We start from the raw sequence: 144,179 nt of genomic DNA on the forward strand, positions 1-144,179 counted from the left end.
TTAGAGAAAGAAGAACAAAGCCCAAGGTTGGCAGAAGGAAGGAAATAATAAAGATCAGAGAGGAACTAAAAAGAGACCAAAAAAAAAAAAAAAAACAAAAACCCATCTCTCTGTAGCTCATGGACTGAGAAGCACTAAGAAAGTACAAGAACTTGATGGAGACCCACTCCTACTTCCACCCCCGGTTTCTAATGCACTAAAGAACTACACCCGGGAGTGAAATATGGAGAGGTAACAGGAGGCCTGGGGCACAGAGAGTTTCCAACACGCTGTGTGGCATGAATGGCCAACTGAGAAGCTATTAATTATGTAAGATAATGGGTAGGTTTAACTCCATATACTTGCTGTTAATGAGATAGCACTAAATTGAAGACGCTCTTAATGACCACAGTTTGAAAAAGAGTCACCCTGTCTCCATCACTTATTTCCAACTTTCTTCTCTGCTTTCCTTCTGTAAAAATCTTCACAGAGCCTCTAACACCTCTGATCTCCATTTTCTCCAGTTTTCTTCTTATTCCTGGGTTCCCCATGCTTCTGTTGGCTCTTATAAGATTTTTGCTGAAGGATTCTTCTTTTCAAGTGGCTTACCTGCTTCCAGGAGAGTCCTTAAAATCACACCTGCTACTACAAGTCCACTTGCCCCAACTTAGATTTTTTTCTCTAGTGACTCCCTGTAAGCGTTCATGGGTCCTGTTCCATTTCTAGTGACTATCTCCCAATTTCAGCAATTCTTTCTTATATTTTTTCAGCATATAAATAATTAAGGAGCTCACCCCAAATTTCCAAAATATCAAATCCATAGGATATACTTGAGTGTTTGTTTGATCTGACATTTCTTTTTTTTTTTTTTTTGCGGTATGCTGGCCTCTCACTGTTGTGGCCTCTCCCGCTGCGGAGCACAGGCTCCGGACACCAAGGCTCAGCGGCCATGGTTCACGGGCCCAGCTGCTCAGCGGAATGTGGGATCTTTCCGGACCGAGGCACGAACCCGTGTCCCCTGCATCAGCAGGCGGACTCTCAACCACTGCGCCACCAGGGAAGCCCTGATCTGACATTTCTTTGAGACTCTTCTCTCTTGCAGCTTTCCATCCAATGCTTTCTCCTGGCTTTCCTACTTCTCCGGGTGGTCCTTCATTTTCTGTGCTCCAGGACTTCTTACACTATCTCATCACAGCCACTGTGCTGTCCGATGGTGAATTTAAGCACCTGGGTGTTTCACCTGCTCCTCAGACTCACAGTATCCAAAAGCAGCCTCATTATCTCCCCTGTTTTGTTAAACTGCATCCATCCACCAAGCCAGAAAATGTGGGTGTCACCCTCCCTCTCCCCAGCTGCTAATGAGACATCTCCATGGCCATGAGCCTAGTCCAAGCCCTTATCATCCCAGAATTAACTTTCTAATTGGTCTCTCAGCCTCTATTCTTCCCAACATCACCCTTCCCCACACCCACTCTTCTCCTTTTACTGCCAACTCTGTAATTTTCTGAAAATGCAAATATGATTCTTTGACACTCTCGCTTTCTTTCAACACTTCAGTGCCTTCTAGTCTCTACAGCAGTGCTTCTCAAACTTCAACGTGACCCTGAATCACCTGGGGGCTTGTTAAAATGTGATTTTGGGGCTTCTCTGGTGGCGCAGTGGTTGGCAGTCCGCCTGCCGATGCAGGGGACACGGGTTCGTGCCCTGGTCCGGGAAGATCCCACGTGCCGCCGAGCGGCTGGGCCCGTGAACCATGGCCGCTGAGCCTGCGCGTCCGGAGCCTGTGCTCCACAACGGGAGAGGCCACAACAGTGAGAGGCCCGCGTACCGCAAAAAAAAAAAAAAAAAAAAAAAGTGATTTTGATGGGGTCGGTGTATGGCTGGCTCCCCTTGCTGCTGCAGCCTTTTGGACCACACTTTGAGTAGCAAGAGTTCCAAGTTCATGTCCAAATCCCATAGCCCCTGACAGTCTGGTTTCTGCTTAACATTTCATCTGCAATTCCTGACATTGCCCAGGAATTACCTGTCAAACCTCTGGGGCTCCAAACCTTCATTCCACCTCAATCCAGGGACCCTCACGGTTTTCTAGCCACATTTCCCACTTCTTTTGCCAGCCAGTGAAATAAGCACCAGCTGAGGATTAGTCCATATTCAAAAGATAAAATCAAATTTCCATAATAGCAAGGCAATATGCGTTTTACAGACTCTTTAGTGTGAAATGGTTCAATAATATCACATTTGTTTCCAATTTCTTAACCATTCACCTTTGGGTCTTTACCATGGTAATCTTTTTTTCTTAATGAAAATCTCACTAAAATTTTCATGAGGCCAGTGGTCAGAGGACAAAACTATATTGAGTCTTATGAAAAATATATTATACATCTTCCTCTAGATACTGTCTTTTAATATTTTCATGAGATTATCAACTGCTTATCTTCATTCTAGCTTTATAGCTTCTTTTTCTTTTATCGTTAGAAGTGGCTGATAAAAAGGTAGATTAAAATACATTCGGCTGTTTGACCAGAGTTGAACAAAATTTCCTAACACCCTGAATACTGGGAAGCAATGTTTGCTTTTTAAAATTTTTATTGGAATATAGTTGATTTACAATGTTGTGTTAGTTTTAATTGTACAACAAAATGATTCAGATATATATATATTTTTCAGATCCTTTTCCATTATAGATTATTACAAGATATTGAGTATAGTTCCCTGTGTTTTACAGTAGGTCTTTATTAGTTATCTATTTTATATATATACTAGTGTGTATATGTTAATCCCAATCTCCTAATTTGTGTGAGAGAAAATCAACCTCCTTGTTCCTTGAGCCAGTACAGAACCTACTGTAGAAGAAACACCTCTTACCACATACATAGTTGAGCTGTTAGGTTCAGCCTCCTCTCCCACCATGTCCAGCAACACAACCCAACATATTATTAGTCATGCAAACTGCTGAGCTATTTTTACACATTCCTGTACTTTTGCATATGCTATTTGCTCTGCTTAAAATTCCCTTTCTCACCTCTGTAGCTAACTCATCTGATCTTTCAGAACTAGGTCAAACGTCACCTGGATCAGGAAGCCTGAGCTGCTGATGGCCTCAGCTGAGACAGCTTCTTACTGAGTTACCTATGAGGACTGCCATTTGTAATGTGGAAAATCTGATTTATTTGCATGACCCCCGTTCCCACCCCATTAGAGGCAGAGACCTTATATCTCCTGTGCCCGGCCACAAGAGTGTTGAATTACATGGTGTTTGTGGTGGGCAGAAGAATGCCTTCTCCTCTCAAAGATGTACATGTCCTATTCCCCCGCACCTGCTTTCCATTGGTAAAAGGGACTTTGCAGATGGAACTCATGATCTTGGAATGGAGTTTATCCTAGATTGTTATCTGGGTGGGGCCAACGTAATCACAAGGATCCTTCTCAGAGGAAGGATGTAGGGTCAGAGTTGGGGAAGGAGAAGTGAAGTGAAAACAGGTTGAGTTATGCAGCCTGGAGCTAAGGCCTCTGGAGGTGGAAAAAGACAAGGAAATGGATTTTCTCCAAGAGCCAACAGAAAGGAATGCATCCCTGCCAACACCTTGATTTTGGCGGCTGAGACCCATTTAAGCACTTCTGACCTCCTGAACTCTTATATTTGTGTTGTTCTAAGCCGCTATGTTTGGGTGATTTGCTACAGCAGCAAAAGGAAACTAATACAGTGCTCAACCACTGCTCTTTTCAGAATACAGGAAGAGGAAAATGCCTCGGGGCTCACCTCCTGACCTGACCAAGATACATTTCACACCCATAGGTGTTCCGCCCCCACCCCACCCCCACCCCCGCATGGCGTTCTATTGGCCCAGCTGGGTCAGGGCTGGGAGGGGATATGGAAGGGGCTCCCTACGCTATCACTCCACCCAAACTCAAAGTCCTGCATCACGAAGTATTTTCTATCACCTACTGGTGCGAGGCCCAGCGGTTGGTGCCGTGGGGAATCTTATTAGGTCTGTAGTTTAAGATTCTCGAGAACTCCTTGAGAACGAGTACTGCAACAAGGTAAATTCAAGCAAAACACCTCTGGCGATCCTCCGCCCTCCACCGGGTCTCTCCACGCTCCCCTCCTCCCCCAAGAAGACGGGACCGCCTACCTCCTTGGAGAACCCAGGTTTCCCCACCCACTTCGGTAACCTTATGAGATACTGCAAAATTTTCCCCTCCCAAAGCCTTCATTTCCAACGTAACGTATGTAAATATATACTGAAAAAGACCTTTTTGGAAAGGTAGATTTCCTTTTCACAGTTATCTTCATAGGTCTTTGAATTGCTATGGCGACGTTATTAAGATGCAACACGAAGTCCACTCTGTAACTTGCAATCAGCCATCGGGCCTCTAGGTGTCGCCACCACCCAAGTCCTGTTATCAGAGGCGGGGGCCGGCCCTGCACCTACGTGCTAGACGTTCAGTATTTCAAATTATCCAGGAAAAAAAATATGCATATAATACACATTATATATAATATATATTATATATTATATATACAATGTATATATTTGTTCCTGTATTATATATATAATATATATTTTCTTGGCCTAGATTTCATATATATGTAAAGAACATTGGCTTTTTCCTCCATTCCATTCCAGCTCTAGTTTTCTGTGCAAAATTCAAGCTAAGAGAGTAAATGATGTACCTGGCTACTTTTAAATTTTATTCTTTTATTCTGTTTTCCACATCAGCACTGGAAAATCCTGGACTTTCTTTGGCTACCAGAATATTCATTAAAGATGCACCGCGTTCCACAGACACACACACACAATTCTTCTCATACAACATGGTGTCAGTGTTTTCTCTCCCTCTGGATTCGCATGCAGTTTTGGAGACTATGGTGAGTTGGTTTTCAAAGAAAGTGGAAAGCAGCAAACATGGAAGTGAGGACGCATTTAGAGTTCCGGAAACACGCTGAAATTTCACTAGTTAATCACTAACATTTGGTTCTTCCCCATTCTGAACTCTTACAGCTTATAAATGTACATATGTGGTATTTGGACTCTGAAATAAGAATGCTGGGTGGGAGAATTCAGAAGGGTTCACAAGGGTCGAAAGTCTGCTCTCCAATTCTGCTCCTCTGTGATCTTACGAAGTTTTTCTCTAAGCTGCCTATTCAGAAGATGTGTCCGTCTTGATTTCAAAACATATAACAGACTTTTACAAAAATCATCACTTCAGTTGTTCAACTTTTTCTCTTTATGCTAGAACCGCCTCCTTTGTTCCTGTGTCCTTATATATGCCATAGCATGGCTACGGCTTCTGCAGCTCTACCTGTCACTCTCTCCCCATGATTCTCCTTGGTCCTGACTCTGTAGTTATTGCACTTTACTTCTTATGTCTGCTGTAGGTCACATTTCATAGGGTAGGACAAGTCTTAAATTGAATAACTGGAAAGAACATTCTGTTTAAAGATATTCCTTGCCTCTCTTTTTTTTTTTTTAACGAAGATTTGGTAGAGCTAAAAATTGAGACAAATCTCCACTAAGATATATATGTATGCATGTGTTTGCATATATACACATACACATACACATAAATAAACGGGAACTTTCTAAGTCTTACATTTCAAATTTAGATCGTCATTTTCTGGCAGCTTTGAATATAACCAAAGCTATTGTTAGGCAAAGAACTTTGACTGTAATCAAGGTTATTGTAAGACAAGAGAACATGCTGTTTTTATCATCCACCCCCTTGCTCTACCCAAGAAAAATACTGAACAGCAGTGAGCTCGTATTAAGGGCTATATCTAGTTACTGCTAAACTGGCAGGTTTCTGTCAGGCTTCTAAAAACAATTCGCATTGATTTTTTGACTTCGGAGCTAAAATTAATAAGGAGCCCAGGAAGGCCATGGTTTTTCCTTGAACAGAGAAACAACCCAAAGGCTATGTTAGTGAATGAATTGGCTGTGCTAGTGAAGGGTTGTTGTTGTTTTTTTAAGTATGTATATAAAATAATAGCAATCAAATTGAAAAAGTAGGGCAAACTATTTTATATAGGATGGATAAATAACAAAGTCCCACTGTATAGCACAGGGAACTATGTTCCATATCCTGTGATAAACCATAATGGAAAAAAATATGAAAAAGAATGTGTGTATATATATATATATGTATGTATGTATATATATGTATATATCTGAATAACACAGCATTGTAAGTCAACTATACTTCAATAAAACAAATTTTTTTAAAAATTGAGGGCTTCCCTTGGTGGCGCAGTGGTTGAGAGTCCGCCTGCCGATGCAGCGGACACGGGTTCGTGCCCCGGTCCGGGAAGATCCCACATGCCGCGCAGCGGCTGGGCCCGTGAGCCATGGCCGCTGAGCCTGCACGTCCGGAGCCTGTGCTCCGCAACGGGAGAAGCCACAACAGTGAGAGGCCCGCGCACTGAAAAAAAAAAAAAAAAAAAAAAAAATTGAGAAAGTGGGTAGTTACACAATAAAAGTAAGTATCAAATTTTGGTCTGCTTCCATTGTAAGCCAGCAGTGACCCTTCCACTTGGCTACTGGGGAAATTAGAATGTTTCCTTAACTAATACTTTTGTAAAATAATAAAGTCCCCAACCTCCCTGGCATACATAGTCACAGCTGACAAGTCTGGGCTTGTGGGTCAGGGTAATTAATTACCGGAACTAACACCGACGTTACTATTGATTTACAGACACCTGTGAAATCTAAACCATAGAAACTAAGAATTAAAAGGGTGCAGAGGCTGTCCGGGGCAGCTCCTCTGCGCCACAGAAACCTTTTCTACACGTGGGCTTGGTGGCACGACAGTGACATCAACACCATAAGCTCCTAAAATGACAGAGCCACACTAGAAGTTACTTTTCTATTCCCAGCAAAGTCCAGAAGGGTGCTGGTACTCTGAACATCTATTTGTTACTCTTGATTTAGTAAACATGTGTTGATGGTACACAAACGCCTCCGATGCCGTTGAGAAATCAAAACAGAAAACAAGCATTCCAGCGGCACGCCGAGAAAGGCACTGGGAAGGAACAGAGAATCCTGTACTAGTCATCTTGTGAAGCCAATTGCTTTCTCAGTAAAATTAATTTTTCTTTCACTTCAAGCTCACTTAAAAGTTAAGAAGCCTAGCTGGCTGGATCATCTGTCTCTTCATTTACCCATCCGTTTAATCACTAGCCACCATAGACTGAGTCTGGGAAAGCACCTAATCATTGGATTTAATTGGTTCTGGCGCCTACCGTTTCCTAATAACCTTTTCTGCCTTGTCTTCCATTAGAGGTAGATCTTTTAGGGTGAGTAAATAGGTCAGATTTCACAGGGTTTTTTTTTTTTTTTTCAATTTTCTGTTTGCCACAGGAGAAAATTAAAAACAAAAAGAGCTAATAGCTCTGTTCTTTATGGAAGTATTTGGTTCTTGGTATTTATTATTTGGGAATTCAAGAGAAATTCTAGTGCTAGGCTAAGATTCACAGGTTGGTGAATATCCTCTAAGGAACAGATTACATGAAGAGTCATTTCTAGAAGCTTTAGATATATTCCTCAGCATCATGCTTTTTCCTTTAAATTTCAACAGCTTTATAAAACTGGGAACCACAAAGTAAGGCTGACTGGAAGTCAAGGTTACATCTCCCCTAACGTTTATAGTTGTGACAAGACACTCACCAGCTTCGTTAGCAACTTAGTTGCTAGCTTCCCACAACAGATACCTGTTAGCCAGGCATCCCTACTGCTGGTAATGCAAATTTTCACTTCAACTACCTACACTTCACAAAACATGGCTCATCCTTTGCTCTTAATGAACATGGCTAATTCCAGATGAAAAGTCACTAAGAGAATCCTTTTATGATATGTGGCAGCTATCACTTTATTGTGTCTTAGCTCCAAATTCAGGCCCCAGCGCACGTTCTGTAATGATGGACAGAACTCCTTTAAGCATCTTTCCTTCACAGTGAGCCCGATGTTGCGTTCTCAGTAAAGAGTGCTGGAGGGACACTGTAGGACCAAGGGGATGCTCCTGTGGGGCTGCTGCGAGATGGGTCAGTGGTGTCGGTCTGATGGTGCTGCTTTAACTCGGGCCCCCAGAACACCTGGTGCCTCGGGGACCTTGTAGCTCTGACCTGGCCTGGTGATGACCAACCTCCCTGCAAGCGCCCTTGACATAGACACACATGCTTCAGGCCTCCTGCCAGCACTGGCACCTCATCTCCATCTGCAAGCACCTGCTGGCCAGGGCTCACCTGGCCCCGCCTACACTCCGGGGTGCCGGTCGGGAGGGTAGGTTGGGGTTCGCTTCCTGTTGCCAAGCAACCGTAGAGCACCACTGCCCTGGGGGAACTGTGAACCTCTCAGCCAGCCAGTAGGCTGTAACTACAGCAAACTCTGAAGCCCAGCCACCCTTCCTCCCAAGTTTGTCCTTCCTTGGGTATTCTCCTTCAGCCCCAGGGTAAAATATAGTTTTCTTATACCTGGGAGTTACCCTTTCATCAAAGTTTAATAATTCTTGATATTTAACTTCCCCTGTTTAAATCACCATGGGGTGTGTATCTCCTGATTGGTCACAGCCTAATACAACACATTTCCCACTTAGCAACCAGTAGTTGTCAGCAGAAAAGACATAAGGCATCAAAGTTACCAGTGATACCATAAGAAAAAACTAGACTTTTCAGTACATGGCCATATAACTAATTATCAAATAGACTACTGAACACACACTGACAAACCATGTATTTCATTTGACTGTAGGGTCAGCTTTTATCTAACAAATTTACTGTATCGAAGTAAAAAGAGGACATATAAGTAATTCCTCTCTCCTAATACAAAACTGACCCAGACCAAATAGTATAAGATAAGAAACACCCAAAAAAAGCAGCTTCTGAGATACTAAACAGTACACACTTATGCTCACGGGTAAGGTACAAAGAATACTACATCACACAAACGTAAATATCAATACAGGTACCAACGTAGTTATCAAAAAACTCCACATGATGGTCTTAATACAAGATAAGAGATAGGGATCTGGTTTTTATAACATATTTGGGTTTAACTGGTGATTGGTGATTATGCCATTTCTGAAATAGGAAAGGGTTTACTCTGTCCTTTCTCAGAGGTTTACAGGTAAAAGATACAAACCAAGGTACAAAGAACAAAACAACCAAAAAAACCCACGACTTATTAGCATAGAGTTCTTGGGCTTTGGCTGGACAGCTTATTCGGTGACTTACGTCACCACACAAAGGATGCTGTTCCAACCAGCAGAAAATTAAAATGTAAATTATAACAATAGCATATTGAAAATACTACCCAGTGAAGGGCCATTTGCAATGAGAATGACTAATAAAGTTTTCAGTAACACTGGAGGAAACTTAAAATCCATTCTCTGTTAAAATGACCCAATTTTAGGAAGATAGCTGTCTCCCTGGGTACGCACTACTATCACCCACATTCCCCTTTCATCCACTTGTCATTTTGTCTGCACTACCTGATTCCAGTAATACCTGTCCATCCTCACTGCAGAGGTAACTGTTTACATTTTGGGGCTCGGGTAAAGCTGTCCCTAGAGAACTGGGTCACTCTGGAATGGTCTAAGAGGCAGCCTGGTCCCTAAAGGAGTCAACGATAGGGAACTGGTTTCCTGCTGTCGTCATTCAGAAACTGACCACAAGTCTGAATGCTGTGGTCATTTTACCTGCTAAATATGTAACCGCTAAAAGTTCTGTTTGCCCAGTCAACTTATGACTAGGATGGGAAACCTGTCAGTATTCGGTTTCTCATTTATGACTGGGATCCAGTAGAATAAATATTTCTTAGGCCTGTAAAACAGTACAGGAAGGGAAGAAGCAGCCGGAGTCCTTCCTTCTGGTTGCCAATCTGGAGAGTAAAAACATTGCTGTTGTCATCACTCTGTTCCCCCTGTACATGTTGGTTAGGCTGTGGCTAGGAGCGGATTGTGTTAAGAGTGGTTTATCCCCAAAGACAGGCAGGGAGAGAGAAAAGGACGCGTCTGGACTAGGGAAACGGTGTCGATGCTGAATTGGTGGTGTTTCTGCCCCGGCTCTCGACCTCAGAGTCATCTCTGAGCCTAGCTGTGGACTGTCCTAGAGCCCATGTATTTTAACCTGGTGATAATATTAGCACACAACATGAAATGGATTGACAGGGAGAAAATTAAGAGAAAAGTATCATCGCAACTGAACAGATGGGAAAATAGTATCAATAAGCTAAATCAAATTAGCATGAAAAATGTGTCTATCATTTATCTCAAGTTGTTCCACCCATTCCCAAAGGCTAAATCCTTCCTAGGTGTGGTAGCTCATTAAAATGACAAATGAAGAGCCCCAAAGCAGCATGCAAAAGCAGCTACGGGAAACACAGATGGTTGGCATCTCTTGGTTGGCAAAGGCTGTCCTACAATCACTCTTTTATTTCAGGGAAGGGTCCCAAACTAAATCATTCAAAGAAACATTCTACCACTTAATGAGTACTGTTGCCACCAATTGTTTTCATGATAAGAATAATACAGGCCTTCCCCCCAAACTATTTGGCTAAGAGAGTAGCAAAAAGAAAATGGTTAAAAACCCTGGGCAGGGAAAGGAAGCTATTTTCCCTTAATATTCACATTCTGTTTTAATCTTTGGCAATGAGACCAGAATGAAACTTTTAAAAGCATATTATCCATATATTCTTTCGAGCTCAAATGAGTTTTACAGATACAGAGAGCTAACATTTTAGGAAATCTAGGACAAAATCCTATTAATATTCATCACTGTTCTGCAGATTATAGATGGTATCTGTGTGATTCATTAAAGTCCCTCTTTTTTTAAAAAAAGAACAAACAGATAAAGGCCACCATGACTTAGTTGGACCGATTCAACAGGGGATATCAACTTTACGTGACAATACAGGAACGAGAGGCTGGACACAGAGAGATGTCTCATGTTACAAGGCACACACATTACTCTTCTTATTCCAGGAAAAAAACTCTCCCCCTTCACGACAAAAATGCTTCAAGCTAGGGGGACAAAAAGCAAAATGAGAAAAGCATTTATCCTTGGCATCAGTATTAGAAAATTATATTCCAGAAGAGGTTCACATTTCCTTTCATATAACAATTAAAAAAAGGAGATATTTTGCCAAAATGCAAAAAAGCATTTAAAGGTATTTCTTTCTCTACTGGAAATTCAGGTAAAGAGGCTGGAACAGAACTGTCCAAGAGAACTAGAACGCAAGCCATATACGTAATTGAAAATTTTCTAGTGGCCACATTAAAAAAAGACAAAATTAGTTTTTAATATTTAATTTAACCCAATATATCCAAAATATTATCACTTAAAACATAACCAATATAAAAATTAATAGATAGTTTACAGTTTTCATACTAAGTCTTCAAAATCTGGAACATATTTCACACTCACAGCACATCACAAAGTCAATGAGCCACGTTTCAAGTGTCCAATAATTCTATGTGGCTTGCTGGTACCACGCTGAGCAGCGCTGTTCTGTACTACAGAGCTTTCATTTCCATTACATTAATGACGATAGATATTTGCATTAGAGCTTTTTCAGTGGAAAGTTTGGTTACAGTGAGTTTTATCATTATAGAACCCAAAAGGATGTATATTGCAAGAGTATGGACCGCTGTTTTAATAAAAAGGTCTAAATCTTTGTGCCATTCATTATAAGCAGTACCAAGTTTTCAGTTAACATGCTTTCAAATGTCAGGGTCCTTGGTCTATTAAAAATGCTGTCCCCTGATTAGCAGGGGCCTCAGAAAAGAAGACTGCATTGTAGTGTCCTGTTCTTATACCTGCCAACCAGTTTACACACATGAAAACATGCTACTACCACAACATACTGGGTTATAGTCACATGATGGTCACATTTCATTCAGATTAAGAATTAGTTAATTATGAGTATAGGTTCAGTCCAGTCTCCAATAACTCAAATAAATCATTATGCGGGGGGTGGGTGGGGAAGTAGAAAAGAACAGCTTTACTGCTTTGCCAGGCAAAGGGGGCCACAGCGGGCTAATGCTCGCAAAACTGTGTGTTCTGCAAATTAATCATTTTTTAAATGTCCTTTGAAGTATAACATCATTTTGGCCTATCGTTGTAAGCCTGTTCTATGTTAACATAGTAAGGAAATGTGCATATATAAACATGCAGTCTGTATAAAGATTTCCTTCTGGTTTAATTCTGTAGCAGAAAACCAAATCATGACATTAATTTCCTACCAAATAACTGGAATTGATGAGCCTTGAAATCTCTTCAAAGAAGGAACCCTTTGAGAGCATAGAGAGGTTTCCAAGGTATATCTTCTCCTGGCTGATACGCTGACAAGGTGAAAATTAGCATGCAATAAAAACACACAATATCTGTGTTTAATTTTATTTTCTCCAAATAGAATAAAGTTTCACATGCTTTTTTTCATAATTCTGGAAATAGTTTCAGAAGACTTCCACTCCAAATATGGTTTCTCTCTAATAGGTGAGCATTAACCAGGAAAAGGTTAAGTATAAAGAACTTTTAAAAATTAATAATTGAAAAAAAATAAAATACTCACTTATTTAAAAAAAAAAAATTGAAAACACACCGCCATAGAAAAAATGGTAAAAGACACAAAGGGGGATTTCCAGGAAGAAACAGTAATTCCCATAGTAAAAACATGTTCATCTTATTAGTAATCAAATATATGCAAAATGAAACCACAACGAGATACACACCTCAGCTTGACAAAACTTTGAGTCTGATGATCTTAAATGTCGGTGAACATTGAGAGTACCAGAAATTCTAGTACACCAGTGGAGTGTCAGTTGGTACCATTACTTTGGAAAACAATTTGGCCTTATCTGTTCAGGTTGACGATGTGCTTTATTGCACGTGTGACACAGCAATTCTACTCAAGGTATACATCTACTTGTGTATGTGCACCAGAAATCACACAGAAGAATGTTTGTAGCAACATTTCCTTTCTCTATTTCAAAGAAAGATGTATTTCCATATTCAGCAATAGGAGAAGGGAAAAATTGTGATATACGACAAAATAATACTTAGCAGTGAAAATAAACAAGCTAGGGCACTTGTTTCAAAATGATTATGCCCAAATGCAATGACCATAAAAAGAAGGTGACAGAAGAACAGAGTTTAATTCCATTTATTAGTTTTTAAGGATATGTACACAAAGGTAAAATAATAAAGGACAGGAAGGCTATGATCAACATGGCGTTCCGGATGGGCTCCCGCTATCAAACAGGGACGAGACAGGGTCAGGGAGGGAGCACACAGAGCCCCAAAGGAAAGGCAGGCGGCTGGTGGCAGACACACGGGGGTGTGTTTATTTTTCTTTATATGTCAGTGTATATATTATATACGTGTGTGTGTACATATTTATTCTGTTGCTGTAGGAAATCATTTAAAAAATTGGACTGGTTGAAACATACAAAGAAAAAGACTATACAGCACGTTTCAGATGACGAACCATCGCTTGGAACACTGTGAACTTACCTGTTTCTCAAGTCACTGCCACTGTCACTGCTGCTAATCCTTCTCCGTTTCTCTCCTCTTTGAGGGTGGAGACTATTGTCCTGCTCAGACAGTCCCTGTCACATTCTAGGGGTTCAACACACGCTGGTTAATGGGATGACCAAACTAACCTGGCCTGCATTTCTAGAAAACTAGGAAAACTTTGAAAATCTGGGTTACAAGTGGGCGGGGATTACTTGGCTTCTTTGGCTTCACAATTTAGTGCATTTCTGGAAACTGACAGCCTGTTCTCTTTATCTCCTCCTTCACCCTCCCTCATCTTGGTGTTTAAGTTAGAAATAGTTCAGCGATGGGCTTAACCTCAGACGCTGCCTTCAGAAACGTCTTCTGCCTTCAGAGGTGTTTGCAGCAAAGGCAGCCCTGCTATTAAGGGCTGTGGCTACACTGTACTTTTCTCCTGCACGAAATTAGGGAAGGGAATCCACAGCCCATCGCTTCATTGTACTCAAGAAACCACCTTCATCTATTTGAACCAACCAGGGAATGAGTGAGTTAACGCCATCCTTCGTCCTGGTCACTGTCTGAGATGATTCTGCAGTCACCTCCAACACACACACTTACACACACACACACAAACACACAACCACAAGTGTGTCTCCTCAAGTACTCAAATGATCCGTCTGCATTTTTACAACGAATCTGCAGCTTTCAGGTATGGGGTTCATGACGGGAGCAGAAATACAGCATCCCAGCTAAACAAGAAGGTTTCAACCAAACACAGAAGCAAAATTAGAAAAGGTGTAAGAAATGGTCGGGAACAAGCACTCCATTTTCAGAATGTGTTTTCTGTAATTTATTCCTCTTTAATGCTGAATATAAAATCTGAGATTTCACCAATGCCTTTAGAGACAAATAAATGCATACAAATGGAAATCTAAACACAATAATTTTGCAGATCAAAGTGGGCTCTGACACTTTAGAAAAGATGTAAGCATTTCTAGAAAAAGCAAAACCCTATACAGCAAAATCAAATTAAAAAACAAAACAAAACAAACCAGAAAGAGGCTTTGGTACCTTTCAACAAGGAAGGACAAAAATAAGTTTAGTTCGTTATTAAATTCATGTAATATAAAAACATCTATGTGGGAGTGTTGAATAAATCTATAAAACAGAAACAAATCTAAAATATATTAGAGCCTGAGAGAAAAAAAAAATCCTCCTTTTCTCCTTTTTGATTTTAATAGAATACCAGAATGTGGAAAAACAAGTACTTCCCCAACTAAATTTTCTTCTGGTCTGCATATACCTAGCAGGATGGCACTCTCTGTATTTTATCTCATTTTAAAATGGGATAATTTGATTTTTAGCAGCACATTTTCTTTGCCCCAACAAGCCTACTACAGGAAATAAAAATTCTGTCTTAAAATGCTTTTGATATTACATCTATGTCTGCAATTCCCATCCACTTCTTTCCTAGATTTTTAAGACTATGATTATTCAGATCTAAAGGCAGCTAGTTAAAGAAGGGATAAAGGGCTTCCCTGGTGGCGCGCTGGTTGAGATTCCACCTGCCGATGCTGGGGACAGGGATTCGTGTCCCGGTCCGGGAGGATCCCACATGCCGCGGAGCAGCTAGGCCCGTGAGCCATGGACGCTGAGCCTGCGCGTCCGGAGCCTGCGCTCCGCAACGGGAGAGGCCACAACAATGAGAGGCCCGCGTACCGTAAAAAAACAAAACAAAACAAAACGAAAAAAGAAGGGATGAAGAAAACCATTACAGGTTTGGAATTCAGCTGGTAAAACACAAGTAAGGACACAGTGCAGTCCCAGAGGGCAATACCTTAGGACTCTGCAGAGCCTGGGTACTGAGGGAAACGCCACACAATGTGTTTCTAGCTTGCTCATAACAAGCACAATACCAGGTGAAGCTGGTCTCTCCTATTTCTTTGCTGCTCCCCAAAAAAAAAGTGGGGTGCGGTAGATGATCTGTAACTGTGGTAAATAATTTAGCACTCCTATTCATCTAGTCTGTTTAGGACAACCATACTGGGCTTACCACAACCAGAGTAATTCAGAAGTTTTGAGACAAACAATTCTGAGTAGCTTTCTTGGTCTAGCAGGTATTGAATTGATCCTACAACCCCAAGACTCAATCTTACCAAGCTGCTTCTCGGTAGTCACTGGCAAGAGTAGACAAAATGTAAGTTAGACCATTGCAACGTTAACTTTTAAAAACTGCTGTATCTTAAAAAGAAATTCTAAGTCTTCTTAGACTTTAACACGATATCCAGTTCAAAAACATTTCCTGGTTAGTCCCTGGGATTTATCAAGTGGAATTTGACCTGGATCGTATTTAATGCCAACTAAGCAGTCATAGCCATGATTTTACAGCAGCTTTCCTTGCAGAGAAAATGGTGGATCATATATCTGTTCCAGTCATGTAGGAATCAGTGGCATGCTTTCCTTCTGGTTGTAGTCCTGGGATGCAAATCTCAGGCTGGGATGTCAGCTTTAGCATTCAACAAGTTCTTTAGAATAGGAGGGAGAGAGAACACAGGTGACAGGGACTAAATTCTTCTGTTCTTTCCATTTCTTACAAACTTCCTGCTCAGAATCAAAAGGGCAGGGCCACCATCAGGACACTGAGAATAGCAGAATATCTTAGGCAGCACTCTGAATTTATTCTATTCAAGACTATTCCCAGGTTTGGCAACTAAAAACTCTAAAAAAATGTGAGCAGGGACAAGGATGCAGAAAAGAAGCCTTTGCCCTAATGAAGTCGACGGGTTCAGTGTTTGTCAGCACCCACTCCAAAGGAAGGAGAGATTTCACATGCCAAGTACAATTCAGAGTGAGTCTCTGACAGCCCCTTTCTCGTATGTACTCTGTTCTGAAAAATCACTGGTGTTCATATATGGAATGAGAACATGTATCTATGTTACTCTGAAAATCCGGAACTGTGCATTGGCCAGAATTATGAACTGGCAGTGTCAGAGGACCGATGAAAAGTAACACAGGAAAAAAAATTAAAGTGTGCAGCAATATTAGTATCTTTTAATATGCCTCATCAATCAAGGGTTCACAAAATATATCTAACCGAGATCTTCCTTTCTCGAAAAATACAATCCCTTTGCAAAATATATAAGCAGCTATTAGTTGGGGGAGCTGCGTTTAAAAATATATGTGCACTTACGCATAATAAGTTGCTAGAGCTGAAATGCCTTCGGGTACGAGTCAGATAATGTCCCTATAAATTAACTATCAGTGCACCTTTTTAAAGATATCTTTTAAGTCATCTTACACATTAGGTGAAACTTTTCCTTTGTAAGAGATAAGCATTTTTTTTTCCAAATAGCAATTCTTTTCATCCCTGTCAACTGGTTCTGATGACACATTGTTGCAACAGTGATTTCTGGAAACATCTGTAGGGGTTTGGAGGATTTAGGGGGGGTAAGAATTTCCATTACCAAAAGGAGGCTAGAACATCTAAGTTTTTCCTACAGTTATGACAAAGCACTGGAATAGTGATGCCTGTGAATCTGCAGCAAAGATCTTTAGCCCTTTGTCAACCAACATTGCTTTTTTTCCTTTCTGATCAAAATATTCTAAGAGCCTGGCAGACTAATTTCAAGGACACCACCTAGGTGGCCTGAAGAGAAGCAGGTCTGAGCAATCCTGGCATCAACTACAACCCAGGGCAGATCCAGTACTTTCTCTCTGATGGTGCCACCTGCTTATCACTCAGTTATTCAGGAGGCACACCTGTAACAGGTGACAGTACCTCCGGGTGAGTGAGGCAACTGCAGGCAATTCTGAAAACAAGGAAAAAACCCACCACGGGCCTGATTTGGTTTAAAGCACTCATGCAATCCCATTAGACCCATGTCTTCCCAAAACACCTTTTCCGTGGCAAGCAAAGTTACTGATAATGCATGTGGCTTCTGTCACAGTGATGCATTAGGTAAGCAGGTGTGTGCTGAGTACCAGGGGCGCTCCAAAATGCATCTCCGTCCTCTTCCGCTTGTCTTCGCTAAGGTTCTGCCTATTTGTTTAAAAAAAAAAAAAAAAAAAAGCCAGTTATTGCATTGTGCGGGCAAGAAATTTCACCCTGGCGGTGATATTTTAAATGTCAGGAACAGAGATGTTGGAAATCACAAGAAATCACCGCCATGTGATGGATAAGAGCAAATAAATCCTGGGTTCAGGGATCAGAGCCCAGAGTTAAGTCACACCCACCTGACCTGCCAAATATAAAAGTGGAAAGAAAGCCACGTGTTTTCAACAACTGAGGAAACTCCTCTGAGGTACTGTTCCACTCACACCTGCGTGAGTGGCGTGGCCGGGGGTTACCTTACTCAGGGGCCCTGCGGAGGGTGACCTGAGGGGACGAACGGCACTGGAATGGCCATACCTATTGGTAAATAGCTGATACCCCTCTCCCCCAAGTGCTACCATGATCCAGCCACTGGATGGCTGACCCCTGGCATCGGCTGGGAGTGGGCCTCTGAGACCTGCTCCCTGGCTGGTCAGTGCTCAAGGTTTACTGGTGGTTGCGTATTTTCAATATCACCCCTGAATGGCAGGGATCCGAAAGCAGAAACTTCCATTTCAGGCTCTGCTTTGAATCTGTTACGATAAGAAAACTGATGATTTTCTACCTGAAAAGTATTGGTGAAAAGGCCTTCTTTTCTTTTCGGTAGGTACCACGGTGGGCTCCAGCTGGCCACAGAAGGATGTGGGACCCCCTCCCCCCCCCACCAGGGCTGCAACAATTCAAATTCTGGAGAAAAGTGGGAAATCTGTATTTTAAGTATCAGCAACCCACCTGAAGTCTTTAAAAAAGAGTCCGTGCAGGACAAACACATCCAGAACCAATGTGGCCTGCAGGCCGCTATTCTGTGGCCTCCTACCCTCCTCTGCCCCATCCACTTTGCAGAACTGCCCAGGGTCTAGAGTTGGGTCTGTGAATGTTCTTTTCCTACGGACCTTCTCTCCCCTCACTGTGTGAGAGCAATTAGATGCTAATGGAGTCTTTATACGTCCCCTGGCAGGCCTGCTCGCCTGGTCTTTCGTGTGTGTACTGCAGAGAGGGTAGGAAAGGAGACAGGAAAGGGGGCTCCATCTTTTGGTACATCATACCCGTGAATGCTCCGTCTAGGCCTTAGAGGGTAGACTGTATAATGAATTACTACCAAGGTACAAAATGACTAACTAGAAAGGGGGAAAATGCTGACTCGCTCTTAAAGATATTTGCACTTCTTTCCTACGGAGGTGAAGTATGAGTTCCTATTAACCCTTAAGGCCCTGAATGGCTCACGAGAGGGGATGGCACACACACCGGCACCGTGGCCTTCCACTCTGGTTCCGTGGGCCCCTGCTCATGTCTGACTGACTCAGGTGCCTGAAAGCGGGGGGCTGAATGGGTGGAGGTGCCTAGCGCTCTCACTGACCGTGGAATGGTCTCCTGCAATCAAGCAAACCTCAATGCCATCAAGACCAACTCCAATCCCATGACCGTTAAGTCATGTGAGAAGGCATATCCTACAGGTCACAGGTTTCCTGAGAAATTTCTAAGAGAATAAGTATTTTCAAAGAGTAAAAAAGTCAGCCCGAAGCCTCTCAAAGGAACCTACATCTTCAGGGAAAATGAGAACAAAGATGGCAAGCACGCAGTATTTTTCAAAGGTTTTTGCACAGACGCTGGTGTCCGCCGGATTTATGCACCCGTTAGACTGCTCCCACCCCAGTTTTTTCTAGTTCTCTGAAGATAAATCTGGATGGTTTACATGTCTTTGCACGAAACATGTTACAAAAATACTTTCATTTTCCTAAGTATTGCAATGTTCCATCTTTATAAAGATAGTTTGAAGCGCCTTTAAGGGTTTTCTGTGTGGGTTTTGTCTCTTTAAAACATGTGCACAGAAACCACCCACAAGCATCTGTGGACTTACTGATGTATAACAAAGCATGATTTCACGTCGGCGAGGAACTACAGGTGCTGTTGTATAATTTTTATTATTGATAGTCTCTGTCTTCCTCCCACAAGTGTTCCAGAAACGGCACAAATCCTGGGGAGCCTCAAAAGACCTATTACTTACAGATATCAAAGTTCCCAGCAATGTACTTTCATTTCAATTCAGTGTTACAAACAGAAGCTTTAGAATTCAGTCTCAATTTGAAATACAGTCAAAACCTCAATTGCTATGTATATAAAGATTGCAAGGAAATACACCAAAAATGTTTATGTGGTTTTCTCTGGTGACTTTTTATTTTCTCCTTTGTACTTTTTTGCATTTTCCCAATTTTTCTACATGAGCCTAGGCTACTTTCATAATCAGAAAAATATAGTATTTCTGAAGTGGAAATAACAATCAAAATACTGCCTTATTTAATAAAGAAATATTATTTTTTATTTTGAAAGTGAATCCACGTGCTTCACAAAGTTACCATAATATATATCATCTATAGCTCTAAATATTAGAAAAGTTTGAGCCTTTTACATTTGCTAAAAGACATATGACACAATAAAGTGGCTTCGAAAACACTCTGATTAGTTTAGGAATTGCCCTTTTTTTCAAGGTTGACCATTTGTTACTGCAAACCACGTCCCTTCCAATGTAAAAGGCTTAAATTGCAGACGACCTTAAACACATGGCTTTGATTCTATTTCAAAAAATGTAAAGTAATGGGAACTTGCACTTTAAAATAAAAAGCACCTACTGTTTTTTGCTACCTTAAATTTTTCTTGGAAGAAGGAGATATAAATTATAAATAAACTGAAGTTTAAATAAAGATAAAACTCTAATATACAGCAACAATTGAAAATGGGAAAGAAAAAAAACTGGCTTCCTTGTGTGTCTTTATTTACCCTGAGCAGTCCTAACTGTGTATTTGAGAAAGCAAAAACTGAAAATTTAGGAGACTAGATATGCACTCCTTCAACCTCAATCCCTAAGAAGAACTCAAGAAAGATACATTTTACAACAAGAAAAGATTGACCTACCTTTGATGCCAACTGTGATTTGAGGCCTAAGAATGAAAAGACTGTGTTGCTTTCCTTGGATTCAAAGAAACTGTCATAATCCTAGAAAAAAGAGAAGGAGAAAATAAACAAAAGCAAACGATTGTATTTGGTGCTGTTGACAAAGTCTCTATGTAAATAAAAAAGGTACCACTACTCCTTCCAGGCCAGGGAAAAGGTACATAAATCTACCGGATTTGCTCTGTTTGAGCCTCAACATTTGAGCATGATGATGAAGGTAACAACTTTTTAATCCAAAGTCTGTGGCAGGATTAAAATGTAAAACATTGAGGACAGAAACCAAATCAGAACATGCCCCCTCGAGTGTCAAACTAACATTTCTTTGTGTGGAATCACTCTGACAAGGTTTTACTTAAGCATTTCAATCTGAAAGGCTGCCTCCCAATTCCACTCTTGATGCTTTGTTACCTAGGGCTTAAAACAAGAAAAAAAAATCACTGTGTAAACAGAAAAGCCATAAAGGTCTCCGTGTGTCAAAGTTGAGCGCTTCTATTCTGCTTTTGAAGTTTTCCACATTCCTTGAGACTGTCTTCAGAGAGAATAAAAAGATCAAACAAAAACTAGAGGAAACTATATTCTCTATAACATTTATCTTTACCTCACAGAATCATTTTTCTCCTCCTTGTTTCAGGAGAGAAGCCATTAAGGAATTCTGGCCAATGTGTTCATCAGTTGTTTTCTTTTCAAAAGCTTGCATGTGTTAATACTATTGGACATAGTTGCTAAGGCGATGTGAAGCAGTCTTAAAATTGGAGAGAAATCCCTTGGATAATTTTAGGCAGAGGGTAAACAGCACAGGCAGACAATGATGAGAATCACCTGTAGGCAACTGCTTTGTGCTTAGCGCCAGAGCATCAGCACATCCTTTAATCCCAGCTACCGCCCACCAGGTTAGAGACTCGCGCAGAGCAAAGAAATACGGTACCCAAGTTTGACAGCCGACATGTAACAAAGCTGAGATTTGGGCCCAAGTTTCACTGGTGTTGAAATCAATGCTTTTTGTATGCTATGATGCTTCTTGCCCAAGAGGAAACCAGGTATGGGGTACCCTGTATGTCAGAGTCACTGAGCCCTCACGAACCCACTGCTGAGCTGGGTCAATAGCATGACAAATACTGGTGAAACCTGTTTAGGAATCTGAACGAGAGTGGATGACTTAGAGTGGAGATCTGCTTCTTGCAAAGCAGGCCTCAGCTGAAGAAAAAGCTTTGAATTATTTGACTCTCTGTAGAGACTCTCTTGTCCAAGCGCTTTAGCAAGTTGAGCCTCGTGTGGTTTGAAGGCAGCTTGATTGCAGTTCCCGGTCATCTCAGCCTCAGGCCTTGCGGGCACTGCTCCTGATCCTGAAGCGGTCACTCCTGCTGTCATTTCGGGTCAGCCCTGAGGCCACTCACCTGCAAAGGGAGGCCTTCCTTGACCATGCCGAGAAGGAGCAACACATCTGAAGGGGGAGGCTCAGCAAATACCTCCTTGGAAAATGGCATTTTAGCCTGAAACGTGAAGAATGAATAGAATTGGCCAAGTAAAGGGTTGGGATAGGAGCCTCTGAGACGGGAAACAGCACCGGGGAAGAGCGGAGCTGGCAGATGTGACCGGGATCAGCAATGTGCCAGACTCTGTAAACCCAAAAAACGATTTTGAATTTTATCTTAAGTACAAAAGGAAATCACGGACGGGTTCTGAGCAAGGGAGCAGAATGACCTATTTCCTTTAAGAAAATCTCTGCGTTGACTGCGTGGGGAATGGCTCAGAGAGAGGGCAGCAAGAAGAGAAGCAGGGACAAGGGTGAGGAGTGCACTGGGGGAATTCAGGTAAGAGACGGAGGCAGCCTGAACCAGAGCCACTGTCATAAATACAGGATAGGACAGACTGGAGATATATTTTGGAGGATTGATCATACTCAATAGTGTAATTGGTGTAGAGGGTTAGGGAGAATTAAGAATTAAAGCAGCTCTCGGGCTTCTCTCGGGCTTCCCTGGTGGCGCAGTGGTTGACAGTCCGCCTGCCGATGCAGGCGACACGGGTTCGTGCCCCGGTCTGGGAAGATCCCACATGCCGTGGAGCAGCTGGGCCCGTGAGCCATGGCCGCTGAGCCTGCACGTCCGGAGCCTGTGCTCCGCAGCGGGAAAGGCCACAACAGTGAGAGGCCCACGTACCGCCCCCCCCCACCAAAAAGAATTAAAGCAGCTCTCGTACAACTCATCATCAAAAAACAAACAACCCAATTAAAAAGAGGTCAGAAGACCTGAATAAAACTTTTTCCAAAGAAGACATACAGACGGCCAACAGACACATGAAAAGATGGCCAACGTCGCTAATCGTCAGGGAAAGGCAAATGGAAACCACAATGAGAGATCACCTCACACCTGTCAGAATGGCCATCATCTAAAAGACCACAAATAACAAATGTGGTCGAGGGTGTGGAGAAAAGGAGCCCTCATGCACTGTTGTGGGAATGTGAATTAGTGCAGCCACTGTGCAGAACAGTGTGAAGAGTCCTCAGAAAACTAAAAACAGAACTACCGTATCACCCAGCAATCCCACTCCTGGGCACATATCCGAAGAAAACGAAAACATTAATTCAAAAAGATTTATGCACCCCAATGTTCACTGCAGCATTATTTACAACAGCCAAGATACGGCAGCAACTTAAGTGTCCATATCAACAGATGAATGGAGAAAGAAGATGTGGTATGTATACACAATGGAGTATTACTCAGCCATAAAAAAGAATGACATTTTTTCCATTGGACTTGCAGGGTATTATGCTTAATGAAATAAGAGAGAGAAAGACAAATACTGTATGATATCACTTATATGTGGAATCTAAAAAATAAAACAAACTAGAGATTATAGCAAAAAAGAAACAGACTCACAGACATAGAGAAAAAACTAGTTGTTACCAGTGGGGAGAGGGAAGGGGGAGGGTTAAGGTAGGGGTAGGGGATAAAGAGGTACAAACTACTATGTATTATAAAATAAATGAGCTACAAGGATATATTGTACAGCACAGGGAATATAGCCAATATTTTATAATAGCTATAAATGGAGCATAACCTTTAAAAACTGTGAATCACTACGTTGTACACCTGAAACATTGTAAAAACTATACCTCAATTAAAAATTTTTTGGAAAAAAAATTTAAAGCAGCTCTGAGCTTTGTGACTTGATGGGAAAGACCAGAGAAAAAGCAGGTTTGAGGGTAAGGTTGGAGTTGAGTTTTAAAATATTAAGTTTGAGAAATTGTATGAGACACTGAGTGAAGACGATCTCAATGGGGCAGTTGGAGGTTCCGACTGACTCTAGGTATTACAGGTTTCATAGAAACTTATGGAAAATTGTATAACTTTTAATAAGAAAAACTATGTCTCAATTTGATGTAGAATTTTAGGCAAAATCCCATGAACTGAAAATGTTGTTACCACTATTCTTTGTAACAAAGACAGTTCCAAATAATTGAGTAGCATTTCATTGACCTGGGCTCAAGAAATAACCCTGTTTGACCCACACCTTCTCTATCTGATCGTTTGTTGTTTATATTCAATGTGGTAACAAGAGGAAGAGAGCTAAATTACAGCCAGCTTATCTCACCCTTTTAGATATCCACCATATGAAAACTGGTGTACCTGTTTCTCTCTACACCATATTCTGCCACTACTCGGGCTAAATTCTTTCCCTAGGGAATCTCAATCGCAGCCACGGCTCTAATTAAACTCAGATCCCCAGCTCTGATTCTCCTCTCAATTCTGGTTCCATGTAAGCAACTAACTGTTCATAATAGACTATTAAACATAATGGGTCTAAATCGCAATTCATGCTTTTCCTTCCACCCCACAAGCTGGACCTCTCAGAAGCCTGGCACCACCAGCTAACGGGCTCTACCAGGCAGAAATCAAGCATCATAGGACTCCTCTCTTCCCTCAACCAGTAACTACCTTACATATCCCTTCAACCTCTCTGTTTTTCTACATCAGTCTCATTGCCCTAATCCAAGCTAGATATCTGCAACGGCACCTCAACATACCAACCCCTCTACAGTCTACCCTATCTCCCCCCACCCCCCCGAATCATGCTCAAGTGAGGACAGACTGATCCTTTAAAAAGGCAAATTTGATCATATCATCCTCTGCTTAAGTCCTTTCCTTCAAGACTTCTCATTGCTCCTTGTGGGAGAAGAGGGGTCTTGAACTTCTACCTGCACCAACCACTGTCTGGGTCACAGCTTCAATTCTGGGAAACTGAGTGGTATATACACTCAGTCAACTATAGATGAGATGTCCAGCAATCTACTAGCTGAGTTATGACCTTGACCAACTCCTTTAACCTCCTCAGACTGCTTCTTCCTTTCTGTATCAGATACGACCAAAGTCCCTTGAAGTGCCAGAATTCTAAAAAATAATGGAGCATTCAGTGGAGTTGCTCTTAAATGGGCTGTTAGCTGTGTCCAGATGTGAAGTCCAGCCTATGTATTCCAGTTCCTAGTGATACCTGTTCGAAGAGCTTACCTCTCTCTGAACAGAAAACAGGTTTAACCAAATAGGAAAGGGAAAGGGCAAAAGTGAGAGAAAAAAAACTAAGGACTAGTCAACAAAATGTCATCCCTGTTCTTGAATTCTGAAAGGGCTTTACCTGTTTCTACCTGATAAATAATCTCTGACGTCAGTGTGAAAACGCAAGAATGAAAAAACTAATAATATAAGAAATAAAAAGTGAGAAACAGTGCCTGACTCAATGTCTATAAATGCAGTGTGAATTTTACTTTAAAGACGGAAGTGCTGGGACTTCCCTGATGGTCCAGTGGTTAAGACTCCACACTCCCAATGCAGGGGGCATGGGCTCGAACCCTGGTGCGGGAACTAAGATCCTGCATGCCGTGCGGCGAGGCCAAAAAACAAAAAAACAGAAACAAAAACAAAACAACAAAAAAGGAAGTGCTAACATGAAAATACAGTGCATGCGAAAGATCAAAAGGCAAGTTACGAGACTTAATATGTATAATTCAGGTTGCAGTGTTTATATTAAAAACCTTAATCTTAAAATGATTACAATTCTCCAAATCACAAAGCTGGAAATAAGGTCAACTTTCACAAGCGAGCTTCATACATATAAAACAAAACAGAGAATACATACGTGTAGAGAAAATTTGTAAACCATCCATTTAACCACACTGAACCAAAACTGTTCTCATAAATGTTAGTCACCAACAAAGGTATTTAGAAATGTCAGATATTAAGAAATCTCAGAATGGCAACATTTCTTATTTATATAAAAAATTCTCTTGAACTGTATTTCTGTCATAAAAGTTATAACCATTGTTTTTAGTTTATGAACCTTTAACTCAGAGCCACATCACCATGGCTGGGGGACTTCTTACCGAATATTAAACTGGATGCTCCCAACAGTTTAGAAATTGTCACCCAAGGTAATTAACTCCCAAAGTGACAAACATAAAATTTGGTAATTAACTTTAAAAGCAATCATTTTTAAAAGTCAACGTGAGAATAGTACCTGACACACACCAGGCAAACTGGGGGATGAGTTGTGTCTGCTAATTGATGACCGACATGCCATGTTTTAGGTAATCTCATGCTAATAATGTAATCTGATTAAATCCTATTTCTACTCGATTACTTACTGATTTAAAGAATTATGTAAAAAATTTACTTTCTGACATACAAAAGCTTTTGAATGGCCTGATGAATCTCAAATTGTAAGAAGTTAAATCATCTTCTTTGTCATGTTGACGCAAAGAGTAGATGATTGATAATTTAAAATCTAGAAGTTCTGAATACCCTCTTTTAGAGGTAATAAACTAAATACTATGATGTGAAATAATATGAGTAAAATAGTATTAGAATCTTAAAATCACTTTCTATTAAGATAGAAGTTCTCTTATATTCTGGCCTTAGACATTCCCCAAGAAAAGAGAAAGATCTGCTTCCTTATCAAATTCATTTCAGTTATCAGGCTTATATTTTAAAAGAAACAAACCACACTAGAGCTCATACTGCAAACGTTAAAAGCACTGTATTTTAAAAACTCACTATAAAGTTTCTAAATGGGCTTGTTGAATTCCTTATAGTCAAAGACACTCTCTCTGAAGTGTTTGCAAATACATGTCTGCAAATTGAACACTGTAAGACAATCAACCTCCTGTGACTATAAAATATAACGATCAGTTAATATCACCTTTGGAGGAAAGTACAAATACATAAAGCATATTCAAGAAAAAAAATCATTCAGTTTCAGAAGCTGGAACATTTTTAACTACATTTAAAACACAGGCTGAAAAATTCACTTTGTTTCTAGTGCCAAATGAAAAGAAAAAATTCTGGGTTACAAAGATATCAGCATAACTGAGCACTGTTACTAATGGAATATTTATCTAAATGCTACAATTTTAAGAAGAATAAAGCAAGCTAAATAGCTGTTAAAAAGAAAAAGGAAAAAAAAAAGGCTTCCATTACCTACACTTCTGTTTGCATTTAAGTGAAAACCAATGTTAGAGACATTTATAAGCTCATGATAAAATCTACAACAGGTAGAGCTCACAGTAGTCTCATTCTTCCACAGAGCTTACTTAAGGACATTACCCGTTCCTACGGTTAGACTATTATGGACTGGACAAGCATTTGAGACAAAGGCCTAAAGTTCTTTGCCCTTTTCGCGTTCCCTCAGAGAACAGCGAGGAAAACCCACAGTAGCCACTCTGAAAAGCTGCATCGCTTCCCACGCTAAGTCGATAACAAGTGACAGACCCATATTATTTCTACATGCCAAGGGCCTTTCCAAACAGAAGGTTGCAGGGAACAAAAACAACACGTGGCCCGCAAGGAAACGGTGGCAGCAAGCACTTCTAAATGAGCCAAAGCAAATGTGGTTTACCCCAAAGGAGAAATTAAAGAAAAAAATTCCTCCTAAGACTACAAGAGCTACCGTTGCTGCTGCAAATGGGCAGAGACTCCTTCCTCCTGAAATTTCTTTCAAGCCTGAGGGTAGCCTCTGAGCAGAATTTTTTGATTCCGTGGTTAAGGACCATTAATGCTATATTCCATTTTGTGAAATCTTGATAGAGGAGGAAAAAATATTTGACAGCTCCAATCCCGGTAGGATCTATAAGGTGTAGCTGTCTAAAACAGCTTCATTCAGCAATTTTTAGGCCAAATACCAAAAATACGAGTAAGTCCAAAGCTGAAGATTTAAAATTCCTAACACATTTAACATTTCTGACCATTCCGATACGAGATGGCAGAGCAAGTGAATACATCGACCCAAGCACCCACTGAAATCGGATGGGAAACAATTTTGTGCTAAACACAGGAAAAGCAACCAGCAATAAAAGTTTAAGAAATACTCAGAGGAGTAAGTGAAAAGGCTAAACTCAATTAAGAAAATCTCATAGGAATTTAGTAAAATAGGATTATACGCCTTCCTCTGTGACCACTCACAACTAAGCAGTTTTGTAGAGAATATTTATATGTTTATAACAATATAAATGTGGTATATTTACATAGTATACAATAGTTACTATAATTACAGATGAGTATGTGACTGTTATAAACTTTAGCAATGCAGTGTGTGCGTGCACATGTGTGCAAGTCAAAACGGGGGAGAAATGAGAGAAGCTATAAGAATGCAAGTTTCCCCTCTTCCAAAGAAAAGAGTAAATACTATCTAATTTAAAATCAAGGAATATAGGGCTTCCCTGGTGGCGCAGTGGTTGAGAGTCCGCCTGCCGATGCAGGGGACACGGCTCCGTGCCCCCGTCTGGGAGGATCCAACATGCTGCGGAGCGGCTGGGCCCATGAGCCATGGCCGCTGAGCCTGCGCGTCCGGAGCCTGCGCTCCGCAACGGGAGAGGCCACAACAGTGAGAGGCCCGCGAACCGCAAAAAAAAAAAAAAAAAAAAAAAAAAATCAAGGAATATAGCTATTAGTCTATGAAACACAGAGTGGTGGTAACTTAAAACCACAAAGCAGAAACTCATAAAAGAGGCTACATCTTGGAATCTGGGGGAGACTGACTTTTCACTTTGGACCCTCCCGTCAACAGACTTTATTGTCTTAACATTGATATTAACATGGCCTTAGTGTTTTAACAGTTTTGTTTTCTTTTCATTAACTTAAACTGTGTAAGGTTCAGAAAACAGGAAAATTTTAACAAAAGGGAAACCGCCAGTTTGGATATTAGTTAAGATACACTGCTAAACATGCAATTGGGGTGCCCTGAAATTATCTGGACGAATACTGAAATATTGAATATTTCAATATTCAGAGCACAAACCATAATTTTCATGAAAGACATGTCCTAGGGATTCATCACTGTAGAATACTGAGACAAACATCTCAGTAAGGTGAAAATGGGAGATTAAACATTTACAGACAGAAGAATAAAAACTAGGGTTATATAGAAGAGATAAGACTGCAAAGAATATCTAATTAAATTGCTATGCTTCTGGGCATCCAGCAATTAGCGATAAAGAGAATTGAAATCTCCCTTCCCCACCACCCTTTCCTAGTATCTGTGAGGATGCCGCATGAGATCACGTATAGTAAAACATCTGAAGGAGAAGATTCTCCTTGATTAGATAACTGATCTTTTAGACGGAAAACCTTGGAATCCAGATTTTCAAATTCAGATCACAAGTTTCCTGAGAAAATTCTACCTGTGGGGTAGGCAAGCTTCAAATAGAGGTGATTTACCGAAAAGATTTCATTGTAAAATTTAGAAAAAGGTTCAGTAAGCTTGCTTTTGAGAGATCTGGCTTTGAGTTTTATTAATAAACAGGAATGGAAATGTTCAGAACCTTGACAAGGCGAGACCCAACAGAATGGGTGAGCTACCTGCTTGGCTGAAAGTACGCGGAGCTATTCACCCACTTCTAGAACCAATTTTTGTTAAGGATGTTCTGTGTTCCCAGCTTCCTGATAGATACCAGATACTAAGATATATATGCCACGTAGCCTGCTGAGGGTCAGTACAAGGAACTCAGAGACCAGCGGAAGGCAAAGGCATAAAAAAACATTCTGTGAACTAAAGGTCATAATAGGAGTAACGACACGCAGGTTTGCTGGGCATGGGGGAGGGGGAGGAATAACCAGAGTCCTAGTTAATTAGAGAGAGTCAAGAGCAAGGCTCGTGTGAACTGAGCTTTGCAAGGGAAACAAAGACAGAATTATGTAGGAGGTAAAACTTACAGGATTTGGTGACCAAGGGAGTATCGAGATGAGGAAAATGGGTGTGGGGTGACTTTCAGGGCTTTGCCTTGAACCTACATAAATAACATCCCTACTTTAGAGACAGACCACATCTCCCGTGGATAATGAAAATTTTTGACTTTAACTTTCCTTTTTATTTTTCTTATGGACTCTAAACAAAGTTCTATTAATTACTGCAGACAGTTGGACTTCAACATAGGTGGGTGATGATTACGTTAGTTCTAATAATCCACCCAGGGAAATAAGAGGCAACCTCTAAAAAATTAGTTTACAATGACATGGAAGCTATTTTTGTTGGGAGAACAAAGCAGGGCACAAAATGGTATATACACTATGATCATTTGTGAATTTTGGTAGTCGTGGAGAGTCCTGGAGCCAAACCCCTAATCGCCTGCAGATACCAAGGGTATGTGTATGTGTGTGTGTTGTGTGTGTAATCTTTTTTTTTTTTTTTTTTTTTTTTTTTTTTTTTGCGGTACGCGGGCCTCTCACTGCTGTGGCCTCTTCTGTCGCGGAGCACAGGCTCCGGACGCGCAGGCTCGGCGGCCATGGCTCACGGGCCCAGCCGCTCCGCGGCATGTGGGATCCTCCCAGACCGGGGTACGAACCCATGTCCCCTGCATTGGCAGGCGGACTCTCAACCACTGCGCCACCAGGGAAGCCCTGTGTGTGTAATGTTGTTAAAAATACAATTATATGTATGAGGCAGGAATTTGTAAAACTAATAATTAAGGGAGTTGGTTCTTCAGCTTCACAAAAGATCCCCAAACACACTTAAAATATATTATCCAGAGACAATCTTCTCAAGAGTCTTACATGAACACTGCACTTGGGAACAATACAACTGCATACATTTAGTTATTCTTGTGGTGTGCTTCTGAACCTCTACCAATGGTTAGAAAATGCTAACACATCTTGTTTCCTTTCATACCTAAGAAAGAAAAGGAGAGGATACTCCACAAAGAACCACTGCTGGTCATTTAGCTTTTCTGTGCCTCGTGAAGATTAGTCTTAACCTGTCTGTCGTCTACTTTCAGGCTCCATTAACCTACGTAATACGGGGAAAGGCTGCCATAGCTGGCCCCCAAATCATCACTTAAACAAAACTAGTCAGTAGCTTTAATGTAATCTTATTTGGCTATAGCAATACACCCAATGCTTGGGTACAAATTTAAGATTCTACAAGTACCATCTAAAAGTGCAAAAAAAAGGAATTCAATAGTTTTAAAATATAAATAATTTTATAAGTTGCCTCATGGAAAATAATCAAATGGTTATTTTTCTATAAAAGTCTGCCCCCTGTCTCTCAGCTGAACTGTCCTCTCTTCATTAGATAGGACTTTACATGAGTAGCTCCAGCCACACATTCTACCTCACTTCACCTCTCTCCCCACCTTCACCCAGAGCCCAGTTCTAAGTATTGGCCAAACACGCACCAGCTCATCTTGATTACCTGAATGGTCATTGGGTTCTTCCCCCTTGATGGCAAATCCACAAACTGGTTAATGTGACCCCAGGCAAATAAAATTTGGCTGCATTCCCATTTCTAACTACAAGTTTTTTTTTTTTAATAAAATGAAAGAGTTAATAAATTCATTCAGCAAAGTTGCAGGACAAAAAAACAACACATAAAAATCACTTGTGTCTCTATACACTAATAATACACGATTGGAAAAGGAAATTAGGAAAATAATTCTATTTACAATAGCACCAAAAACGCCCACCAAACTTAGGAGTAAACCTAACCAAGGAGGTAAAAGACTTGTACACTAAAAACTACAGAACATTGCTGAGAGAAATGAACGGAGACACAAAAAATGAAAAGACACCCACGTTCATAGACTGGAAGACTTAATATTGTTATGATGTCAATGCTACCCAAAGCAATCTAAAGATCCAACATATTCCCTATCAAAACCCTAATGGCATTTTTTGCAGAAATAGAAAAAAAAAAAACAAAACTCCTAAAATTCATACAGAATCTCAAGGGACCTCAAATAGCCAAAACAAGTTTGAAGAAGGACGAAGTTAAAGAAATCATACTTCCTAATTTCAAAACACATTACAAAGCGACAGTAATAAAAACTGTGGTACTGGCACAGACCAGTGCAACAGAATAGAGTCCAAAAAAATATAAACCCTCACATATATGGTCAAATGATCATGAACAAAGGTGCCAAGACCACTCAATGGGGAAAGCACCGTCTCATCAACAAATGGTAACAGGAAACCTAGATATCCACACTCAGAAGAATGAAGTTGGACCCTTATCTTATACCACACACAAAAATTAACTGAAAATGAATTAAAGACCTAAACCTAAGACCCCAAACTACAAAATTGCTATAGGAAAACCTAGGGGAAAAGCTTCATGACACTGTATTTGGCAAGTAATGATTTCCTGGATATGACTTCAAAAGCACAGGCAACAAAAACAAAGACAGACAAATGGGACTACATTAAACTTAAAAACTCTTGTTCATCAAAAGATATAATCAACAGAGTGAAAGGCAACCTAAGAATGGGAGAAAATACCTGCAAAATACATATCTGATAAGAGGTTAGTATTCAGAATATACAAAGAACTCTTACAACTCAACAGCAAAAAGCCAAATAACCCAATTGAAAACTGGGCAAAGGACTTGAATAGACATTTCTCCAAAGATTATATACAAGCTCAACAACACTAATCATCAAAGAAATGCAAATCAAAGCCACAGTGAGATATCACCTCACGCCCATTAGCATGGCTACTCTCAAAACAAAACAAAAACAGAAAATAACAAGTGTTGGCAGGGATGTGGAGAAGTTAGAACTCTTGTACACTACTGATGGGTTTATAAAATGGTGTAACCACTATGGAAAACAGTACAGCAGTTCCTCAAAAAATTAACAGTAGAACTACCATATGATGCAGCAATCCCACTAATATGTACATATCCCCGAGAATTGAAAACAGGATCTTGAAGAGGTATTTGCAAACTCATGTTCATAGCAGCACTATTCATAATAGCCAAGGGGTAGAAGCAACCCAGAGTCCATCAATGCATGAGTGGAAAAACAAAATGTGATATATATATACGATGGAGATCTTAAAAAGGAAGGAAATCTTGTCACATGCTTCAATGCTATAGGCTAGGTGTTTGTATCCCCTCAAAATTCATACATTGAAATGCTGATGCCCAAAGACCTTTGGGAGGGGAGTAGGTCATGACAGCAGAGCCCTCATGGATGAGATTAATGCCTTTTATAAAACAGGTCTGGGACTCCCCTGGTGGCGCAGTGATTAAGAATCCACCTGCCAATGCAGGGGACATAGGTTCGATCCCTGGTCCAGGAAGATCCCACATGCTGTGAAGCAACTAAGCCAGTGCGCCACAACTACTGAGCCTGTGCTCTAGGGCCCGCAAGCCACAAGAGAAGCCCGCGCAAGAAGCCCGTGCACCACAACGAAGAGTAGCCCCTGCTCGCTGCAACTAGAGAAACCCCGCACACAGCAATGAAGACCCAACGCAGCCAAAAAGAAAAAGAGGACTGAGAGAGCTCCCCTGCCCCCTTTACCACGTGAAGATACTACAGGAAGTGGGCAATCTGCAACCTAGAAGAGAGCCTTCACCAGAACCCAACCCTAGTGTAACCCTGATCTTGGACTTAACTCTGAGAAATAAATTTCTATTGTTGGTAAGTTACCCGGTCTGTGGTATTTTGTTATATAGCAGTCTGAACGGACTAAGACATACCAGATGGATGCACCTTGAGGGCATGATGCCAAGAGAAGTAAGACAGGCACAAAGGACAAATACTGGGACTTCCCTGGCGGTCCAGTGGTTAAGACTCTGCGCTTCCACTGCAGGGGGCATGGGTTCGATCCCTGGTTGGGGAACTGAGATCCCGAACGCCTCACAGTGTGGCCGAAAAACAAAAACAAAACAAAGAAAACAAAGGACAAATACTACGTGATTTCACTTTTATGAAGTCTCTAAAGTAGTCAAATTCATAGACATAGAAAGTAGAACGATGGTTATCGGGGGAGTGGGGTGGGGGGAGGGGACAAACAGGAGTTATTTAATGGGTATAGAGTCTCAGCTCTGCAAGGTGAAAAAGTTCTGGGGGCCTGTTTTACAGCAATGCGAACACACTTAACATTACTCAACCGTACACTTAATAGTGGTTAAGATGATACATTTTATGATGTATGTTTTTACCACAATAAAAAAATTTCAAGAAAAAATAAGAAAAAATATAAAGAAATCCAATTTTTTTTTTCTTCTGAATGGGGAGGGAGAAAAGAAATGGGAGGAAATGTTTTCCTTTTGTGTAGATATGTGTGTTTTTATTTCTAGTGCATTCCACACATGCCAGTTCCACAGAGAGAGAGAACAGAGTTTCAACCTTGAACGTGAGGATCTGAGCTTTCTAAAATGAGAAAAGCCTGTAGGCGTTGGGATGTTGACCTTTAGGAACCCGTTTCCAGAGAAGAATCGTGCTTATGGTAGGACGCTTCAGGGAAACAGCAAGAACAACCAGTCTGCCCCAAGAAGGGTTCTTGCCTACAAACAACTGAAACAGACACTGGCAACTTAAAAGGAAAAGAATGTATAGCAGGGAGCTCACAGAATCCACGTTAAGCCTGGAGGACCAGTTCAGAAAATAGGAGGAACTTCCATGTCTGGGGAACCAAGAACACACCTAGGCCACACCCCAGGATCAGCCTGCTTAGGACACCAGCCATATGGTGTCCAGCCACCAGGCTCTGCCTGGCCCCATCACCCCTGGACACTCACTGAGCCACCTCCAACTGATGCTGTGTTTCGGCATCATTTCCTCAGTGTCCAAATCTGGGGTGGGAAGAACTGATTGGACACGCCAGGGAGCTTCCATTCGGTGGGGAATTCCTCCCAATAGGCAGGATTTTCATGTGCTAAAGGAGAGAGAGAAGGCAGTTGTCCACACTGGTTAGCAAGCAGCTTAGCAGCTGTGTATGTCTCACATGCCTAGCTCATCCAGTTTAAAACAAAGTAGTAAGTTTCCAGCCAATTCCAGGAAACAGGAGAATCTTCATGCTTACTGGATCCTGTCACTTGCAATATGGCAGGTTTCCACAGGTTATCCAACCAGATACGACCACTCATAAACCATTGCCGGGCAATGCAAGGTGCACAGAAGCAGGTGGGATGCACGAGGCCATGGTTCATTGCCCTCAAATGTTTTTGCTTTTGTCAAAATCGAATTTATTTGACCTTGATAAGAGCAGACACTGTCTTCAAAACTCCTGCCAGAACAGACTATAGAGACAGAATGAATACACCAGCACTGCTGTCACAACTGCCATGGGACCGACACTGCTCAAGCAGCCATTTATCTGGCACAGTTTGATCAATATGGACGCCTCTAGCCAGCTCCCAGTCTACCTGAAAAAACTTCCATAGACTCTATAAGGCAAAGATACACAGAGATTCAGAAAGTCACAAAGAGGTGGAAATAAAGGGAAGGAATTAACTTTATTTCACATCACGTTCTTTTTTATTCATTGAATACATTCTTCTACTCAAAGGGCTCTGAAGACTTCGGCTTTTATGGTGATAGAGCAAAGATGTCTCTGCGTCCTTCCTCTTAAGAGGTCTATCAAACAACAAGGACTAAAAAAAAAACAGCAACAACTCCACTTTTAAAATAAACTTAGGAGATGTCAACAGCCCTGAACCATGTATGCAGGAAGTGGGTAGAGCAATGGAGAGGGAAGTCAAGAGCAGAGGATGGTCAAACCTCAGTGTCTGCAGAGGCAGCAACAACAAGAAATAAGCTGCATTATTATATAATAAAGGTTATTATTTTTGTGGAATTATTTTACATCATGATCTCATATTAGGGAAAGTATATGGTTACCAAGAGTGTATTCCATTCATGATTACAGAGTCTAGAAAATGTACTTTTGTGCCTGCAGACCAAAATAAGATAATAGATGAAAATGTGTGTAAACTGTACAGTTCAAAATAAAGCTATCAGTCAAACAGTGCTAGAAAACTTAAAACAAAAATCCATTGGTTCTCTGTTCCTCCGACTTGGCGGCTGTGAAAATGCCTTTATTCTGGTCTTACAGTTAAATGGTAGTTTGGGTGGGTACAGAGTTTTAGGAGTACTTTAGAAACAGTGACAAATATCCTGGGAAGTGAGATGGATATGATCGTCCTTTGCTAAAGATGAGAACATTGAGATATAAAGAGATGCGTGACTTTCCAAAGGTGTCAAGCCAACATAAAGCAGTACTAGAACTCAAATCTGTGTCTAGTGCCAGGTTCGGTTTTCTCTTCATGACATGTGAAAACGCTGGGCACAATCTTTATGGCTTTATGTTTCAGCATTTCATTCTGCCTCACGTTCTTGGAGAACTGTTTCACTGTTATCCCTCTTCTCCACCCTAACGAGCACCCAGTTATTTATTTCACCTTGAGCATCTCTGCACTGTAGCCCCTTCCCCTGCTCCTGGCCATCCTTAAAGGACTGCAGTCCAGGTCTCAAAATAAACACTGACTTACATACTTAAAGCTACAGCAGAAAGCAAATCCTAACTACTCATTAGAGAGACATTTCTCAATGTTTTTTCTGAACCTAAGAAGTGAGAAGGAAAATAATTAGTCGAAAGTGGCTTCATCTTCTCAATGCCACCTGCAGCAGGAAGGCATCTGATGTATTTTAGTTGTTCGTAACGATCCAGCTGGCTCATGATCATAAAAAAGTGAAACTCTGGTTTATAATCAGCCATTAGCAGTTTTTTTACACTACAGGGAGATAAAGATTCCAGAATAATTACCGCTTCCCCTCTGCCCCCCAAAATGTGTTAGTAAAAAAATATGCTTTAAAATGTAGAACACAGTAAACACACAGGTACGCAGCTTCCCTTCCCACCCCCTTTTCCCAAAGCAAACAGGAAGGCACAGTCTGTGACCTTGGACTCATACACCCTCTCGACTTCACCCTCTGTTAGACCTGTGGAACTGACTAGGTACTAGGTAAGGAGGTCAGTCTGCATTGAAAAAAACCCAACTGCACTCCAGATGACTCTGTATTTTTTTTTTTTTTTTTTTTTTTTTTTTTTGCGGTACGCGGGCCTCTCACTGTCGTGGCCTCTCCCGTTGTGGAGCACAGGCTCCGGACGCGCAGGCTCAGCGGCCATGGCTCATGGGCCCAGCCGCTCCGCGGCACGTGGGATCCTCCCGGACCTGGGCACGAACCCGTGTCCCCTGCATCGGCAGTCGGACTCTCAACCACTGCACCACCAGGAAAGCCCCAGATGACTCTGTTTTGAATCAGACAAAGAAATGATGTGATAACAATCATTTGATACTTACTCCACAGTATCGGTTACCATTAAATATCTGAGGTGGCAGAGGGTTGCCCTGGGCAGGCTTCTTCTCCAGGGGGATGTTCTTGTACATCCACTGCCTCTGCTCTTCTGACATCGTGATGTCCACCTCCTCAAACTCTATCTTGTTGGCTTCCAGAAATCTAACCACATCCTGCTGCTTCTTCTTTATCTGCAGAGAGAAGACAAACACATAAGGAGAAATGCCCCTCCAAAACCAAGTGGAAATATTTCCAATTTGAACTAGATTTGCGTGTTCATCGTCAGAGGCCACTGAGCTAAAAAAAAGAGGTGATTTTTGCAGACAGCACACACTGTCCACTCCCTGGTGATCCAGCAGACGTCTCAGCAAGTACTGACACAGTGATTTCTCCAAGAATTCTGGGGCACAACTCCGCCGGCCTGGGAGGGACAGACGAGGTCTGAGGTGGGAGATTCACTTAGTTCTCAGGGGGCCATAACTACCCACTCCCAGCCCCAGCAGTTGACATTTACAGTCACGAAAGCCCTGTCTGTCCCCAACCAACTGAAAACCACAGAAAGCCCATCTGAGATGTCGACACTTCATTGATTCCTGGGAGCGGCAACAGTTTTATTCCCCTCAGCAGCCTCTTTCAGATATGCCACAGGTGTAGCCACTGTCGTGAGAGCATCCTTTCATCAATTCACAAGAGTAAAACGTTCTCCACTTCCAAGGGGAGAGTAAACAACAAGCACCATCCTACTCTGAACTCTCTTTCTTAACCCTTCTTGTTCCCCTGATGTTTCATCTTTCCTTCTCCAGTCCCTAGGGGTCAGGTATGCTCTTGAAGAGCTGCAAACACATCTGCAGGTTTTCCAGATGTTACCAACCTTCTTAACTGAAGGTATGTATGAACTCATTGAGATGCGGTGACAAGATTCAGGTATCTTAACCACAGCATGTAAAACCTGAGAAAACAAGTGTGCTTTTTCTGAAGGATCCTGGGAAATCTGCAAAAACAACAAACTTAAGTGGTGAAGTAAATGTTATAATGGCCAAAGGAAAGAATCATTTTGAGAAGTGAAGCAGCTAGAAAGACCTCTGGACAAAGAAAATAAAATGCTGAAGAACAAACTTACACAGACTGATTGTCCCAACCAATCTCCTCCACCCCACCTCAATCCGACTGCTCCCCAAAAGCCTCAGTGACATGTGTCTCTGATCACTGGGTTCAAGTCTATGAATGACTAATGATGCAATGTCATAGTTAGTATGGACAGAAATAAAAGGCTGGCAAGAAAGGATACCTTTTAAGTGCAATAATATTATAAAAGGAGAGAATTACTGTATGGTTGTAAATCCAAGTTGAAAATGATATTATCTCCATTTCTTGAACTAAGCCACTTCTCACGTCTGAAAAAGTTAACTTTTTCTCCTCACTCATAGAATTTCAGAACATATATTATTTTGTAACTTCGGTATGCAAAAAAGTATCATCCATCCTACTTAACTTCCCCTTATAACTCTACCAGGTAGAGTTTATCGACCCTGAGGTTGAAAGCGTTCACCTATTTTGATCCAAGTCCTAGTGTGTGTTCTTATCAAGACAATCACGTCACTGTCCTAAAATCCTTCTTCTTCTTTTTTTTTTTTTTTTTTTGCGGTACGCGGGCCTCACTGTTGCGGCCTCTCCCGTTGTGGAGCACAGGCTCCGGACGCGCAGGCTCAGTGGCCATGGCTCACGGGCCCAGCCACTCCGCGGCGTGTGGGATCTTCCCGGACCGGGGCACGAACCCATGTCCCCTGCATCGGCAGGCGGACTCTCAACCACTGCGCCACCAGGGAAGCCCCCTAAAATCCTTCTTTAGTGGGTCCCCACTGGCCTTCGTAAAGCAAACAAAAAGTTACCTACAATCCTACTATCCAGATGGCCACTGCCAAAATTTAAATAGAGGAAAGGGTCTGGATTTAATGTCCATATTTGGAGCTCTACATACCCAGCACATTTCAACTGTTCGTGAGCATGATCAAAAATGAAACTTATCCACAGTCAAACCTTGGTTTTCCATATATAATGTACAGACATATAACGTCCACCACGACTCCAAAATGTGGGTACTTAAAGGCTCGATGTGAGGATGAATCAAGACATGCACACAGCTTCTTCACTCCCCCCACCTCCTGGCCATAAACACACAGGGACACACACACACACACACACACACACACACACACACACACACACAGGGTATTTATTGCTCGACTATAATCCCCTACAGCTCACCTGGTCTTTCCTTTCACACAATCACACCTGGTAAAAAACTGCACCTTGCCCCTTTCACTGAACACTAAATGTATCATGACCACTGCCCTCTGTCATTGAAAAGTTTTCAGAAGTATGAATTTTAATATCTTCCTGTCAATTCCATCATGTAGATGCGCAGTTAACTATTACTCTATTGTTGAATACTTGGCATGCTTGTAGGTTTCACCACTAGAAATAATATCATCTTTATATATCTTTGATGGTATCGCTCAAGACTACTTTAGGACAAAGCCCTGTGAATGAAACCCAGGTGAAAGGGCAGAGCTATTTCTCAAACTCCTGAAGGACTCAGGGTAAAACTGTCTTTCATCAAGGCCACCTCAATTTACATTACCATTAGTCTAAGAGTGTCCATGTCTCAACACCCCTCCTCCTTATAGCCAATATTTGAAAGTTACATCGTAGAATATTAAAATTCAAATGACATGAGGTGATGGATGTTAATAAACTAATTGTGATAATCAATTCACAATATATACATACATCAAATCATTATGCTGTACACCTTAAACTTATACAAGTGTTGTATGTCAACATTATATCTTAATAAAACTGGGAAAAAATGGTCGCTGTTTTAAGGAAAAAACTCAAATGCATCATTATACCCTAACAACGCTCAGGAAGCAAAGGACAGTTCCTCACCGATACTGGTGATGGCTGATGATAGCGTGAGGAGTGAAATGTGAGTAATTATATCTGTATTTTAAGAGGAAAGCAGGAGAGGCATGACCAGCTTTGTGTTTCAAAGAGATCACTTTAATATTATGCAGCTTAAAAAGAAAAAAGGAGAAATTCTGTAAGTACTGTTAACACTGCTATGGAAAGGTCTCCAAGATGTATACATGGAAAAAAAAAAAGCAGAACTGTGTGTAGGCTAGGCACATTAAAAAAAAAAAAAAGGAGAAAAATAGGAACACTTTTGTATTTACTTGTATTTTCATTTTTTAGAAAAATGCTTGAAGGTTTATATAAGAAATTAACAAAAGCGGTTGCCTGGGGAGTGAGTGGGAACTGGAGGATGGGGACAAAGTGACAGCAAGAGTTTTCACTCTATTTTTCACTTTGTAAACCTTTTGGAAAAGTGTGAATGTGTCAACATTCAAAAGATTGAAGAGAAGAAATTTAAGAGAGAAAGAAAGCCTCCCATAGAAAACAACCTGGAGGGGGGCAGTAGTCCATGGCCATAGAGACCAGGGGCATTTCGTATAAATCAGCAGGACATGAAGCTGGACTTGGAGCGTTTCGTCACTTGCTGGCCTCCCTGACTCCTTACACTTAGAAGAAAGGCCAGATGATTAAAAAGAAAAAAAAAAAAAAGAGCTACAAATCCTTGTTCCCCCACTTATTTACTGCGTGAGTTTGAGCAAGCTACTTAATCTCTCTATGCCTCAGTTTTTCCATCTTTAAAATGGGAATAATAGTATTACCTGCTTTATTGGATTATTGTGAGGGTTACAGATAAATTATGTGTAGCTTACAATATTTATTGCCTGGCACATAACAGTGCTGTATAACGTCTTAATTATTATTGTTGAATTTGTTATTTGACATCACATTAAAAAAATCTTTCAGAATGCAGTGTCAGGGAAAAGTTCACTTTTTTGAGACAAGGTGAATCAAATTATCGTATTTTGCTTTGCTTTTGTTGAAGTTTAGAAATAAATTTAGCACATGTTCAAAATTTTTAAAAATTAAAAAAAAAAAGAGCTAAGGCCACAGAAAATTAATACGATAGCAGGTCACCCAAATAAACAAAGGGGAGAAATTGTGCTCCAGAGAAGGAAGTTTCAAGGGGATGTTTGTGACATTAGCCTCAGGAAGGAAGATGAGTCATGGCAGCAGGGCTGTTTTGAGATTTCCCAGGTGACCGAGGCTGGAACTGTGGAAGCCCAGGGATGAGCGGCAGGGACAGACCAGCGCAGGAGGTAGGACCTGGGAGAAGCCAGGGTCGTAGGTAACGGAAGGGCTTCCCTCGTGGCAAGAGGAAGCCGTCAAGGGCACTGCACAGGCCGGCATAAACCCAGGGTTCAGATAACAATAACATATACCGTCACTTCCTTGACACAAAGAGTTTTATTTACGTTTCAACCCTTCTGAAACAAAACACACCTTGCAATCAATATCAAAAGAAGTTTGGGGAGAGAAATTTGTGGAAGAGAAGTAAATTGTGGGGTGACAGTCAAGGCCTTCACCCATGTCAATTTAGCCATGGGTGACGGTACCTGTAACTCATGTGACTGTTTTTTTTTCTTCAAACACACTTAGAAGCCATAGCAGATAACGCTATTTATCCAGTAGCCCATCTCCCTTTCTTTCTTAATAACCGAAGCCTGATTTTGTTTTAGAAAGCAATGTGCTCAGCTATAAAAACTTGTTGAGCCAGCTCCTCTGCAGCTACGGGTGATCACAGAACACAGTGCTGGCCAGTGAGATGTGAGGCGTCTGCTCCTTGGGAAGGCTCCACCTAATGAATGAAAAGACAAAGTCCATTTTGCACTGGGTCACTCTTCTCCCTTCTCTCTTGCAGAAATGCACCCGTGGTGCCCGGAGGTGCAGAAAGCATTTGGCAATTGTGAAAACCAACACCATATGCAAGAATGGCAGTGGTCAAGCAGAATGACAGGAACCTGGGTTCTTGATGACATCTAACAGCTGCCACACGAGTCTTGTGCAGCCCACTCTAAACCTTATTAGACAAATAAAACCCTAATTAGTTAAGCCACTTTTTAGCAACTTTTCTAGAGCTTGCATCCCAATGCAATGCTACCTGGAAAACTCTTAATTGCTACATAAAATGTCTTCGGCAATACTGTAGTATGACGGATTGAAAATAAAAGCTATTATTGCACAGCAGAGCCTAAAAATAAAAGCTGTAAGACATAAATTTCATATAAGTGAAATGAGGATCTGTCACTGGATAAACAGATGAATTTTCATTCCTTTTCTTTGTGAAGCAACAGCAAAGCTGTTGGACCTAAAACAGGCAGATATCTGCAAAAGCATGAGTTGCATTCCATCTTATCTTTCAAACGTACACCATTACACGTCATCCAAAGCAATTAAGGGGAAAGGACACCGTTAAATCTCTTGGGCTCTATTGCAGGGAGGCCCACAGGCCAATTCTAGCCCAGTAACTGTGTTTTTATGGCCCACAGCCAAATATAGTCTTTATCTTTTTAAGTGGTTGGGGGGAAAAGAAATCAAAAGAATGATAGTATTTCATGACATAAAAATTCTATGAGATACAAATTTCCGTGTCCATAAGTAAAGTTGCATTGGAAGACAACTACATCCATTCATTTACATGTTCTCCCTGGATGCTTTCGTCCTAGAGAAATTAGCATAATTGAGCCATTGTAACAGAGGCTGTACCGTTCCCAAAGCCTAAAGTATTTAACAGCTGCCCTTTTCAGAAAAAGTTTGCCAACTCCACGCTAGATCACAGATCTTCATTTCCGGCTCAAAGCTCACTTTCTCAGTGAGGCCTTGCCTGACTATGCGATTTTACACTTTGACCAGCCTCCCTCCCCCAAAACTCCCGATTCCCTTTCAATGCTTTATTTTACCATAGCACAGAGCATCTGACATACTGTCGTTTTACACATTTGTTTGTCCACCTCGTCCTGCTAGGACACAAATTCCACAAGGGCAGGGGATTTTTTTTTTTTTGTGGTACGCGGGCCTCTCACGGTTGTAGCCTCTTCCGTTGCGGAGCACAGGCTCCGGACGCGCAGGCTCAGCGGCCATGGCTCACGGGCCCAGCCGCTCCGCAGCATGTGGGATCTTCCTGGACCGGGGCACGAACCCGTGTCCCCTGCATCGGCAGGCAGATTCCCAACCTGCGCCACCAGGGAAGCCCTCCTGTTGTTTTTGAGCCACCCAGTCTGTGGTATTTTCTTATAGCAGCCCAAATGGACTAAAACAATAAGCCTTTACCCTTTCAACTCCGGGGCCCTGCAGGACCCAGATCCGCTGAAGCCCCAAGCCCTGACGAACCGGCCCCAGTGATAAGCTGTCTGGGCTGGTGCCACTCAATCTGCTGATGTAGCGTGAACACTCAACGACCCACGCAAATCTTCGTGAAGACACTGGTAGCTTTCCCTGGCAACCTCCTGGCTCCAGGCATCCCTAGGGACTGGATCAGAGGCCAGGCTAACTAAATTATACTGCACTTGACTTACACTTACCCCCTATTCTCAGGCACTGAGTGCAAGTAAACTTGCACTTCTCTACTCTCTCTCCGCGTAGGATTAGTTCTTTCCCAGAAGGCTGCCAGTTAACTTATGTAATTAAGCAGCCCCTGCCAGATTCTTCCAGACGCTTCCAGACGTGTCTAATCATGTTTGAATTCCGGGGTGAACACAGCGGAGGCTGTACCTTGGGACCTTGGGAGTCCCTAGTAAACAAAGACATTATCAATTTGAATAAGATAGGACTTGTTTTTTTTTCTAACTGAGATTTAACATGAGCAATTGTGGGAAAGCAAGTGTAAAGACAAAGCAGAAAAAAAGAATGAAATAATGCCATTTGCAGCAACATGGATGGATCTAGAGATTATCATACTAAGTGAAGTAAGTCAAACAGAGACAAATATCTTATGATATCACTTATATGTGGAATCTAAAAAAAATGATACAAATGAACTTATGTACAAAACAGAAAGAGACTCAGACATAGAAAACTTATGGTTACCAAAGGGGAAAGGGAAAGGTGGCGGGGAGGGATAAATTATGAAGTAACATAACATACATCTATATATAAAATACATAAACAGCAAGGACCTACTGTATAGCACAGGGAACTCTACTCAATATTTTGTAATAACCTATATGGGGAAAGAATCTGAAAAAGAAAACATATATATTATATATATATACACATACACACACACACACACACACATATATGTGTATCTTGAGTCGCTTTGCTGTACACCTGAAACTAACACAACATTGTAAATCAGCTATATTTCAATTAAAAAAAAAAAAAGACAAAGCACAGATGGCAGACAACAAGAAAAACTGGAAAAAAAAGAAAAGTATGTATTTTAGAGTTAGACTGTCCTGGTTTTAACCCTGGCCCTGTCAGTCGAGTAGCCTTGGAGATATTACTACGCTTCTCTTTTGGCCTTAGTTTCCAAATACGTGAAATGGACCCAGAATCTTCTTTCACAGATTTATTGGGAGGATTAAATAAGAAAAGAGCTAAACCGTAATAGGCACTGCTCAGTTGTTTCATTCATTCAAGCATGTTTTCTTTCTTTGCCCTAGACGTGGCCTTCTGCAAAAAATATAAAGTAACTTCATAGAACTTTCAAAGGCTTTAGGTATTGGATGTAACAGTTCTTCATTTCACCTCCTTTCACACTTCAAATACACAGTTTTCTTTCTTCTGACTTGAGGCAGATGTAAGGCTGATTTAGGGCCTTTTATGTCTGTCACAAGGAAAAAATCAAAGGCAGGCAGAGGAAAGAGGACAGAGAGCACAGATTTTCTTATAACTTTCTAAGACTTACAGAGGAGGCGCTGGACTAGACTAGGAGGGGTAGGGGGCCCGAAGACAACTCCTCCTTCCAAATAAAAAGGGAAGAAAGGTCTGATGATCTCTTCTGGGTCAAAGACACACGAACTTCCAAGCAATTGAGTAGGGTACCTCGAAGATCTATCATTCCATGGCAAATTCTTTAACTAATACCACACCGTTGGACTTACTAGGCATTACATTCTCATAAAGAGGATGTAAATGGCAGGCGATAGACTAGTTACCCCAAGCTATTCACTATGTCTCCTCTGAAGACTAGAAAGTGAAAGCCCTGTGTTCCCAGCCACCCTTGCAGCTGGGAAGTCACTGACCCAGAGCCCACTGCTAAGCTGGGGGCCAAAGTCCAATGGGTGGAGCTTCTGCACGAGGCTCTGCTCTCCTGCTGAAGCTAATGGATCAATACCAGGGCCCTTTGTCCCTGCCCTTCCTCCCTCTTCTTGCTTGGAACCTTGGTGTGAGGGCTGGAGGTGCAGGGGCCGCCTTTCCACCATGAGGCAACAAGCATCAGGAAAAGGCCAAGAGATCCCAGAAATACAGGCCCTGGACAAATCAGTCTCCAGACTTAACCTGGAGAGACCCAAACACCTCTGTTCATCTAAGTTCACGTTCCTCAGGTTCTCTCTTACCTGCAAACGGACACACGCCTCCCCTAAAACACCCACATATGTTTCCTTTCTGGGAAGCAGGACGGGGTGTAGAAGAAACCCCAACAAGCCATTGGCTCACTGGCAACATTCAAATGCTGTTTAACTCAACATGAGATTACACGTAAAGTGCTGTGTCTCTGGTGTCTATTTCAGTCTGTCTTACTAGAAAGCAAATACCAGGCTACCAAGCTGAAGATAACAGTGAGAGAAGCTGTCTTGCAAGAGATTGAAACTTGAGTTTTAGGGAATCAGAGTGTCAGAAAGAGCAACTGTGAACTACAGGGCAATTTTTGAAAGAATCATTATTATATGTGGTAAATTAAAGCAATACAATTTCAGTGATGGGAAACATTGTGCTTTTTTGTCTGTATATCATTAGCACAGCCCCTGGTAGTTACTAGGCACTCCATATGTTTGTAAACAAATAAACATTATTGAGCTTGAATAAATACTTTTAACATATTTTTTTTTAACCAGTAAATACTCTGGATCCTGTTTTCTTAACCAACTTGCATTGGCTTCTTTTTTCCATGTTTATAATGTTAAGTCGTCTTTTCAATTAAAAAATAATAATATCATCCCGAAGTAATTATTTTTTATATTACCTTCCAAGGATTCAACGTTCAGAAGCAGACTTTATATGGTTGTCATAATAACATACACATTTTGGGTAGAATGTTTCGGTTGTATTACAAATATTTTCTGCTTTTGTAATCTTCATAGTTATCTTATTGCATGCATGGATTCTATTAAGTATTTAACTCTAAGGTTTAGAACATTATCCAACCATTGGAAATTTAAGTATATTCTAGATATATTTTTCTTTTTTAAGAAAACAAAGCTGTTTCAAACGGGCTGACATTTTTCATGATGACAAATGGTATCAATAGTAGGCTACCTAACAGATACTAAAACACACAGAGATGCTCACATGTACACACACACCTTCTTTCTTGATTTGTCCCTTCAAAGTGAAGATGATACTTTATCAGGTAACTATGTCACAAAATGGATTTTAGGAAATGTTTGATATTATGATTTTGTTACTGAAAACAATGCTTGTTGCCTATAAAAGTTGTCACTACGAAAACCTAGAAACATAATTTTCTAATCTACTAAAAATCTTTCAAATGAAAAATTCCAGTGAGTTTTTTTAATGTAAAAATCTAACATCTTTCAATTCGTTTTCAGGAACTAATTGACATCAGGCAAGAGAGTAGGATTTTAACTACAGAATTTTTACCACTTTTGCGTTATTGATGGATGGGACCAGAAAAATGATTATCACTGTCCTTGAATTCTAATGATGCTTATCCTCCATGTGCATATCCTTCATAATCTGCTTTCTCTTGATACTAATACTTTGAAGACATCACATACTTCCACATCTTCCACTGTCGCCTCTATGGAGACACATCTAAAATGTGCATTTCAAAATCGGCCTCTTTCACAAGGGCCAATCCAGAGCGCCAAAGCCTTTCTGGAAATGTATGCTTAAACGTCCCACCATCACCTCCGACTTCACTGCTAAAACAAAACAACAAAACAAGGTTTTGTTGTCATAAGATCAACCTAGCAATCTACCTCCTTCTCCTAACTTCCCTGTTTCTGTTAACAATACATCACTGTGTTGCTGGCTCAGCATGACCACAGACCTGCCTGTGAGTCCAACACTTAACACTGTTCCAAAAATAACCTACCTAAGGAAAGCCTTCACACACACACACACTCACACACACACACACACACACACACACACACACACACACACTCTCTCTCTCTCTCTCTCTCTCTCTCTCACTCTCTCTCCCTCTCTCTCCCCCTCTGTTTTAGATGAAGAGCCTCTCCTATCTCAGTTTGGTAGGTACTGGAATTGTGACTTTGATGTCCTCGGGGGGCCCTGGTTCATCTGTGACTTTTTCCACGACAGTTAGAACATCTGATGATGATGTCAAGGGCAGTGGCCTGATCCCTAGAGGGGCCACTTCATTTTGATTTGTGTTCTAGTTCTGGACAACCAGCAAGGGATGGATCTGTCACCTCGGGCAAGTTACTTCTTCTATCAAAGCCTCAGTCTCCTCATCGGTGAAAGGCAGATCAGAATTTAGGGCAGACGGTGGTGATGAAAATTAAACGACGTAATGTTCTTAGTACACGGCACATAGGGAAAGAGCTCAACACACATCAGTCACTATTATCATTACACTTTTAATTCGAAGGCCACAGACCTCATTGGCTATTCTGTTCTTTGGCAAGCTTACTCTCCTGCCAATCACTGAGGACACCTGGGCCCAGTACAACGCCATTCCCTCAGTGAGTCACTCATTTGTTCACTCTAGAAGGACATTCTGAGGGTCGAGCAGGTGTCCAGGCACTGTGCTAGGCTTAGTGGGTACACACCTGCCTCTGCCTTCCTTCAGCTCGCGCCCAAGAAAGCTGGGAGTTACAGGGAGTCAAAGTACTGACAGTGCCCAAACTATAAAACTAGGTAACGCAGAGAGGACTGATAAAAAGAAATGTTCACAGATTGAGATATGGGGAAGTCATTCTGGCTTTCCCATGAGTTACATTGAATTTTATGCTGACTAAAATAGACTGTGGCCTATCAAACATACATTGTACATCTGTTTTAATTACTAGAGGACACATTGATTAAAAGTAAAGAATGTCCGTGTTAAAAATAGAGATTAAGGGCTTCCCTGGTGGCGCAGTGGTTGAGAGTCCGCCTGCCGATGCAGGGGACGCGGGTTCGTGCCCCGGTCCGGGGAGGATGTAAAGGGAGGATAAGGCTCCCTTCCCAGGGGCCAAGGCCATGCTGACTTGCTAGGTACTGGCTGGAATGTTCTTTTTCTGAAATCTTGAAGAAATGTAACGCTGACTAGTTTCGTGTTCTTTGTTTTGACAAGATATAAACTGTGCTGGAAACCCTGCTTCTGCAGAGCAATTTCTCAGTCACCTGGGAAGCTGGCTTCCGGCTAGTCCTCAGTTTGGCTCAAATAAAACTCTTTTCTGTTCTTACGATTGATTGTTGATTACTTCCATTGACAGGATCCACTCTCTGGGAACATACCCTTTGGTAAACATGGGCTTCCCTTTAGAGACGAGCAGGATTGCTACCATGCTAGCACGTATTCTGCCAGGCTATATCCTCACGCCAACCCTGTCGTCCTCCCATCCTGCGAGGCAGGCTAGGGCAGCCTACAAGTGATGAGGGCAGGACGGGGTCTCCTCAGGCACATGCTGCACAGAGCTCGTCACAGCAGAATGCGCCTCAACTGCCCAGGCCAGACTCACCAAACCCAGGAACAGACAGGCACTGTCCCTTGCTGTGTGTTCACAAGAGTAACCCTTTTGACTTTCCCGTCTCTGCTGCATACAGGGACTGAGAAAAAAGAATGCTAGAGGTGGGCTCCCCTGGTGGCGCAGTGGTTGAGAGTCCACCTGCCGATGCAGGGGACGCGGGTTCGTGCCCCGGTCCGGGAGGATCCCACGTGCCGCGGAGCGGCTGGGCCCGTGAGCCATGGCTGCTGGGCCTGCGTGTCCGGAGCCTGTGCTCTGCAATGGGAGAGGCCACAACAGTGAGGCCCGCGTACCGCAAAAAAAAAAAAAAAAAAAAAAAGGAAAGAATGCTAGAGTTAAAACTAGAAAGTGCGGGTGGGGGGGAGGGAAGGACCAGGAGATTGGGGTTAGTAGATGCAAACTATTATATATGGAATGGATAAACAACAAGGTCTTACAGTAGCACAGGGAACTCTATTCAGTAACCTGTGATGAGCCATAATGGAAAAGAATATGAAAAAGAATGTATATATATATATATATATGTGTGTGTGTAACTGAATCACTGTGCTGTACAGCAGAAATCAACACAACATTGTAAATCAAGTCTACTTCAATAAAATAAATTAGAAAAAAACAAACTAGAAAGTGGAACAGGGAGAACCACAGATGTCAGGCACGTAAAGAGGAATTAACAAGCGTCCCCATGGCTGTCCTCTGGGACTAAAAGACCTACTGTACAGCACAGGGAACTATACTCAATACCTTGTAATAACTTATAATGGAAAAGAATCTGAAAAAGAATATATATATGTATAACTGAATCATTTTGCGGTACACTTGACATATACACGATATTATAAATTAACTATACTCCAATATATAAATAAATAAGTAAACAAGTAAATAAAGAAAAAAGGAAAAAAGAAATTGACTGGGTCTTTACATAATGGCTTCTGTTAACTAAATCATCTCCATATGGTCCACACGTCCTGTCCAAGTTCTATTTATTCTTCAAGGTTCAGCCCCAAAGCCCACACTGCGATCAACTATGCCTACCCAGTGGTTCTCAGCTGGGACAATTTTGTTCCCCCCCCCAGGAAACAGCTGTCAACGTCTGCAGGCATTTTTGGTTGTCACCGTTGGCAGGTACAACTGGCATCGAGTGGGCAGAGGCCAGGGATGCTGCTAAACACCCCGTGATGTACAGGACAGCCCCCCAGAATGTCAACAGTGCTGATGCTGAGAAACCCCTGACTTATACCAGCCTCAGCCCTCCCAGATCCTCTTTTCATCAGACTCCCATTATCCCCACGGGTCACCGCCATTTAGTGATATACAGCCTGGCGCTGTTGATAGCAGTTGCGAGTACCTGTGCCTCTTTCCCCAACTTAACTGTCAATTCCTCCGGCGGATGAAGACCATGTGTGTAGCACATCGGTGTTCCCCCGGGACTCAGCAGGGTGGCTCCGAAGAGCTGCTTGTCACATACCTGTTAGTTGACTTGTCTCCTTTCCCACCTGCTTGATGCAATATAAGCGGCTTTAACTAATTTCTCTATCAACTCATGCCATAAATTGCTTTTACTCTGCATTTTGAAAAAAACAAAAACGAAAACAAAACAACTTGTATTACTTGGCAACGCGAAGCCATAAAAAACATGAGCAAAAACCTGGAATGAAAGATGTGGGTGGTTTGATGTTTCTGTTTTTACAGTCCCTGTCAAGATTACATGTTTACTTCCTTAAAGGAAAAAGTCAGCCAAGTATAAAATATGAACTTAAAATGCCGCTCTTTTGCAAGACTATCTATGAAAATTACATACTACTGTTCACACACATGCTTCCTGTTAATTAGAGGATCGTTTGTAGAAAAACCTGCTCCAGCAAAACTTGCTGTAATAGTCCAAATCCTCTGCAGTAATGAGGAAATCCTGCTGAGGATGGTATTTTCCACCAAGAACGACAGGACTGCAGCCAAAAGCCATGCTTTTATCAATGGCCGGAGGTGCTGCCCTGCAACAGTGTGTTTGGAGTATGTTCTTCCCAATTCTACGCCAGTCCATTCTCAGATGTGCGAGAAGAGATCCTAAGAGGTGATCTAGAAACTATATCTATTTACATTTGACGAATAATATGGGGACGGCAGATTGTTCTCACAATTACATTTTTAGGGGGATCATATAATGAATTAGTATTTCCATAGTGGGTGCACACTGATGCCTCAGAGGAAGTCTGGGCCTTTTCACCCGCATCCCATGGACCGGTCCCGTCAGCTTTCTCTTCCCTCCTCGGGCTACTGAGCCAGGCCGGTCAGTGCGCCTTGGGTGCTGAAAATTCCCATTCAGCTGGACACTCCATTCTGTTCAGATGCCACACAACCGCCCCCAGGAGCTTTCAAAGCTAGCTTGAATCTCTGCAAGCTCTCACCCTTCCTACAGAGGACCCTGATTCCTGCAGCCCAGATAAGACAGTCTGTCTTGAAGAGTGACTCCAAATTCTGGTGTCTCCGCCTCAGATTCCTCGTTATCTTCAGCCATGTCATTTCTGCATTCCGTCTTGACTCCAAAGAGTCAGTGGAGAAGTTAACAAAGAATGAGAAATTAACACAACATTGTAAAGCAACTATACTTCAGTGAAAAAAATATTAAAACTGGAAAAAGAAAAAAAGGAATTAGAGAGAGAGCAGAGAGACGCAGCACAAAGAAAAACCAAAGTCTCTAAAAGGTCAAGGAGGCATGGTTCACTCAACAGGTTTTACAAGACCTTGTGGAGACCTCGCGAGGCTGTAAACGCCGCCCTAGTAACTAGGGGAACGTAAGTGACAAATCAAGGGCTCCAGTGTGATGCAGTGCATAGTCGTTGGGGAAGGGGGTGGAGACAGGGCTTGTCAACAAGTAACTTGCATAGAAAACTGGCAGTAACACAGGCGTGCCCACAGGGCCAGGGCAGCCCAAAGGCAGGTGCTCCGTGGGGAAGGTGCCCGGGATGGGCGATAAACGCTGCAGCTGATGTGGAAGCAAGGAAGAGAAGCACAGCATGAGAAATATAGAAAGAATATAAAATAAACGGCTCCTAAGATGATGAGGAAAAAGAATCTACAGCTGTAATATCGAAAGGTAGAGAGAAGGAAAAGTGGGAGGCCACATGGGCACAGAGTTAAGAGCAAGTAAGTCACTTTCTCCTGGGATCGGAGAGTGAGGTCTTCCATATAACTGAAACTTGGCCCTTTAAGCACAGACTTATTATTTTCTTGTTTTAAACTACTTTTATTTTAGAAATCTTTCTGAAATGCACCACATGTGTTCCTGCATTGTTCAGCAGGGTACATCAAGCCAAAATGTGCCAAAGCCGATCTGATCTGTTCTGGACAAGGCATCATCCTTCCGGCCCATTTTTGTCCTTTGATGGGGTGCACTGACATTCTCAGAGCCCACTTACAAGAGCCTGCTGTTTTATTTTATGCCAAGCAGAGCCCAAAGCTGTGCTTCTGGAATTCTCCACTTCTGCTTTCAGAAGGTGGCTGTCCCTTCTCAGAGCTTCCCCTGGTGATCCCTCAGCGGGGCCCAAGGCTGCAGGGGCCTACTGCATGCCCAGTCTTCTGGGTGAGGCCCTGAGGTCAGCTCCCTGACCCCTGCTCCACTGAAGGGAGAACAGCTGACTGCCTCTCAGAGGTCTCCCTGCTTCCTCCCAAATGAAGGTTCTAGAATTATGATATCTGGATAAGAGACGTAATACTGTAATAAAATTATCTCTAATAACGTAGATTCTCCACGCCACTTATTTACAAAGCAGCGAAATAAATCACGGCCCTCGCAGCCTCTCTGTTTTCCAATCAGACTTTCGTCCACTACATACTCCACTCCAGTCCCGCCTTGGCATGGTCACCAACTTTTATTAGCTTTTGTTTTTGATGTGGAAGCACAGAAACAATATTTCTTCTCCACGTGCTCAATAAATACAACATGCCAAGCTCTCTAACAGCAAATGTGGGGCAGTGTGTGATAAGATGATGAATAGGACCTGACCGCAACGAGCTTAGAACTTGGCATGCAAACCACCTGGGTACAAAATAATTGTAACCAAGGGTGAAATGCGCTGGGTGCCAGCAAAACAGTTCCACATCCTGGAGGGCTGTGGAAACAGCATCCTCCCAGTTTGGAAGGCAAAGGACGGCTGTCTTCATTGGGAAATATTATTGGCATGGGCTTCAAAGAAGGGAGGGGACTCTGACCAGTTTCAATGCAAGGTTGGCACAATCAAGGCAAAGAAAGCAGCATGAGAAAACGCACAGAAGGCGTTTTAAACCAGGGGTTTAAAGAAGGCCTGGTGTGTGTATACAGTGGTCTAAAGAATAGTGAAAGAAAATGCTGTGAAGGTAGGTCAGATTCGGATCAGAGGGCCCAAGATGCAAGGCCAAAAGGTGAGGCCCCGAAGGCAGAAGCTCTCAGCAGCCAGTGAGGTTTTCCTACACTCTCTGAACCTAACATGCAGACTTAATCTTGTTAGAAGGAGGACGCTGTTTTCCCTCCTTTAATGGAAAAGGAATTTAAAAAGGTGAATAATTAATCATCTCATCTCGGTTAATTATCTCTTAGAACCAAGCTCACTTTTAAAATGTCACTATGGAACTCACTATAGAGCATGCATGTGTCATGCTCTCACTCGACAGGAAATGCACGCCAGGGGAAAAGGAATCATCTAGTCTACAACAAAAGGCAGCATGGGTACACAAGTCAAATTCATTTCTTTGACAAAAAGAGAACAGGGGGGCTTCCCTGGTGGCGCAGTGGTTAAGAATCCACCTGCCAATGCAGGGGACATGGGTTTGAGCCCTGGTCCGGGAAGATCCCACATGCCGTGGAGCAACTAAGCCCGTGTGCCACAACTACTGAGCCTGCGCTCTAGAGCCCGCGAGCCGCAACTACTGAGCCCATGTGCCACAGCTACTGAAGCCCGCGCACCTAGAGCCCATGCTCCGCAACGAGAAGCCACCACAGTGGGAAGCCCGCGCACCGCAACGAAGAGTAGCCCCTGATCGCTGCAACTAGAGAAAGCCCGTGCGCAGCAACGAAGACCCAATGCAGCCAAAAATAAATAAATAAATAAACTTATTAAAAAAATAAAACAGAGAACAGGAAAGATGACATCTGTTCTAGTTCACAAGCCAAGCTCAAACAAAATATTTTGGAAAAAAAAAGTCTCTCAATTTTCCACTGGAGGCTTTTATTTAAGTGACACTTTCTAGAATCTTGAAAACAGCCACCTTCCCCATTTAAGAGATGCCATCTTTCTGTCTCGCTCAGAATATGCCTTCCTTTGCCCTTACCCAGATAAATATATCTGCCCTGGAGACTTACCTATAGGATAGATCATTCGTTCTAGCACTGTATTCCCTATGGCTCTGTTTTCTGTGCTCTTCTTCTCACTCAGATGATTAGCTACTAGGGGGGGAAGGATCATGCCATATATTCTGTCCTAAACATGGCTGAACACTGGGCAATAGAAGGTACTTATGAACATATGGGAATTGATTAACTCAATTAATTATAGACACACACACACACACACACACACACACACACACATCCCCTAAAGACTCAATTCTGTCATACTGGTCTAAGTGTGGAAAAAAAGAAAAAAATTAAACAGTTAAAGCGAGCTCTTAAAAATAAAAAAGATCTAAACCAGTTCTTAAGAAACAACACCAACAGTACTAGGCAGTAGGGAAATGCAAATCAAAACCATAGCGAGATTCTACCACATACCCACGAAAATGGCCATAATCAAAAAGACAGACAATAACAAGTGTTGGTGAGGAAACTGGAACCTCATCCATTACTAGTGGGAATGTAAAACAGAGTAGCCGCTTTGCAAAACAGTCTGGCCGTTCTCACAAAGCTAACACAGTTATTACCATATGAAAACACCAATTCCTCGCCTAGGAATATACTCAAGAGAACCAAAAACACATTTACACAGAAACTCCAACACAAATGTTCACAGCAGCATTGTTCCTAGTAGCCAAAACATGGAAACAACCCCAAATATCCCTCGACCGATGAATGAATAAACAAAATGTGGTATATTCGTACATAGAATATTATTCAGCCATACCAAGAGACACAGTGCTGATACATTCTACAACAGGCCTGGACTCTGAGAACACGTGCTAAGTGAAAGAAGCCAGACACAAAAGGTCACGTATTGTATGATTCCATTTATATGAAATGCCCAGAACAGGCGAATCCAGAGATAGAAAGTAGATTAGTGGTTGCCAGGGACTCGGGGAGGAGGGGCTGGGGAGTGCGACTGCTCGTGGACACGGGTTTCTTTTTGGGGTTGATGAAAGGAGCTAGTGGTGATGGCTGCACAACCCAGTGAATGCGTGAAAAACCACTTACACAACAATTTAAAGGGTTATGGTATGTGAATGATCTCAACTAGAAAACAACAATCACATGATGAGACGCCTAAGGCCCAGAAATGCAAAGTTTCTTGTCCAAAGACACAAAGCTGATTAAATGGCATCTCCAGAACCAGATTTCAAGTCTCCCGACGCCCAGGACACCGTTCCAGGAGAATCAGGACAAGTAGTGTAGACGCGAGGCAGCTAGTCCTTTACTAGCTCACGCCTCAGCAGAAGAGAAAGATGAACTGAATGATCTCTTCTGTTCCTTCCAGTTTTTGCGATCTAAGTCTTATATCACATCGTGAGCATCTCCTCTCCGCTACTGGTGACGAGAGCAGGGGTTCTCAGTCAGGGAGTTTACCCCTCAGGGGACATGGGAGAACGTCTAGAGACATTTCTGGTTGTCGCACCTGGGGGACGGGGTGGGTAGAGACTGGGCACGCTGCTCTCTGTCTGAAACGCACAGGGCAACCTCCCACGACAGAGAACTATGCAGCCCAAGATGCTGACGGCGGTGCTGCTGACCAACCTGGGCTTAGGGTATGACCAGCTTCATCTCCAACCTTTCCAAAGAAGCTCCAGAGCATGATGACCTCAAGCCGCAGTTCTGAGATTACAGACTGACTGGGAGGCTGGCAGAGCAGAGACAGGAAATAGACACTTTTCACCTCCCATAATAATTAGCTTCCACAGAGAGTCGACTATTCAAATGCCCACAGGAGTCCGGCAGTTAACAGAAAGGAATGCAGCCAACAAACACCTAATAACCATTTGGGACTATTCTGTCTTTTCCTCCACAGAAAAACTCTCACTGGCTCCCGTTCTTCCTGAAACATATAGAACCCTCTCAATACACTCTCAATCTAACCCACTTTGGATAGACACAGACGCCCAGAAATACTTTCTAACATAAGAAAAAGAATAACACGAGCTCAAGAACAAATGGCTCAGAGTGGGGAAGGTGGTGGGAATGGTGGGGGGCTGTGGAGACCCCCGGGGTATACGCGCCCATGAAGGGGCCACCACTAGTCAGCTTCAGTGGATCCATGCCAGGATGGAGATCAAAAGGTCTCCAGATGTCTCAAGAAGAACGGGAAATCCAGATGATGGGTAGGGGTGAGAAAGACATCTCCCAGGATTTTAAAATCTTTGCTCAAAAAAATTTTAAACACTGTTAAGTCAAAAACAATGGGGTTCCAGCCTCTGCAACCAGACTGTGACCTCTTAGCTCACACTAATCCCAATAAACAATGTCAGTTTCACAGTTTCAGGTCTTCCTAGGGACATGTTCCATCGAAGGCAGGACCTATTGTCTGATTATAAGAACAATTCTTTTTCCTTCATTAAATCTTGATAGTTCATTTAAAGTTGAAAATTTACCAAAGACCAGAGAATTACTGCTGACTTAAACTCATAATATTATCGATGGCTGCCATTTCTTGAAGCTCCAACAGCTTTACAAATGGGGACGCTGAGAGCCAGAGGAATAAAAAGGCTTGCTAAGCTACCCTGCCAGTTAGGGAACCAGAGGCATCATTTGAACCCAGCTCTCTCTGCTAGAAAAATCTCTTCTCTCCACTTCCAATGGCTACCAAGCCGAGTTACTGTAAGAAATACAAATACCAAACGCAAAGCCCTGAGTACTTCCTGCACATGCTGTGAACAGCAGTTGTTACTATTATTATGAAATATTAGCTTTCCATCTCAACGCATACTCCTCATAGCTTTTATCAGAGTCTCTGAAGAAGCAAAGCTATTGTTTTCACAAGCCCTGAGGACACTGTGCCTAAAAATTACCTGCTGAGTGGAGTTCAGCCCCTTCCCCCCTCCTTAGCATGAGTTCACACACTGTTACCCCAGCCAGCTTTCTGGGTCGGCATGACCAGGTCCTCACTGATCTCCGATCAGGGGCCCTTCTGGTGGGCAATGTGGTGTCACGAAACAAGTACCACACACAAAGTCAGAAGACAGGGGCTCGAATCTGGTTTCATGGAGCTGAATGATCCTGGGCATGTTACTTAACAACTCTGTGCCTCAATATTCTCATCTGTAAAATGGGTATAATAGACTGCAGTCTGTAGGATGATTGTAAGGATTAAATTACCTGCAGAAAAAATCCTCCCACATTGCTGGCCACAGGTAAACACTCATTGTTCACCTGACTTTTCAATGTCCAAGGCTCGGCACAGTGGGCAGGCTTATCCTCGAATCTACCTATTCCAGTGCTTTTCTCCCTCTCCTGTCTCGACCACCTTTTTCCACAAAGCCCCTTATCTCTTTTACCACCACCCCTGCCCATCTGCCAGATTTGAAAGAACCCTGCCTACGTTTCACAACAACAAACAAGGTTCGGTGTTCAGTTTCACAGTCAGGATAATCACTGTCTTTTCCGGGAAGTATCACTCATTTTCATTAACCACAGAAATCCTGCCCTTTCTCTGCTGCCACCTCCTCACCCCATATTCGAGGTGAGATGTTTGCAGAGGATATAATCCATCAATTCAACCCACTTCTCATATTTCTCTTCCCTCTTACAGATTGAAAATATTCTACATTCAGTTACATGAATTTGAAAGACAGAGTCCAACTACAGAGTCTAAGACAGGGCTGGCAAGTATGTGGATAAGCCCTGGTCTTCCCTCCTCCGGGGCCAGAGCAGACATCAACAATCAATCACACTGTGTGGGGGGCTTCCCTGGTGGCGCAGTGGTTAAGAATCCACCTGCCAGTGCAGGGGACACGGGTTCACGCCCTGGTCTGGGAAGATCCCACATGCCACGGAGCAGCTAAGCCCACGCACCACAACTACTGAGCCTGTGCTCTAGAGCCCGCGAGCCACAACTACTGAAGCCTGCGCGCCTAGAGCCCATGCTCCACAACAAGAGAAGCCACTGCAATGAGAAGCCCGCTCACTGCAGTGAAGAGCAGCCCCCGCTCGCCGCAACTAGAGAAAGCCTGCACGCAGCAATGAAGACCCAATGCAGTCATAAACAACAACAAACAAACAAACAAAAAAACCACACTGGGTGTTTTCCAGCTGATCCCAGACAAGGCTCCAAAACCCCTCTCCCAGCTCTGCAGGCAGCCACCATTCATCAGACAGGGCTGCCATTTGGGATGAAATCTACTTGCCAAGTTTAGGAAGCCTTACATCAGATGAGGACTCTGCAATCATGGACTGTGTACAGCAAAGGAAGAGTGCCCATTTGCATCATAGTAAGCACTTTGTGGGCTGTGGATAAATATGGTTTAGTGACTGTGCACAGCATGCTGTGTCCCTATAAAGTGTTCAAAAATTACAGAAGAACTCTAAGTGGTTTGTTGGGGAACGGCCTCAAATTGTCATGTTCTTATTCAAATTTTCAGTTGAAAACTCTTTACACTTGAATTTACTAAAAATTCTCCAAACATTATATCAGCATGCATCCTTGGTAAGCATTGTGTACTGTATGCAATACTTTGATGATTAAAGATCTTGCACAGTTCAGGGTTATAATTTTTTTCATGTTTTTACTACTGCTGTTACTACTGCTGCTGCTGTTAATAACGATATAATAGAACTAATAGATAAAATGCACCGCGTGCTTTCTATGTACCTGGCACTGTATGTGGAATACTTCAGGCCTTCGATGCTCACAGCGATCCTACACAGAAGGTACCACTGCTGTCCCACTTTTACAAATGAAGGGGCTGAGGCTCCTTGCCTAAGGTCGAGTCGCTCACCAATGGCAGACTAGGATTTGGACCAAGCCCCGCCTTAACCATGAGGCTACGCTAAGGTAGCCAACGTGCTGCACTGGGTGACATCTCGCCAATGGTACATAATCCAAAGATGAGGCAGAAGTAGGTGCATGGGTTGAATGTAAACTGACTCCAGAATTAAATAAATCAGTAGGTATTCAATCCAAAGACCTACTTTGGCTAGTATGTAGTTTATCATAAAATGACAGTGTAACCCAAACCTCCTGTCAATTGGGGATCCAGGCTTATGGAAATGGCCAATTTCCAGTCAAAGGAACTATCCTGATGAACATGATTACTAAAGAAGAGAACCTGGAAGCTTCAATCCACACAGGAACGTCATGAATGGAGACCATACTCCCACTCCTTGCGCAACCCACAGAAGGAAAACTAACTCAAAAGCTATGTTGGCTGTGTTGCTTTGGGTTTTTTTGTTTTGCTTTGTTTTATTTTGTTTTGTTTTCACTTGAACTTATTTGAAATCGGATGGTGGTCATAAACTGATTTAAGTCAGATATTATAATCACAAACTCTTTTCCCAACTTAAGTTGCATACAGGTGGTGTATTTTTTTATTTACCTTTTTTTATATTGAAGTATAATTGATTTACAATGTTGTGTTAGTTTCAGGTGTACAGCAATGTGATTCAGATATACATATATCTATATCTATTCTTTTGCAGATTCTTTTCCCTTATAGGTTATTACAAGATATTGAGTACAGTTCCCTGCACCGTACAGTAGGTCCTTGTTGGTTGTTTTGTTTTTAATCGGATTGGTGTGTAGCAATAGCTGCTGACTTTAACTACATATATTTGCATTTACCAAATGCCACTGAACTGACCTGTCCAGCAAGTCACCTCTTACTCTTAGCCCTCCATTCCCAAGCCACTAGAGCCAAGGTGACAAAAAGCCATTTCCAGATCTGGGCTATCCATCACCAGTAGGAAATGGAAAATGCATCCTGACGTAGTAGAACTCTCTGCCCGCAGTCACAGCCAGTGTTTCCTTTCCGGCTTTGGGAGCTCTGAGGTAATATTGGCAGGGAGCACACAAAGGTGCCACAAGAAGGCAGACACACCCTGATGCACACCACTCCACTCTCAGGGGTCAGTTCCAGGAAACCCCCTTTCGGGTTTTGCCAGTTACGGAGCCAACCCAAAGGAGTCAGGTCCCCTCAGAAATACCAATCAAACTGTTCCAGAGTCTCCCAGGGGCCATACCAGCCTAAAAGTCCCTGGGATTGTAGGTCGGGGCCCCCTCTGCCAGCATCTAGCTCAGCTTTCAGTCCTACAGCAGAGTTGTCATGAGTCCAGAAGGGAAACATTCCATTAAGTACTTTTCCTCAGTCCATTAGCGTTTGGGAACAAAACAATCAAACATAAAAGAAGTAACAACTCTAACCTTAAATTACCACAGCCCAGTTCCTGGGGGACTAGCCTGTGCTGGCAGATAAACTCAGATAAGCCTTTTCAGAGGACAGAGGGAAACCACTGCTTTAAACTAGATGCTCAGTTGCAGCTGGTGTCCATTTCCAACCTCTTGACTCCCCTGTCCCACTCTCCCAGCCACACCAACTGCCAATCAAAACTCTGGCAACGGTAAGTACTGATCCTATTGGTCTAAAAAAACACCAAACAGAAGGTTTCAGCGACTTGTTGTTAAGCTACAACAAGAAAGAGGGCCCAAAAAGAGAATTGTACATGATCAGGAGTAGAGGATTTCCCTCACATGTTAAAAAGCACTGGCCATTTCTGAGAAAAAATAACTTTTCACTACATTTCTCACCTGGAAAGCTAAGCTCCTTTTCGGCAAAATGGATAAACAGAGTAATATAAAATTGATCACAGAAAAATAGTGAATACAGGAATGTGATTTAAATGAGAACTTAAGTTTCTAAAGAACTCTGCAGCTAAACTAACACCCCTGAAAGCAGTACCTGCTGAAAACCTGATGAAACCTAAAAGGGTCTCCTTCTGAGTTTAGAGTTTGGAAGGCAAATTTTTAAAAGATTAACCGTTGGCAGCTAAACTAATAATTTCTTGATCCAGTTTTTTTCAAATCTGCATTTCAAAATTTCATATATAATGATCGCTAAGCCATACTAACTCTTATGTTAAAAATGAAACATTCACTAAGAATCTAGAACTTTTCTATTCTGTCACCCATTTCTAACTTTACTGAAAAAAAAAACCAATTCATTTCAGAACTTTTTACAAATTAAACATGAAAAACCTGAAGAAGAAACATTCTTTAGAGTTAGTATCTCACACTGCTGCCTGTAGAATTGTTGGGTTTTTTCACAATAGCTGTTTTCTGCTTTTGATCAAAAAATTGAAAAATACAAAAATAAACAAAGCTCAATTAGGCTTACACTCCTGCGATGTGGAAACCACCTCATACTTTTATAAATAGATGTCAAAATTTAGTTTCCTCAAATCAAATGAAATATTTATTTAAAATGTCCTAATGCACATGGATTTTAAAAAGTCCCTAATTTCGTAAAGGAGTCCATGCCCTTGATTATATTTACAAGTTTAAAGTATCACAGAATGGAAAAAAATATCAAATTTGGGAAATATTAAGATGAACTAGAAAAAGTGAGGTCAGGTCTTCACTTGGGATATCGATAAATCTCCCTTTCTAGCAATGGACCTTAGTATATACATTGACTATAATTCCATACCCATATCTGACTTTAAGATTCAGGAAATTCGCCCATAGTCTTTCCAATTAAAGGGGGGAAATGCCATCAATTAGTCCTTCTATTTCAACTGTCAACTTGCATGCTGTTATGGGAAGTGAACTGTGTCCCCCTAAAAGATGCTGATGTCCTAACCCCCGGTACCTGTGACTGTGACCTTATCTGGAAATAGAATCTTTGCAAATGATCAAGTTAAGATTAGGCCAATAGGGTAGGCTGAAGTTCAATATAAAAAGGGGAAATGTAGACACAGAGGACACACACACACACACAAGGGGAATGCCATGTGTACATAAAGACAGATATCAGGGTCATAATCTACACGCCAAGGGGGAGTGCCAAAGATTACCAGCAAACTGTCAAAAGTTAGGAGAGAGGCACAGAACACAGTCTCCCTCACAGCCCTCAGAAGGAACCAAGCCTGCCAACACCCTGATCTCGCCTTCTAGCTTCCAGAACTGTGAGACCAATTTGTGTTGTTTAAGCCCCACAGTTCTCGGTACTGTGTTAATGGCAGCCGTAGAAAACCAATACACAAGCCTTCCCAGCCTGACGTTCCCTTACAACTTTGTCCTTGCACTCCCAAGTTATTCCTGTCTCTCCTAGTTATTTCTTATAATGCTCCTGCCACTTCCCTCAACTCCCTCCCTCCCCTCCCCTGCCAATGCCCTTCGGCGCTGTTTCTTGTCAGGGGTACCACTGGCATTTTGCATCGGGCAGCTCTTACAGGGGACTGTCCAGCACACTGCAGGATGTGGAACACCCCTGGTACTTTCATTCCGCCAAGGGCCCATAGTGGAGAAATGTTGCTCTAGAAGCTTTGGAGCCACCTGCCTGCCAGACTTTGACTCAGGGTCCCACCATCTACTGTGTATCATCTCAATCAGGTCCGTTAACTTCAGTCTCTCCATCTGTAAAATGGGAATAAACCTTGCCATGTGACTCAGGACTGAGTTAAAGATCCTAGCAAGCCCAGGCTTACCCTCACTAGCTTTTTTTGGCATTAGAGTCACTGAGGAATTGATGCTCACTCTGTCTTATATGGTCACATCCTGACTTTAATCACCTCGGAGCTCCTTTCAGAAGCTCCCTTATACCAACGAAGCTTCACAATGCATTTTGATCATTATCACGGGTCTGACCATTGCATGTTTACAGCAGTCATACGTCACACAAGGCAAAGCATGGGCACGCCTTTCTACAGCAAAAAACGAGCGTGACAACTCTGAGCACGGTTTCTACATGTTTCTCCTCCACTCCCACACCCACCTGAAAACACAGCTGCAGCCGTGGACAAAGGTCCATGTCTTCCAACTCTGCTTCCAACTCTGCTTTCTTTGTACCTCTTCCTCCCGGTGATGGTCCCCTCCAACATCCAGGGATTTACTACTTCTGTCTAGCTCATTTCCCCTTGTCCCATGGAAACATCCCCCAAGCCAGCATCAGCCCTTCCTTCTCCTTGATGAAATGGTTTGCAACCCAAGTCTTTGGGCTGTGGAGTGTCCGCACTGATTTACGCCATGAAGGCAGAGTGTGTGTCTGTTCTGCTGACCATCATACACCTGACAGCACCTAATAGAGAGCCTGGTACTGCACAGGTTTTCAATGATTGATGAGAGCATGAGTCAATCGAGGCATGAATGAATGTAGGGCTGAATGAACGTACAAAGGGATACATTCAGTAGTCAGGAGACCTGGCCTCCACTTAACCCTCAGCTCTGCATTGACTGCCATTAATGACCTCAGGGGAAGTCATTTAATCTCTAGGCCCAAATTTCCTTCTCTGTGAAATGACGTGGTTGGACTTCACTAGAAAATCTCTTTCTGTATTCTTCCAGCTCTCACAAGTGAGCCCAAGAACTTTTCACAAAGAGTGACACACTTTACTTCCTTTTTGAGAAGTTTTAGTCAAGGCAAGCAGGATGGTAAAGATTCTCCTGAAATCACACACCAGGGGTCTCTCCCTGTCAGACAGCACCTTGTTCCCAGGGGACAAAAGGCTCCAGACAGCACGCCAGCTGCAGATCCTGAAGACACCTCTGAGATGTGGAGTACTCTGGAGTTTGTTAGCACCGGCTGCTTTCAAGGACTCAGGGTCTACTCCGTACTCAAAAGGTCCACAGGGACCCCAGGTGCCTGTCCCCTCCCACCTAAGGTTCCTCCCTTTCCAGCCTGAACAAGATGGGCTCAGGCACTCTCTCCCGGGCTCCAAATCCAACTCAGTCCCTCTCTCTGCCATCTGCCTGAGGCTCCCACATGCATATTTTATGATTTCTGGCACATTTCCTCCTTATCTGACATCCTGCAATGCATCCCTCCACCGCCTATATAATTTCTATCTCTGGTAAAGAATGTTCCTGAAAGAGGCATGTGTCCTTGGGTTGTACTTTATTACTGGTGGTTTCACCTTTCCTATCTTATCTCCCCACCTGATCCCTACCTGAATTCCTGGAGGACAGAAACCACACCCTCTGCTCTCCTCCAATTCCCACAAGACCAAGGACAGGGCTAGGCAAGGAGTAGACCCTTAGAAAATGCTTGTTGAGCAAATAAAATAATGAATGAATGAAATAATCGACTGATTTCAATGTTTTTACATTAAAAAGTCATATCAATACATTTCCTGGATAAAGTTACCAAGACCTCCCCTTCTGGGTATACAACCAGAATAAATTAGATTTTAAAACGGCACTCCTATGACTACACTATTTTCTTAGGACTGAAATAAAGTGCCCTTCTCTATGATATGAATGACAGCAGCACGATTAGTTGCATAAGAAATCTGATTTTCAAGTAGCCGTAGCATAATAATGCGGCATTGCTTTTATTTCCTATAAAAGCTGATTTTACTTGGAGCTGGGGAAGAGAAAAGGGCAATCACCCCTTCTGTTAATTATTCTAACTACCACTGTTAGGTGTTGAAGCTGGAGAGTTCAGGCAAATCAGAACAAGATATGAGAGTTTTCCCCAGATAGATTGTTTAAATCTATTGTTGACTGGGGCAGAGCATCTTTTTTGGAAATTCCTGGGACTCACTTGGCCACGTCTACTTCTAGTCACATTCCTTCCTTGTGGTTTAATCCACTCCAGCTAAAACCAAACTGACTTGGGAATCACATTATTCATTCTCCTGTGCACTTGCTGGTCATGGTTGGTCACCGAATGAAACAGAGCCAATGGTCAATGCAGCACCGCTGGAGGGAAAACACAGCTGTGCCCTCACAGCTCAATACAGCATAATACCATAAGCCCTAGTGAGCCTCTTCTGCTCAACAGCTGACCTAAACAACTTCATTATCCCTTAGAAATCACCATTCTTGCATAGAAGCATAAACTTACCCTCACCCAAAGTATTGATGTTACCTAATTACAGAAAAACTCTGTACTGATATAGGAGATAAATTTACAATTGGAGGGACTCAATGACTGAGACCCAAAAAGATCAGGTACTTTAAAATACATAATTAGCATTTATGGGCTGTACATATGGTATGTGATAACAGAGTATGTCTTCCAGCTGAAACGGTATCTTGTTGGAACACAGACTACCGGGTGTGTTAGTGAGGGGACCTGAGCCATCCCAGTAAAACACCAGAGGAAAAGAATAAATTCACTTTGATACTAACATGTATATTGTCAATGGGAAAGAAGTCATTATAAGGATTTATCCACATTTACCCAACTAATTAATTCAAAGCACTTTAAAGCTAGAGTGCAATGCTGAGTTATTCATCACAACCCTTCATTCTATGGACAAGAAACTCCAGCAGAGGTGAGGTACTTCAACCAAACTCACACCACTCGTCAGAGCCTTCCTCAAAACTGGGGTCTCTCAGGTCTAGCTTCATGTGCAAAACACCCAACATTAAATTGAAAAGTTAAAAAGGCACATAGCAGGCAGGCAATAAATATTTGTTAATGGAATTGAGGAAACAGAGATGTGGGGTTCCAGAACTCTCTTGATATACGACCTTCTTACAGGATAAGCCAAGTCATTACCGTAAGTTTGACTTGTCCAACATCGCTAGCGTAGGCTTCTTAATACATAAAGCATCCCTTTTTCAATCAATAAAATGCTATTGCAACAATTATCGGAGCACGCAAGTTGATGGTGAAACCAAAAGCTTTGTAGCACTCTTAGGAAGAAGTGAATTGGAAAAAAATCTATCCATGAAACAGTATGGGTTTCCAAACACATGAAGTGCAGCTTCAGTGCAGACATCTATAAAAGGCAGGTATGACTAAGCAGCCCCAAATAATAAGAAACACCAAAACTATCAGGAATGTGGGGGACCAGGGCATGCCTGCATACAAAGATAAGTTGGAATTTCCCATCTATTGTAACTAATGCAAAAGGGGGCCTTTTTTTCTATTGTAGGGTAATTCCTTTTTAAATAAAAAACCTCAGTGTTGTGTTGCAAACAACATTTTCTTCCTTCCATCTCACCTGCTTCAGAAACAAATTTGGGGAAAACATGGTTGAGTTGCTGGGCCTGCAACCAACTGGCCAGACCAAATTTTAAGCTATCAGCATTGCACTTTCTGATGTATTTGAATCTGTATCTCACCAAAGAGCCTCTTAAATCTAGAGTTTTACTCTTAGCTAAGGTAACCAAATCTTAATAATCTAATCGTGTAGAACATATTGCTACCTGTCTTATTCAGTGGGCTATCAAGTATATTACTGAATTTTTCCCTAAAGTCTGACATCTAGCTATGTAACTTCTTCCTAAAAAAAAATTCAAGAATATCGACCAAACAAAACAGCTTAAAATAATGAAAGAGACCACAATTTATATATCCCCAAGATGAAACTGAGCACAGCATTACTGGAGAAAAGAAACCAAACGCACCACATTTTACATACAGATGTAAAAATATTTATAGTACCCGAGGCCAAAAAAAAAAAGGACAAAACAAAAACCCCTGGCACGACAGGACAAACCTGGTTTACTGTTCTCTCTGCGCAGGTATAAAACTGAAGAAACGTGCTTGGTGGCGGGGCACAGAGGGTGGAGAGCAAGTTCTACTTAAACTTGTTCCATTCAGGAGCTAGGTTAGCAAACCAAGCAGCCTGACAAGCTCCCGTACAACACAGAACCGGGCTGAGTGTCCCAAATCGGCAAGAACTGACACCAAGGGAAGCGGGACCCCCGAAGCTCTCGGACCACCCATCCCCAAATCCCCGAGCCACTCAACTGGAGCTGGGGGCTTCCCGCCGACTCCATTTTCCTGTCTCCGTCTCAGGCCGTGCAGGGTGGGCACGTGGGTGAGTCCGGGGTCCCCCACCAACCTTGGCTCCCCGCCCTATTCATTGTCCGAGGATGATGGATCACCTGCCGGGCGCCGGCTCCCGCCGCCGGACGCGAAGCGCGCCGAGACGCACCGGGGCGGGCGCCGCGCGCCTCCCGCAGGATCGGCGCCCTGCTGCCCCTACCACGCAGACCCGGCCCGCGGCCGGTCCCCTACGTGCTCACCGCCACGAAGCCCGAGGAGGAGGCGATGAACACGCGTATGACCATCCTCTCGCCGCGCCGGGACTGACCGTCGGCCCCCCGGAGGCTCCGGGCTGGCGCGGACGCAAAGGCAGAACTCGGCTGAGAGCCTCCGCCACCGCCACCGCCACCGCCGGGCACAGCGCTCCGGCCTGGGAAGATCGCAGGGATCCGGAACCCTCCCGCCCGGTCTGCAGATAAAAGCTGAGAGCTTCCCAACCGCCGGCCAAGGTAGAGAGGGGGGGCAGAGGGGAGGGGAGGGAGCCGGCTGCGGGGCGTGATGGGAGTTGTAGTCTCCGCAGCTCCCTGGGATGGCGGTGGACTGAGCTCTTACCAACCGCCTCCTTGCTGCGCGTCGATGCCGGTCGCGCGCAGGTGGCTGGAAGGCCACCCGAGGCCGGGAAGAAGCTATGACGGGGGTGGCGAGGATCCTGGCGAGACGAAGGGGCAAAAAGAAAACTAGGCAAGAAGAGCTTGGTTCAAAGTCCGAGCTGGGGTTTCAGTGTTGTGGTTTACTGGTGTGGAGCATCCCCTCCCAGAAACGTCCACAGACTTAGTGGTGACGCGGAGACCCATCGTCTCCGGGTCTCCTGCCCGCCCAGCAAGCCCCAGCGACTCGCGGCCGGCGGGGTGGGGCGGGCCGGGCGCTCGGGGAAGTGGGGACGGTAAGGGCGGTGGTGGACGCGCGCTCCTCTCTTTTCCCAGCGGCTCTGGAGGTGCGGAAAGGTGATTCTTTGCGGGGTAAATGAGAGGTTTTCTTTTTCGGTAGACGCTGAACATTAGAAACCCAGGTGAGAGCACAGCCGATATTTTATTTTTCTAGCAAAACTGTAATTGTAGCAGAAAAAATAAATACCAAGCGAAATTAGAATCGTACTATCAGCATCGGGAATCAGGACCCCGCCCGCCCCACCCCCTCCCCTACACAATGGCTTCGCCTCTGTGCACCTGATATTTACAGTTGAGCCAAATCTGTGCCTTTTTCAGACCTGCTGCACATTCCAGCGCAGTCTCCCAGGAGGATGCTGTTAAAATAAAAAGCTTCTATGTAGTTGCTAAGAGTTTAGGAATAGTTCTTCAGCAAGTGTTCTCTGTTTCACGAAAGCGCAAGCCTCTCGCAGCTCCGTGAAAATGAACCCGTTTTCCCTGCAGTACTGTATTTACTTTCTTCCTTGCAGCAGGGGAGTTTTAGCAGAGTTCTGGGAGCAATGTTAATTAATAGTTCTAGAAACAAAGAAATTAGATGATGAGGTCTCCGGCTCTTTGGTAAAATTCTTGCACAAACACTAATCGTTTTGGAGCATTTGTTTTTTAGAGCGATTTTGAATATTTCAAGTGTATAACCGTCCCTATTTATCAGAAGTCATGTCTGTAGTATTCCATTTTTTATTTAGTACAGTGACAGAACATACAATGCTAATGGGACTTTATTTCTTCTTACTATTCAACAATTTTAACTATAAATTTTGCTGGCTGTAGATAATCTCTCTCTGCAGATTTAGTTTAATTTGGCCACCGTAAACGCGGAAATGAATGTTTATTACTTTTACAATAATTTTCTTAAAGGTAGATACCGTATTTCCTATATAAATGCAACTTTATAAAAGTCTCAATTTCTTTGGTTTGGAATTATTCAGCTTTGAGGATATGGTTAAACTCAACAAATGAGAACTCAGAGCCTGTGCTCTAACCGGTACCAGAGTGGGTGAAAAGCTGAATAAGTCATTTCCTCAGTCAGCAGAGCACCTGTTGTCTGCAAAACAAAAAGTCAGGTACAGAAATAGTGACAGAATGAGATACACTGTACCCGTAGAGTGTTGTATGGATATAAGGGAAAGCGAGGGAAAGGGTGGCCTTCTAGAAGAGACTTTAAAGGTGAGTAGAATTTCTGCTGGCAGATAGAAGGGATGCAGGATGGAAAATGCAGGGTCTATAGGAACAGCAAGGGGTCCATTTTGCTTCAGGAAGGAAAATCAGGGTCCTAACAGGGGGCAATGCTGAAAATACAGCTTTGGTTGAATGCAGCAAGAGGCTCTCACCGGGTTGTCTGCCTAACTCCCTGCCTTTTTCTGGAATCTCTTCCTCAGCTTTGATCCAAGAGCTTGTAGGGGTGGTTTCCCAACACGCCCCTGGTTCATAGAGCAAGACCCAGAGCCCTGGCCACAGCTGATAGGTTGAGGGGTGAGCGTCTGAGCCAAGCAAGGCCAGGCAACATCTCTTCCCTAAGGATTTAAAATTAGGACTAGGGCTTCCCTGGTGGCACAGTGGTTGAGTATCTGCCTGCCAATGCAGGGGACAGGGGTTCAAGCCCTGGTCTGGGAAGATCCCACATGCCGCGGAGCAACTGGGCCCGTGCGCCACAACTACTGAGCTTGCGCGTCTGGAGCCTGTGCTCCGCAACATGAGAGGCCACGACAGTGAAAGGCCTGCGCACCGCGATGAAGAGTGGCCCCCGCTCGCCGCAACTAGAGAAAGCCCTTGCACAGAAACGAAGACCCAACACAGCCAAAAATAAATAAATAAATAAAGTTTTGAAAAAAAAATAAATAAAATAAAATTAGGACTGAGAGAGAGAGAGAACGCTTGAACTTCATCTTGTGACCTGGAAGCTCAGTGCTTTCAGAAGCCCTGTTCCAACGTGAGAACCACAGAAGCTGAGGAAGGTAGTCAACAGGAAGAGAACAACAAAGCAGGGGCGTGGAGGGCGATGGAGATGTTTCAGAGAATCCTCAATGCTTTAGCCCAGGGGCCCTAAAACTCTGGCCTGTGTGTCAAATCCAGTTGGTTGTCTGTTTTGTAAATAAAGTTTTATTAGAACACAATAGTTTTCCTATTCTCTCTGGCAGAATGCCAAAAAACATATGGCCTGCAAAGCCTAGTACATTTACTCTGTAGCCCTTTTACAGAAGAAGTTTGCCAGTCCCTGTTTATGGCTCAGCCTGTTCCTGTATCCCTGCTCTGGAGGCCTGTGTCATAGTCCTGTAGTCAAATCATAAATTCCTCATCTTAACCTAAGTCACCCCAAATAGGTTTCTGTTTTGTGCAACCCAAAGTGCCTTAAGAAGGTTGTACTTAATTTGTAAGCATTCTGAGGAAGAAAAGGATATGATCAGAACTATACTTTGAAGACTTCCCCAGTGCTGCAGTGGTTAAGAATCCACCTGCCAATGCAGGGGACACCGGTTCGAGCCCTGGTCTGGGAAGATCCCACATGCCACGGAGCAACTAAGCCTGTGCGCCACAACTACTGAGCCTGTGCTCTAGAGCCTGTGAGCCACAACTACTGAAGCCCTCATGCCACAATTACTGAAGCCCGCGCACCTAGAGCCTGTGCTTGGCAACAAGAGAATCCACCTCAATGAGAGGCCCGCGTACCGCCAGGAAGACCCAACACAGCCACAAAAAAAAACTATTTTAAACAAATTTGTTAAAACCAAGTCTTTAAAAAAAAAAAAAAAAGAACTGTACTTTGAGAAGATTACTCTGGTCATAGTTAGCTCTGTTTTTTGGACCCTCAGTGAAGAGGTTTATCCTTAAAGCTTGTGTTCAGGACAAAGTGTTAGCAGTGCAGGAACCCACAGTAGCCAGTATAGAGTTGGGACCCAGAGAGTGACAGAGAGTAGAAAGCAATCTGGAACATAAGCTAAGAGTCCAAGATCACCACCAGGGTATCATAGCACAGAGAGGATTCCGTGCTGATCTGACAAGTCAAGTCTGCAGATAGAGCAGGTGGCTGAAACTTAAGACAGAACTCAGAAAATGGAGTAGGTCATTAGGCATCATGGAGGCTGCTCCTGCAGAAATCGATCCCTTTTACAAGTCGTGATAGAACATCTGGCGAGAGTGGGTTTTTTCCTTAGTTTTATTGACATGTAATTGATATATAACATTGTGTAAATGTAAGGTGTATAACGTGTCTTTTCCTGGCAGCTACACAATCCCGGCCAGAATATCTATGTAAAGCGCAGATAGTAAATCCTCTCCCTATAGGGGTCAGGCAGGTGACATAAATGAGAGAGGTGGGGTAGGTCCAAGTGCACATGTCTTCACCGAGAGGACTGTAGCAAACTGGACAACACTGCTCAAAAAGACAGATTTTTGTCTAAAATATTCTCATCTTTCAATATTGACTCGCAAGTCCCATACAGCCCTAGGGTTCTCCAGGTTTCTCCCTCCAACGTAAATAAAGCTCTGAGCCTGGTGTTTGGCTCCAGTAAAGCCACAAGAAGCACCGGGTGTTATTATAATAATGGTTTGTTATCATTGCTGACCTTTATGAGAGCATTTCCAGCAGGAGGGCAGAGGCAGAAGCCACATCGCAGCGATAGCTAATGAGGCAGTAGGGGGAACGATCTAGTCTTTTCTAATTGGAAGTTGAGGAGTAATAAGAGAATGAACAAGGACAGAAGCTTGCAGGGGAGTCAGGGAACAGAAACATTCTTCTTTCAGGTTTATCTACAGATTAAATGAAGAGCTCTCTGAAACAGTCTGGAGTCCCCCAACTGTCCAGATTTTATTTTTAGAGTGGCATTGAATCTGATTGATAATTCTGTTTTGTCGGGGGTGCCTGTCCTTAACAGCACTTAATCCAAGACTGTCTAGCTCCCCAAGGATTTCACTTTAAAAAAAAACCCACACATTTATTTATTTATTTTGGCTGTGCCGGATCTTTAGTTGCGGCATGCATGCGGGATCTAGTTCCCTGACCAGGGATTGAACCTGCGTCCCCTGCATTGGGAGTGCGGAGCTTACCCACTGGACCACCAGGGAAGTCCCAGGAATTTCACTTTTTAAAGAATGTCAGTCACCACACCATGCGTGTAACATCCCTGCCCTACTCCAGGCAGTAGCTCCCCTGAAAGCTCAATGAGCACATTTGGCTGTTAGTAGGCGACAGATTTGTGGGAGTGGAGGTTATAAGCCAAAGGGCAGGGGTAGGGCAGGGATAGGTCAGAGTGGTTAAGGAACGGGCCTCTGAGTCAGACCTGGATTGATGTCCCAGCTCTATGAGCTTCCTTAGGCAGTTTAGGTAACTTTCCAATACCTCCCCTTCCGAGTTGTTGTTGGGGGCTTAGTGGAGAAGATGTAACTAAAGTGCTATTCACACAGTGCCTGGGACACAGTTGGGACTCACAAAGTATTAGCTGTTACGAATCACGCAAAGTAAATCAAGGAATGGCCTTCATTTGCATAAAGCATATAAATCCTGTAAATATTTCTGTCTCATGTCTGTGATTTGAACTTGCTAAATAACAGGGATCTGGTTTGTATGAGCCTCTTGTCCAGTGCCATGTCCTGTTAAAGTACTTAAAATCTTTTTGATGTTAATGAAGTTTAGAGACCATACTTAAGAGAAAAGGAGTATTAGTGAAATGAAGCAGCAATAAAGGCAAGTAAGGCGGCTTGAATTTTGTAAGAAAATTCATTCGCTGCTTTTATGTGGCTTCATCGGGCCATTCTGTCTATTCTTAATAAAATAAAATCTTAATTGACAGAACCGTACTAAGCAATCCCTGAACTGGATGGAACTTTCAGCCGTCATGTTTAAGAACTGGAGGCAAATTGTAAAGCAAGGAATTAGGATTGAAACCAACATTCAGGACATATTCTTTTTTTTTTTTTTTAAATTGAAGTATAGTTGATTTGCAATGTTGTATTAGTTTCAGGTGTACAGCACAGTGATTCAGATATATATATATGTGTATGTGTGTGTATATATATATATATATATATATACATACATATATATGTATATTCTTTTTCAGATTTTCTTCCCTTATAGGTTACTACAAAATGTTGAGTAGATTTCCCTGTGCTATACAGTAGGTTATCTATTTTACATACAGTAGTGTGTATATGTTAATCCCAAACTCCTAATTTGTCCATCCCCCACCCCCTTTCCCCTTCAGTAACCATAAGTTTGTTTTCTATGCCTGTGAGTCTCTTTCTGTTTTGTAAATAAGTTCATTTGTATCTTTTGTATCTTTTTTTTTTTTTAGATTCCACATATAAGTGATATCATGATATGATATTTGTCTTTCTCTTTCTGGCTTACTTCACTTAGTATGATAATCTCTGGGTCCATCCATGTTGCTGCAAATGGCATTATTTCATTCTTTTTTATGGCTGAGTAATATTCCATTGTATGTATATATACCACATCTTCTTTATCCATTTATCTGTTGATGGGCACTTGGGTTGCTTCCATGTCTTGGCTATTGTAGATAGTGTTGCAGTGAACATTGGGGTGCATATATCTTTTCGAATTATAGTTTTCTCCAGATATATGCTCAGGAGTGGGATTGCTGGGTCGTATGGTAGTTCTATTTTTAATCTTTTAAGGAACCTCCACACTGTTCTCCATAGTGGCTGTACCAATTCACATTCCCACCAACAGTGTAGGAAGGTTCCTTTTTCTCCACACCAGGACATATTCTTGAATCAGTTCACATTCAATCCAATCAATAGGGTTCCCTATCCTCTCTGACAGGAGAAAACACTTTCATTTCCCCAATACCTTATTCCCACTAGAATCTGAAAAAAGTTAGGAGGAGAGAGGTGAATGCACAAGCCATCTTGGAGCACTATATATATATATTGGAACTATAACAAGGAAGCTTCGAGGTCTGCTGGTAACCACAGGAAGAGCTAAAAACCTTGCATGCAGTTAATTTCTTGCAGCTGTAGTCATTCAGTGTGTGTCACGTGCTATGCTAGATGCTGAGGACTCAGCACTGAATCAAACATAGTCCCTACTGTTGATCTCGGAGAGACAGCAGTCAGCGGTCCTGAAGAGAGATCTTAGTTCCTTGCTCAGGAGCTGAACCTGGGTAGCCTGGATGAAAACCAGGAATCCTAGCCACTAAACCATTCAGGGGTTAGAGGCTAGAAGCAAGGTTCCCCTAGCTCTTACCCCCATTGAAAGCAAGAATGTTTCAAGGAGGCAAAAACTGTAAAAACAGGTACAAAGTTTATTATTAGAGACACAGCACATTGTATGGGAGAGCATACAGAAAAGCAGTTTATTTATTTAAGTTTATCTAAATCAGAAGCTAGGCATCCTCTCTAAGGAGGAGTCCAGTAAAGTGGTGATTTGAATCACTTACATAGGACAGTCCTTCTGAGTCTTTGTTTACCTTTGGCCAATTATCTTGTTTCTTTTTTCACACCTGACGAGTCCTAGGACCCTCCTTCCCTAAGATGGGTGAGCAACTTTTTGCCAAGATGGATCCCACCGCAGAGGCCTGTGGGTGCATGTCCACACTTATTATGGGGCAGTGCCCCCTCCCTTTTTAACCCCCAAGGAACCTTCCTGCGCATGTGCAGACAGGGAAGTGTTCCTTGGCCTCAGGAGTGGTCATCTTATCTCTTTACTTCAGCAGAGCTCAGCTTCTGCCACCAGCTTTGTCCTTGGAGTGTCTGGGTGAGAACAAAGCTGCAATTTTACTCTGCTTGACAAACACCAGCTGTCTGGCCCAGGGGCCCATCTATCTATTACCTCTCCCTCATGGAGCTTATGGCTTCTCAGGAAGACGAAAACTCAACAAGAGTATGCTAGGTGCTTGAAGGAAAGGACTATTTTTATTGTTTTATTTTGTTTTTTAATCTTGTAGGACTCTCCTAATCAATTTTTTTGCAGATACATATATATATACACACACACGTGTGTGTGTGTGTGTGTGTGTGTGTGTGTACACATCTCCCCCTGCCCCCTCCAAGATTACATTCCAGATCAAGAGATGACGTCACCATAACAAGATAAAGGTTAAAAGTTGATATTGTTTAAATAGTTCTCGGCAAATTAGATGAACTCCCAATACTCTACAATATTTTGATTATTAGTTCAGTACTTTATAAATGAATGCCATATTATAATAAACAAAAATTTACATTTAGGTTGTTGAATTTTGAAATTATTTTGATTCCCCATGAATACATTGCTAATGAGTTTTCAGTTCATTATAATTTCTCATTATGCTAGGCATAAAGCCATTTAGAATAATTGCAACAGAGCAAGTATAAGAAAAAGTTTATATATAGCTTCAATTAGAGTAGATGGAAAAGTCAGGTTAAGCAAATATAAAGTGATGTTGTTGTAGCAGTTATTACTTTTTATTATTGCTTTTCCTATGATTTTGAAGGGCCTACTCAATGGAAATGATGAACATTTGCTTTTAGTACTTCTAAATACCTTGAGCTATAATGGTTTTGAGAAAAACAATGAGCTCTTCACCTTTAAATTTCTCCACTCTTTCCTAAAAAGTAAAATCAAAGGGCGACAAAAAATATAGAGCCCTTTATTAGGTTACCACTTCTTTTCCTCAGTTGTGCATCCATCTCTAGCCAGTTTATTCAGAGCAACTTAAATTGCAGCCATCACTCTATGTTGGTCTCCACTGCAATGAGAGCTGTCGGGTTTAAATAGCATCTTTTTAGAGGGAAGGCATTTTTGCATTAAGTGGAATCCCTTTTAACACCAAGGTCAGGGAATGAGACTTCTCTGTGAATGCACTCACTGTACTGGGAAGCTATGATCTGGCCCAGGTATCACTAAGTTTATGACAAAATGAAGGACTTAATAATGAAGCTCTAGTCCTTCTAGTGTTAATTGCTTTCTGGTTATAAACCAGACATATCTGAAAAACCCAGTAAATTCTTCTTGCCCTGAAAACAATGTAGTGGGAATGCCTTATTTTACTTGAACCACAATTTACATTTCCCAGAACATGTAGCTTTTTATTTTTTTAAAGATTTTATTGGAGTATAGTTGATTTACAATGTTGTGTTAGTTTCAGATGTACAGCAGAATGATTCAGTTATACATATATTCGTTCTTTTTCAGATTCTTTTCCATTATAGGTTATTACAAGACATTGAGTACAGTTCCCTGTGCTATACAGTAGGCCCTGTTGGTTATCTATTTTATATATTGTGGTGTGTGTATGTTCATCCCAAGTTCCTGATTTATCCCCCTTCCACATTTCCCCTTTGGTGACCATAAGTTTGTTTTCAGTATCTGTGAGTCTGTTTCTGTTTTGTAGATAAGTTCATTTGTATCATTTTTTAAAATTAGATTCCACATATAAGTGAATCATATGATATTTGTCTTTGTCTGACTGACTTCACATAGTATGATAATCTCTAGGTCCATCCATGTTGCTGCAAATGGCATTATTCCATTCTTTTTTATGGCTGAGTAATATTCCATTGTATATATGTACTTCATCTTCTTTATCCATTCTTCTGTCGATGGACATTTAGGTTGCTTCCATGTCCTGGCTATTGTAAATAGTGCTGCAGTGAACATTGGGGTGCCTGTATCTTTTCTAATTTTGGTTTTCTCTGGATATATGCCCAGGAGTGGGATTGCTGGATCATATGGTGAACGTGTAGCTTTTAAAATCTTTTTTTTTAATTATTTATTTGATTTATTTATTTTTAATTTTTGGCTGAGTTGGGTCTTCGTTGCTGCACGCGGGCTTTCTCTAGTTGCGGTGAGCGGGGGCTACTCTTTGTTGTGGTGCGTGGGCTTCTCATTGTCGTGGCTTCTCTTGTTGAGGAGCACAGGCTCTAGGTGTGTGGGCTTCAGTAGTTGTGGCACGTGGGCTCAGTAGTTGTGGCTCGCGGGCTCTAGAGCTCAGGCTCCATAGTTGTGGCGCATGGGCTTAGTTGCTCCGCGGCATGTGGGATCTTCCCAGGCCAGGGCTCGAACCCGTGTCCCTTGCATTGGCAGGCAGATTCTTAACCACTGTGCCACCAGGAAAGCCCCGAACGTGTAGCTTTTTAAAAGCCAATCTGTTCAGTTCGGTTTATTTGTTGAGCACCTGCTCTCTATTAGCAACTTATCAAACTTCCTCTCTTAAGCAATGTGCATTTCTTTAAATGTTTAATAATTATTAAGAAATCATCTCTCAGGACCATAAAATTATGAATATGTCTTTGTAGTTCCTGAGATGCATAAACTGGATAGCTGTTCAGTAGAGGGGATATTATACGATTTTAATTCCATACCGCTGATATATATCAAATTCCTACTAGGTACCAGGCACTCTACTAGATGCTGGGTATATGAAGATTCATAAAAGAGTGTGTGCATTAGAGGTGGAATAAAACAGTTTTAGCACAAACTGAAGTCCTGGATAGAAGCACAAAGGCCAGTGAGTGGGTGGTTATGTGCGAACAGTGCAGAGACATGGAGTATGGGTCCTTGGAAAGGAATCTCTGTAGTATGATCTAAAGTTTACTTGCAATATGTATCATGTCTGTTCCGGTTTTAGTAGAATAAGTAATATTTTGGTACTTAAAAATCTCATCAGTGTCTATTTTCCTACAGTTTGCTACATTTTGCCTTTGTTCCTCAATCAAGCGTAACAACTGTGTATGTGGAGTCAAGGTTGAGGGTGGGAGGTGCTGAAGCAGACAGAATTCAGTGGTACTGAATAGCAGCCTATCAGCCCAAAACAGAAACAGGCTTCTTGTGTCCAAAATCCACTTCTGTTCCCATAACAGTTGACATACATGCAGCTGTAGGTTTGGCTAAATCTAACAAACTTGTCGCAGCAATCGGGACATTTGATGTGAAATATTACATAACAAGAAGAGGATAGGGAGGTGAATCCAGGTTTATCACCCCAATTCAGCAATGTCCTCAAAGCCCAGGACGCTTTCCACTTTCCAGTGCACCATCCTCAGCATAGTGATGTTCTTCCTTGGGCTCGTTGCCTCATGGTTGCAAAGTGGCTGCCTCAGCCACAAGGATGGCATTGTCATACTATCATCCCAAGTAGGAAGAAAGAAGAGGGCAGTCAGAAAATATGCTTTCCTCTTATCACAGAGGAAAAGCTTTCCCAGAAGCCCCCCAGTGGGTTTCTCCCTAAACCTCTTTGATCAGAACTGGGTCACATGGCCAAGGGAGGCTGGGAAAGTACATATCAGGAAGGAGAGTGCCAGAGGCAAGATGGGTTTAGGTCTTTATCCCCAAGGATTTTGGGGTGGAGGGTGGGCATATAGCCAACCCAAACTACTGGGGTTCTGCCAGGAAGGAAGACAGGGTGAGTGGCAAAAAACAGTAACTGTCATTTGCTCAGTGTGACCTTGGGTAAGTTAATTAGCATCCTTGCCTCAGTTTCCACAGCAGGAAAACTGAGGTAATTATAAAATCCAATTCCTAGGCTTGGGGTAAGAATTAAATGGCATAGCCCGTGCTAAGTGCTTGAATAAGGGCCTGGTACATGGTAAGCATGTGTAAATAATAGCTACTAATAAAAAGAGCCACTGTATTTCCCAAAGTTCTTGATTTACAACCCACCTCAGATTCTTTGGATAGCACCATGTGCAGAAGATACACAAGTGGAAAACATGGTTTCCAACCCTGAGAGGAGAGTTTTTTCCACCAGACGTACGTCTGTAACATAGTTTAGACACGTTGTGCTCTTTTCCTGCAGTATCTTCCATTCCTCTCCTCTCTTCCCATTCTTTTCTTGCTTCTCTTCCTTACTTGCTCTCACGTCTACTCGTCTCTCTTCTTTGCCCACACATGCTCCTTTTCTCTCTCATGAGCCCCTTCCCTTCCTTTCAGGCCAGGAAATCATCATTGCTTTGCCACTGCTCCTGACTCCAAGGCTGAAAAGGATGTTGACCGTCACACAGGGCTCCAGATTCCTATGAGACAGTTATCCTCCAAAGACTAATAAGTGATCTATTCAGAGCTCGGTTAATTTATTCTGCGTGTGCTGAAGCTTAAGTAATTCACAAGCCAGGCGACAGGCATGCACCTAGCATGCGTGGATTAGATGATAAACACACGTCATTGCATTAGTTTCTTTTTGCCATATTACTCTCAAAGGTCAGAATAAAATTGTTGTAGGGAAAGGCAAAAAACTCTTAATTTAACCAAAATGGTTTATCCACCTTTTTTTTTTAATGAATAGGGCAGAAGTAGGACAGATAACTTAAGAAATGAACTTTGAAAGAATATATTTTCAAAAGAATTACCCAGCAAGAAAGAAAGAACGTTTGTTTATCTCAAAAAAAAAAAAGGCAGAACCTGGCTCCTGTGAGACTGATGAATGGAACACAGCAGAAAAAGAAAAGGAGAGAATGTGTGTGTTAAGAGTTTTGGAGGGCTTCCCTGGTGGCGCAGTGGTTGAGAGTCCGCCTGCCGATGCAGGGGACGCGGGTTCGTGCCCTGGTCCGGGAAGATCCCACATGCCACGGAGCGGCTGGGCCCGTGAGCCATGGCCGCTGAGCCTGCGCGTCCGGAGCCTGTGCTCCGCAACGGGGGAGGCCACAACAGTGAGAGGCCCGCGTACCGCAAAAAAAAAAAAAAAAAAAAGAGTTTTGGAGATGAGCACGGAAAAAAGTCAGCCTAAAGAAAACTCACGTACTAATAGTTAAAGCTCTTCTGAGAAATCTGAAACATTAAATTTGAAAATGGAAGTTCCAGCTTCAGTGTGCAGTAAAATCTTTCTTCAACCAAATGGTATGTCTTTGGAATAGTAGTAAAACCTTGTGTTTGGTTTTTCTTTCTTTTTTTAATTGCCTTTAAGTTAGCACAAGAGGGAAACGATTCCCATTTGTACCTACTAGAGAAGGGAAGGGAATAAACCAGACGTTAAAACCAAGCTGTGTTAAAGCTGCACCCTCCCCTTGTTCATCACACGTCAGCTCTCCATCTAAACAGGAAAAAGCCCAGGGTGCCTGGGGCTGGATCTGAGGGAAAACGGCTGAGCTCGGCTCCTCGTTATCCTCATCTCCACCAAAGGGAAGTGGGTTGATGTAATGACTCTGTTGGGAATCAACCGCACCTGGGTTCCCAGCCTCCGCCCCATTGGAAAACCTTAGCAGACGTCAGGACCTCAAGTGCCTACGAGGACCAGAAGGGCATGAACAAAGGCAAAAAGAGCCACCAATAAGATAATACGAGCAAAACCGCTTGTTTTGAGACTAAATAGCAACAAAAGTGTAGGACTGCTGAATCAAGGATGCAGTAACAAAAAAGAATGGGGAAGGTACTTAAGAACCAAATGGATTCTCAGGATATGTTGTTAATATCATTAGGGAGGAAGAAAACAAGGCACAGAGCAGTAAATACAGAGTGCTTTCTTTAGTGTAAAAAGGGAGAGGAAATCACCTGTACAGTTAAAAAGTATCAAACCGGGCTTCCCTGGTGGCGCAGTGGTTGAGAGTCCGCCTGCCAATGCAGGGGACGCGGGTTCGTGCCCCGGTCTGGGAAGATCCCACGTGCCGCGGAGCAGCTGGGCCCGGGAGCCATGGCCGCTGAGCTTGCGCGTCCAGAGCCTGTGCTCCGCACCGGGAGAGGTCACAACAGTGAGAGGCCCCGTGTACCGCAAAAGCAAAACAAAACAAAAATCAAACCAACAGATTGATAAAATCGTTGGTTACCTAGAGATAGAGAAGACGAGGGGTAGGTGGAAGGGGATATGGATAAGTATAGTTGAATTCTTTAACTCTATTTTTATGTAATTTTGAATTTGAGCTACATAAATGCTCAAACATGTTTTACCTGTTCAAAACTAAAATTTACTCACAAAGAAAATAAAAGCAAACCAAATTTGAAATCAAACCAAAACAAGTTACTCTAACTATAGATCATATGGATGACATAATATATACAGAAAAATAGTTCTTTGGAGTGACATTGGAACACAATATTCTTATTGCCCATCTTTAGTTGAATATATTCGAAGGACAAAAAGAAATACCTCTTCAAAAAAAAATCTAAAATTCACCAAGTAATTTTCTGCTATTTGCATTTTAAATCTACTTTATGTCTATTGTAAACTATAGCAAATTAGTAAATATGTAAATGTTATTAGAAACAGATATGTTTCTATGTAAGAGAAAAGAGGTACAGTGTAAAATTTTAAAAGTTAAGAAAAGCCATGTAATATTAAATTTGAATTGAGAGTATCAGTATGAACTCATGATTTAAATACATTTCTTAGCTTTAGCCACTGAAAGAGCTTACAAGCAATGATAGTACAATGGCAATGAGTACAATAGCTCCCTGAGTACAGAGATCTTGGATTTCAAATACTGTTTTTCAATAAAAGATCCCAGCGTTCCTTGGAGAAATGGCTAATTCTGGATCTGGGGCGGGAAAGTACAAGGTGAGCCCAGGACCTTTTCTTGTGCCAAAAAGCAGGGAAGTGCTCAAAGAATGATGGGGACATCTCAAAGGATGCAGGAGCCAGCCAGCTTGAAGGAGCTTCCTCTGGCCAGATTTGGGGCAATTTGAGCACCAAAAATGAGTGCAATCGATCATAAAAGTAGAATTAATAAAAAAGCCACAAGTCTGTAGCACTGTTCAAAGAAAGACAGAAAAAAACCGATTTGCCACCATCAAAAGTGACCGTAGCAACTCCTTATTCTGAAAGTTAGCAAAGAGAAGGAGGCATTTACCTTTCCTTTTTAAAAGGAAATGTAATTCATCCCCAATAGGTAAGGAAAAGGTCTTGTTTATAGAGGTATGCCTGCAAAGAAACGAAGGAGAAAAGAAAACTTAGAAAATCACCAATTTGCAACTATCAATTGAACAATATATACAATTAAATATCAATGGATGTGTATATTATCAAGTACGGAACAGATGATCCACATCCTGCCAAGCAGATTTTCAAGAGAATCCCATCCTTACAATGGGAGAACCTGTGGGCTATCACTTTAGCCAAGAGATCATATTTAGCGTCATATTCAACCTAGCATTGAGTCTCCTGACTGAAATGATATGAAGTACAAATCACCTATGAAGTATCCCTGCCAAAGGTGTTTAACAGAATTCCAATCCAGTCTTTAGACCCAGCTTCCAGTTTACAGGAAAAATCAGGGGAGAGAGTTATGTAACACCACAAGGAAACAGAGAAATCCGGAATATGGGTTATTCTACCAGACTTTGGCCTGGACTCTTCTAAGAAAAGTCAATGTCATAAAACAAAACAAACATAGCAAAGTTTGAGGGGCTGTTCTTGTTTAACTTGCTTACCCAAATACAATGAGTGAAACTTGATTGGATCTGGGTTCAAAAACACAGGCAAAAGCTACAAACGCAATTGGGGACAAGGAAATTTTAATCTGGACTGGCTATTAAACTTGGATATAAATATGGAACTATTGTTAATTTTCTTAGGTGTGATAATGGTTTATGCTTATGTAAGAAAATATTGTTATTCTTAAGGAGATGCAGGATGAAATATTTAGGGGTGAAATCTTGAGATGTCCATTACTTCATTTCAAAACTTCATATAGATGATAGATAGATAGCTTGGAAGAGAGATAGATAGGTATGGAAGAACCAAATATGTCAAAATTTTAATAATTGTTGAATCAAGGTTTTGATATTTCTCATAATCAAAAGTTGGGTGAAAATTCATATTTGAATTGAATAGAGTAAGAGACGATGTCTGACCCTTAGTAAATAGATACTCCATGCATTTTCTTTTTGCTTCCCTGGGTCACTGAACAGAGCTTCCCAAAGTGACAAAGGCAGCATGTGAGAGGTGGAAGGGATCGTGGAGATCATCTGTCCAACCCCCTAATGTGACCATCAGGAAGACGAGGTCTGGTCCCTGAGTGCCAGTGGCTGGTGAAGATTTAGGACCACCTCCTTGAAGCTTTGTCGTTCTTCCCAGTAAAAGAATGAGCTCTGGGGCTTCCCTGGTGGCGCAGTGGTTGAGAGTCCGCCTGCCGATGCAGGGGACGTGGGTTCGTGCCCTGGTCCGGGAAGATCCCACGTGCCGCGGAGCGGCTGGGCCCGTGAGCCATGGCCGCTGAGCCTGCGCGTCCGGAGCCTGTGCTCCGCAACGGGAGGGGCCACAGCAGGGAGAGGCCCGCGTACCGCAAAAAAAAAAAAAAAGAATGAGCTCTGGAATCAGGAAGTCGTGGATGCCAAGACCCCGTGTGATCTCAGGCAAGTCACTTGACATCCCTGAGGTGTATCTTCTGCTCACATCCTCCTAACAGGATAATAGTCTAGTCTCACATAGTCATCACGAGGATGGAGTGAGAAAAATGTGTACGAAGAACCTTGGGTAGAACTGTCACAGAGCTGAGAATCCCAGCAAACGCTGGTTCTTATTATTCTTGCCTCTCACTCCTCAGCACCCTCCGTGTCTCTCCTTTCCCTGCCTTTTGCTACAGTCGCCCTTCAGCATACGTCTCACCTGGGCTTTCAAGGGCAAGGCCGGGTGCAGCATCACAGTTCCGGTGGGCTCCTGCGTCTCTCCGTGGCTGTATGTGCCCTGCCATCTGTCCTGAGCTGCACGGTGACATTGTGCCAAGGAAACGTCCTTAACAGCTCTTTGGGCCTCCTGCTTACCAGCACGGCCAAAGAAGGTGGCTTCAGCCCACATGCTTGTAAAATAAAACCGTGAAGAAATCATGGGTGGCTTAAAACAGATTTTGTAAAAAGAAATATAAGATGTGAAGAAAAATATAAATCCAGAAATCCTTTGATGGGTACAGTTTGTTGTGTGCTGTAGCTCACAAACGGGGAGACAGTGGCTCTTTTTTTTTTTTAATATCTTGATCCTCATTAATTTATTTTCAGATATGTTTTAACAAAGATACTATTGTTCCTATATCATTCATAATTCTCCCAAAGAGCAGAACACAGAGCATAGAGCATCCAGTTCTCTATGTAAGAGAACATACATATATGTACAGTCAAAATTAAAATTGATATCTCTCTTAATAAATTTAAAAATATAATGCTAGAGCTTGCCAAACTTTTTGAAATGATTATGGCATTGACTTAATGATATCTTATGATATTTACATCCATATCAGTCCTAAGAAATGTTTTGCATGTGCACATCCCTGTAAGTACGCACTTGGAAGAAACATGAGTGTAACACTCCTGTTTCTTATTTAGCAAGATAAGTACCATACTTGGAAGTATCAGCAATTGAATCCACGCAAGAGGAAGGCTATTGTCATTGAAGCTAAACTGTGCTACCACCGAGGTCTTAATTCTTCCCTTCAAGACAAAAAGAAAACAACAGACTTTACTTTGCAGACAAAGTAAAGTTACCTGCCACATGATACAATCACCCAACCCCTAAGTTTGTTGTTTTTTTTAAATTGAGACAATGGTTCTTGAAGTCTAAATAAATAACCACAACTTGTGGAGTGTTTAATAGGTATCAGTTACTGCACTGGGCATTTTGCAGGTGTGATCACGCTTAATCCTCATGGCAGCTCTTTTAAGAGAGATATTATTCCCCTTTTACAGACGTGGACGTGCAAGCCCAGAGAGATGAAGTGATTTGTCCAGTAAGCTGAAGAGCCTCATTTGCATCTGGACCCCATGCCAAAGCCTGCACTTTTATTAACCAATAAACTCCACCAGCTGCAGAGTCATCCTGCCCAGAAGTGGCCTCACGGAGGTCACCGTAGCGATAAGGTCCACTCAGCTGGACTCTAACCTTTATTTTTTCTAAGCACATCAGCCAGGGAGGACAGTCCAGGTGTAAACTCATGACCTAGTTAGTCTAGGCCTTCTTGCGAATTGTCTGAAACCCAAGCCTCATTTGAGCCCCTTGCCCTCACCCCAGGAGGACGTGATCCCCTCTGTGGAGGTCCCGAAGTTAAAGCAACCATGGGCCTCATGGCCTCCCGCGCAGTGGGGCGGCACCCAAGCAACCCAAGAATGTCTGAGTGCTGGTACCGAGGCCACCACGCCCGGTGGACATTAATAACGAGTCCTCCGGGCTGCCTCGGCCAGAGCCTGAGTCAGTCCCTTGTACAAGCAATCTTTAGGCTGAGCCCTGAGAGGGGACCAGGACTGGAACACCCTCCCAGGGAATGAACTTCCAGGCCACCTTGGGTCACTTCTAGGGCTCTTTGTGTTTCTGCTGCCGGAGTCCCACCAAATCAGAAAGTGGTTTTAGCCCTCCTCTGCTCCAGGGACCTGCCTGCTACCTCTCCTGGGTTACAATCCCAGCCCTTCCTAAAAACTGCCCTTTCCATCTCCTGGGGCCGCTGACCTCCATGACCCAGGAAACACATACTTCATTTCTATCAACAGACCTGACTCAGGGCTTATCTCAGTTTCAATCAGAGCTTTTTCTATACGGTGTGCCAGTTAGGTACTCAGAAGCTCCCCTGAATCCTTCCTGGAACTAGTTGGGTGAGGAAGTAAGTATCTACTATGTGCAAAGCTCTGCGGTAGGTTCAGGTCAGAGAGGGGGATGCTTACCACCCAGCAGAGGGTGAGACAAGGCAGAGAACATGACAGCGTGAGACCCAGTGCAAATGCTGTAGGAACAAGAGTTGGAAAACAATAGAAGATGAAAAACCTCTGGCTGTCAGGGCTGAAGAAAGATTTCAAGGAGGCCGTAGCATTTTACAGCATTTTGGAGCCCCAAACACTGTGTCGGGGAACAAAAACAAAATTTGTATCTCGCCCACCTTATCTCTCGCCTTACCCATGCATGCATCCTGCATTCCAGCCAGGCTGAACCGTTTGCTTGACCCATAATGTTGTCTATCAATTTTCACCTCCAACTCTTTGCTCTTTCTACCTGGATCACCTCCTTCCCATCCACAGTCTCCAACTGGCTAAATCTAATCACGTTTCAAGACTCATGTCAGGGGTCATCGTTTTCAGAATGTTCTCCATGAGGTCCCCCCTAAGAGACTCCCACAGCAGCATGTGTCTCTCTTTATCATTGATGGTTATTAGCATGGCTTCTGGAGCCAGGGTGTCTGGCTGTGATTCCTGGCTCTGACACTTACCAGCTAAATTGCCTTTACCTGTTTAAGAGGGCTGAGTTCGTACCCACATAGCACGTAGAATAGTGCCTGGTCATAAGAAGCACCAAACAGATGTTAACTATTATTAACTACTATGATTCTGCCACCAGCAGCAGCATGGCGTATATCACCCTGGATTTTAGTTCTTTATTTGTCGGTCTGTCCCAAGATGAGGATCTTCTTGAGCACAGGATTGTGTATTATATACCTTGGTATCTTCCACTCCTCATGGATTCCCTTGCACATTAGTAGCATTTAATTAATTCTTGCTGGGATTGGAGATGGGTGACTGGAGAAATGAGATGAATCTGGGCAATTCCATAGGATAAGACCTGGGAACAGTGTCGAGTGCTGGTACGGTCTAAGGCATGACCTTGTTTCAGGTGATGCAGTTACAATGGGGGTCATCAGAGTCCAGGGAGCATAGAACTGTGAATCCTGATGTTGGATCGTCCAGATGGGTTTTCTCATCACCAGGGCTGCTATCAGGAAGTGCAAGGATGTCCTAGGAAGACAGGAAGTCCAGGCATGGGATGCTTGCTTCAGATGGGAATGTGGCAAGGGTTGGAAAGATGCTGGTACAAGGGAGGAGAGAAGGTATGGCATTAAGAGGAGAGATTGCCTCTCCCCTGCTCTCCAGCCCCACTACATCCTCAGTGCCCTGGCCACCAGTAGTTGAAAACATAGACTTTGTTTGTTAGCTGCCTATTTGAAATGCTTCTTGGGCTCCCACAGCTTGTGGAGTTTGTGTGAGCACACGTGTGTGTGAGCACACACACAGCTTCATGCTGGCGCACTGGCTCACTCACCTCTATCCCCCCCACTCCCTTATCCTTACTGACCTCCCCTACATCCTCTTTCAGCCCTCTTTGCCTTTGAATTTGCTGTTCTCTCAATCTATTTGCTATGCGACCTTGGATAAGTTACTTCATTTTTCTGGGCTTTCTTTTTTTTCCTCCATATAACATGGAGAGGTCGAACTGTCATCTCTATAGCAGTATTTTTAAAACTTCAGGTCATGACCCATTAATGGATCAAGAAACCAAGTTAATAGGTCTAATAGATATTAAAATGTGAAATAGAATAAATACAAATAATAATGTGAAATAGAATAGAATATGTATTTGTGTGTGTGTGTGTGTGTGTGTGTGTGTGTGTGTGAGAGAGAGAGAGAGAGAGAGACCCGGGTCATATGTAAATGTATTTCTTACTATGCACTGTGGTCCAAAAAGATTGAAAGCACAATTCATTAGATCCTCTCAGCTTTAAAATTCAGAATGTGTAGAGTATTTCCAAATTTTCTTTGCAACTCTGAGGATGGAAATGAACAGAAACATTTCATTTTTAAGGAAGAGATACTCTTGACAATAGCCAGCCACTTCGGGTTGTGCTGACAAGACAGTTAGCCTCCGCTTCTTCAATTCAAGAAATTGTTCACAATAGTGTGATGGCAGGTACGGTACCAGATTTCTAGGGTAGCATAGTATTTAGCTCAGAACGTCATGCTGAGGGATTCGGAGGAAGCCCTCTGGCTGCCCTCTGGCTGCAGTTCCATACTGAACACAGAGCGTCGGACAGTAGGTAATACTTCCCTCCTTGACTGCGTAAAATTCCACCATTACCAATCTAGTGCTGTGTGGTGATCACCCCTTCTAAAGATCCTGAGAGGGTTACACGCTAATAACATAACATATGAGAGTGAGCTTTATCGTGAAGGGCTGGAGCCTGGCGTTTTGTTAAGGTTCTGAGTTTGACGCTCACAGGAAAAACAAACTCAAGTCCCAGCTCTGATGTGCAAGATCTGGTCCCCTTTCAGTGAGTGTCTTTTGAGCATCTATTAATTTAACCATGTAAGTCTGTTTTTCCTTCTATAATGCAAAGAGACTTAATTAGAACTTCTCTGAGGTTCCTTCTGTATACACCACCCTCACGCACTGAGATCCCATGGTGCTAGGGCCTTTATACACTCTCTACTTTTTTCGAATACTAACCCCATGACAGAGGTATTTTTATGCCTAGTTTTTGGATGTAGTATGGAGAGTCAAGTGTCAGGTCCCAGGTCACATGACTTGAAACCGACTCTGGTCTCTGCCTCCAAAGCCTTTGCTCTTCCTGTTATACTTGTGGTTTTTGAACACTGGTCCCCTCAGGCTTGCTTGGAGGGCGGCAGCCCTGGCCCTACCCAAGCTTACTGACTCAGAACCCAGCCCGGTGGACAGCTTCCCAGGCAGTTTCGGTGAGTCTCAGAGTTTGAGGACCATAGCATTAAACAAAATGTAAAAAAGCCTGTAACAAAAATAGTCTGACACACTTTAGTCCAGATGAGCTGATCAGGGGCCTTTCCTGAGAGACCACAGCACCTGACATGTACAGCACAGTTTCTAATGGACAGGCGCTATGCCGGGTTCTTTACGTGAGCCCATTTCATTGCAGTCACGTTAGGAAGTGAGTGACTCCACATTTCCACGTTTTAAAGGCGAGAACTCTGAGGTTGAGGAATTTGCTGAGGTCATGGAGCCAGTAAGTGGCAGAGCCACGAACCAGGCAATGTGACTCCACTGTCCCCGCCGGCAACAAGGCAACGACCTGTTCCTCAGGCAAGAAAAGAGGCCAGGCAGCACAAGGGAACAGGGAAGTAGGAAGACAGGACAGAGTAAGAAATGGGTCTGAGAAGGAAGCCCCGGGGCTACTGGCGATGAATACTCTTTATTTTAGTGTTTTCTATAAGAGCCTTCATGAGAGAGTTAGAAGAACCAGATACATTATGTAGTGTTTATTACGAAGCAAAATGAGGAAAGCAACATTTGCAACATTTCCATTTCCAATTTCTGGTTAAAAGACGTGGCTTTATCATCAAGGAAGAAATCAGAACTCAGAGTATGAATATGGGACCCAAAACAAGCTCTACATCACCCCCCAAACTTCCCAAAGGGTTTCAGCAAAGCACTTTTAAACGCAAGGTAAGGGAGGGGCGGGGTTACTTGTTGCAGACTTCTTGGTGCCAGAATCCTTTGTTGTTGCAGCTGTCCACCCACGTCAGGTCACCATGTTCCTATAAACCTCCAACAAAAGAAATGTTTTTCTCCATTCTGCAACTTTTTATCTTTATAGGAATGGAAAAATGTTATACTCCTAAAGGTCAGAGACTTGAGAATAGGCTATTCTGTACATACCAGGCTATAGGCAACATTCTTTTACAAAAGGTGCAGAGCCAGCATGACTAAGCACAGGCTGCAAAGCACAAAGCTTAAAGAAAAAGAAACAGATCTAATAAGGAGTCAGATTTGTTCTTCCCTGTTACAGGAGTGCATAGCAATACCTACTTCATAGCGCTGCTAAAAGGATCAAACCACATTAAATATTTGGACCTGCCTTGGGAACAACAGAACACTTGACAAATGTTCAAGGACATTATTATCAGTAAGAAGTTTCTTCGTCATCATTTGTCTGTCAAGTACCCACTGTTCACTCAGCACTGATGAAACATGGGTAAAGAAACTATTTCATGGTGACACAGCCAGAGACTATCAGTACCCCATTGGTGCATGGTTCTTGTCAGTTCAATAAGTGCCTTCTTAATACTGCAGATGAAAAACTACAGGGTTAGGAAGGTTAAATAAACTGCCCGACCTTGTATTTCTTTTTATTTTTTTAATTTATTTTTTAAAATATTTATTTAATTATTCTGGCTGCGCCAGGTCTTAGTTGCAGCACACAGGATCTTCATTGCGGCATGCAGATCTTTTAGTTGCAGTGTGCAGATTCTTACTTGTGGCATGCATGTGGGATCTAGTGCCCTGACCAGGGATTGAACCTGGGCCCCCTGCATTGGGAGCACGGAGTCTTACCTACTGGACCACCAGGAAAGCCCCTTGTATGTCTTTTAAAAGGCAGAACAAAAAGCAGGAAAGCACTTATTCTGGTGCCGAGAGCACTGGCTCCAGATGAATGTGATATTTTTTTGGTAAAATACAAAGGATAGAGTAGAATCCCGTTTGTTATTACTTCTGATCAGTGTAAATCAAAATTAAAATTCAGGATGGTGTGAGACTAGAAAGCCACTTGTCTTAGTCTGTTTGGACTGCTATAACAAAATACCATAGACTGGGTACCTTATAAACAACAGAAATTTATTTCTCACAGTTCTGGAGGCTGGGAGTCTGAGATCAGGTGCCAGCAGGGTCAGGTGAGGACCCACTTCTGGGTCACAGACTTCTCACTGTGTCCTCACATGGTGGAAGGGGCTAGGGAGTTCTGTGGCGTCTCTTTTATAGAAGAATTAATCCTGTCTATGAGAGTTTTATCCTCATGACCTAATTACCTCCCCAAGGCCCCACCTTCTAATACCATCATCAGTGGGGATTAGGGTTTCAACATGTGGATTTGGGGCAGGGGGGAAACAAACATTCAGACCATAGCACTATCTATGCTTGCTGAAACGATTCTGTCCACAAATGCATTTATATAAGAAATATTGGGGTTTTTTCTATAACCTTTTTAAAAATATTTATTTATTTACTTATTTGTCTGCACCGGGTCTTCGTTGTGGTACGTGGGATCTTCGTTGCACCCTGCAGGATCTTTAGCTGCAGCATGCGAACTCTTAGTTGCGGCATGTGGGATCTAGTTCCCTGACCAGGGATTGAACCCAGGCCCTCTGCGTTGGGAACACTGAGTCTTAGCCATTGGACCACCAGGGAGGTCCCTCTTTTTCTATAATCTATTCATCAACTTAATCTCTACTTCAGGCCTCTACCCAAACAGACCTGGGCTTCATTTAGTCAGTATTGGGGCCCTTCCTCTCCCACCATTGCCTTCGAGTCTGGGAGGGAGGCTCACAGAGTGCTAAAAATGATGAAAAGTTCTCCGAATAATGGTCTTTGAAGACCTCTCTGTCTGTCTTAGGCGACTTGGGCTGCTATAACAAAATACCATAGACTAGGTGGCTTAAACACCGGATGTTTATTTCTCAAAGTTCTACAGGCTGGGAAGTCCAAGATCAAAGTGCTGTCCGATTCGATTCTTGGTGAGGCCTCGCTTCTGCAGCCACAGACAGCCGCCTTCTTACTCACGTGGCCTGTCCTCGCTGCGTGCGCTGGAAGGAGAGATCACACTGGCCTCTCTTCCTCGTCTTAAAAGGGCATTAGTCCCATCATGAGAGTCCCATCTCATGCCTAATTTAAGCCTAATTACCTCCTTCCAAGGTCCTCCAGGGGTCGGCCTCTGCCTCAAAACCTGTCCTCTTCCATGGGTTTGGCTTTTGGAAAGCAAAAGCCAGCAGGGCCTGCAGACCCTTCTGCTTCCCATCTCACCCTGTGTTGGGGAGAAGTGGGCAGGGGGAGAGAACAGAGAATGTCTATGGAGAAAAAACATAACTGAACAGCTCAGACTGTCACCCACCACAATCTACGTGCACAGAGTGTCCCCTGGAAACTGAGGTGGCAGATGTGGCCTCTCCCCTCTCACTGTCCCCTGGCTTGGGACTGGGGCCAGACACCCAGGTTCCAGCTGCCCTGTCTCACATCACCTAATGCTCCAAACCCATCTTCCTGAGGGAAAGCACAATAATGTCATGAAGAGAATCAAGTCAAAATAATTTGTTTTCCACGAGTAACTGAGGTAGAATGATCTGACAGGTGTGGGTTCCAAAGTTCATGCAAACATTGTTCCTAAAGTTTACACAAAAGCTTTATCTCTAGAGTACAAATACTGGACTTCCCTGGTGGTGCAGTGGTAAAGAATCTGCCTGCCAGTGTTGGGAACATGGGTTCGATCCCTGGTCCAGGAAGATCCCACGTGCCGAGGAGCAGCTAAGCCCGTGCGCCACAACTACCGAGCCTGCGCTCTAGAGCCCGCAAGCCACAACTGCTGAGCTTGTGCACCACAACTACTGAAGCCTGTGCGCCTACAGCCCGTGCTCTGCAGCAGGAGAAGCCACGCACCGCAAGGAAGAGTAGCCCCCGCTCGCCACAACTAGAGAAAGCCCATGTGCAGCAACGAAGACCCAATGCAGCCCAAAATAAATAAAATTAAAAAAAAAAAAAGAGTACAAATACTGTCAGGTGCTTAAAAAGAGTATGACTCTTTCTGTACATTATTGCCCCCAAATATTCTCAGAAATTATGGATTATAATTTAATATACTATAAACTAAAACATAATGTTTTTTAAAAGAGTCAGTTTCACTCACTTAAGGGAATGTGGCTCTTTCCTTCTCTAGGTCCTTGCTTAACTATTTCAGGCACTTTCAGGACCAAAGCTTTCTCCCAGCCCTTGAACAGCTGGGTTTTTTTTTTTTTTAACATCTTTATCAGAGATTAATTGCTTTACAATGGTGTGTTAGTTTCTGCTGTATAACAAAGTGAATCAGCTATACTTATATCCCCATATCCCACCCTCCCTATCCCACCGCTCTAGGTGGTCACAAGACACCTGATCTCCCTGTGCTATGCAGCTGCTTCCCACTAGCTGTCTGTTTTACATTTGGTAGTGTATATATGCCAATGCTACTCTCTCACTTTGTCCCAGTTTACCCTTCTCCCTCCCCCTGTCCTCAAGTCCATTCTCTATGTCTGCATCTTTATTCGAACAGCTGGGTTTTGATGTGGGTTTTGAGGCTGTCATAAGAACGAAGAGAGATGTACTTGATTCTTCTCATTTATGATTCTAAAAAAGGGCAGCCTGGTTGATCTTTTATTAGCTGCGGGCTAAACAGAGTGCTGCTTGCCTTTGGGTTAACCGCCCTGCAGAGGTATCCCCGCACCCGCCTCTTAGGTAAAGAGAGTCCCAGTAAATCTGGCCTTTCTCAGCAGAGAGCCTTAGGTCCCCTGGGCAAAGCCGCTCACAGTCGTCCCTGACGGCTGCCCCCAGGGCTCTAGGTGGCCAGGAAGATCACATGCATGTGAGTGGGACTGGCCAGTGGCTGAATTCATAGAGTCAATTCTCCACGCATTTCCCACTTGATGAGTAAACAGTTTTGGTTCTGTGCATTTCGTGGATTGCTGGAGGATTTCTGTAGCAAATATTTAACACGGAGCAAGCTGGGCTTCTCTGAAACCAAGTAGGGTTTTGAACTGCTGCTTCCTTGTTTCAGTTGCTGTGAACTCAGGCAATGACAGTTGATTTTATACCCAGCAGAACTTGATGAGAGAGGAAGTTTGTCGCCATAACATCCAAGCTTCGTGTCAAAGTCAAATCAAAATGATTTTTTGTATTACTAACTGGTTTGGATTACTTAGGCGTTGTAACGGGGAGTAGGTTGCACTAACTATCCTTATTGTTGGAACTGGTTAAATTTTCTCACCTACTTATTGTCAGATCCTTGACAATAATCTGGAAGTTCCCAGATAAGGTGGTGTGAGAGGAATAAACCATCATGTGGAATGCTGCTAGAAATCATTGCAGGCAGGCTGCAGTAAGAAGAATGGAATTTAATAGACTACGCTTGTTTTCTCCCATGCGTGGTGAAGTTATTAAAACACCTGAGCCCAGCCTTGCCTAACACCATGGACTTGCAATTATAGCTGGTATTTTTGAGCCACTCCTATGCCAGATTCTTTACATACAATTAATCCTCACAGAAAACCAGCAGAAGCAGCATAATAATACATCATTTACAGATGAAGAGACTGAGGTTCTGAGTGGTTAACCGAGCTGTCTAAGGTTACACAGCTAGGAAGTGGCTGAGCTATTATTAGAATCTGGATTTGCCCAACATTGGAGTCCATGACTGAATATTTTTAGAGTAGAGACCGGAGCTATATACTCTAGTTAATTTAAGGCCAGTTGATTTAGCAAAGTTCTATTAGCTAAAAGAGCGGAGGAAAGACGGTTATTTAATCATTGGGCTTCCCTGGTGGCGCAGTGGTTGACAGTCCGCCTGCCGATGCAGGGGACACAGGTACGTGTCCCGGTCCGGGAAGATCCCACATGCCGCGGAGTGGCTGGGCCCGTGAGCCATGGCCGCTAAGCCTGTGCGTCTGGAGCCTGCGCTCCGCAACGGGAGGGGCCACAACAGTGAGAGGCCCGCGTACCGCAAAATAAAATAAAATAAAATAAAAAAATAATGAAAACAGCAACAACGCTCATTTGTTGGGCACCTTCTATGTGTCACAAATGTTTCTAGGAACCTCATGTCCCTTATTTCATTCAAGCCACAAAACAGCCGAAGGATTGCTGTCCACCTTTGTACGTGACAATGATGAGACTCAGAGATGTTCCCTAGTACTCTCTCATGCAGCAGTTCACTGGCTATCAGCCTCCATACAGGAAGATCAGGCCATGAATCCAAGCTGTGGGTAGATAGGATATAAAATCATAAAATGATAGAATCTTAGAGCCAAAAAATGTAGTCAAGGTGACCTTGTCTAAGTCCTCTATTTGACATGTGGGAAAACTTAGATTTAGAACCTTACACCCCAAATCACACAAGATCTAGTTAGTTACAAATCCAAGACTAGAATGCAGGCTCCATTCAGTGAATCCATTTTCATGTGCATGCCTATGTGCTATGCATGGCCAGGTCTCCCGTCTCCCAGACCCAGAACATTTTCTGTCAGACTGTGTGTAGAAGCAGGACATGGGGCCCAAGATCATGAAGCTCACCCCTCCTTCTGCAGGAGAGGATCCTGTGGCCTGAAGAAACAGGTGGTGACAGGGAATGGAGCAGGAATTGTGTCCATTCATGCACTCCTTCTTCATACTATCCAGCACTGTTGGGGGTCTACTTGTGTGCCAGACACCGGTCCTTTCTTGAACTGTGAAATACGACAGATACGCACACAATTCCTGGATACTATCAGGCCTTGTGTGGAAGACAGGACATGTCAGACATTGTATAAGAAGGCTGTATGTGGCCAAACCATGAGCTCTAAGTCATGGGACTGAGACATAATTAGTGAGAAACATTTTCGACCTGCTGTGAAGCCAGAGAGGAGCCGGAACATCAGATATCACTTGATCCTAAATGTGAATGTCAAAAATACCATTGTGAGTGACTTTTTGGAGTGACTTGTCCTGCACAAAATGAAGTCCGAGCCTTTTGACTGGAACCTCACTGGACGATTTATTTCAGTGCAATTAATAAGAATAAGGAAAAGCATCTGTTTCTATAACAAAGGGCCATATTCATCAAGTTCACAAGTCGTGAACTGCTGGGAACATTTCTGAAGATAAGAGTGACCTCACCAGGCACAAGGCAGGCCCAGGGTGCAGCCTCCACATTGGTCTCAAATGCATGAGACCCTCTCTGTCCTTCCATGTCCTTCCACGTGAACCCCTGAACCACTTTATTTTTATTTATTTATTTATTTGGTTGCACTGGGTCTTAGTTGTGGCAGGTGGGCTCCTTAGTTGCAGCTCGCAGGCTGCTTAGTTGCAGCTCACTGACTCCTTAGTTGTGGCTTGTGGGCTCCTTAGTTGTGTCATGCAAACTCTCAGTTGCGGCATGCATGTGGTATCTAGTTCCCTGACCAGGGATCAAACCCTGGCCCCCTGCATTGGGAGCGCAGAGTCTTAACCACTGCACCACCAGGGAAGTCCCTGAACCACTTTATTTATGAGATCTTTTGGCTCTAAATATTCACACATAATTTAAGAAATGTATATTGAATGAAAAAAATGCATGACTGAGAAAGGTGAGCACAATGAGTTAAGTAACCATCCAAAGTTAAATAGTTAGCAGCAATCTTGTGTAATAGGGAAGAACCATTGTATTCTAAGTTAACCGCTAGAGGGATGTTGCCTATAAGCTTAAATATAGGTAATGGCCCATTGCTGGGAGCCCTGCCTCCCAGGTAATGAACATTAAGCTAAAATACCTTTTTTTTTTTTTGCGGCACGTGGGCCTCTCACTGCTGTGGCCTCTCCCGTTGCAGAGCACAGGCTCTGGACACGCAGGCTCAGAGGCCATGGCTCACAGGCCCAGCCGCTCCGCGGCACGTGGGATCTTCCCTGACCGGGGCACAAACCCGTGTCCCCTGCATCGGCAGGCAGACTCTCAACCACTGCGCCACCAGGGAAGCCCTAAAATACCTTTGCTTAGAGTGCAGGAAACATCCTGACCAGGCCCACCTGTGAATAACTGCAGGGAGGAAGAAATTAACACATCCCCTCCAGAGGCTGACCAGAACTAGGAAATGTTTGACTTTACTCCCCTCCTTTTAGTATAAAAGAAGCCTGAATTCTAACTCAGGTAAGATGGTTTTTTGGGACACTAGTTCTTCATCTTCTCAGTCTGCTGGCTTTCCAAATAAAATCACTATTCCTTGTCCCAACACATTGATTTATTGGCCTGTCGTACAGCAAGCAGTACGAGCTTGGACTTGGGAACACTTGGACTTTAGACTTCCATCCAATTTCTATTTCATTCTCCCAATTAGCTTCAGAATCTTTCAACAGCATAAAAAAGAGTAGTAATATTGTGCCCTCCTTTGCTCCAGAATAAGAATGTCAGCAAAATGTCTTGCAGTCTTTGCAGAAGCAAACATAAAGTTAGGATATGGAAAGGCAGACATTAACTCAGGCAGCATATCTCTAAAACCGTAGCAGGTTGCATAATGACATTTCTAAAATTCTCTAAGTTGACATTGGAAATGTGGCTTCCATGTGCAGAAATGCAATAATCACTCCATTTGCTGGGCTACATGAGAAATGAGACTTAACTGGCCTGCCTTTCTTGGGTGGATAAATGGATGATAAGATTCTAGCCAGTCTCTTTTAACTTTGTGTCCACAAGTATATTTGCTGCATTAGTGGAATATAAGACTATATAATAAAGGCTGCCAGGCTGAGACATGACTGATTCAGTGTTTGGGAATCCTAACAGCTAATGGACATAGAGCTGTGTGACTGCTTAGATCAATACGGCTATTGGGTCAACTGTGTATGAACGAATCATTAATAATCACCATAGAAGAAGCATTGCGCCAACTCAGATGGCTCTCTTGACTTAACCGTGCTGTTGAGGGATGGATGAGGCTGGACAGAAATATGAGGAATGAAAAAAGAGACTCCTCTAATTGAGAGAGATGCCTGTCAGCAGGGAGAGGCCAGGGCCGGTTGCTGGTTAGGAGCCTGGGCCTGGAAAGGCAGGCACACTGTGGAATCAGAGCCAGTATGGCCATCGCTTGTCTTCTAGTCAGACTCAGCTGGATGTGTCTAAGTAGTTTGCCTTGGTGGGCAAACAGAGACTTTTCAAACAGTACATGCTTCCTGCCCTTCATAAACATTTTCTCCTCATAGAACTTTTATTTTGCAACCAACCTTAACTCATTCCTTTGACTCAGTCCACCAGCTTCAAATACACATCCTAACGTCCAATGCCATGAATTGGAAAGGCGCTTATCTCACGAGGGAAAATTCTCTTGCCTACCCGTGAGGAGGCACCAACAGTAAATGTATGTTTAGTGTAAATGATCTACCTGAATCTCCAGCCCTCCCTGTGCCAACCCTGATAGGAAGCTGATTGTTACGAGTGCTACACCCTCGGCCTCCCCAGCAGTTTTGCAGGCCGTGGGAGGTTTAGCACACGGCGCTGCATTTCAGCGTTCTCTGGGGCCGGTGGACCCAAACCTTTGCCAGGCGTGAGACAATTACCTGGGCAGCTTAAAACAAATGCGTGTTTTCCAACTGCATCCCGTATCTAACGCCTCAAAATCGGGGGTGAGGGGAATGGGGGTCGGGGCAGAGCAGCTGCGGTTCTGGCAAGCACCCCAGGTGGTTCTGACCTACAGCCAGGATGGGAAGCCAGATTCCTAGGTTGAATTCTGTGGGGAAGAAAAAGACGAAAGCTGTATAAAATAAATAATGAACAAGGGCCTGCTGTGTAGCACAGGGAACTATATTCAATATTCTGTAATAACGTATAACGGAAAAGAATCTGAAAAAGAATATAGATAAATCCCTTTGCTGTATACCTGAAACTAACACGACATTGTAAATCAACTATACTTCAATTTAAAAAAAATAGAGACAAAAAAAAGTAAAATTAAAAGAAAGATTTTGTAAGTTATAAGAGAATTTTCCCCCTGAGTAATGACGGCTGAGACAGTTTAGGAATCTTTATAAAAACCACTGTTGTGATGCTGCATGTGATTACGGTCCTACTCTCAATTTACACTGTGGTCTTTCTGGAGGAGTCTCTGGATCCTGTTAAGTTAGAATGCCTTGAACAGTTACCATATGCCAGGCCCTTTGGGCAACTCAGTGGGTTAGACAATTTTCCTGTTTACAGGAAGCTGACACTGAATCTAGACTATGGAAAATGAGACTCTTATACATGAATAATCAGCTGATGAACTACAGATTGAAAGAGCCAGAGGTACTGAAGAGCTGATCCTGGCACACCTTGACCCAGGTGATGTTGCTGTCTTCCTAGGAGGCCAGGGAGGACCCTTTTCCAGTCTCCTGCTACTTTTCTTGTCTCATAATGGATGGAATGCCCAAGGGTGCAGTACCTGTGTGCTAGGTGCAGCTGTCCCAGGAAGGTTAGGGTTGAGCTGTATGGAAGTGCCTCCCGGCCTCTGAGGGAAGAATTGAAGAAAGGCTGGAATAGCCATTCAGGCCATAGGTCCATGGAGGAAGTGCTCAACAGGATTGTGGGTTTAAAGAAGGGAGGAAGATGATGCTAAAGAAAAGAAAAAGAAATCGGGAGAGCCAGGAATTCTCCCTTCTGCCAGGTACACTGGGAACCCAGCATGTGCTGTTTGTCCAGCTGTGCATCTGAGCCTAAGGTTCCAGCCCTCTGCTTTCCAGCCCTGGATCTGTCCGTCAGGCTGCTGGCTTTTTGTTTATGCATGCTCTGTTGCAAGGCTAGAGGTCCACTGCTGTGGTTTTGAAACTACAGGGAATCAGCCAAGGGGAGGAAGCTCCAAACTGCAGAGAATTTTAAGACCAGCTGAACCAAACTGCATCAACAGAGATCAGAGTGAGTCAGGGAACTGCCCAGGCCTCTGTGCAGTAGGGCGTGTTGGGAAGCAAGGTTATTTACATTCTTATAAAACGAGTGCTGGGGAAAGATGGATGGGATTCTCATAGTAAAGTTAGCAGCTAAGTCTCTTTAAAAGGCCTGAAGGGGGCTTCCCTGGTGGCACAGTGGTTGGGGGTCCGCCTGCCGATGCAGGGGACACGGGTTCGTGCCCCGGTCCGGGAAGATCCCACATGCCGCGGAGCGGCTGGGCCTGTGAGCCATGGCCGCTGAGCCTGCGCGTCCGGAGCCTGTGTTCCGCAACGGGAGAGGCCACACCAGTGAGAGGCCTGCGTACCGCAAAAAAAAAAAAAAAAAAAAGGCCTGAAGAATTCTAAAGATAGAGGGGTGCTTGTTTCTCTCTATTCCAATAAAGAAGCAATCTGTGTTTTCCTTTTAAACAATTAGAAAAAAAATTTATGTTTATCTCAAAACTGGAGCCCAAAGTTTAATTCTGAAAATAATAAACGTCTAAAACTGAAATAGTTTTCTTTTCTTTTTAAAAAAAATGTGGTAATAAGTAATGGCATTACTTAAGGTTTACTACTAGCAGAACTTCCCATCCAGATTTTGGTGTGTAAGTAAATGACAAAAGATGTTCATTTATATAAACTCATCTGAAAAAGGAACTTTCTCCTGACCAAAAAATATGGTACTTAGTGAAAAGAAGGGGGAATCTGGGTTTCTGATTTCAAAAAAGCCAAAGATCAAATTTCCTTGACACAGTAACTTGTGACATTTTAACCAAAAAGCAGATGACTTCTAAAGGGTCTGCCAGCCAGCCAGCCAGACACCGAAGGTCAGGTTGTTTTTCTGATGCACTAGCGTTCACCCCAGTTATAACTACTCAGCAGCTCTCAGCATGGCAAGGGAAATGCAGTGTAAGCCTTATCATGACAGCAGAAAGGTCTGAGTTCCTCCAGCAAGGGTATCTAATGCCCAACATGAAGAAAATAAGTTTTCAGAGACCCAAGAATAGGAAAGAAGGTAGCTACAGGTATGTATGTGTCTAAGAAGAGTTAAGAAAACAAAATACATGCCCCACCAACTAAAACCTAAAAATCGTGTGTAAGGATTGTCCTGAGGCTTCCGGGTTGGATACCCGGAGATCTAGGCAGGGCAGACTTGTCTTCTCCTATAGCAGAAAGGATTCTCTGCAGCCTCCACCCCAGATCAACAGGAATGCCCAGTGATCTGTGAGCGCTTCCTCAGTCAGCCTCTCTACCCGCCCATCTCCCACCTCTGAAAAGGCCTTTCAGCATCAGTTCCCCAACCTGCAAAGTCAGGTTTTGAAGACCAAGTCAACAGTACTCTCAAACATTTACTACATTATTATTTATTTTAAATGAGAAGCCTTTGGTTTCTTTCCACTGGGGATTAATATGATTAAGTCAGCAATTTTATGTCCAGGAGAAGAAGTACAAACTAAAATTTTCCACCAAGATTGCATCTCAAGGTGAAATGTGCTTCCTAGTGACCAACTCTGCCGTAATGTTTTCAGACACTTGTTTTCGTTTCCTGATTGGCTCAGCAGGAATCATCTCTCTTTTGAGTGTGTTTGATCAAACTGATATAATCAACGACACATGTTCAAAGTTTTCTTCACATTTTGACTCTCCTGGGTGCCCACAGTCAACGGGTGATAACCCTGCTTGTTCAGCTGTTTGAATCCCCACGCCACAGATTTCATCTTGGCACTTAACATCTGGGTATTCATTGTCTCCATTCCCCACATTTAAAAATTCGCTATGAATATTACGGCTTTACCAAAACATTGAAAATTCAAGGTGGTTTTGGATAATACTCTATGAAGAAACTTAAAATCTTAATATTTGTCTAAATAATTCCTTATGCAACGTCAAGGGCAAGGGGTAGGAAATTAAACTGTAAGAAGATGGGAACAAGATAATGGACGTATTCATTCACATGACTAATCATTCAACAGCTTATTTTTTTCCTCACGATTCTGTGGGTTGCCTGGGTGATTCCACCGATCTCTCCCGGCATCGTTCACGGGGCTGTGCCCATATGGCGGATGGGCTGGGGACTGGGCTCAGCGGAGGCTGTCGGCCACGGCACATTGATCTTCACCGCAGGTGGCCTCTCCACATTGCTTGCAGTATGGTGGGCTCAAGGCAACATTCTTGGAGGATTTCAGCTATAAAATCTTTTACGTGAAACTATAAGATTTATGTCACTTCTGTCACATTTTATTGGTCAAAGCAAGTCACGAAGCCAGCCCAGATTCAAGAGGAGAGAACATAGGCACTACCTCTTGAGGAGAGAAGTGGCAGAATCACATTGCGAAAAGCTCGTGGGATGGGGAATATTGATGCCGCCATTTTGGGAAACCATCTACTATACTCCACCTCCTAACACAGTTCACGTTCCAGCCCCATGCAGAATACACTAGTCGCCACTTTTCTCCATGGCTCATGACTCAGCCATAAAAAAGAGTGAAATAATGCCATTTGCAGCAACATGGTTGGACCTGGAGATGATCATACTAAGTGAAGTAAGTCAGACAAAGACAAATAGCATATGCTATCACTTATAGGTGTAATCTAAAAAATGATACAAATGAACTTATTTACAAAACTGAAACAGAGTCACAGACATAGAAAACAAATTTATGGTTACCAAAGGGCAGGAGGGATAAATTAGGAGAGGAAAGGGAGTGGTGCTGCAGAGTGGGGAAAGGAGCCCCCTGGCCTGGATCTCCCAGGGCTGCATGCCCAGTGGCCTCAGATGTCCCTGCCACCTGACTTGGGTTTGGGTAAGCAGGGCCTGGATGGCTCCACAGCAGGACACCTCTAGTACCTGGGGCTGTAGAGCAGCCCAGGGGCACCACTGTCTTTTTAGGAAACCACAGAGAAGCAGAAAGGGAAAAAAAATCTCCCACAGTCTACCCCATGAGCAATTATCACTTTATATTTGGCATATATACTTTTCAGATTTTCTCTATGCATAAGTATGCTTATTTACAAACTTTTAAAAAATGGATTATACTATTCATACTGTCTTATAATGTACACTTTTCATTTAATATATTGTGTGTGGCAAAAAAAAAGCAGATGTGCGCTACTATATATAAAATAGATAAACAACAAGGTCCTACTGTATAGCACAGGGAATTATATTTAATATCTTGTGATACACTATAATGGAAAAGAATCTGAAAAAGAATATATAGATATAGATATCTGAATCATTTTGCTGTACACCAGAAACTAACACAACATTGTAAATCAATTATACTTCAATAAAAAAAAATTGATTAAAAAAAATAGACAAGTTTTCTGCTCCCCACATACCCAACACACAGTGACAACACAAGGACAGGAAAACTACAATAGGTAAATGATTATATACTGTGCCGCCTCCCAGGCCCTAAAAGGAGCAGAGAGTAAGCATGGAAAAAGTGGGAAAGTTCTGCCCTCAGGACGATGGATTAGAATCCCGTGCAGTCATCCAGTGAGGAATACTCGTGAAACCACCACCATCTCCTGAGCATTTACTAGTGCCAGGCACTGTTTGAGCACTCTCCACACAATTTCTTATTTAACCTTCATCACTAACTTGAGAAGAAAGGTACCTTTTTGGCAACTGAGGGAAACTCAGGCTAAGTCATGACAGGTGAGATAACTCACCTAAGTTACATGGCTCAAGTGTTGGGAGGTGGGAAAGCTGAAGGTAGCTTTGAACTTTCTGCTTGGATATTAACTGGGATAGGGAAAGTGGAACAAGTGATAGGAGATGGAAAAATTAATCCTTGGACATGCGAATTTTGAGGTCCCTGCAGGATATCTACTGGGAGAAGCTAAAGGCTGGACATACAGTCTTAGGAATGATTGGCCTTCATGGGACCCAAACACGAATTTTCCCAGGGAGACTGAGAAGCAGTTTGGGGATGAAACTCTGACAAAATCCAACAGCCACCCAATTCTCACTTGTCATGGTTGCAAGTTGCTCATTTGTGGCTGGCATTTCTATTATATCAATATCATGTTGTGGGCCCGTGGGTAGGTGGGCTGGGTTAGGGATGGTTTTTCTGCCAGTTGTGATACAACAATTTGGATCACAGTTCCTGTAAACTTGCACAAAAATGCTCCATTTCTAGTGAGAGATATGAATTTAGAATATTCTCTTCCCTGTGCCTGGGAGAGTATATTCTTTGGACACGCCCACATTTGAGGAAAATTGGATTTTGGGTCAATGGAGTCTCATTTCCTTGTAGAGAACAGTTCTTGTGTTTTAGTTTATTTGTTTATTTGTAAATCAACTGCAGTTGAAAACATATAAATATATCAACTGCTGAGACATCACCTAATTGTAAATTGAATAAGCACAATAGCCTCTCAAAGACTTTAAAATCAGGGCCACTGCAGTACTTCAGAGATTCCTTGATGCCCTCAAGGGGAATTGTTCTTGCCTCCTAGAGTATTTCGCGTGGAAGTAGACGTAAAAAGCATTTGTGCAGTGTTTCATTTTGATTTAGGACCACCCTTTTTAAAAATAACAAAAATAACGGGTTTCACTGTGAAGTCCATTTTCATATTTATCTAGTTTCAAGGTTATGTAACTCTTTGGCGTGGGGTAGGCAGGAACACAGATGGTACGGTAACTATAGCAACACCACTTAGGCGTGTTTTCTGCCTGTCAGCTTTTTTCAGCATCATATTCCTTCTAAAGCAGAGGCTCTCTCACACATATTCTTCCTACTCTTCCCCCTTTTGCCCCTTTTCTCCTCTCCCCTGCACTCTCCCTCTCTGCCCCTACTCTCTCAGCAGCCTAAAAAAGAATGAAGACATTTCATATAAATTCCTCTTGGTTTTTCAGTCTCTGAATTATTCAAACTTCAAATATGAATCTGAATTATAATGTTTCCATCGTAAAACTGCATTTCTTACTTATCTCTCTTTTACTTAAGGAGGAGATAGGGGAAGGAAAGCAATTATAAAGCAAGAAGTTACCAAAATGAAACCATTTTTCTTAACCTTTGAGTTCAGGCAAAATCACCTAAGCCTAAGTAAGCAGACATGTACCCTTAGGACTCTTGCAAACAGATTCTGCTCCTTCTTTAGGTAAATCTAACTTCCAGCCATCCTCACGTTAAAAGTCTCCCTTGACTCTCAATCCCATATTTAGGAATATTAATGAAAAATTAGGTATATTAATTAAAATATATTTAGGTATATTAATTTAAAATATTTAGGTATATTAATATTACAAATATACTTAGGTATATCTTTAGGTATATTAATTTAAAATATTTAGGTATGGGGACTTCCCTGGTGGCCCAGTCGTTAAGAATCCACCTTTCAGTGCAGGAGACCTGGGTTCTATCCCTGGTTGGGGAACTAACATCCCACATGCTGCAGGGCAACTAAGCCCATGCTCTCTGGGGCCCGCATGCCACAACTAGAGAGAAGCCTGCTCGCCACAACGAAGATCCCACCTGCTGCAACTAAGACCTGATGCGGCCAAATAAATAAACATTTTAAAAAATAAAAATAAAATAAATAGGTATGTTAATTAAAAATCTAGAGCCTGTCTTCCGATATGTCTAAGCAGGATATATCTGACAATCACACTCTGAGTTTCTGCCCCTTAAAAATCCTATCTTCTGTAAAAGTACTTTAGGGCCTTTCCTCTATGCAGAAATGACATTTTTCTTCTTACTTTTAAAAAAATTTTTACTGAAGTATAGTTGATCTACAACGTTGTATTTGATTTCTGCTGCACAGCAAAGTGACTCAGTTATAAATATATATATTCTTTATCATGTTCTTTTCCATTATGGTTTATCACAAGGTATTGAATATAGTTCCTTGTGCTCTACAGTAGGACCTTGTTATTTATCCATCCTATATATAACAGTTTACATCTGCTAATCCCAAACTCCCAATCCATCCCTCCCCTACGCCCCTTCCCCGTTGGCAACCACAAGTCTGTTCTTACTTGTTTTTTAAATGTCACCCCTTCAGGGAGGACTTCCTGATTGAATCTTGGCTATTCTCAGTTCCCTGTACATGTCTTCAATTGTGATTTATTTTTACTTATTTGATTACTTGTTTATTGTCTGTCGCTCCCAAGAGACTCTAAATTCTATGAGAGAAGAGACCATTTGGAAATGTTTACAATTATATTCCCATTATCTTCTGCGGGGTTTGGCTTATTGTAAGCATTAAATAAATACTTTTCAAATAAGTTAATGAATGTTTCCTTTTGGATAAACTCCCTCTAGATTTGGTTGTAAAACGAAACCAAACCGGTCTTTCTAATTCAAGTGTTGGTATGGTTTCTGTTTCCCTTTTTACTTTAGCTGCTAGAAAGCTCAAGTTAGTGCTCAATCAGTGTAGCTGTATTTGCTTCCTTTTGTGTATATTTGTTTCCTTTCTTTTGCATGGTTTTAAATTTCTTTTACTATTGTAGTTGCATTATTTTTATGTTTCAAGCCACCTCAAAAATCTTCTTGAAAGCAAGTACCATATAATAAATAAATAAATAAATAAATAAATAAAGATAGGGTCCTTCATAGTAAAATGATGTTTCAGGAATCTCACAGAGAGAATGATGTGTAGTATGAATGGTTAGCTCTCAATACTGATGTGAACGGTGACCAAAGAAACTTTGAATGTATTTGTAGAAAATTGGAAAGGCCTTTCTACAGGCCTGTGACATAGCTGTCATAGAGTATTGAGTGAGAATAAGTAAATATTTCATAAACAACGGATGACATTTATCTGTGAAATAGTTGAATTTTTAAAGTGTAAAATCCACTTGAATTGCTGAAGCATGACTTTACTACAAGACATATATATATATATATATATATACACACACACACACACACATATATATAATTTTTTTTCTTGCAGACCCACCTAAAACTCCTTCTCTCTGTGGTTTAGTGGGTTCCCTGCCACCTTTTTTTAAGGAAGAAAAACCTCCCTAAAAGTCACAATTTATGGGTTTTACCACCTTAGGTGAACAGTGTTGCCAGATGATTCAAGTTTGCAGATTCAGGGCGTGAAAACCTTCAACTGACACTGAGATCTGTTTACATCTGGTGGAGGGGAGGAGTGGGTGCTTTAGGGTGAACTCCTGAGATGCTTTCAGAGGAAGCTGGGATGATGGAGCAAATCAGTGACACCAGTGTCACCTGGGAAGATGGTGGGACAAGTTGAGGATCTATTAATAGAAAGGACAACTGGGAAGATGTCCCACTCAGAAAACAAATGATTAGTGGCCAGAGAAGCTGGGAACCCACTTCAGGTGAAAGAAGGAAGTACTTTTCTCAGCAGTAAGAAGACACACAGCATCTACTTCTGTACCAGAGGAGATAGGAATGGGTCAGTGTGGTTTTCTCCCTTGCCTGGGGGAGTGTGGTTAATGTGTGTAATGCAGGTTTTGAACCAGCTCAAGAGCGGAAGGACCAGTGGCTTCCTCTGTCCCTGTTCCTGATTCTCCGGGACAGGGCGGTGTAGCCAGAGGACAAGTAGAGAGAGAGCTGCCTTCTGCCTGCTTTTTCTTTTTCTCTATGCATAGCAAGAGAGAGGGGGGCCTTCACCCCACAGAGTCCCATCTTGAACCTTTGAAAACAGTCAACAAAGCCCCCATTTTCTCTACCCTCATTAATTCTTTCTGTGATTCCGGGCTCATGCTGGGCTAATAATAGGGTGCATTGCTTTTTAGGAATTTGAGGGAGTTAGGTAATCATACCCATATTACCTGTGGGTTCTGAACCAATTGAAAAAAAAGACACCCTGGTGTGTAGAGGGTATTTGTTTCATGGTGGTGGTGATGGTTGCTTTTGGCCATTCTCCTTTCCTAATAGCACCCAATTTCCATTTACAGAATGTCCCCTCTACTACTGTGGGCAGTTCCCATGGGACGATTGGTAAGGTGTCTGCCTTGTCCCAGCCAATTGAATCCATTCCCCAGTGGGTGTACGTTTGGGTCGTACCAGTTATTTGCTGTTGTGGTAGAAGATGCTATAAACATTATTGCATAGGTCTCCTGGTGTTTATATGCAAGAGAGGGGATTTGCTAGGTCATAGGATATGTAACAAGTTACTGCCGAAGTTTTTTCCAAAGTGGTGCTTCTAATTTGCATCCCATAAGCCGTGGATGAGAGTCTCATTGTTCTGTGATCGTGCTAACACTTGGCACTTTCCAATATTTGAATTTTCCCAACTTGTTTGCAATAAAATATCATTGTGGTTTTAATTTGTATCTATCTGATATCGAATGAGGTTGAGCACTTTTAAATTTTTTATAACTACTTCCTTGGGATATAATTCACACAACTTACAATCCACTCATGTAAAGTGTACAATTCAATACTTTCTGATTTATTCACAGAGTTATGCAAACATTACCACAAGCAATTTTAGAATATTTTCATCACCCCTAAAAGAAACCCTGTACCCCTTAGCAGTCATTTTTCATTTCCTCCCAAGACCCTAAACCCTGGTAACTTTTTGTTTCTATAGATTTGCCTACATTGGACAGTTCCTATAAATGGAATCATATAAACCGGCTTCTTCCACTAGCGTAATGTTTTTAAGCTTCATCCATATTGTAGCATGTATCAGTATCAGCACTTGATTCCTTTTTATTGTCAAATAATATTCCATTGTATGGATGTACAACATTTTATTTATCCATTCATCAGTTAATGTTAAATGGAAATACACTATATGGGCTGTTTATACTTTTAAATATTCATGTACAAATTTTTGTGTGGATACATATTTCCATTTTTCTTGGGTATACACTTAGGGGTGGAGTTACTGGGTCATATGGTCACTCTATGTTTAACCTTTTGAGGAACTGCCAGACTGTTTTACCATGGGGGCTGCCATTACCATTTTACATTCTCAGCAGTTTGTACATATCTTCATCAATTTATTATCTGTCTTTTGATTATATTCATCCTACTGGATGTGAAGTGGTATCTCAGTTTGATTTGATTTGCATTTCCTGATAGCTATTGATGTTGAGCATCTTTTCATGTGGTTATAGGACATTTGTATTATATATGCAATATATCTATATCTTCTTTAGAGAAATGTCTATTCAGAGCCTTTGCCTATTTTTAAAATGGGTTAACTGTCTTTTTATTATTGAGTAGTGAGAGTTTGTTATATATTCTCCACACAAGTCTCTTATCAAATATAGAATTAGCAAAACTTTTCTACCATTTAGTGGGTTGTCTTTTCACTGTCTTGAGGTGTCCTTTGAAGCACAAAGTTTTAAATTTTGATGACGTCCAATTTATCATTTTTTTTGTATTGTTGCTTGAGCTTTTAATATCATAGCTAAGAAACTACTGACTTGTTCAAGGTCCTAAAGATTTATGTTTATGCTTTCTTCTAAAAGTTTTATAGTTTTAGCATTCACATTTAGATTGATCCATTTTGAATTACATTTTGTGTATGGCATAAGGTAGGGCTCCAAATTCATTTTTTTGCTTGTGGATACCCAGTTGTCCCAGCACTGTTTCTTGAAAAGACTGCTCTTTCCCCATTGAATTGTCTTGGCACCTTGTTGAAAATCAATTGGCCCTGACTATGACAGTTTATTTCTGACTCTCAATTCTATTCAAGTGACCTGTATTTGAGTGCCGCATGTCTTGCGTACTGCAGGACTGTAGTAGGTTTTATAATTGGGAAGTGTGAGCCCTCCAACTCTGCTCTTTTTCAACATTGCTTTGGCTCTTCTGGGTTCCCTGCATTTCCATATGAATTCTAGGTTCAGCTTGTCAATTTCTGCAGAGAAACCAACCATGATTCTAATAGGGATTGCATTGGATCTGTAGACCAATTTGGAGAGTACTTCCATCACTACAGTATTAAGCCTTCCAATCTGTGAGCACATAATGTCTTTCCATTTATTTTAGGTCTTCTTTAATTTCTTCCAACAATGATTTTTAATTTTCAGAGTATATTTTTTGTACTTCTGTTAAATTTGTTCTTAAATATATTATGCTTTTTGATGCTATTGTAAAATGAATTGTTTTCTTAATTTCATTTATGGTTTGTACATTGCTACTATCTAGAAATTTTGTGGTATATAAATCTTTTTTTTGTTGTTGTTGTTGTTTTTTTTTTTTTTTTTTTTGCGTTACGCGGGCCTCTCACTGTTGTGGCTTCTCCCGTTGCGGAGCACAGGCTCCGGACGCGCAGGCCCAGCGGCCATGGCTCACGGGCCCAGCCGCTCCGCGGCATGTGTGATCTTCCCAGACCGGGGCACGAACCCGCGTCCCCTGCATCGGCAGGCGGACTCTCAACCACTGCGCCACCAGGGAAGCCCGTGGTATATAAATCTTGTGTCCTGCAACCTAGCTGAATTCATTTATTAGTTCTAATAGTTTTTAAATAGAATCCTTAGGATTTTCTGTATACAAGAAAGATCATATCATCTGCAAGTAGAGATAATTTTTCTTCTTTCCTATCAGGAGACCTTTTATTTTCTTTCTTGCCTAACTGCCCTGGCTAAAACAGCTGGTACAATGTTGAATAGAAGTGGCAAGAGCAGACATTCTTTTCTTGTTCCTGATCTTAAGGAGAAAGCATCTAGTCTTTCATCATTAAGTCTGATGGAAGCTTTTCGTAGATACCCTTAATCAAATTGAGGAATTTCCTTCTATTTCTAGTTTATTGAGTGTTTTTATCATGAAGGATAAAATTTTATCAAGTGCTTTTTCTGCATCTATTGAGATGATCATGTGGTTTTTGTCCTATATTGTTTGATGTATTACATTGATTGATTTCAGATGTTAAGTTTGAGTATTTGTTTACAGGCCATTTGTGTTCTTCTATTAAATACTGTTCATAGCATCTGCCTTTTTTTCTACTGGGTTGTTTGTCCTTTTCTTACTGATTTTAATACTTTTTTTATATAGCCTAAATATCTTTCTCAGTTATAAGTGTAGCAAAAATTTTCTCCACATTTGTCATTTGTCTTTTCTGTCTTTTTATGAAGTCTTTTGATGAACAGTAGATTCTTAACCATAAATGTTATATACAATTTTTAAATCTTTATGGTTTGTACTTTTGGAGACCTGTTAAAGAAATCTGTCTCCTCAGGAAATAAGTGTATTCTCCTGAATTGTCTTCTGTTGACAGTTAGATCTTGACTCCACCTAGAATTGTTTTTTTTTTTTAGGTGTGAGGTAGGATCAGATGTCATATTGTCCCATTGTTTGGGGCCAATAAGTGGGGCTCCTCAGATTCACTCAGCCTCACCTTGCCCAGGGTCCTCCGCTGATGGTGCTTGGGGAGCTCCTCGTCTGCTGTTCCTAATGCCTCCTCTACCAGCACTGCAGCTGTCTTGACCTTACCCATGGAGAGTGGCAGCTCCAGCATTGCCCCCATCATGTCTGTTGCTGTGGGAACATCAGTAGATCTGGAACCCGGGCTGTATGGTCAGGCCACTCAAGATGGCTGTTCTCTTGCTCTCTGTACATCCCCTGCTGGACCAGTCCCTGCTTCACCTATATCCTGCTCACATGGCTGACCTTCCCTCTCAATACATTGCCCCTGGCCCAGCTGGTGATTGTTCTGATCTTTGTTCAGAACATCTCCACCACGATAGCTTATCAAAGGGATGGTGAAGGGCAAGCTCCTCGGCCGGTTTCCTTGGTAATAGATGAGCCAACCTGATGTCAATTCCCCCTGTACACACCCCCGCCCCACCACCCCCATAGCAAAGACTACTGCCACGTCCTGCCTGCCGTCTGCTGCACACGGTGGGGTGTTGCTGCAGGACCTTGCTTTAGACATGTAAGATCTCCCATCCATTAAACCATTAATGTCTCTGTTGCTGACTCTGGGCTCTTTCTTGGTCTTGAGGCTGGGCAAGTACAGGGCTTGCAGGCCTGCAGGGTGCAGCCCAAGACGGGCCCAAACCAAATGGACCCATAGAGTCTCTGGCTCCTCCTGCCTCTGCCCACTCTGGACAAAATCCAACACTACAAGGTATGAGATCTTGGCGTGAGTGTTCTAGAGGTGGCCCAAAGAGGTCAAGTGATACTGCCTGCAATTGTGCTGGGGTTCATGGTTTCGGAGATAGACTTTGACCAGTGAGGAATAGAAGACGAGAGAGAACCAGCAGATCAATTCTCTCCCCAGTCTTCCCACTGATAGGCTACTGTGAACCATCCATGATGATCTGAATAACCTGCCTTAAAATGTCCAGCATCACTGAGCAGTGAGCAAACAACCATGTCTTTATGTGAAGCTGTGGATAGCTCAGAAATATATTCGTTTCCCCTCCTTCACAGCCTCACTGCTTCCCCCGCCCCCTGGCCAGCTTTTTTTTTTAAATCACTTTTTGCTGCCCTAGGATTAGATCTCCCAGTAAAGTAAAAGCCCTTAAGCTTTCCCCTAGGCTCTAGTTTCCAAGAATCCAGGCTAAGATAATTATCTTAGACTCTCTTTTACTCACTTAACCTGCAATGCCTATGATACCGTAAATCAAGTTTCTCTAAATGTGTGTGTTTCAAATTTGTATATTTGGTTCCATTGATCTATTTATGTAGCTTTACCAATACCACTCACTTTAAATTTTGTCATATAGCCCCCAAACTTAATCATCTTCAGGTGATTTGGGGTCATAATATATTATAAATCTAATACTCACCTAGATTCAGTTCATCAATACTTTGCCAAGACTTTACAGTTATGTTCATAAGCAGAAGGGTTTGTGTAAAGTTGGGATCATATGATAGAATTCACCTGTAAATTTTATGGGGCTTGGCATTTTTTTTCTGGGAAAAATTTTAAATGACCATTTCCATTTCCTTAATGTTTAGAGATTATTTCTTATACGGTTATATATGAGTCAGTTTTAGAAAATTATACTTTTCAGTTTCATGAGCTGTAGAGTATGTGTGTGTGAATATAAATATCTATAAATCAGTACCAAAAAATCAAATAGCAGTGGATATGACCAAGCATTTCACAAAATAGGAAACACAAGAAAAATACTCAGTCTCACCAGTAGTAAAGGAAATGTAAATTTAAATAAAAATGAGTACTATCTTATACCCATAAATTGTTAACAACGTAGGCTGAAGATACCAAACGTCAGAAAGAATTTGGAGCAGCGGGAACTTTCACTTCTTTGTGAGATATATGTTGGTGTAACTGCTTTGAAGAATACATGTTACATGTATGTGCACAAGGACATCATACATGTACACAAAGATATCATCAGGTATATTAATGAAAAAAATGGAAACAACTTATTTGTCTATAAATATAAGAATGGAGAAATAAATTTTAGTATAATCATGCAGTAGAAAAAGAAGATCCTAAATGCAATATGGTATCCCAGATTAGAATCTGGAACAGAAAAAGGATATTAGTGGAAAAACTGGTCATATCTAAATAAAGTCTCTAGTTTAGTTATTTGTAATGTATGAATGTTAATTTCTTCATTTGGACAAAGTACCATTGTTGTGTGAAATACCCACTGGGAAAAGTTGAGGAGGTGATGTGTGGGTAGGCTCTTTACCCTCTGACTTTTCTGTAAGTCTAAAATTATTTCAAAATAAAGAGTTGGGCTTCCCTGGTGGCACAGTGGTTGAGAGTCCGCCTGCCGATGCAGGCAGGGGACACGGGTTCGTGCCCCGGTGCGGGAAGATCCCACATGCCGCGGAGCGGCTGGGCCCGTGAGCCATGGCCGCTGAGCCTGCGCGTCCGGAGCCTGTGCTCCGCAACGAGAGAGGCCACAACAGTGAGAGGCCCGCGTACCGCAAAAAGTAAATTAATAAAGAGTTTATAAAAAAGAATGAATAGAGCTACTTATATCATTATGAATAAATTTCGCAAACGTAATGCTGAGAAAATAGCAAGTTGAAGATGACACATGCAATATGTCCAAATAGACAAATGTAAAAGCATTCAGCGTATTATGTGTTATTTCATGAGACGTACATATGTATGTGAATAATAAACACCAAATTCTGAATATTAATTACTTCTTGAAGGTGAGGGAGTGGCATATGATCAGAAAAGTTAATGACAGAATTTAAACTTTATTTTCAGTGTTTAATTTCTTAAGTTGGATGGTGTGTACACATACAGATTTTGTTATGAAATTCTCCCTTTAAATTATTTAGAATATTTGATAATTTTTTAAAAGCCAGTTTCTCTAAAAGGAAGGAAACAAGGAAGGGAAGGATGGAGGGAGAGAGAAAAGTGGAAAGGAAAGGAAGCAGTACTAAGTACAGAAAGTTTTAAAAATACTCTTTTCTAAATGGTTTGGAAGTCTTGATGACCTCTCGTAGTAACCTCTAAGGATTGGAATTTGAGGCACATTTAGGACAACAACCATCTGATTCAGAAACTCAAGGAAGCTCACAAAGAAGTTTGATTCTAGGCCCAAGACCCCAAGAGATTTGAGTTCAAGTAAGACCTAGAACTTGGACTTTTAGCATACTAAGTGTTCTTATACCATTTAGAGTATGTCTACGTAATTAAACTGATTTGGTTTATTTTAGCATGAATGATTTCAAAAAACTTCTTATTTATCTCTCTCTATGTCTCTCTCTCTCTCTCTTTCTTTATCTAGCTATCTGTATACTTTATGTGAGTATGAATGTATGTATATGTGAGTTATAGGTTACCTGAATTAATGAGTAGTCCCAGCTGAGAGATAACTTGACCAAGAGATTATTAGCCAGCTAGGTAGCTATCCTATAATGGGTTTTAAACTTTCTTGTACTTTGCATCCTTTGACAGTCTGGTAAAGTTGTGGATCCCTTTTCAGAATAGCGCATTTAAATGAATAAAATAATTACATAAGATTATAAAAGAAAATAATTATATTAAAATATAGTTATAAATTATTTAAAAATTTTGTAGTATATTAATGTGTGCTTATTAAGGCATTGAATAACAAGATATACTGCAGATATAGCTATCATAATTTGAAAGTAGTGATGAACATAAATGATATTTGGTGATATTTGCAACAATCATAATGTCACATGAAGTCATCTATAATTTCTACTGGCCTCGAAGTCACAGATAATACTTATACTGTTATAGTTTGTTGCCTAAGTTTATAGTTAAAGACAATGCTAAAAAAAAAAAGAAAAGGAAAAGGAAATGCTAAGTTTCAATTAGAAGTTTTTGAAAATAATAATTGTCTGTAGGGCTTTCCTGGTGGCGCAGTGGTTGGGAGTCCGCCTGCCGATGCAGGGGACACGGGTTCGTGTCCCGGTCCGGGAAGATCCCGCATGCCGCGGAGCAGCTGGGCCCGTGAGCCATGGCTGCTGAGCCTGCGCGTCCGGAGCCTGTGCTCCGCAACGGGAGAGGCCACAGCGGTGAGAGGCCCGCGTACCGCAAGAAAAAAAAAAATTGTCTGTAGATCAGGTCTAGCACCAGGATGAGGTGAGTAAAGCCATCACCTCAACTGCAAAATTTAAGGAGCACCCAAAAACTCGGTTATCAAGATATTTTTAAGAATTTTAATATGTTTAATAAATCAAAATTTTACAAAAATATTTACAATATTTAAAGTATTTTTAAAATTTAAGGCAAAACGAATCATGATGAGCAAAATATCAAGATTTTTAAATAAAGAGAGGATCAGTATGTATGTCCTGAATTCCAACTGCAGACCCAAAGAATTCTACCCAGAATGCAGAAATCCTGCATTTAGGCAGGCATTCTCACTTTACCACTTTTCCACCACTTATTTGTCATTGGCTGGCAAAATCTTCCAAATCTCACTTTTGCATGAATAATCTCTACATGTGATAACAAATACGTTTTTCTGTCTAAGTGCTGTATAGATTCCTCAGAATACAATAAGGTTTCAAAATCAAATAAGTCTGTCTGGATTCTTTGGTGATGGTGACAAAGATTTAAAAAAAAATACAGAAAAAGGTAATTTTTTTTTTTTTTTCTGTACGCGGGCCTCTCACCGTTGTGGCCTCTCCCATTGCGGAGCACAGGCTCCGGACATGGCTCACGGGCCCAGCTGCTCCGCGGCATGTGGGATCCTCCCGGACCGGGGCACGAACCCATGTCCCCTGCATTGGCAGGCGGACTCTCAACCACTGCGCCACCAGGGAAGCCCCCCAGAAAAGGTAATTTTGACATCTTGCAGTTTCCGTTTGTAACCTATTAAAGTCGTTTAAAATAATTCTGATTATTTCTCTTATAATGTGAGATTTTTTACCCTAAAAATAAGTTAGTGGTGGTGTCCCTCTAAGGAGCAAGGAGAAATGGTGGGGAGACCATGCTAAGAGGTTAGGGACAGTCCCTCCCGCCCAAACACTGCCTCTTAGAAACCCCCTGAGACAGAATACCCACAGCGGCATGAATGTGCTTGTTTTTTTGTTATTTTTTTAAAATTGAAGTATAGTTGATTTACAGTGTTGTGTTAATTTCTGCTATACAGCGAAGTGATTCAATTACACATACATACACTCTTTTTCATATTCATTTCCATTACGGTTTATCCCAAGATATTGAATATAGCTCCCTGTGCTCTACAGTAGGACCTTGTTTATCCATCCTATACATAATAGCTTACATCCGCTCACCCCAGAATAATGTGCTTTCATTCTTTATTAGGGAACACACTCTTTTGAGAGTTATTCTTAAGCGAAACATATATTTTTCTATATTCATCTTTTTCCTATACCGGAAGCACAATATCAACAACGCACAAGTCTGGGGATAAAATGCTGTCATTCTTTGTGGCATTTTTAGAGGACTTTGATGTATGTTCTTTCTCATTCGCTCTTGCATTTGTGGCGACCAGTACTGAGGCTCCACCTAGGGCCCTTTTCTGTAATTACATTCATACTCGTGAAAGCTAATCTTTGGGACGGCAATAGGAAAAACAGTTATGCAAATTAGAGAGAGTGGTTGAATCTTTGTTTTCTTCTGAGCATCCAGCACAGACAAATTAGGTTTGGTCCCTCCCGACGACAGGAACGGAAAGCTAAGGCTCTGATGGCCATGGGGGATGCTGACCAGGCGAGGATGTGGTTCACATCGTTCCTGTGGCCTTGGGACAGTGCCCTCCAGGAATGCAGCAGGCTAACCTCTCTAACAGGTGGTCCCAGCCCAGGCGGGGCAGTAACGGGGAGAAACAATAATCTCTTTGTGCCTCACAGGGAACACCAGCCAGCGAGGTGGGAGAGGCTTAAATCAGATGAAGGCAGAGAAAGATCAAAGGGCAGGACTGAAGAATTTGGTAAGAAGTTACAACGCTTAAAACCTTGGCTGTCTCCTTTACCTTTTGTATTTGTGTCTATTGGTTGGATTTTGAGCACTTTACTCCTCGTCCACTGGGCGATGGATTTTTTGCTTCTCCCTTTCTCCAGCAGTGAGTAATGCAGAATGCTTTGAGCTAGCGCCCCAGAGTGTTTTGACTCACACCTGCCATCTGTCTGCTTAGTCACCGTGCAACCATCCTTCCCCGAAGTGATGGTTTTTATTTGCTATAAGAGCTGGCAGGAGGCAGTGGTTGTGTGAGGAGATTGCTGGATTCCCAGTTTTCTTTATTCTTGTGATCATAGCAGCAGGGCGCATTAATGTCTCAGATATTCCCTTGGCTTTTTCTGGCAACTACCATATGTTCCTGAAGATACGGAGTGTGGGGAGAGTTGTAAAAAAGAAGGGGATTATTTTTGAAAATGTTATTTTGAAATTGTAGGCATGTAGACCGTTACCACTCAGCATAGAGCAAAGTGGAAATCTCCCAAATTATTGATATACAGAATGAATAGAAATAATCCCAGTCCCCAGTTTCATCACAACCACCCCGACTTTCTGCTTGTTCCCATGGATGGACTTACTCCGTAGAGTTTGGATGTGAATTCTCGAGGAAGTAAGACAGAGCCGTAAAGAGCGAGTCCTCTTTACATTCGGTTATTGGAACCATGCACACAAAGCAGAAATTGTGCTTAAAGTGACCACTGCAGGTACATATCCAGACAATTTAGGCAAACAAACCCACTTTAGAATCAGGTTGTAAACCAGGAACATAGTTAGTTCACTAAACGCCTATTACATATGGTAACAACAAATTCATTTAATTATTTATATATGTAAAGAATATATAATATACACATGCACAGTATAAATAAGAAAAATAAAATAAACACACCTCTACGTACCACGCGGCTTAAGAATGAAAACCGTGACATATTTTTGATCCTAGCATTACCAAGCATCACCAGCCTTCCAACTTACTCCACTCCTGGCTTCCTGGGTAACCACTATCTGGAATTATGGGTTGTTATTTCTTTATTTTTCTTCGTAGTTCCAAAAAACGTATGTATCACTAAATGATATGTTTGTGGGGTTTTGTATGTGTTTCGATATACATTTTTTATAAATGGAACTGCAGTCTATGTATTCTTCTGTCACTTTCTTTTTCATCAGCATTGTTTCATTCATCTGGCTGCATGAAACTCTAGTCCATTTGTTTTCACTGCTATAAATTAAGTATTCCACCTTATGTATCTACCACAACTTATTTATCCAGTCTCCTGTCAATGATCTTTTGAGGTGGTTCCGATTTTCACTATTAAAACCAGTACTGCAATGAGTATTTTAGCCCCTGTGTACTGTTGCATATATATGAGAGTTTCTGTAGTCTAGGGTATTTATCTAGAGTTGGAATTGCTAGCTGTTAGGTGGGTACATCTTCACCTTTACTAGATAATGTCAAATTATTCTCAGAGGAGGTTGGACGCATTTACTCTCTCATGAGCCGTATTTAAGAATTTCTGTTTTCCCTTATCCTCACCAGCACGTTGGTCTGTCAGGCTTTCAAATTGTGGCCAATATTTTGGGTGCAAAATGATATTTCAGGCTTTTCCTGATTACAAGTGAAGCTGGACATCTTTTTGTATGTTTACTTAATATTGGCTTTTCATCTTCTATGAAATGGGGACCCATGCTTTTTGTCCATTTTTCTATTGGTTTGCATGGCTTTTTTTTTTTTTAACCGACGTTTTATAGACGTATATGATGCTAACACTTTGTTCTAACTAAAATGTGTTGGAAATATATTACCCTGGTTTATATCTTGTCTTTTTACATTTTAAAAATGGTGTCTTCCAATCAACAGAAGTCCTTATTCTAAGAGACTTGTATTTGCTGTTTTTCGGTCTTAAGAAGTCCCTTTTGTGACACAAGTTTGCAAAGATAATCTATATTTTCTTCAGAACGTTTAGACATTTATGTGTAGTTAATCATCAGGAATTTATTTTTTGGTTATGACGCGGGTCCATATAGAAAGCAAACTCTCCATCCATTATTTATTAAGTCGTCCATTCCTTCCACATTGCTCTAAAACTGCAGCTCTGACTTCTTTCATATACATATGTGAAGGTCTGTCTCTGAGGTTTGGTTCCTATTTTTGTTGCTTTGGTATATTTGTGTATCTCTGCACCACTAAGACACTTGTGAAACTTTAAGTAAGCCTCGAAGTCTAGTAGGTCAATTCTCTTCTCCATCTATGCACATTTTTTCTTCAGTAGTGTATTGGCTATTCTTTCTTCTCCTTGGCTATTCTCATTCTTTTGGTCTTTTCGTGTAAAATTTCAATTCACTTATCACATTTCACAAAAGCAATTTAATAAACTTTTTCTGCAGGTGTACTCTCATTAATTATAATTTTTCTATAACATAGGAGGAAAATAAATGTTAAATACTTAAGTAAGTTAGACACTGCACAAAGAAGTGTTAAATCATTTTAAAGCAGTGCTGAGAGACTAAGGAATGAGTTAACTCAGTAACATCCATCCTAAAAAATTTAATTAGCAAGACTTTATTTTGTTTAAAAACAAGAAACATCACAGCCTATAGGAAACCGGCCAAGATCAATGAATGGAGATTTTATATGTTCTATACCAGATAGCTCATTTTTGGGAGAATCTAAGCTTTCAATAAAAATTGTGAACAAGTATTTATTCATAATCAATTGTAATGTACCTAGCCCTGTTCCAGATAATATAAAAATATGTAAATGGAGTAAAATATGATGTATGTCTTCCAAGGATTTATAATTTATTGTGAAAACAATTGATTATTAATAAAATTCCGAGCTTTGTACTTCTGACTATGAGCTATTGTGGAATACAAGTTCAGAGAAAAGAGTTCTGTGGATTAAAGGAATCAGGATAAATTTCATATTAAATAAGTAGGATTTTTTTTTTAATAAGGAAAGGAAGAGCAAGGTCTGGTACATGATAGGTGTCCAATAAATATTTGTAAAATGAGTGACATCAAGGAATAGTTGACCAAGTAGGTACAGAGCTGTATATGGTCCGATGGAAAATTCACTTGATAGGGTAGAGGGCAGAATAAATCAAGGAGAAACTGAGTCACAGTTAGTTGATTAATCCAGTTCAAGGCAATAAAGGTCGGAAAAAAAGTGTCATGGCAACGTGGAAAGAATGTAATTGGAGAATTAAGAAAATATTAATAAAGGAGGGGGCTTCCCTGGAGGGACAGTGTTGAGAATCTGCCTGCCAATGCAGGGGACATGGGTTCGAGCCCTGGTCTGGGAAGATCCCACATGCCGCGGAGCAACTAAGCCCGCGTGCTGCAACTACTGAGCCTGCGCTCTAGAGCCCATGAGCCACAACTACTGAGCCCACGTGCCACAGCTACTGAAGCCCGTGCTCCTAGAGCCTGTACTCTGCAACAAGAGAAGCCACCCATTGAGAAGCCCACGTACTGCAACAGAGAGTAGCTCCCGCTCGCCGCAACTAGAGAAAGCCCACACGCAGCAACGAAGACCCAATGCAGCCAAAACTAAATAAATTAATTTAAAAAGTTTTTTTTTAATTTATAAAGGGATCGTTGAAATTAGTGACATATTAGGTCACTAAGAAGGAATTACTAACATGTAATAATTAGTATCTAATAAAAATAAGAAAGGGAAGAGTCAAAGATTACCTCAGCGTTTTTCATGAAGTATGATTATACTACTGATTCCTCTCCCCTCCACAAATTTAAGAAGTTGGAAAGACTTTCTAGCAGGTTTGATGGGAAAGATAATACTTCTGTTCTGGACATATTGAGTTTGGGACAACAGAAAAATATAAGCATTTGGAAGCATAAGATGAGCACACAGTTAAGATTTCAACTAAGTTTTTAAAAGCTAAAATTATAGAGGAGTGTCTCAGTCTGGGAATTTAAATAGGGTTTGGATGCGACACTTTTGAGTGTATCTAGAGGTCTAGCAGAGGCTGCTGCTTAATTCAGGAACTTTAATACACGAGTTCAAGATAAATCCAAGCTCTAAATATTTGACACTGGCAATAAGCCAGGTATTGTTCCTCAAAACTCCCTGCTCTCATGGAATCCAGAATCCGGTAGGGGCTGAGATGCTCTTGGGAAGTAACTCATTCTAAGGGAGGAGAGTGTTACATACAGGTTCTGGGATGAAAGGCTAGAGCTCTCAGCTCCAACCTCCTCCCCCCGAAACTTACCAAAGCGTACCGTTCATCTCACTTAATACTAGGTCGACTGAAAAATAATGCACAACGTAAAAGTTGAGAGTTATGTTTTATTCGGTGGGCACTCTGAGGACTTCAAGCCCGGGACATAGCATCTCAAATAACGCTGAGAAACTGTTCTGAAGAGGCAAGGGGGGAGCCAGGATACATCAGAGTTTTTGCAACAAAAGACCAGGTAGTTGGAACATTAAAAGCTTACTATTAATAAAAGAAAACCAGACATCTCAAGTTAAGAAATTTAGCACTTTTCTATATATGGGAAGATGCAAGAGACTGGGCTCACTGAAATTATTCCTTTGATATACACCTCAGCTGTCTGGGGCCAGTATCCTGTGTTTTCTCATCCTGAGTCCTCTCAGGGTGCAACGTAGGGGTGGCTGCAGCAGCTGACTGCTGGATGGGGGGGCATCCTGCCTCCACCCTGAGTTCCCTCAGGGTTCATCGTCAGGCTTGATGGCTGCAACATCCTTTGTTTACTGATATGGCAGGTGATATTTTCGTTCACAACTGTCAGAATGTGGAGGAAACAGGCAGGTTCTGAGAAGACAGTGGTACCAGTGTGTATCTGGAAAGAGCTGTCGCAGGAAAAAGCACCAGCAATGATGAGATGGACATCACTGCAGAAAGCTGAAGCAGGAGGAAGGAAGTTAGCTATTGTCATGTAGGAGAGGACAGGTCTATTCCATGAGCACAAGTGAGATACCCCCTAGGGACTCTTATAATTCATTGGGAGAGATGTAGAGGGGAAAAAGAGTTTGGGATGTCTCAGATCTGCACTGTATCAATGAATATCCTCAGGGACAATACGACACCCCCAAAGGGTAATTGTAAATGTGTGTGGGCACTTTTGCTTCTCCCAATGACTCTGGGGTCCTGTAGCCATTTAGTGTGTTGGGACCAGACGTGATAAACTAATGCAATGCTCAGAACAATCTCACACAGGGAATTATCTTTCTGGCCAAAATGCTACTAAATAGTGCCTCTAGTGAGAAACCGTGCATTATAACGATACCAAATAATATGATAAACTATGAGTTATGTTCTAATTCTCTTTCTTCTACAATATTTAAGATATTTGATACATGACAAAAACAACTGCATTTGATGAGCATTAATTTTGAAATCTAACATCATGGCAAAAGTAGTAAAAGACGTAATTTGCAAACTCAAGGAAAGTACAAACTAATGTTGAATTATAAAATTCTAAAAATTAAATAAAATACAGTGCAGTTTTATATTCTTGAAGTTTCTTCTGCCACACTTAAAGGTCATTGTAGGAGGCTTAATTCTTATTGTATTCATGTTTTTAAAAGATGGAGAATTTTCTCATTTCCAAATCCCAGGAGAACGGAGATTGTGAGAAAATTCAAAGAATAAAAGACTTAAAGAAATTTATTATGTGTTCCCTGATTCCAGGGAAAATAACATATAAATTGTTCCAAGAATAGAGTTCTCTGTGTGGAGGGAAAAAAAAAAAGGGAACAATCATCTTAACTGAATGTATTCCTCCCTTTCTAAGTAGGTTTAATATTATATCCTCCTGCTGTTGAACATTCATTTCTTCCTTGTTCTCCTGCCAGGGAAAATTCCATTTCATTAATCTAAATGGGAATTTTCCAAATAAAAAAAAAAACAGAGAAAAAGCTTATCCAGAAAAAGAGGAAGAAGCTAAGCCAGAAACAGCAGAAGATATACTAGGGGAGCATTACGGGTCAGATATCAAAGAGAGTCCACCTTCAACAGCACAAGCTATCGGGACACCGTAGTAATTTCCTCTCTATTATAATTAAAAAAGCATATTACAGCCCTTCATACATAATGTATCATTCTATCACCCATCTTGAATATTAAAAAGATTCAGTTCTGTGAAACTCTTGTGTATATTTTGAGAATCATTATAAATGAAAAAAATAGGATACATTTTATTTTAAGTTAAATAACTCATAAATTGGAAGACTCTCTTGATTGATAGAATTAGGGAAACAGGGAAGAAGGAAAGAGTACTAATTTTGAATCCAGAGAGCTGGAGATCAAATCCTGGCTTTACTACATGCTGTGTAATTGGGTAAATAGCTTCCGTGACCTCATCTGTAACCTCAGAGATTCGCTTTTTCTAATAAAGCATCATGGCAGAATTAGTAAAAGAACTTGCAAACTCAAGGGAAGTACAAATTAATATTGAATAACAAATTTTAAAATTGAATAAAATATAATGCACTTCTACTTTCTTAAAGTTTCTCCTGCTGGGCATGAAGGTCATTGTCTTCTAAATTCTATTTACAAACTGAGCAGTTCCTTCTTTAGCTCATCTCTCTCTTAACAGTAGTTTTTTAAAAACTTAATTTTATATTGGAGTATATACATTGGATTTATAATGTGTTAGTTTCTGCTGTACAGCAAAGTGACTCAGCCATACATATACATATATCCACTCTCTTCCAGACTTACAATACCTTCTAATAGACAGCTAGCAGAAACCAGTTGGTACTGCCTGGAAATCTCCCTAAGAGCTCCACAAGTTTATTAGGTATATTTGCTATCTTCCAAAGTACCACAGGTGACAGCTGTGAATTGTTGGACTACTATACTAATGGGTCACCATGTTTTCAGCCTGCTGCAGCAGTTTACTTATTGTCGTTCCAGTCTTCACTAATAGTTGGTTCAGCATTCTTTCCAGCCTTTGCTAACGGCTTTCTTGCTACTATTCCAGTCTTTGCGAACAGCCTTGGTCCACAGCTTTTCCAGCTTCCGCTGGCTGCCTACCCCTAAAGCCGCTGTCACACCTTTTAGATATTTTTTATAGCAACACCTCACTTATAGAAACACATTTTTCTATCAGCTCATTTTTGCTTGTTATGAATCACTCCAAAACATAGTCCCTGAAAAGGATCATCGGTTACTAGCTCACAAATCTGTAGACCAGCGATTTTGGCCGGATGTATCTGGATGGTCTCACCTGGACTCACTCATGTGATCAGCTGGTGTGTCACTGGGGTCTGGTTGTTTGTGAACGGTCTCACTCACGTGTGTGGTGGATGGCAGGAGCCACAGGAACAATTGGGTTACATGTCTCCAACATGTAGCAGGGAAGCCGAGGCTTCTTGACACTGTTGCTGTATACCCAAAAGAGCAAGAGAAAGTAAGTTTCAATTCATAATCCTTTTCAAGTCTTTGCTTGTGTGACACTTGTTATTCTCACTGGCCAAGCAAGTTAGTGTGGGAGGTGACCACCAGGTGTAAGGAGAGAAATGTTGTAAACGACCTGTGACAGATGGTGATGCCTGAGCTCGGTTTTGGATGCACAGGATTTTACAGATAGAGAGGCAGGAGGGAAATTTATCGCAAAAAGAGGGAGCAGTATGTTCAAAGCCATGGAGGACTAAACATCATAACCTGCTCTGAAAATACGTGATGTTGCCTTTTCTTCATAGTGCCACCGTTCAACCTTGCATGTGTCAAGCTTTGAAATAGAACTTAGATTATATTTTTAAATGTCAAATTTGAATTCCAACCCATTTGCCTATGCTAATAGAAGAAGTCTTAAAAATCATGAAGAGGACAGTAAGAAAATGCAATGTTTGGAGTTGACACACCTTGCCTTTCAGACTTCTATTGTCATCACTTTCTAAATATGATAAAATTTCAACTCACAGACACATAATAAATGAATGATTAATATTATTTCCATTCAAGACAAGTCAGATTGGGAGTGGCGATGGTGGTGGGCGGTATATGAAACCCGTGAAGCACACCAGTGGAAACCCTTGAAAAAATGGACTCTGTGGCCTATGATGGATTTTACGTAGCTGAGTAGAATGGGAACCAATGACTAAGTAAAGTTTATTGGTGATGGTCGGTTTTATGCAGAAAATGGTTTAGCCAGTGATAGTAGTTGACCTGTTTTGTTAGGTACTCTATTCTATGCTTAAGTGACATTCCGTAACTCTCCATATTCTGATGTTCTGAAATTGAAAGAAACATCTGTGTTTAGATGCATTTCACACTTAACTGCAGGGGCTAGAAGATTTTGCTACTAGATCTGTTTTATGCCACTGCCAAGGTGTCTGTTTTTCAGCATTTTACCTCTGTGATCTAGATGATGAAAATTGCTCAGAGCAGTTGTAACCCAACTTTATATCTTCGCTCCCTCACGACCTATCTGACATGACAGTTTTCAGAAGAAGAATGTCATACATTTGAAAATCAGTGAGTTACTAAGCTGTTACATCTAGAGTCTTGCAAAATTATTAATATTTTTTTGCCAAAGGTGCGGGGAGATTCATCTTAGTGTATTAGAGGTGAATTAGAGACTGGAAATATGTTCACCCTTTCATTTTAGCACTGTCCAGAGAGCTGAAGTTACTTATCCAAAGCTATGAAGCCAGTTAATTGAAGAGTTGAGTTCCTAACCTAGACCACCCATCTGGACTAGTGCTGTCTACCACATCATGCTGCCTCTGGTCAAAATAAAGTTTGTGGTACAAATCAATCACCATTTCATAGCGATTTCAAAGTGTTAATTAAATATTTGATATCAGCCCAAGTTCAAGGTGCCTAAGATAGGACAGTGAACAAAAGATAGTACTTGCCTTCATGTAGTACCAGCTTAGTTAAAATATCACATAACTAATGGTTTTGACATTTTATAACTGTTTGCCCCTACATTCATTTGTTCAGGAAATATTTCGTAAGCACTGAATATACGTCATTACTTTTGTAGGCACTGGGAAAATGTCAGTGAATGAATCAAAAAAAAAAAAAACCCTGCTCTCAAGGAGCTTGTATTGATAGTATAGTATTCATTTTTAAATGTTTTTTTAAATAAATAAATATAATAGTGTAAATATAAAATATATAAACATAAAATAAAATATTAACTAAATAAAATAAATATCAATATTATAAATATAAACATACACACATAAATAATATGGCATAGTGCAAAGGCAACTTTCTTGTAATCAGATGTGGATTTTACTTTTGATTTTTGCCTCTGAACAACTTTATGACTTTTTAAAAGTTACATAACTTCCCTGGGTGCACATTTACGAGTCTGTGAAACAAGGGGAATAGACTACGCCTATATGATTCAGTATGATAGCACGCCAGCCCTGGAATCAGTCATTCCTCTTAGAAGCCCTGGTTCCTTCCTTTCTGTAGGGAATGACATTAGAGAACAAGGTCTTGGCACTCACTATACTTGTTGTTTTGCTTCCAGGGCCCTTTCACTTGACAGAGCTCTTCCTGTTTCTTTTCCTTAAAAGTATCCATCTTCTCCCATTTATCTGAGTCATCCCTACCTGCTTCTGATTCTTTCATCCTGTTTGCTTTCTTTTTGCAGTTGCAGTACACCATTACTGTACCAATCCCAACCCTCATTCCTGATTTGCCCTTCTTCTACAGATCCAAAATAGGTTGTCTGTTATTCTTAGGAAAGTTGATACATGTTAACTTATTTCTTTTCTCCTTTCCTTCTGGGCTCTGGAAAGCGGATCAGCCTACTTTTCTTTTTTTTTTGGTGGGTATATGGTTGGATTGTGATTTACTCTGTTTCACACTTTCATCTCTCCAGTTCTTATATCAAATCGGTCTGCTAGAGTGCAGTATTCTTCTAGTAGTGATTTAGCTCTTTTTTCCTGTTACAATTTTCTGAACTAAATACTTTTATTTTTTTATTTTTTTTGGCCACACCACATGGCTTGAGGGATCTTAGTTCCCCAACCAGGGATTGAGCCCAGGCCCAGAGCAGTGAAAGCTCGAAGTCCTAACCACTGGCCTGGCAGGGAATTTCCCTTTTACTTTCTTTTCATTTGAAATGTGTTCATTAAGTCACTCATTTATATATGTGTCATGACTATGCTTGGTATTCCAGATAATAAGGTGAAAGAGACACACCCTGCAGTGGTAATTCTAATCAAAGTCCATGCCACCAAAATATTGATCATTGTTTTCACTTGGTGATAGATACATGGAGACTCATTATACTAGTCTCTCTATTTTTCTGTATGTTTGAACATTTTCATAATAAAAAGTTAAATTAAAAAAACACCCCAAGTGCCAAGAATGCATCTTATAAAGTCACCTCAGTTTGTTATCCAACTGTTGTGGTGCACGGGCTTCTCATTGCGGTGGCTTCTCTTGTTGCGAAGCACGGACTCTAGGCTCGCGGGCTCCAGTAGTTGCAGCATGTGGGCTCAGTAGTTGTGGCATGTGGGCCCTGGAGTGTGCAGGCTGCGGTAGTTGTGGTGCGTGGGCTCAGTAGCTGTGGCGTGTGGGCTCTAGGGCACCTGGGCTTCAGTAGTTGTGGTGTGCAGGCTTAGTTGCTCCACGGCATGTGGGATCTTCCCAGACCAGGGATTGAACCCGTGTCTGCTGCATTGGCAGGCAGGTTCCTAACCACTGTGACACCAGGGAAGTCCTGATATCTCTATTCTTTTTTAGCTTCTTTTCCATTATAGGTTATTACAAGGTATTGAATATAGTTCCCAGTGCAATACAATAAGACCTTGTTGTTTATCTATTTTATATATGGTAGTGTGTATCTGTTAATCCCAAACTCCTAATTTATCCTTCCCCCCAACCCTTTCCCCTTTGGTAACCATAAGTGTGTTTTCTATGTTTGTGAGTCATTTCTGTTTTGTAAATAAGTTCATTTGTATCATTTTTTTAGATTCCACATATAACTGATATCATATGATATTTGTCTTTCTCTGTCTGACTTACTGCACTTAGTATGATAATCTCTAGGTCCATCCATGTTGCTGCAAATGGCATTATTTCATTCCTTTTTATGGCTAATATTCCATTGTGTATATATACCACATTCAATCGTCGATGGACATTTAGGTTTCTTCCATGTCTTGGCTATTGTAAATAGTGCTGCTATGAACATTGGGGTGCATGTATCTTTTTGAATTAGAGTTTTCTTCGGATATATGCCCAGAAGTGGGATTGCTGGATCTATGGTAACTCTATTTTTAGTTTTTTTAAGGAACCTCCCTCTATACCGTTCTCCATAGTGGCTGCATCGATTTACATTCTCACCAACAGGGTAGGAGAGTTCCTTTTTCATTTTTTAAAGTGAATATATGACTATATGTAGTTAACAGATTCTGTGATGTAAGTATCCTCAAATAAATTGCTTCCTCCCTTCAAAAAGGATTCTAAAATTCACATTTATATTATGCATTTATGCAACCGTGGAAGGCTGGTCTTGACACCAGGATATAGTTTTTATCCTTATATTTGCAACACCCTCAACCATTGCCTATTTGACAGTGGTGGACCCTTCTGTGTGTAGATGACCTGTGTTCAAACCATGCTGATTCTCCAGTCCACCCATCTCCAGAGCTGAGCTGTCTGCAGGAGTTAAAGCAGCAGACTCCACACACATCCTCTCATCTGCTGTTCATTCCTCAGGGCTATGCTGTCTCCTTCCTCGCAGGTGTGGCTCATTCGAGTGAAACTCATTTGACCCTCATAGCAAGTCAATTCGCTGATGTGTTTAAAATTAGTTTTCTTATTTAGGAGATTCTCATTTATGATACTCATTTGCCTTGTAAACATTTTCTCCCTTGATGATTCCAAGGAAAACAAGAGCCCAGTCAGACTTGAATGATCATGTCTTCAATCAGTGACGTTCAAAATAATAAACTGTAATATACATAATTGTTTGTCCATTCCAGCCTGATTAATTCCAAACTCCCCACAATCAGGGTAACTTTTCTCCTGGAAGCATTCTGGAAAAAGTTTTGCATGCCAAATGGGACACATAAATGAATAATTGTCTTGTAAAATATTAAAATTGACTTAAACATGGTATTTTCTGGATAGCTAATGTTTGCTGGCTGAAGCAAGTTGTGTCCTAGCAAGCTTATCCACTACTAATTACAATGCATTTTCCTTCAGTGCTCATTTAGTCCAAATGTAAATATTCCAAACATAATTACCCTCAGAAGGTTACTGTATGGTAATGTTTGCTACAATCTGGGAACATTCCCAGTGGGATAGCTCCAGTTCTCTTATTTCTCTATTAATAGCTCCCCACATTTTTTTTTTCCATTTTACAGATGTTTTTGAAAATCTTTGCTGGATGCTTTTTGTTGCTCAATAAGAATTTTAAACCTTTTATATTTTAATAATAATTTGGAAAACTCAACATCTTCTCCATAATCATCAATTTTAATTTTTCGTGTCACGAACCACTAAAATGATCATGAACTAAAAAGGAAAAAGAAATAAATAGGTATTAATTTTAATAAAAATTAAAATGTGACTCATATTATAATTCTGTGTATCTTCTTTTCCCAATCATCTTATTTATCATGATTTAATTTTGAAGTTATCTATAAAATATTATAAATATAAATTGCAGGTACTCTTTTATATCTGCTGATTAAACAAACAAATCATGTTTGTTTATTTATTTATTTATTTATTTTTTGCGGTACGCGGGCCTCTCACTGCCGTGGCCTCTCCCGCTGCGGAGCACAGGCTCCGGACGTGCAGGCCCAGCGGCCATGGCTCACGGGCCCAGCCGCTCCGCGGCATGTGGGATCCTCCCGGACCAGGGCATGAACCCGCGTCCCCTGCATCAGCAGGCGGGCTCTCAACCACTGCGCCACCAGGGAAGCCCCAAATCATGTTTTTTAATCAAAGTTTATTGCAATGTATATAATAGCATTCTACTTGGACACCTAGGAGTCTATAATTATGCATGTGGTCTGGGAAGAAATATAAATTGGCAATTGTTATTTTATATGTTTCTCACATAGTCAGAAAAGCATGAATTGTTATAAAAACAAATATGTTACTTTCTGAGTTTTCAAAAGTACTTTATCTTTTTCTAATCATAAAAGTTAAACATGTTCATAATAGACAAATCAGAACATATATTTAAAAAAATACAGAAAATTCCAGTAGTTCCATCATCCAAAAACAGTTAATATTTTTGCACATTTATTATGCTTTTGTATTGAAGTTTGTTTCTTTTTAAAAATTATCATATTATTTCCTCTCCTCATTGTAAATTTTACATTTTTAGTGTTTCCAAAGTTTAATCATATACCATGATATTTAATCACATTACTATTTATGGTTATCTTCAATTTTCTTTTTAAAATATTTTTGTGACTATTGTACATTTGCACATTACAAGTTTTGTATATAGGGATTTCTTCAAGGAGAATAATTCTAAAAGTGGAATTATTGGGTTGAGAGATACAGTCATTTTAAGATTTTTGATGTACTACTAACAAAATGGTTTAAACCAGTTTATACTACCAGAGAGTCTGAGAGTGCCTGTTTTAATACCTCCTTACCAGCATTCAGTATTTTTATTCTTGAAATAAGAAATAAGTGGAGGGATGAAAATAGAATCTACTTGGATTTAATCATTTCATTCTGAAAAAATTTTAAAGCCTTCTAATGACGTTAGACTTTTCTATATTTCTAACATGCATTAATTTCTCTTTGGGCAACTGTCTATTCATATCTTTTGTTTATATGTTTACTGGAGACTTGTTTCACTATTTTTAATTTTAGAAAGCTTCCTCCTTGCAGAAATCTGATAAATATTTCATTTTATGCTTGCTTTTTATATTTTGAATTTTACATTTAATTCGTAAATTCATTTGATATGCATTTAATGAAATAGTATAAGGTATGGGTTATAAATAATGATCTCTAAGCCCGTGACTTTCCCTAGAGTCATTTAATGAATAATTCTTTTATTTTTTTGCGGTACACAGGCCTCTCACTGTTGTGGCCTCTCCCGCTGCGGACAACAGGCTCCGGACGCACAGGCTCAGCGGCCATGGCTCACGGGCCCAGCCGCTCCGCGGCATGTGGGATCTTCCCAGACCGGGGCACGAACCCGTGTCCCCTGCATTGGCAGGCAGACTCTCAACCACTGCGCCACCAGGGAAGCCCCTCTTTCTTTTTTTTGATTTGAGAAGTTTTCCTTATCATATATTTTAATTTGTGTTAGTACTATTATAAAAATTGTGGTAGGACTCTAACATTTTAATGTTTGAACATGTTATATTTCTCCTCATAATTATTATTTTTCATTTTTAAACTTACTTTGCATGTTTATTCATCTAAATATGTTTTAAGATCCTTTTGAAAAAAATTTTTAAATGGTTTTGGACTATCAGTGAGCCTATAAATCAATTTGGGATGACTTGACACCTTTAAATTATTCAGTTTTCCTTTCCAGGGACATGGTATATTTTTAGCTTTTTCTTTATGTAGGTCATGAAATGTAACTATTGTGAATGAACTATCTTGTCTTCTACATTATCTAGCCAGATATTGGTAGATATCTGATAACAATATCTGTAATAACAATATTTATCTATATAATAATATCTATCTCTTTCATTGTCCAACTAGATATTGCCAGGTACCTAATAAAAATATAATAATACCTATGTTCACTGAGGTTTACTTGGGGTTTACTAAACAATTATGTTATTTAATTTTCAAAAAAGTCTGAGGAAGTGGACATTTTGGTTTCCATTTTACAAGTAAGGAAGCTAAAACTTAAGAGCATTTGGGTAACTTGCCCCAGTTTGCAGCTTCTGAGTGACAGAGCCAAGTTTCTCTGACCTCTGACCTCAAAGTCTGTGCTATTAACCACACCACACTGCAGTAGGAAAGTTATTCCATTTTATATTTTTGACTTATACTCTGATGGACTGAATTTTAGGATTGAGAGGAAAGCACATTTGACTTACAAATTTCAAGTCAGCATTCTTTATTCCCTGTTGCAGACTCCTCAATAAATCTCTATTGAATTTCAAAGAATACTCCAGAAACAAGAATTCTCAAATGACTGTCAGTAGAACTTGTCAAAAGAAGATTAGAAAGGCTCTATTAATATTTTTGCACGTATTATGTCCTTAGCACAAACTTTGTGATTTAAAAATTTTGTCTCTCTCTCCCACCCCTGGAATTTCTTATATACAAAAAGCTTCTAGACACTTCCAGAAACTCCTATTTAATTTTTTGTTATACATTAGACAGCTATCATAATGACACAGTATTAATATACCTACTATGGTCACAACAGGAGAAATAAGAGGGAAAGACAGGTCATTTGCCTCTTCAAAGGCCATTGAAAATTATACTCATGAGCTCAACACAGCTTAATTGACCACATAATTTAAAATGACCATTAAGAAATGCATGATAAATAATAGCTTCTGAACAATAACTGTAGCATTTCTTCAGAATGAAGAAGAGTCCTTAAAAAATGGGACCAGACCTTATAATTTTCTCAGAAACCTGTTCATTATCAAAGATACTTAATGAAAGAGGAAGGAAAATGGCTCCGTGTTACAAGATTAAGTCATCCAGGATCTTTGGTATTCTGATGGCTTCTGTCCATCATGGCTGCAAAAGTCACCGTTCTTATTTTTGATATATCATGTTTGCATGCTTGTGCACGTGGTAAAAAAGAAACCGAACAAACCAAAACATACACTGAATTTTTGGGTCCCTTCTTTTCACTGGGCCACAAGTATGGATTAGCTTTTATTTTTTTTTGCGGTACGCGGGCCTCTCACTGTTGTGGCCTCTTCCGTTGCGGAGCACAGGCTCCGGACGCGCAGGCTCAGCAGCCCTGGCTCACGGGCCCAGCCGCTCCGCGGCATGTGGGATCTTCCCGGACCGGGGCACGAACCCGTGTCCCTTGCATCGGCAGGCGGACTCTCAACCACTGCGCCACCAGGGAAGCCCGGATTATCTTTATTTAGATGGTCAACTTTTTCTTTTGCACTCGGTTCTTCTGAACATGTGTGTATCTTGTCTAAAACTGAGGTTTTGTTGTGATTTTGAACAGATTCTTTAGAATGCAGTCTTGCAAAATATTTCCACGTGTAAGAAAACATACAAACACTCTCTTCCTCAACATTCTGTAATTTTGATCAGAGAGACATTGGGACTGGCAGGTACGAACTCAGAGGCCATGGCAGATTAGACGGTAAAACTAGAACTTTGTTGCTTGACTTGCATCAGCTATGAACTCCATCTTTTCTTTCTTCACTTGGTTGTTTAGACTATAAATGCTTCTCAAAGGAAAATTCCAGCAGTGACTGAGAAGTGGCTTCCATACCCAAACTGAATACTCTTTGGGAGATGGGAGTCTCTCTGGTCTACCGCAGCACAATGAAAAGAGTCTGAATCACCAAGGCAATGAGGGGTTGATTGCACATCTTTTGGCGTAGCATCTCATGCTTAGAGTAACTGCAATCTGAAATACTGCAATCATTATGAGAATCATGTAACCTATTTTAAATATCAAATAACCATTAGAGCACGCTCAGAAGTTAGTCGTAAAATTCATAGATGTAGATCCTCTGTTTTGACAGCTGAGAACATTCCCAAAGCAGGCTTAGATTCTCCTAAACCAGTACTTTTCAAACTTTACTGTGCGTACAAATCACCTGGATGAAGGTTTTTATTCTGTAGGTCTGGGGTGGGACCTGAGATTCTAAGTGATGTGCAGAGATACTGACACTGCTTGTTTGTGGACTCCACTTTGAGAAGCAAGATCTTGGCCAAAAGAATCCCAGCTGACATTTAGATAAACCACTGAGAAGGTAGTCATGACTCCCTTAGTATTTCAATAACTTCTACTGCTCCATTATATAGCAAAGAATTTGAGGGGTGAGGCTTTGTAACTCCTAAGAACTTGCACATAATTTAAAATCTCTTTATAGCCTGCGATGAAAAAAGCACACCAGAGGATCAGTAAAAAAGTCCTTCAAAAAAGTAACAGTCCCCATTAGTTTATAAACTATAAATGGAGTAAAACCTTTAAAAATTGTGAATCACTATGTTGTACACCTGAAACTTACATAATGTTGTACATCAAGTATACCTTAATAAAAAATTAAAAATAAATAAAGTCTTGGCAATGGGGGAAAAACGTAACAGTCCTTCAGATTTTGAAACATTGCAAAAATATTCTTAATTGGCCTTCATCAGGGTGCCTTGAAATGATAGATATTTCTAAAGGGCCTCTTTGTGGTAGGCTGACATGCTTCCCTTTTGATGTTCAATTAACACTGCATCTTTGACTACTGACTTTTGTAGAAAATCTTTGCTGGATTTTGCATAAAAGAATATGCTCTTCTGGGACACTGGCAGAAAAACTATTAAAAGAAAGGCTCAGAGATAGACGCCATGGTCATGACATTGAAGTCCCAGTAAGACAGGTTTGCTGGAGGCACTGATAGTTGTGCCAGCATGGAAACTGCTAGAAAAGGCACCCACTATGGTAATCAGTTACTTTCTGATAATATTCTGCATTAACCACACCATATGTGGTGACCATCCCATAGAAGACCTTAGCCTGCATGGTCTTGACTTGACCACTTGTAGGAACAGCCGTCAGGTGGTCGTGGAGCTAACTCTGTAAGATCATGTCCGGTTTGGGTGAGACAGGACCAGCCAGTGCAAAAGTAGGAAGCAGCAGCTCCAGGAAGAGTATGTCCTAATGGGGAAGGTCTCATTGGTGGTCTCTGCCGTGGTCAGGTTTTTCTCTTGGTTGTTTTAAATAAGGGGGGGAAATGGTTATGCATGTCTCATCCTACAGAAAAATCTAGAGAAGCAGAGGATCTCAGTGGGGGAAAATCCAGGAGTGGCTCAGTAAACCCATGGCTGGTCACACCCTCCATTTTGTGTGCGTGCAGAAATCATTCCTTTCTGAAACCAGTGCCAGCCTCCTCTCTTCAGGTCCAGTGTTTGCCTCTTCCAGCTACCAGTAGTTGCAAAGTCCAGCCTTCCCTCTTGGCCTCCTCCCTTCAGATACATGTTATTTTAAATTCTTTATCTGAATGTATAATACTTTACAGCAAGCCCATGGTCATTACTTTGTGTGTGTGTGTTTTGAGAGCCTATTTTTTTCTTATCTTTAAAAATTTTTTAAATCTATTTTTAGTTAAAATTTTTATTTAAATTTTTTTAAATTTTATTTTTTATTGCAGTATAGTTGATTTACAATGTTGTATTAGTTTTAGGTGTGCAGCACAGTGATTCAGTTATACATAGATATATTTCTATTCTTTTTCAGATTCTTTTTCCTTGTAGGTTATTATAAAATATTGAGTATAGTTCCCTGTGCTATACGGTAGGCATGACATTTTCCTAATAATGATTTTTTTTTCTATGACAGAAGAAATAGAGATAGGAAGCTTGGGGAATGTAGAATTGTAGAAAATCCAAAATTGTCCATAATTCTTATCGTTCAAAAACAACCACTATTAACAGTTTAGTGTATTTTTGCTGTTTTCCTCTTACTAAGCATTTAAACATTTGTTTTTATTAAAGCAATATAAAAACTTAGAAAACCTTTTAAATTATACAAACTTCTCTGAGACTCCTTGCCACTCCCCCCACCTCCTATGCCAAGTGTCACTTCCTGGATAATCATTTTCATCAGTAGTCCACTCACTGTTTGTAAGGGATTTTTGTTTGTTTGTGGTGGTTACTCCTTAACCTCAAATAATACATTTCACTTCGATTTCTTGTATTTTTTTTAATTTAAAATTTAAAAACAACTTTTTAAAATTGAAGTATAGTTGATTTACAATGTTGTGTTAGTTCCAGGTGTACAGCATCACTTGTATTTCTTGACTTATTAATTATAGGTAGTATTCATCAACTTGTCATGAAAGATGAGGAAATTGAACACCTACGGATACTCTGCCTTTATCCTTCCTGAGTTTGTTAAATTTTTTAAATTGTTGACATTTATAATGTTGATATTGTCTCGTGGCTTTAAGGAGATCTTCCATGCTGTGTTTATAGGTTGAGTTTGGAAATATAAACCCAGGGGAAAGAGAGGGAAAAGGGAGTGGGGAGGACCCAACAGTCTCAGTGCTTCTTATTTATTTATTTTAAAATTTATTTATTTATTTTTATCTTTGGCTGCATTGGGTTTTCATTGCTGCGCGCGGGCTTTCTCTAATTGCAGTGAGCGGGGGCTACTCTTCGTTGCAGTGCATGGGCTTCTCATTGCGGTGGCTTCTCTTGTGGCAGAGCACAGGCTCTAGGGGTTCAGTAGTTGTGGCTCACGAGCTCTAGAGCGCAGGCTCAGTAGTTGTGGCGCACGGGCTTAGTTGCTCCGCGGCATGTGGGATCTTCCCGGACCGGGGATCGAACCCACGTCCCCTGCATTGGCAGGCGGATTCTTAACCACTGCGCCACCAGGGAAGTCCTCTCAGTACTTCTTTAATTAGTTACACTGATAATATCCCCATCCTGAACTGACTTTTGCCAGTGTTGCCTCTGAACTTGGAATTTCTCTGGGCCTCCTTTAGAAAGCACTCCTCTTACCTATGAACTTTTGGACTGTAGTTTTTCACTCTTTTTGCCCCTTCAGTCTGATCCTAATTAGTTTCTGTCTTCTAGGACTTCTGCAAACTTCTGGTCAGCTGCTAGCTATCTCCATCCCACGGAGATATATTATGTTTTTTGGGGTTTTTTTTTTTTTTTTTTGCAGTATGCAGGCCTCTCACTGCTGTGGCCTCTCCCGTTGTGGAGCACAGGCTCTGGATGCGCAGGCTCAGCGGCCATGGCTCATGGGCCCAGCTGCTCCGCGGCAGGTGGGATCTTCCCGGACCAGGGCACGAACCCATGTCCCCTGCATCGGCAGGCGGACTCTCAACCACTGTGCCACCAGGAAAGCCCGATATATTATATTTTTAATCTTCAAAAATATTTTTAAAAAATCTATGTGATGGCTCTTCTGTTATTTCCCTGGGACTTCAGGGAGCAGGGGGTTCAATGTGTATGTTCAGTGCACCACTTGGCAACACTAGGAATAACTTCCCCTGTATGGCAATGGGTGGTTTCAGCCATATTATGGTAAACCTAATATCTTACTAACTGAATTAACTTAATTTAGATCTTAATACAAACAAGATCACGTCATGTAGGATCATGTCGATATTTATTCAGATGCCAGGACCCAAAGCTCCCTCTTCCCCTTCGTCTCTGCTTCTGCTAGTGGCTCTGCCTCCTCTCATTTTCTTCTGTTAGATCCATTCTTATCCTAACCGCCTCCTATGTGGTTCCCATAAATGCACCCTGCAAAAACTGAAGGGAAATTGAGGAGTAATTATGTCCCATTCCTACTTAAAACTACATTAATTTATTTTTAAGTACTTATTCAGCACCTTCCCTTATTGGGCCCTGTTCAAGGTACCAGGCATACGACAGAGGATGAAACAGTGACAAACACCCACCCTTGTGGTGCTTATATTCTAAAAGGCAGAGACATGTTATATCCTGTAGGACTGCAGCCATCAGCTCCACACAAATTGGCAAACACTAGAAGGATAAAATGTGTAATGCTGCCAGCTTAGTAAACACATCATCGAAACTCCTGGCTGGCTTACTGATATCCCAAACTGTTCTAATGAATTACTAGGTAGTCAGTGGATATTTAATAATGATAAAAATAATCACATTGGGCTTCCCTGGTGGCGCAGTGGTTGGGAGTCTGCCTGCCGATGCAGGGGACGCGGGTTCGTGCCCCGGTCCGGGAGGATCCCACGTGCGGCGGAGCGGCTGGGCCCGTGAGCCATGGTCGTTGGGACTGCGCGTCCGGAGCCTGTGCTCCACAGCGGGAGGGGCCGCAGCAGTGAGAGTCCCGCGTACTGTAAAAAAAAATAATAATAATAATCACATTAAAAGAACAAAAAAATATTATAATTCAAATTTGAAAGCAACATCTATGTCCTACAACAGAGTAATGGTTAAAAACTTGTGACGTATCTGTAAAATGGAAATATGCAGCTGTTATAAATAATATTTATAAAGTTTTTTGAGCATGTGAAGATTTTTTTAAGATGATGAGAAAATTGTTATAAGTAAAAAAAATCACGTATAAAATTGTGTACATAGTTTGATTCTGTACGTTAATTAAGCTGTCTCAATATTCAAAAATACAACAGTATCACTGCTTTCAACTGTGCTCTCTTCAATTCCAGATTAACATCTTGGACAGATTCCATAACACTGTGGTTACTTTCAGGTTTTGAAGTATAGTCTAGTTTTAAACCTTCAGTCTCATTTCTGATTCAATTTCTTTTCCTTCCCTCGTACAGTAGAAGCTGGAACTCTGAACACAACAGAAGTAGGGGAGGCCGTACAGCTGGTTCTGGACAATGGAGGCGGTCAGCATCCACCTCCTTTTGTGAATGGCCCATGGATCACAGGTGGGGAGACATCACTTGTCTCTCTCTGGTTCGTCGTGTTCTTGTCCGATGCCAATGCCTCAGAGCCTGAGATGGTCTCCAGACAGGTGAAGTGTGGGTCCCTTGGGGCAATGCTCAGCTTTCCCCAGGTCCCCTCTGTTGCTGTGGGGAAGAGAAGGGCAAACTAGACTTCCTTCAGGTCGCCCAGCTGTTTGCCCTCCCAGCTTCTATGGGTTGTGCATCTACCACACATCTGCCTCCATGCTCTTCTGCTTCTCCTCTAACTCTCCACTCCTTCCCTGGAATAATGAGACTTCGGGTGTCCCTGCCATGTCCTTTAAAATCATGGCCAACTGATTGGGGGCAGGAGCCTTCACCTTCTTCTAGGCATACTGTATCTTCAAGCCTTATTGGGAGTGGTTTTTCTACTCTCAGCTTCAGACATTTCTAGACTAGAAATGGACATTAGTCTCTAGGCATGCCCCATAAACAATGGAAGATGCTCCCAAAGCCATCTCAAATGCCTTATTCCAATGGCAGCACAAAGTTACAAAGGGGCTGCAACTTAGCAGGCGTCAGTCAGGGAGCAAGATGCTACTCTCCTCTTCTTCAAGTTACCTGTGAATTGTTCTCCTGGATTTCTTCCCCTCACCCCTTTGGTGAGGCCCAAAGGCCCAAAGGCCTTTCCTTTGGTGAGATGAAGACAAAGAAAGGAGTTTCCTAGGGTGGTGGTTGGTAGTGGTAAGATTGCTTCTATACTTTTTAAAAAGCACTGGTAGAAGGTTTTGAGTCCTAATTATTTATGGCTCTTTAGAGAATGATCTCAGCTTTGGGAAGTAGCCACAATTCTGGACCAACAGGAAAAAATCCCATGCAACATGTCACTAAGCAGGAAGTGGGTAAGGGGAAGACTAGAGACACTTTCAAGTTTAATAACTTTTACCCCACTATTTGTATTATTTAATTTTTATTATCTGAAAAGAAAAGTCTTCTCAATTCATCCAACTCTTGCAGTTTTCTTAAATGTCTTAGGTATTGTCCTAGTGTCAGAGTCTGCCTGGTGTCTGTTCCCAGTTACTAATGTTGGTGTTATAGACTGGACCAAAGCTTATGAAATGGCTACCCTGTTCTCCCTAACCTTCTACCTGGTCCAGATACCATGACCTTAATCCCACTCTTGTCCTGTGACTAGGAGCAGGCAACTGGCCACTATGCCTTTTTTTTTTTTTTTTTTTTTTTGCGGTACGCGGGCCTCTCCCTGCTGTGGCCTCTCCTGTTGCGGAGCACAGGCTCCGGATGCGCAGGCTCAGCGGCCATGGCTTACGGGCCCAGCCGCTCTGCGGCATGTGGGATCTTCCCGGACTGGGTCACGAACCCGTGTCTCCTGCATCGGCAGGTGGACTTCCAACCACTGTGCCACCAGGGAAGCCCGCCACTATGCCTTTGACAAGATGTTGCTCCCTGCTGTCTGATTTCTTACCTGAGCTTTCACAGCCAGGTCCCTCGTTCTTATCTCAGGATCCGGTATGGTGAATTGCATTGTTACTGATGCTCATCCACAGCCTGGACTTGCCCTGGGTGTCCTGCTTTGCCTCTGAATTTTCAGGAAGGGCATCCTGTGCACGTCAGCTTCCCTAAACTCTAATGCTAGATTGTGATCTATCACTAGTTTCTGCCCATGCCAGTTCACTAAAACTTCTTTCACCAAGGATAAGAACAGCTATGAATTGCAATATTTTTAAAAATTGTAGCAAAATACACATAAACATATATAAAATTTATTTATTTTTTTTTTGCGGTACGCGGGCCTCTCACTGTTGTGGCCTCTCCCGTTGCGGAGCACAGGCTCTGGACGTGCAGGCTCAGTGGCCATGGCTCACGGGCCCAGCCGCTCCGCGGCATGTGGGATCTTCCTGGACCGGGGCACGAACCCGTGTCCCCTGCATCGGCAGGCAGACTCTCAACCACTGCACCACCAGGGAAGCCCTAAAATTTACCATTTTAAGTGTACAGTTCAGTGGCAGTAAGTAAATTCAAATGTATAACCATCACCATTTTTTATTTCCAGAAGGTTTCATCATCTCAAACAAAAATGCTGTATCCATTAGACAGTAACTCCCATTCTCTCCCTGCCCTTTGGCTGCTGGTTACCTCGGTTCCACTATCTGTCTCTCTGAGCTTGCCTATTCTGGATATTTCATATGATATTAATGTTTTCCCCAAGGCTTACTCACCTCTGGTTACACTGATCACTGAGTGCCAGATTTTTATGGGTTTTTTTGTTTGTTTTCTGTTCTTTTTTTCTTTTTTTTAAATTGAAGTATAGTTGGTGTACAGGATTATATGTTACAGGTATACAATATAGTGACTTATGATTTTTAAAGGTTATACTCCATTTATAGTTGTTATAAAATATTGGCTATATTCCTTGTGTTGTACAATATATCCCTATAGCTTATTTTATACCTAATAGTTTGTACCTCTTAATCCCCTACCCCTATCTTGCCCCACCCCCTTTCCCTCTCCCAACTGGAAACCACTAGTTTGTCCTCTATATCTGTGAGTCTGTTTCCCTTTTCTTACAGTGTTATGTAGGCTCTCCAAACTTTACTTAACCTAGTATAAGTTCCTTATATACATGTAGTGAGAAGAAACTTTAAATATCTTTTATAATTCCTTTTCCTTTGGAATCATATTTTTGAAATTATCTTCCTATTGATTTAATTATCAAGAAAAAAGTGCAGTTGCTGAGATCAAAAAGATTCTTCGAATTTACCGAGGGAAAAAAGGTTAAAAAAAAAAAAAAGGAAAGAAAGAAAAGAGAAAGCATGTTAATTCTTCTTTAATAATTCAAGATTTCAGTGATCCAAAAGTATTGGGGAAAAAAAAATCACCTGAGTAATAAAGCATGCATCATTTGAACGGATTAAAGTTCAAATCACTGCAAAGCAGCTTACTTTTCATCCATCACCATGGATACAAAAGTACAGCTCAAGTGCAGGCGTCTGACATCACAAGCATGTCCAGACAAGCCAGGGAGGGGAGCGGAGCCACAAAGAACTGGAAGAAAAGCCACGAAGGGAGGGGAGGAAGAGGCAGAGGGAATGGGTTATTGTTAAAATGATAAATCAGAAGTTCGGTTGGGAGGATTGAATAGGTGGAGGCACGAGGCCAGCTGAGAAGCTTGGAGACCAGCGTTTGTTTACAATGACCTTTAAATACCTTCTTAGCCAGAAACAGAACCAGAGGAAGACTGAGAAGAGGTATATCAGATCATTCGCTACTCAAACGGCAATTTCGATAGTTTCATTTGTTCTCCTTATTTTATTTTTAGACTTTAATTTTAACTAATGTTCTAAAGGTTTCACTTGCCTGGCCAGTGGTTAAGACTCCACAGAGGCTCAGGTTTGATCCCTGGTCCGGGAAGTAAGATCCCGCATGCCGCGCGCGGCTCTGTCAAAACAAACAAACAAGAACAAAAACACCTCAATCCCCAAAGTAGCTGAAATCTCCAAATAACAGCTGAAAAGACTCAATGGGACCAGTGCCCACAGGACAATACAAAGTGGTAAATATTGAGACAAATTGCTAGGTATTGGGCTTCCCTGGTGGCGCAGTGGATGAGAGTTCGCCTGCCGATGCAGGGGACGCGGGTTCGTGCCCCGGTCCGGGAAGATCCCACATGCCGCGGAGCGGCTGGGCCCCTGAGCCATGGCCGCCGAGCCTGCGCGTCCGGAGCCTGTGCTGCGCAACGGGAGAGGCCACAGCAGTGAGAGGCCTGTGTACCGCAAAAAAAAAAAAAAAAAAAAAAAAAAATTGCTAGGTATTAAGTTCTTCTTCATGAACAGACACAATTTTTACTATTTAAAATTTTTTATTAACTTAAAATTTTGTTTCCTATAAAGCGACAACGAGTGCATCTTATTCTCAGGTTGCTGCCTAGCGTATAAAGACCTGGACTTGGAAACTCTGGATTGGGAGGTGTGCTGGTCAAGGTATAACAACCGGTTCTCTGGGGAAAGCCCTGATTTGTAGTGTTTGCTGATTTCTGTGGTTTAAATATTTTCGCCATGCCTGATTTCCGGCTACTGTCCTGATGTCAGCTGGCTTACAAACCTTCTGAAAATGTTAACAGTTGGCTCTTGGGAGCCAGTACCAGCGAGCTCTCGCAGATCATTGATTGGTTTCTGTGACAGCTCTGACACCAGCTTGTCCTGGGACTCCAAGCATCTCACAAGACCTCAGTTTCCTCATGGGATGAAGGGGTTGGAACTGGACTTAAACTTTGGTTGTTAAAATTCTGTGTTGGTTTGCCCTGGTGATTTGAGAGAGGATTCTTGGGGGCCTGCTTCTGGGAGGGGTTTGGGAGATCCTCATATGCACTTCCCCTTTGCACAGCTATCCTCCTGACTCTATCATAGAGTATATATATATATTTTTTCCTTTATTTAAAATTGAAGTATAGTTGATTTACAATATCATGTTAGTTTCAGGTATACAGCACACTGATTCAGTTATACATATATATATTCTTTTTCAGATTCTTTCCCCTTATAGATTATTACATAACGTTGAGTAGAGTTCCTTGTGCTATACAGTAGGTCCTTGTTGATTATCTATTTTATGTATAGTAGTGTATATATGTAAATCCCATCCTCCTAATTTATCCACCCCCCCCTTCCCTTTTGGTAACCATAAGTTTATTTTCTATGTTTGTGGGTCTCTTTCTGTTTTGTAAATAAGCTCATTTGTGTTTTTTTTTTTTAGATTCCACATATAAATGGTGTCATATGATATTTGTCTTTGTCTGGCTTACTTCATTTAGTATGATAATCTCTAGGTCCATCCATGTTGCTGCAAATGGCATTATTTCATTCTTTTTTACGGCTGAGTACTATTCCATTGTATATATGTACCATATCTTCTTTAATCATTCATCTGTCAATGGACACTCGGGTTGTTTCCATGTCTTGGCTATTGTAAATAGTACTGCCATGAACATTGGGGTGCATGTACCTTTTCAAATTATAGTTTTCTCTGGATATATGCCCAGGAATGGGATTGCTGGATCATATGATAACTCTATTTTTAGTTTTATAAGGAAGCTCCATACTGTTTTCCATAGTGGCTATACCAATTTACATTCCCGTCAACAGCGTAGAAGGGTTCCTTTTTCTCATAGAGTATATTTTAGATTTCTGTGTAACCTACTGTTTGAAAAGAAGCTTCTATTACTACGGGAAAATAATCAGAAAGCCACTTGACTAATTGATCTTAAAGACTCCCTTCCATTAATGAAAACTGACGATTCTATGAAACTAAAAATGTGAGTCAAACACAAATATAATGATGTCTGTGGATTGTACTGTACTCACAATAGTACTTTCTTTTTCTTGGTTAAATCTTAAACTAAACAGTGGCTGAAAGAGTCAACCATACCTGAGTGGAGTTGTACCCATGGAATCATAGACTTTAAAATGAGAAGAACTTAGAGGTGATTTCCTCCAAGGGTTTCAAATATGCCCAAGGGGTTCATCCAAGTCCCCTCAGAAGATGCTCTGTGTGTGTGTGCATGTGTATGCACAAACACGTGTGTATGCTAAACAGGTTGTGAGCCACTTGTACCCCTCCCTCCCCATTGGCATTCCTCCTTCAACAGAGAAGCACATCTTATGTTTTAAATATTGGCTTTCCATTCAAGATTTCCCTTGAGGAAAGGGTTCCGATGTGTGTATGGGGGAAAGAGGAAGACTGGGAACAGAGTGAAGACAAGTGATTAATGCCATTTGCTTTGTTTTAAAGAAGAAGAATTCCTTGTCCTCTATCCCACAACCAGTAAGAGGCTGAGTCATGTCTAAAATTCAGGTCTTTAAGTTTTCAGACTATTATTTCCCTTTTCAGAAGCTGACTACCTTCCTTATTACATGCCTTTGGGTAAATAGTCTAACCCTATATTGCCCAATAGGATAGCCACAACCCACTGTTGAGTACTTGAAGTGTGGCTGGTCTGAGATGTGTTGTAACTGTAAAATAGACACTTAAGTGTCAAAGTCTTAGTAGAAAAAAATGTGAAATATCTCATTGATAATTTTCAAATATCAATTGCATGTTGAAAATGATAATACTTTGGATATATTACGTTAAATGAATTGTCTAAAACTTATTTTAGCCTGAGTACTAGACAGTTTAAAATTAAACATGTGGCTCACATTATGGGTCTATTAGACAAATCTGACTTAACCTTGGGGTCAGTTTCCTCATCTGTTGAAAGGGGAAAGTATCTGCCCTTTCTATTTCTCAGGATTGTTTTAAAATCAAATGAGGTAATCTTTGTGAAAGTGCTATGCAAAATGCTACACAAATCTAAGATCCTACTCCAAGGCATTTTAATGCTTGTTGGGTCACCCATTGTGTTAGTTGCTCCTTGGAAAGTTTTGTGGAGTTTTTTCTTTGTTATTGTTTATATGTTTTTGGAGGGTGGGGCAGGGGGAGGTAAAGTAATAGTGTAGGCTACAAACATAATAATGAGCA

The 144,179-nt window shown here is 41.7% G+C and overlaps 1 protein-coding gene across 1 annotated transcript; it reads right to left on the minus strand.

The window, feature by feature from the left end:
• Positions 1-14,302: 14,302 nt before the first annotated feature.
• SH3BGRL2 (SH3 domain binding glutamate rich protein like 2) lies at positions 14,303-110,311 on the minus strand. The gene is made up of 5 exons (XM_060030448.1): positions 110,183-110,311; positions 67,173-67,496; positions 37,072-37,257; positions 20,466-20,546; positions 14,303-17,504 (listed from the first exon to the last, which is right to left on the minus strand). The coding sequence occupies exons 1-5, from the start codon at positions 110,309-110,311 to the stop codon at positions 17,493-17,495; spliced, it is 732 nt and encodes a 243-aa protein (XP_059886431.1). The 3' UTR covers positions 14,303-17,492.
• Positions 110,312-144,179: the final 33,868 nt, after the last annotated feature.

The sequence above is a fragment of the Delphinus delphis genome, chromosome 14, assembly GCF_949987515.2.
Source record: "Delphinus delphis chromosome 14, mDelDel1.2, whole genome shotgun sequence".
NCBI classification, from domain to species: domain Eukaryota; kingdom Metazoa; phylum Chordata; class Mammalia; order Artiodactyla; family Delphinidae; genus Delphinus; species Delphinus delphis.

Excerpts from the sequence above, each read along its gene's own strand:
- SH3BGRL2 (XM_060030448.1), bottom strand. The coding sequence starts at position 110,311 with ATGGGGGCAATGCTGGAGCTGCCACTCTCCATGGGTAAGGTCAAGACA. Across the intron at positions 37,258-67,172 it reads CCTCCTCGGGCTTCGTGGCG|ATAAAGAAGAAGCAGCAGGA; the intron begins GTGAGCACGTAG and ends TTCTCTCTGCAG. Across the intron at positions 20,547-37,071 it reads ATGGTAACCGATACTGTGGA|GATTATGACAGTTTCTTTGA; the intron begins GTAAGTATCAAA and ends TCTTTTTTCTAG.